Source organism: Poecilia reticulata, chromosome 3 (genome assembly GCF_904066995.2).
Source record: "Poecilia reticulata chromosome 3, P_reticulata-male-v2, whole genome shotgun sequence".
NCBI lineage: Eukaryota > Metazoa > Chordata > Actinopteri > Cyprinodontiformes > Poeciliidae > Poecilia > Poecilia reticulata.
In genome coordinates this window covers 4,295,837-4,417,714 of record NC_088832.1, presented here as the reverse complement: position 1 = coordinate 4,417,714, position 121,878 = coordinate 4,295,837, and the positions used below count along the sequence as shown (strand labels likewise).

Sequence of the window (121,878 nt, the reverse complement as noted above, 5' to 3'; positions counted from 1 at the left end):
AGACTGGCAAACTCTTCACCAGTTAGTCATGCTGGTTGGGTATCGGGAGCATGTGCTCAAATTGGCTCATGAACATGGTCTGGACATTTGGGTATCATTAAGACTTATGAACAGGTCTTGAAACACTTCTAATGGGCCAGGATTAAAAGCAGATGTGGTTCACTTCTGTCAAAGTTGTCACTTGTCAGGTGGTGGGTAAACCTAATCGAAAGGTTTCCCCGGCTCCACTGCACCCAGTCCGAGGTATTGGTGAGCCATTTGAACATGTTATTCTTGACTGTGTAGGTTCTATTGAAGAATTGAAGGTGGCTTTACTCTTAAATGTATAATTAATAGGAATTAACACACAGAGACATGGTCTTGCTGCTAGGCCATAGATGAGCCGGAGATTTATTACACTCCACGGATTACAGTTTCTTCAGTTCAATACTCAGAATCTTCCTTACAAAAAATCTCTTCCAGTCTCAACACAAAATCTCTTTATACCTTCTTGTCTACATTGGTGTGTGTTTGAAAGTTCCAACCAATGGCTTGTAGCCGTTGTTTTGCAGGCAGATTTTGGCACGCTTTATACTGAGTGTGTATTCCACAACCTTTAATATACTTGGGACTCCAAGACCAAGACATGAGACTCCAAGATTTCAACAGACCTCAACATCTGCTCCTACTCAGAACTGCCAAATGGACCAATTTGTCTCAAACTGTTGATTCTATCTGGTTTAAACAGCATTCCTTCCAAGTAAATTTTTTGGTTCCAATTGCGCTTTTCATGCTAATGGAAGGCAGGGAATCTTTGAACTAGAGAAGTGCCAAAATCCTTTCACAAAAACAACTCTATAAATGGTATTTCGGCTCCAACAGTCCTTTGCCTAGAACTAAATCAGAAAATCAGTTTTTGCTGACTATCATGTGAATGTCTACTTGCTTTCCTGAGGCAATCCCTCTCCACCGAATTACAACTTCAGCAATTGTGAAATTCTCTACCACACTTGGTCTGCCAAAAACGGTACAGACTGACCAGGGAACCAATTTTCTTTCCAGAGTGTTTAAACAAACAATACAAACACTGGGTATGACACACTCTGTATCCTCAGCCTACCACCTTGAGTCTCAGGGTGCACTTGAGAGGTGGCATCAAATTCTTAAATCCATGAGGAGCAAGCATTGCCATGAAACTGGACGAGATTGGGATGATTGTGTTGCCTTTGTGCTTTTTGCAATTCGTGATGCGAAGCAAGAGTCTACAGGTTTCAGTCCAGCTGAACTTGTTTTTAGTCATGAGATGCGTGATCCATTGAAGGTATTAAAGGAACAATTTGAATGTGGTTCTTCCTCTCAACTCAGTGCTGCTGAATTTGTGTCTAAGTGTAAAGAGAAGATGCATAAAGCAACTTCTCTGGCTAAGGAGGCTCTTTCTGCAGCATAGACTAAGATGTTGAGTTTTGATAAGCATGCAGTTCATTGACAGTTCCACACGGGTGACAGAGTGTTGGTGTTACCCATTGTTGGTTCTAGTATGGCTGCTCGTTTTTCTGGCCCCTACATAGTTCTGAGCCAAGTGTCAGATTTAAATAACATAATTTTCACACCTGATCGCAGAAGGAAGACCCGATTATTAGAAACCCTGTTTTTTGTTGTTGTTCTCCCCTTGCTTTTCTTTTAGGTTCTCACCGTCACCCTTAAGTTATTTTTAGGTTATTTTTGAAAAATAAAGCTTCAACTATACCCTCTGGGTTTTGTCTTTTCATTTTTGACTGGTTTATTTATTGTTGCAGTCCTACCCCACCCCAATACCTATAGACTGCCGTGGGGATGTAACACCTGTATTTAATGTTCTCCACACATTAGTTATCTGTCATAAACATATTTATCAGAGCATTAAATTGCTGTCTGCCTAATCGGAGGCCACTTGTCCAGCCATTCATTCGAAATCATATTCCAGTCTCCTCCTAGAATAACATGGTCAGTGAGGTACCGAGTTTTAAATTCCAGTATAGCTTCACATAATTTGTCCAGTAGAGTTTGGTTTAAATTATCATTATGAAACCCATAAACATTAATTACTATGAGGACTAAATGAACAAGCTTGGTCACCACTGTTAGCCAATGTCCATTAGTGTCTCCTTTGTGTGTCAGAATATCCCCAGGAAAATTCTGGAAACAAATTGCAGGACCACCAGTTCTGTTTGTACCATGACTGAATAAAATCCTGTCACACCATTGTTTAGCCCAAAAAGGTTAATCTGAACTTGAAGAGTGGGTCTCCTGAAATAAAAAACAATTTGACTTTGGTCCTTTCAAAGACACAAATAATGCTTTTCTTTTGACAATGTCTTTTAAACCTCCAACAATGAAATGACCAAATTAAATTTTCTTATATAAACAAAAAAGGTTCTTGAATTTGAAAGAAAATTTAGTTGAACTGAATACCACAAGATAATCAGTTTGCTAGCTGTATAAAAATTTAAGCTGAACAATTGCAGCAGCAAGTCCTTTTACAAAATCTATATCTCCATCTTATTTAGTATGTGTACCTTCTAGTCCGATTTGGTGTCCATCAATATATCCAAAGGGGTCACAAAAGTAGGCCACCTTTCCCGCTCTCCTGGCTTGATCAATTTGCGGCAGCAAACAATTGATTAAATCCCAGTCTTCTTTGGGTAGCATTTCAGCAAACCGGATGGGGATCCGTGTATTTTCAGACGGTGCGTTTTTACTTTTGAAATGAAATCAACTGCCTGAAGATACACGGGCCTGGTTCTCTTCCCATCATTAATACATGTAAGATCTTTCATTTCCATAAATTCTTCTATAACTTATCCATTTTTATCATTACATATACCCGACAATGTACTATTTGCATTAAAATCCCCAACAAATTACTTTCTTTCAAATATTCAATTAACTCCATTATTTCAATTGATAATGTTTTACATGGGGGCTGCACAGTGGAGCAGTTGGGAGAGATGTTGCCTTGCAGCAAGAAGGTTCTGGGTTTGATTCCCAAGCCCCGGTGTTTCTGCATGGAGTTTGCATGTTCTCCCTTTGCATGCGTGGGTTTTCTCCGGGTACTCTGGTTTCCTCCCACAGTGCAAAAACATGACTGTCAGGTTAATTGGCCTCTCCAAATTGTTCCCAGGTGTGAGTGTGTGTGTGCATGGTTGTTTGTCCTGTGTGTCTCTGTGTTGCCCTGCGACAGACTGGCGACCTGTCCAGGGTGAACCCCGCCTCTCGTCCGGAACGTGAGCTGGAGATGGGCACCAGCAACCCTCCCAACCCCACTGAGGGACAAGGGTGTAAGAAAATGGATGGATGGATGTTTTACATGGATTATAAAATGTATTACTTTAAATTTACTTTCTTGAGTCAGAAGACCTTCAGAATTTTAAAAATCTTTTTTTCATAAAACATTTTTTTTTTCAAATTTTAATTCATTTTTTGACTTTTACTGAGCTCTTAAAGACGAATAAACTGCAAGATTTACAATGTTTTAAAGAAGGCCGTACATAAATACCGACACATACAAATTTCTATTTCTGCAGCGCCTCCTGCTGCTGAGGTGATGATGGGCTCAGCAGCCCTTTTCTAATGATACTTTATTCTGCTTCCAGTGCCCTTAATTGATTCTATATCAGTGATCACTTATAAATGAATGAGTAAATATTTAAAGTATTGAGCACAGTACCATTTTTAATAATGTATTTATATTTATTGTGTGCCGATGTAAAGTTTCCTGTCTGGTGAGAAAGCTTACTCAATTCACTGTAATCTACCTAATGGTATAAACAAAGTTGGTTGATTGATTGACTCTGCAATATACAGTATTATTGTGTCTCATTTTTGATGAAGAAAAACTAAAATTCCCATAGAAAGTTAAGACGGGACAGCTTTCAGAACCAGAACACTTACCTTCAGTTGTTGTTTACATCAAATACGACTTAAGAGATTTAACTTTGAAATTTGATGCCTTGAAACTGGGTCTCTGTTTCTTTAAGAAACTCCTACTCTTTTGAACACCCTGCCCTCATTATTGTTGCTAATGTTTAAGAGTTGTATTTCAAAACAGCTGTGAAATTTGTTGAAGCAAAGTGAGCCTTGGTCATTTACATTTACAGGTACAGGTACATGGAAAAATTTTGAATATAAGAAAGTTCTACATTTTTGTGACTCTTTTCAGAAAGTGAAGATCATATATTATGTGACAGATCCAAGCAAAAAAAAACATTGTCACACACAAATTGAGAATATGGGATTTAAATTTTAGCCCTGGTTAAATATATGTATTAGGAAAGTTAGATCTGTGTGACATGTCACAGTGTTGAGCCATGTTCCCAAAGGAAACATTAGTACTTGGCAAAGCAATGTCTGACAAATCAACCTGTTTTGTACAGATAAGATTAGATAACAGTAGACAGACTGATGGGCGGGCAGACAGACAGACGGATGGATGGAAATTTTATTAATCCCTTTAGGATTTTCCCTTAGGGAAATTGTAATTCCCATCTCTCACAGAGCACCCATACATCAAATACTTAATGTTTTTTTTTTAAATACATAAACAGCCCTATCCTATAGTCCCACTGTTTTTGTTGGGCTCCTCTTAGCCTTCCTTCTAACCTCCAGTGAAGAGTTGAACAGTTTCATTGCACAAGAGACAAAGGAGTTCCTCAGCCTGTTGGTCCTGCACTTTAGAAGAAGCAGTCTCCCACTGAACCTGCTTTCCTGGCTGCTGATGACAGACTGAAGAAGGTGGCTGGCATTGTCCATAATAGCCTGGAGTTTCTGCTATGTTCTCCTCTCTGCTACTGTTGCTAGAGTCCAGCCTCGTACCGACCACTGAGCTAGCCTACTTAATTTATTTCTCCAACCTGGAAAGGTCTGCCTTTGAGATGCTTCTACCCCAGCATAGGAGTAGTTGTAGCGTTTTGTTATACGCTGTTGACGGCGTACAATAAAACGCTGGCAACAGCAAACTGGTCAAACAACCCCAGCAGCTTTTCATAGATGTTAAAGGATCTCAGTAGTACATCTTCGTCTGGGATTTCTTATAGAGCTGCTTTGTGTTGCTTGTCCAGTCCAGCTTTATTGTCCAGCCACAAGCCAAAATATTTACTCTGCAAATCAAGGTATTTCCTGGATTGTTTTTTCATCCTGTTGATATAATTCTCCAAATCCTGGAAACTTCATTCCACATGTAGAGTATGCTGACTGCAGCCAACCTCCTAGAACGTGCAATCAGACCAATCACATCAACAATCCAGCAGCTTCTTACACAAGCGGGTTAATTTAATCTATTCACATTATTTTAACAAATAGAAAAACTTAAATAAATTAGACTGTTTTTAGCAGCACTTACAAACTAAACTAAACAATCTGATTTAATTCATTTTCATATATTTAGGGCGATACCTAAAATACACCCGAGGTAAAATAAAACCATTTTAGGAGTCAGAGTACTTTTTTTCCTAAATGCAGAGCTATGAAGTCTGGGGACTGTAGTCTAACCTAAAGACACAACCGCTGCTAAAAAGAATCTCTGATCAGATTTGTTTAAGTATTAAGTACTGATGCCACAGTGGCTTTTATGCCCATAAAACAAAATTTGGATGACATGTTTCTGTAAACGTTGGATCAATTCTAACATGTTTGTGTCTGCAACACATTAGAGTAGTGTTTCTCAACCCTGGTCCTCAGCACCCCCCTGTCCTGCATGTCTTGGGTATTTCCCTTCTGCCACACACCTGAATTGTATCTCTGGGTGATTAACAGGCTTCTGCACCACTTGATGGTCATACAATCATTTGAATCAGCTGTTCTGGAATAGAGGCACATCTAAAACATGCAGAGCAGGGGGACGGTGAGGACCAAGGTGGAGAAACACTGCATTAGAGGGAGCGCTTGATTTAGCCAACCCGTGACCCTCCAGGGTGCACCAGACTCTGTTCAGATGTGGGGATAACACGCATCTGGGCTTATCTGATAGTAGACGGCCTGAACACTGACAATGGTATTAGAATCTGACCAACAGAAAGGTCATAGGTCGGGTTAAAAATAGCTTACGCAGCTACTTTAGTTCAGGCATGTTGTGCTGTGCAGAAGTTGAATATTTTGCACTTTGCAGAGTAATTTATGTCATGATGACAACAGTGGGTGCAATCAGCACCAAGAATGTTGGTGAATGAACTATAAATCAGAGAACTGATGTTGTATTTAGGGCTGTTTGGACATAGTCAGAGCTCTACGGAAATAGGTGTTTTCTCGCCTGACGGAGGAATTACTGCTTCTTTGCTTCTCAGTCTTAATGATCCAAGAGGCCATGGCAGCTCTGAACCTCCACCACATCCCCATATCCTCCCCTGCTCTGTCCTGGTTCAGTATTGTTGTCAAATGGCTCCAGTTTAATAAAAAAAAGAGAAAATATGGCTTACTTTTCTGTAAATGAAAGATTCGGTACAGCAAATCTTTATAGAGAGGAAAACCTACACATTCAAAAGTTCTTTATGGCAACTCTTGAATGTTAACCGCTTAATGTTTTGAGTTTCAAAGTAAACCTCCAGTTGAATCCTTGTGGTTAGTTCTTCTGAAGGGAAAGTCTACTGTTGATTCACTTGAATACCTTCCTACTCCACCAGCAGCTTCAGGGCCTCAGTGCAGAGAGGACCTAATGTTCTGATGTTCGTGTCTCCATTCCAGGTGGAGGTGAGGGTGCTGGTGTAACTGGCAAACTAATTCCTCTTCAGTTGGTTCTTGGATCTGTTCTCTGAGAAAACAAGCAAGAGGGATTAGCATATCTCAGGTATATCTTAGATATACCTGGACCCATCAGGAACAGGTGTTGACCTACTTGAACATGAACTGGACTGAAGTTTCATATCGGATTTTCTCCACATCTGTAACAGAGCAGCTGTGACTACGGTCCCACTTGTAGATGAAGTTCTGTCAGACAAAATAGAACCATTAAATTAATATTCTCACACATCAGATTTAAGATCAAATCTGCTGCAAAAACAAATCTCAATTCTCTTTTCCCCTTTTAGAGCAATTTATTTATAAAAATGTAGATTTGGTCCTATAGATTAATCTTTATCTGCAGTAATTGGTATGTTGATAACACTAAACCTGGCTGAGAAGCCATTTCTATGCCTAAAGCTGATTCTCTTTACTCTTGACAATCAGCCTTCAATGAAGATGCTTCTTAATCTTAATGTCCACTGGCTTCTTAATTGTAGCAACAAGCCCCTTACTTGGGAGCAGCTACATATACGGTGTTTTGGGAAAATTGTAGTCAGTGATTCTACAGGAAAGCTAAGAATTTAACACGTTGGAATGACACACCACTTTTATTGATCACATGATTTGTGTGATGCAAAAGAGTTCTGCAAAATGTATCTACTTTGAAAGGGCTGATACTTCATCTCAGCACAAAAAACTTTTATAAAAAACTTTTTTTCCCTAAAGTACCATGTTTGCACTAAACATTTATATTTATAATTTCAATTTTCATAATTAAATGATTAATGGAAATGCAGCTGTCTTTATATTAACAGTTCTATTGCAGTTACAATACCAAAATTTTGAAATCATGAGTAAAAATCTGTTTTAAAAATCTCCTTCACTGTTTGTTTAGGAATAAAACAGACCTGGCAACAGTGGGGAGATGCTGATGGTTCACCCCAAAAATAGGAGAAATCTCTATGGACTGTAGAAGTGCTTTTCAAAGCAATAATTGTCAGGAAAGACATACCGTATTTTCCGCACTAAAAGGCACACTGGATTATAAGGCGCATCTTCAATGAATGGCCTATTTTAAAACTTTTCATATATAAGGCACATAGGATAGACGCTACAGTAGAGGCTGGTGTTACATTATGCATCCACTAGATGGAGCTGCACTAAAATGAATGTCAACAAAACGGTCCGACTGGTCAGCGAGGAGAGCCTTCCTCGACTGGGCCGGGGCGTGGCTGGACGATGGTACCCTTCTCCATTTGCCCACAGCATGTTCGTGGAGAACATGGTGATAAATGACCTGCAGACGACCTGATTCTAGACTGTCAGTAGGTAGATAGGTCAGTCAAACTTTATTAATAATTACAAACCAGCGTTCTGACAACTATCACAGCATGCACCGCGCGCTGCTTCTTCTACGGGCGAAAATTAAGTCGGCGGCTGCTTACTGTAGTTGCTAGACCTGTTGTGGCTCAATATTGGTCCATATATAAGGCGCACCGGATTATAAGCCGCACTGTCGGCTTTTGAGGAAATTGAAGGTTTTTAGGTGCGCCTTATAGTGCGGAAAATATGGTAATAAATTATCGTTACACATCATTCTGGGAAATTTTGTGACAACATTTCTACACTTCAAGAAGGGAACTCACAGGTGGAAAACCTTTAAGACAGAAAACAGATTGACAGTATTCCAGACTGTAAACGTTCAAGTAAATTCATTGCAAGATCGAAGTCTGCAAGAAATAAAATAAATACATCAAAACAAAAAGATGTATCTCAGACTTCATAAGTTGATTTAGAGGGGCTGAAGGAAAAAGCATCCTCTGGCTAAAGAGAACCCAGCCACACGGCAACAGCAGTAAAGTTGCATCACAATGAAACAATGGGACAATGTTTCATTGTCCCATTGTTGGACCTCATAGCAGAGGCCTGGCCATTATATACCACGGCATGTTCGACTTGAACCAAGCAAAGCATATCAGCATATGAAAGCTGATATGCAAATTATTTCCAGCATCCTCAGCATTAGTTACTCAGACCCTGGAAAGCCTTCAGAATAGGGGCGCACTAATAAATCTGCCCTAATTTTCTTAATTTTGGGAGATTAGTAATTGGCTTCACAGTTAAGTGTCAGCCAATCAAATCCACTGATCTTTTCTACCTCGGCAAAGGCTAAAAATCAGCCACTGTGTTGAATACGATGCTTGCCACTATTGTATTTGTATTGGCACTACTTTGTGAAGCGGAAGGTTACGCGCTTATAAAGACAAAGGCAGAGCCTCCTTGCTTCTTTTCGTTCTGTGTGTTCGGCCACAGAGCAAGGTAGCGTGGCTACCAGTTAAATTGATAATGTATCCTGTCTCCTATATATTTTCATAAGTAAGTTAATACTTCTGCAAAGATGTATTCATGAGGTACAGATGATGATGAAGAGACCAGAGACTCCCGTGGAAATAATGGGAGATCCGCTGCAGAAGTACCAACACACTGTCCTCTTTTGCTCTGCTGTGACGGATGTTTGACTGACAGACCACCTCACCAGGTTATGTCTACATGTGTGCAGTTAACAATAGCCACCCAAGTTGTTGACGATCAACAACTGATCATGTTGCCAACTCAGTGATTTTCTTGCTATATTTAGCAATATTTCAGTATTGGACAAAATCGGCTTTTTAAAGGTCGGTAATTGGCGATTGTCCAGAAAATTGCAAATCTGTTCAGCCCTACTTTCAAACTTTAGGCTTGTGTGGGGTATCAGTGTTCCATCAGCAAACTGACCTCCAGAATGAGAGCCACAAACAGGTTGACCCACATCACAGAGGAGGTGAGCCACCAGCACACAAAGTACACTTTGGACCACCTGGAGGAGACATAAACCATCATCATCATCATCATCATCACAGATCCCTTCCAAAAATTAAGAACTGTGGTGTGTGTAGAAAGCTTCCTTACTCTGATGTGTATCTGCTGTATGCTTCCATGAAGGCCTGCCAGTTGTTGACGATCATGACATCATAGAGCAGAATAACGGCTGCCTGAGCAGACACACAGCATGGCATCATTCAGCTAGCTTTAGTACAGACACACATTTAAAGCTAATGTTGCTGAGACTTTAAACCCTCAAAAAAACATAAAACAACAGTAAAATGTGAACACAGCTATACTACACGATGGCTTAGAACAAGTATTGAAATAATACAGGGGATGAATCCCAATGACTGACATCTGGGTGTTTTACTCACAGCGAAATCATCAAAGTTGTTGGGCCAGTATCCCAGCTGTTCGTAAGTGCCACACGCCATGCTGAAGTTAGATGTGGTGTTGTCCATGGAGAACACACTGGAACACACACACACAGTATCAGAAATGTGCCAGTGAACCAATGTTAATGTAGTCAACGATGACGATAACCAAATGATTTTGTTGACGACTTTTTTTTCATGACGATTACCTCCATCGTGAAAATGTCATGGCTTGTGATGCACAGTGTATTTAACGGGGTCTGACTTTACCCTGTTCTGAGTGACCATTTTGAAGACCTTTTACTGCTTATGTACTTTGTACTGTTAAGAGTTCAGCTTACTTGATTTTATTTTTATTTTTTTCAGATTTGTAAATATTACATTGCTGTCAGATGACTAAGACATGACAATATATCTGTAGGTTTTTGTTGATAAGATGAAAACTAGACAAAAATGCTGGTTGGTGGTCTTCTTGCTGATTTTTATTGGCAAAAAATGTTTAGTAGCATTACAACCAGTAGAAGGGGGTCTGTCAGACATTCAAAATGTGGATGGCACATTTCTGCCTATTGTGCTTGTCATCTGTCAGGCAAAAGTTAAATGAATCAGTAATGGAAGGCGCGTGAGATGAGACTCCTCAGTGATGGTCGACAGGTGAAACGCCATCTCCAGGAACAAAATTATCAAAAGAAGGATTTTCATTACAGAAGAAGATTGGACGAAAAGGAACAGGTGGTTTGGCATAAACTGGTTTGTTTATGCCAAACAAACCTGAGCTTCCTCAATCTGGAAGCTCAGGTAGAGGACGATGATGATGATATGACTGATAGCTTAAAAGTAGGGCAGCACTGGTAATTACCAGACTCCTAGTTCACCTGACAGTTCAGACAAACAATAGTTTCACTTGCTCACACTGGTAGCAAATGAATACTTAATGAAGACCTAGAAATTTCTAGGTCTTCATTAAGTATTCCTGTAATCGTTCCTCGTTACTTTCTTCTCTCCTTAAATCCTTTTCTCTCTCTCAGTTTTTCTACAGATACTTTCAATATTCAAAGCTTTGTCTTTCTGTTCTTCTGTTTAACCAATGTTTTACATTACCATCTATAAGACAGGCCTATGGCATGAGCGGGCATTAGGGGGCATTGCCCACCCACAGAATCTGCCTTCCTGTCCACCTTCCTGGACTGGAAGTTGTTTTTTTGTTTTTGATTTTTAATTATTTTTATCTGAGTGGCCAACTTTCTATTATTCCTATTTTGATTTGATGCAGTAGGAACTCCCGTACTTCCCGTATCTGACTGTGCCCTTTGTCTCCGGTGTTCTGTTTATCTGTGCTACCCGAAAATCCGTCCAACCTGGTAATGCACATGCGCATATCGATGCTACATCACATACTGCTTACTCAGCAGATTTCTTATAAATACGTCCTGCCTGTGGAAGTATCGTTTCATGTGTTTTATTTAATCGTATGGTAAGTTTTATTTAATTTATTTTATACCTGGTGTAACGCTAATGCTAATATCTCCCGATTGACAGGTACGTCAGCGGGGCCCTTATGTTATTCGTTCCACGGGGGAGAGATTAAATAAACGGAGACCGCCTCCAAACCCAGACTGCATGTCTTGTGGTTTGTCTGGTCACCACACAACACACACAATCCACCGGTCACACTGGCTTCCATGAAGCTGCTGTATTACTTCATGCTTTTAGTTTACATGACAGGCAGTTTGCAAATATATTTATAAATGGCTTTAGTTTGCCATCTGCAAAGTCTTTACTACTGTAAACAAGTCATTGTTTTAGCGGTTAATTGGGACAAAATACGTTGTTTTGTGGGCTATTTTGTCCCTATATTTTAAAATAATTTAGTTTAATTACACTCTTTTTTATTATTAAACTTTGCTAAATAGATGTTGGTAGTGATGTGGGATTGAAGCTGTGTAATAGTCGTGTAATATTAATCATATCCTATCATTTCAGGAGCACAGTGACCTGCGCAGTTCGGTGGACACATTGTGGCTGCGCTGCATCTCATAACATGCCACCTTATTGTGGTGGAGGGGTTTGAGTGTCCCAATGATCCTAGGAGCTATGCTGTCTGGGGCTTTATGCCCCTGGTAGGGTCACCCAAGGCAGACAGGTCCTAGGTGAGGAACCAGACAAAGTGCAGCCCGAAGACCCCTATGATGAATACAAACTTTGGACTGCGTTTTCCCTCGCCCGGACGCGGGTCACCGGGGCCCCACTCTGGAGCCAGGCCTGGAGGTGGGGCACGATGGCGAGCGCCTGGTGGCCGGGCTTTTACCCACGGAGCCCGGCCGGGCTCAGCCCGAAGAGGAGACGTGGGTCCCCCTTCCGATGGGCTCACCACCTGTCCGAGGGGCCAAAGGGGTCGGGTGCATTGTGCTATGGGCGGCAGCCAAGGGAGGGGACCCTGGCGGTCTGATCCTCGGCTGCAGAAGCTGGCTCTTGGGACGTGGAACGTCACCTCTCTGGTGGGAAAGGAGCCGGAGCTAGTGTGCGAGGCTGAGAGGTTCCGGCTAGAAATAGTCGGCCTCACCTCGACGCATGGCTCTGGTTCTGGAACCAGTCTCCTTGAGAGGGGCTGGACGTACTTCCACTCTGGAGTTGCCCATGGTGAGAGGCGCCGAGCTGGAGTGGGCATACTTGTTGCCCCCCATTTGGGCGCCTGTACGTTGGGGTTCACCCCGGTGAACGAGAGGGTAGCCTCCCTCCGCCTACGGGTGGGGGGACGGGTTCTGACTGTTGTTTGTGCTTACGGACCGAACGGCAGTTCAGATTACCCACCCTTCTTGGAGTCCTTAGAGGGGGTACTGGAGAGTGCCCCTCCTGGGGACTCCCTTGTTCTACTGGGAGACTTCAACGCTCACGTGGGCAATGACAGTGGGACCTGGAGAGGCGTGGTTGGGAGGAACGGCCCCCCCGATCTGAACCCAAGCGGTGTTCTGTTGTTGGACTTCTGTGCTCGTCACGGATTGTCCATCACGAACACCATGTTCAGGCATAAGGGCGTCCATATGTGCACTTGGCACCAGGACGCCCTAGGCCGCAGTTCGATGATTGACTTTATCGTCTCATCGGATTTGCGGCCGTATGTCTTGGACACTCGGGTGAAGAGAGGTGCGGAGCTGTCCACTGACCACTACCTGGTGACGAGTTGGCTCCGGTGGTGGGGGAGGAAGCCGGTCAGACCTGGCAGGCCCAAACGTGTAGTGAGGGTCTGCTGGGAACGTCTGGCGGAGTCCCCTGTGAGACGGAGCTTCAACTCTCATCTCCGGCAGAACTTCGAACACGTTCCGGGGGAGGTGGGGGACATTGAGTCTGAGTGGACCATGTTCCGTACCTCCATTGCCGAGGCGGCCTATCGGAGCTGCGGCTGCAAGGTTGTTGGTGCCTGTCGCGGCGGCAACCCTCGAACCCGTTGGTGGACACCTTCGGTGAGGGATGCTGTCAAGCTGAAGAAGGAGTCCTACCGGGCCTTTTTGGCCTGTGACACTCCAGAAGCAGCTGATGGGTACCGACGGGCGAAACGGCATGCGGCTCGGGTTGTCGCTGAGACAAAAACTCGGGCGTGGGAGGAGTTTGGAGAGGCCATGGAGACAGACTTCCATACAGCTTCGAGGCGATTCTGGTCCACCATCCGGCATCTCAGGAGGGGGAAGCAGTGCAGCACCAACACTGTTTATAGCGGGGATGGTGCGCTGCTGACCTCAACTTGGGACGTTGTGGGCCGGTGGATGGAATACTTCGAAGACCTCCTCAATCCCACCAACATGCCTTCTGTTGAGGAAGCTGAGCATGGGGACTCTGGGTTGGGCTCTCCAATCTCTGGGGACGAGGTCGCCAAGGTGGTCAAAAAGCTCCTCGGTGGCAGGGCCCCGGGGGTGGATGAGATCCGCCCAGAGTTTCTTAAGGCTCTGGATGTTGTGGGGTTGTGTTGGCTAACGTGACTCTGCAATATCGCATGGACATTGGGGGCAGTTCCCCTGGACTAGCAGACTGGGGTGGTGGTCCCCCTGTTTAAAAAGGGGGACCGGAGGGTGTGCTCCTATTACAGGGGGATCACACTCTTAAGCCTCCCTGGTAAGGTCTATTCAGGGGTCCTGGAGAGGAGGGTCCGTCGGATAGTCGAACCTCTGATTCAGGAAGAGCAGTGTGGTTTTCGTCCTGGTCGTGGAACACTGGACCAGCTCTACACCCTCAGCGGGGTCCTGGAGGGTGCATGGGAGTTCGCCCAACCAGTCTACATGTGTTTTGTGGACTTGGAGAAGGCGTTTGACCGGGGGGCTCTGTGGGGGGGTACTCCGGAAGTATGGGGTACCGGGCCCTTTGATACGGGCTGTCAGGTCCCTGTATGACCGGTGTCAGAGTCTGGTCCGCATTGCCGGCAGTAAGTCGGGCTCGTTTCCGGTGAGAGTTGGACTCCGCCAAGGCTGCCCTTTGTCACCGATTCTGTTCATTACTTTTATGGACAGAATTTCTAGGCGCAGCCGAGGTGTTGAGGGGATCCGTTTTGGTGGCCTTAGGATCGCATCTCTGCTTTTTGCGGATGATGTGGTCCTGTTGGCTTCATCGGAACGTGATCTGCAGCTCTCACTGGAGCGGTTCGCAGCCGAGTGTGAAGCGGCCGGGAAGAGGCTCAGTGCCTCCAAATCCGAGGCCATGGTCTTGAGCCGGAAAAGGGTAGAGTGCCTTCTCCGGGTCAGGGGGGTCGTCCTGCCTCAAGTGGAGGAGTTTAAGTATCTGGGGATCTTGTTCACGAATGGGGGAAGAAGGGAGCGGGAGATCGACAGGCGGATTGGGGCAGCGTCTACTGTGAAGCGGGCGCTGTACCGGTCCGTTGTGGTGAAGAGAGAGCTGAGCCAAAAAGCGAAGCTCTCGATTTACTGGTCGATCCACGTTCCCACCCTCATCTATGGTCATGAGCTTTGGGTCATGACCGAAAGAACGAGATCACGGGTACAAGCGGCCGAAATGGGTTTCCTCCGCAGGGTGGCTGGGCTCTCCCTTAGAGATAGGGTGAGAAGCTCGGTCATCCGGGAGGGACTCAGAGTAGAGCCGCTGCTCCTCCACGTCGAGAGGAGCCAGTTGAGGTGGCTCGGGCATCTGGTAAGGATGCCTCCTGGACGCCTCCCTGGTGAGGTGTTCCGGGCACGTCCCACCGGGAGGAGGCCTCGGGGAAGACCCAGGACACGCTGGAGGGATTACGTCTCTCGGCTGGCCTGGGAACGCCTTGGGATTCCCCAGGAGTAGCTGGAAGAAGAGGCTGGGGAGAGGGAAGTCTGGGCCTCCCTTCTGAAGCTTCTGCCCCCGCGACCCGACCCCGGATAAGCGGAAGAAAATGGATGGATGGATGGATGGATGGATGGATGGATGGATGGATGGATGGATGGATGGATAATTTAATTCCAATAACGTCTTTCCCCTGTCTGATATTGTTTTATTCTTACAAACACCTTGGTATTTAAAATATATTTTAACAGGTAGGATAGTTTAATAAAAGTATTAGTGCATAGCTACATCTATAACTCTTCATTTTAAACGGGTAGGATATTCAGATGAGGGAAGTGATCTTGTGGTTTCGTCGTGTATATAAATTGTTACAGTGCTAAGCTAACCATAACTCCTAAGCTTCCACTTCAGTTCCGTCATTGAAATAATTTTATCCAATGTATTTAATATTAACACAACCCGCTATAGTTTTCTGTTTGTAAACATGACGGTAGCAGTTTGGACGCGTAGCACTGACAGATGGACTTGGCTAGCTGTCCGTGCTATGGTAGGAAAATCTAACGAGGTGGCACAGATAGTGAGAACACCGGTCTTGTGCGAAATTCTGTTCCCCTGTGAAAATCTGTTCCCTCAGTGTCGGGAGCGCGCATTGCAGCCAGAGAGGTGGATCCGGCGGATCTGACCATTTTCACGGTGCTTCTGATCAATTTCTCGGTAAAAACTACTATATAATCATGTCAATGTTGTAACTTTCAGTTTAATCGGCAGCTATCAAACATAAAAATAAATAAATAAACGAGGTCTTGTGTGGAGGTCTTTTTATGGTGTTTTGTGTTATTTTAAACGCAAAGAGAATCAATCTTTTTTCAACTTTTGCCTCTTAAGCCTGACAAATAAAAGTCAGTCAACAAACAAAGGTTTCCAACACGTAGTGTGCATTTATAATTTTTCATTTCTGATACAAGAGGATGGAAGCTGGCTGATAGCAGGGCACAAAAATAAAGACTTCCTGAAAAGATCAGAGTGTAGACTTTTTGGTAAATCCCGTTCTATCGTAGAATATGACAGATTACTGGATTAAGGAAATATCTAGTATGTTATCACACATAATAAATTTTGAGAATTTTGAAACAGTTGCTTTTTATTTCCCAAAGTTATGGGGGGAGGAGAGGAGAGAATGGATATTTCAGCTGCCTGAAAGAATCTGTTCCCCCTCTAAAAAATAGAAACAAATTAATTTACCTGCAAGTCTTTAACTGTGTTGATTCCTCTCATCAACAACAAATCCTGTGGATTTGGTGACCTTTGATCATTATTTGCCAAAGTTAAAGGAGGGGAACCAAATATTTTAGCCACCGGAAATTTTCCGTTCTAACCCTATTACATGGGGAAAACAATTAATTTTCTGGCAAGTTTTGAACTGAGTTTAATCTTCCTTTCATGAACAACAAATTATGTAAATACGGTAACATTTGCTCTTTATTTGCCAAAAGTTATGAGGGGGAAACCAAACATTCTCCTGAAAAAATCAGTTCCCCCTCCATTTAATAGGAACAAATTAAATAACCAGCAAGTCTTTAACCGGGTTTATTCCTCTCTTCATCAACAACAAATCCTGTGATTTTGGTTACATTTGATTCTTAGTTGCCAACGTTATGATGGGGGAACCATATATCAAAGCTGTTTTAGCTGCCTGAAATAACCTGTTCTCCCTACATAACATGAGAGTTAATTATTTTCTCATAATCTCTTTAAGTGTGCTTAGTCCTCTCTTCATCAGCAACAAATCATGTGAAATGGGAATAATTACTCTTAATTTGCCAAATTTACTTCAGGGGAACCAATATTTTAGCCACCTGAAATAATCTGTTCACCCTACAAAGAATAGGTTATTTCAGACATATAACATAATTGGTTCCCCCACAATAACTTTGGCAAATAAAAAGCCAATGTCTCCAAACTTACAGGATGGAAGGAATAAACACAGGTAAAGATGTGCTGGTAAGTTAATTTGTTTCCATTTTCTGTAGGGGGAACAGATAATTTCAGGCAGCTGAAAGAACTAAAATATTTGGTTCCCTCCAAAATATTTTGGGGGGGAACCAAAACTATTTATGCGTAAACTATAAACTTATCTTTTAGGAATAAAATACATTTGCCCGGGTAAAGCATGGCTGGGGGCGGGCTGGGGGAAACCCATAGCGGGCAGGATTAACCCTGCATCCACTTATTACAACTGGTTCATTAAACATTCTGACCAAATTAAATCTATAAACAGTAAAACTGCATATCAAATCCTGAATGTTTTACCTGTCATTGAATGAATTGGGATCTACACACAGTTTCCATCAAAGTGTTCCAGCACACTTCATGAGCCATTTTTTAATTTCTCCTGTTCAAGTTTTTATTGCGTTAGACTTCATACCTCATTTGTGGAGGAGGTTTAATGGCACCCTCAAACAGCCAGATCCCAAATACAGCAAACACGTAGTACACCACCTGTATGATGACAAGTTCCAGTTCAGGTCAGTTTACAGGAACATTATTTTAACTTATGGATGAACTGAAAAGAGACATGCTGCTTATCATATAGAACAACCCTCTATGAAGCTCAGGTGGATGAATGAAGGCTGCTCACCACTAGGATCCCAGCAAATGCTCGGAGGTTTTTCACCAGATCCAGCAGAGTGCTAGCAACCAGAGTCATGAGCTGCAGATCAACAGGAAAAGATGTGAAGATGAATTTGGGGCTTACACGTTGTATATGAGTGGCTTTTATGACATCCCATTACTTCTGTTTTCACACACACACGCACATATGCACCCACGCAGGGCTAACAGTTAGCCTGAATTAGCACATCCAATTTAACTGGATGTGCTAGGTAGACAACACTACCTTTGTAGTTTTCAAAAATATTGAATTTTCTCCTAAGGGCCTGATTTCCAAAAGATTTGTGCAAACTTGATGGAGCGCATAAACCTGATCTACAAAAAACATGCAAACAGCATTGCATTAGCAAAATGGGGAGAATAGCAGGTGTCTGTGTGACATAGTTAAAATGGTTCAGGTTAAATCCTGCTAAAATGTACCATCTTCTGGTAAAAAGTTGTATTGTCTTCACATAGAAAGAGCGGGGTATTATGGCTAATCCTCAGAGCCATGAGGATCACCGACTAGGTAACGTGTCTCTGCCATGTGATAAAGAAATATTATTTATGCCTTTTGTGAAATGTGTTTGTCGTTTTCGTTTTTGCATATTGTTGAAATATGTTCGGTTTGAGTCACGCTAGTTCTGTTATTATGTCGTTTTTGTCATGTTTGAGAATGTTTAGTTCGTGGGAAAGTGCAGTGGGAATTTCCCACGCGGTAACACTATGGCTCCTCCTTGCAGGAGCTTGTTGTATGCCAGAGACTGACTTTACCTTCATGCCCGTTCTGTGAAATGCAGGTATGTTTTACCAAAAATCCAGGAAATAACACTATTTATGAAATAAATACCGTATTTTCCGGACTATAAACCACACCCCCAAAGTTTTTCTTCTAAAAAAACAGTAAACATACACATATAAGCCGCACTGGGCTACAAGCCACAGATATCTCTGCCGCTCCAGGTTTTCCACAGCGATGCAGCAGCAGAGGGGGGGGCGGACACCCAAAATTTGAGTCATTACAGAACAATTGAATATCACATTTATTATGGTTGACAAAGAAAAAGTTACCAAGTTTAGATTTAACTGAACTGTTTTCGAACGGTAACTGTAAAGTGCTGATCCTTCGTGTTTGCTACTAGTATGTGCTACTAGAGTGCTAAATGAAAATGGGCGCTTTCTTCTTCTTCTCGTCCCAGCTGGATAGTATGGATTAACAGGTTCGCCTCGGCACAACTCTCACTTCATCTAAGCCACCTGCCTCTGACCTCCCTGAAGATCCAGCACTCCGGGGTCCAGATATTATCCTTACACCCGTCTTCCTCCAGAATGTGTCTGGCCCCCCAACATTGCGTAGCAGGACAATACCTGTCCGGATCACTACAAGAACAGTTACAAAAAACAGAAATACAAAAAACAGTGGTCTTAATTCAAACCTCAGACTGATCCCCTATCTAAAGGAACCTCAGACTGAAGAGCTTTCAGCCTCTGAGTCACTTAAACTGGCTCTTTTAAATACCAGATCTCTCTGTTCTAAAGCTCTATTAATTAATGATTTCATCACTGAGCATAATATAAATGTTTTATTTCTGACAGAAACATGGCTGAATGACAATAATGAAGCAATCGTACTAATTGAATCAACGCCTCCTACGTACAATTTTTTAAGTGAAAATAGAAAACACAAAAAAGGAGGAGGCGTGGCTTCAATATTTAAGAATACCATAAACTGTAGTAAAATCTCTTTGGGTAATTTTATGTCTTTTGAATATCTTGGAATCGAGGTAAAAGGCCACAAAGGAACTTTGACACTAACTCTATACAAAACACCAACATATGTGGAAAATTTCTTTGCGGACTTGAATGAGCTTCTATCTCTCATATGTATTGATTACGATTGTTTGATAATTGTTGGTGATTTCAACATTCATGTTGACAACCTGAAGACCGAGGGGCTAAAAAGCTCTGTAATATATTAGAGAGTTTTGGTTTAACACATGTCAAACAAGCAACACACACTCATGGACACACACTGGACCTGGTTATCAGTAAAGGGTGTGAATATTTCCAATGTCTCTGTAACTGATGTCGCCTGTCGGATCATTTTGCTGTTTTCTTTCACAGTTCTTTATCCGTTAACCCACTTTTCACAGAAAACACAGCAGAAACATTTAATCAAATCTACTCTTCTTCCTCACTCTTAACTTATAGTGACGTAGATAAGTTGGTGGATGATTTTCAGTGCAAACTTTCAGATATCATTGATTACATTGCCCCCATTAAAGTGAAGGTTGTGACTGGTAGGAAGAAATCTCCATGGAGAAATGCACAAGTAGTTCAATCTGCATGACAACTCTGCCGTAGGGCCGAACGGAGATGGCGTAAAGGTCAACTGCACGTTTATTATGACATCTACAAGGAAAGACTACGTAACTATCACACAACACTAAAACATGCCAGAGAAGCTTTCTTTGCAGATGTCATAAACAAAAACATTAACAACGCTCGAGCTTTATTTGCCACTGTTGACAGGCTCACAAATCCTCCAATGACGTTGCCACCTGAACTTCAATCTATTGCCGCCTGCAACAAGTTTTCAAGTTTCTTTTCAGAGAAAATTCAAAAGATCAGAGGATTAATCTGCACATCCACTCCAAAGACAGTACTAATGCTGTGCCCAAACAAAACAAATGCAGGAAAAATGACCCAATTTCTACTACTAAATTATAAAACCCTAGAAGAAATTATAAGTCAATTAAGCTCCAGTTCCTGCTGTCTGGATGTCCTGCCCACACATTTCTTTAAGAAAGTCCTGCCTGTTGTTGCTAATGATCTGATCCAAATAGTAACTCATCGCTCTCTTCAGGTGTTTTCCCCCAGGCTTTGAAAACAGCAGTTATCAAACCACTTATAAAAAAGAACAATCTAGACAAATCCCTACTGCAGAATTACAGGCCGATCTCCAACCTCCCATTCATCAGCAAAATTATTGAAAAAGCTGTTTTTAAACAATTAAATAACTTCCTAACAATAACAAACTGCTTTGACTCCTTCCAGTCTGGTTTTCGTGCTCACCACAGCACAGAGACGGTCCTTGTAAAAGTGTTCAATGACATCCATATAAATACAGACTGTGGGAGAACCACAGTGCTGGTTCTGTTGGACCTCAGTGCAGCTTTCGACACTGTTGACCACGACATTTTACTGAATCGACTGGAGAGTTGGGTCGGACTCTCCGGTCCAGTGCTCAACTGGTTTGAATCTTACATAAAGAACAGGGATTTCTTTGTTTCAATCGGAAACTTGTCATCAGAGAGGTCAAAGGTCACATGTGGGGTACCCCAAGGTTCAATCCTAGGACCCCTTCTTTTCAATATTTATATGCTCCCACTGGCAAAGATTATAACAGGACATAGGATTAGCTACCACAATTATGCGGATGATACACAGCTCTACATCACGATGTCACCAGGTGACTCTGAACCCATCCAATCACTGAATAGATGCTTAGAACAGATCAATGTGTGGATGTGCCAAAACTTTCTCCAGCTGAACAGAAACAAAACTGAAGTTGTTATCTTTGGACCTAAAGATGAGCGAACTAGAATCAATGCACAGCTTCAGTTATTACAACTAAAAACCAGCGATCAGCCCGAAACCTGGGAGTAGTGATGGACTCTGACCTGAACCTTCAGAACCACATTAAGACAGTCACAAAGTCGGCCTTCTATCACCTGAAGAACATCTCCAGGGTTAGAGGACTTATGTCTGAGCACGATCTAGAGAAGCTCATCCATGCGTTTATCTTTAGCCGCATTGATTACTGCAACAGCGTCTTCACAGGTCTGACTAATAAATCAATCAAACAGCTGCAGCTGATCCAGAACGCTGCTGCTCGGGTTCTCACTAAAACCAGGAAGATAGAGACATAACACCAGTTTTAAAGTCCCTACACTGGCTCCCTGTAGCTCAGAGAATAGACTTTAAAATACTGATGTTAGTTTATAAATCACTGAACGGTTTAGCACCACAATACCTTAAAGATCTGTTATTACTGTACCAACCGTCTAGACCCCTCAGATCTTCTGGTTCTGGTCTGCTCTGCATCCCCAGAACCAGAACCAGAACCAGAACCAGACGAGGAGAAGCAGCATTCAGTTTCTATTGTCGAGAAAAGTCGAGCTCATCCCACTTCCCCATGCTGGAGATTTTAGTTTAATAGTAATAATAAATAAAATTACCTTAGAATTAATTACACAGGTGACATCAAGACCCAACAGTAGAGTCAGACGGTAATAAAATGAATCTGGTTGTGTGTGTTGTTATTGTGTCCGGCAAACTTTGCTTTAATTCTACTTCTTTCTATTTAATCATAAAAAATCAAAGTCAGGCAGAAAGAGAGTCATGAAACAGGAAGAGCTGGTTTTCTGAAGAAAAGGGGAAGTTTCTTTCTTGCATCAGGCTAAAAATAATTCAGACCATTCCTTATTTTAAAGTATTAAAGGTTTTTAAAGAATAAAATCTAAACGTTTTGAGAGATTGGCTAAAACCCAGAGTAAAATACTTAAAATAATGACTTATAATTATGCCAATAATTAATATTGGTTTAACCAGTGGTTGATGTTGATTTGATTATAAGGATATTTACACTTACTCTTACACTTGTGGAAGTACTTAAAGGTGAAACAAGTAACTGTAATTTGGTATCAGATAATTACAATAATGGATTATTATTGGGTTCTTTTCAGAAATGTCTGTAATAACTCACCTTATGATTATAATAAGAGTAACTAATAAGTTATGGTTATTATAACATTATAAATGAATGTTGAATCAGATAAACTAAAAGGTTATAAATGTGATTTTGACATTGAACTTGGAAAGGTGTAAAATGTTGTAACTGTAATTAAAGGTCACTGATGTTGTGTAGGAGGTAGATGGTAGGTGGAAGGACAGGGGAAAAGGGGAACTGATAGGATAGCGGAGGTGACTAAGGCCTTATTGCTAAACTTCAACTTGCCTAAGAAAGGTTGGGCAGGAAACAGAGGTAGGAGGAACTGTTGAGCAACTTGGGGACATTGGAACAGAGATCCGGTCATAAGGTCTCCAGGGTGATGGATATGAGATCATCTGTCCAAGCAGTCAGCCAATGAGACAGGCACAGCAACAAAGCTAGCCAATGCAAACGCACCAAAAGGTGGATAAACCCTTTATAAGGTGGGTGCAACAGAGGAATCTTTGGTTGGATACTTCAGGCAGCTTCGAGCCAAGACGGAGATGGACAAAGAACTCTGCAGCTGAAGAAGAGCCGGGGCCACAGAGCCGAAGACTGTTCTGCACATGGGGACCAACCCGTTAGCCCCGCAACATGTGGCTTCAAATCGCACTTCTCTTAACAGCTGGGTTTAGACCCCCAAAGACCAAGGCAAAGATGAAGATAAAGACAAAGATAAAGACAAAGGCAAAGAACAAAGGCAAAGAGGAAGAACTGGTGTGTTCCTTCCGTGGGACCAGGAAGATCGTGAGACGAGGAGAAGGGAGCTACAGAGCTGCAAGACAAGAAGCTGAGGACCGCTACGCGCATGAGGAAGTCACCCTGATGCCCGAGACCTGCCTATTTAAAAAGGGTGGGACATCTGGAGGGGGAGGTCGTTAGAAACCAGGCTAGTCTTTCTCGACGCCAGCTTAAACAGAGTTTACTCAGTTCTGAACAGGGTAAAATCCCATCAGATTTAGAAAACTCAATTTACCCGTTAGATGGAGAGCTGGCTGCACATCTCCCTCCTCTGAGAAGAGGAAGTAGAGTGAGAGAGAAGGGGGGGAGGTGTTGCGCAACAACACTATGCACCACAGATTTGTAACAAACTTCCAGAAAACTGTAAAACAGCTGAAACACTGGGTGCCTTTAAATCTCAACTTAAAACTCACCTGTTTAGAGTTGCTTATGGCTAAATTAGGGTTAGAGTGCGGGTTTTGATGTCTTCCATGTTTTTATGTCTTTAATGTTTTGAATTTTTTCTTCTTTCTTTTCGACGTTTTAATGATGTAATGTTTTTTGTTTTTTTGTTTTTATTTTTATTTTATTTTTTTTTTAAATCTCTCTCTTTCTCACTGATTATTTCTGTTTTTATTTTAATTATGTAAAGCACTTTGAAATGCCTTGCTGCTGAAATGTGCTATACAAATAAAATTTGATTGATTGATTGATTTAGATTTCAACGGCAGCTTGCATCCATTATTGTTTCACTACTGCCATCTACTGGATCCCAATATCTATACCTCAAATTCTAATAATGATCCCAGTATTATTTAGAAAACAAAAAAATAGTATTTTTCCCCTCAATGCTATTTAACTGATCAACAACATTCTCAAATTTCAATTCCCTATGAAACCTAATTCCGTTTTAATGGGCGCTTTCTTCTTTTATTTCCAATTTTGACTTCCAATGATTCACTTCCTGCTAAGCCCCCTGGTGCTTGAAGAAAAATCCACATACAAGCTGCATGGTTCAAAGCTTAGGAAAAAAGTAGCCGCTTATAGTCTGGAAAATACGATACATGAAAAAATTAAATCTAAATGCTCTCAGGTTCAGGGTATTGTTCAGGGGGCCACACCAAATGTGGAGGCGGGCCAGATCCGGCCCGCGGGCCGTAGTTTGGGGACCACTGATGTAGATTATATTTTTATGCTGCCTGTTCCACAAATTGTGTGGGCAAAAGACGTCTGGGTGGGGCAGCTTAGTGCAGCCAGACTGCTGACAATATTTAAAATGAAAATCATTATGACTAAACTTCAATATGTAGTTTATGCTTATCAAAACACTCTATGTAGATCAGGTCCTTTACCATTCAGCCAGCCAGTAAGTACCTTGATATCTGGAATGATGCGCAGGAACCGGAAGACAATCAGCATGTTAACCAGGCGAACCATCTCCCACAAAGACATCACACCACGAGATGAAGGCTCCCTTCAGTCACATATAAAAACATAATGACACTCTAAAGGAAATGTGGAATAGATGTCAACGTTTAATATAAATTACACAGATGGTTGAAATTTCTACTAATTAATAAAAGAAAGTCTGCATTTGATCTCAATGCTTCCAGGTCATTTAGAATACCTGATGTACAGATACACAGAAAGGACTTAGAACAGTCACACAGGCATACTGAATTACAAATCACCATTCGTTGGGCAGCTTTGAGTAATTCTAAAAAATGTTGAAACACACGCACCCCCCCCCCCACACACACACACACACACACACACAGATTTTATGCCAACCTACTGGGAATAAGGGAGCCTATAGGTGATGAATATAGCAATCTGTAGGATCTGGAAGGGATAATAGAAACATGTGAGGTCAGTGGAAAATTTTAAAGCAAGAAACCTACAAGAATAAAAAGTAATATGTAAATTATCTTTCAGAAACAATGCTAACTTTCAGACAAGTGATAATTTATTAGTTTTTACTTTCCTGTCAGCAGAAATACTCTCATGGCCTCTGAGTTTGCTGATTGGTTTGATCTGAATGACATCATTCACAGGTTCTGAAGTTTTACTCAGAAACATGTTTGCAACCCAAACTTACATAGATGCTGCCATATTCTATGTAAGGGTTTAATCTAAAAGGTAACAGTCAGATTTTCACAGAAACCTAATGGGAGTATTTTGCCTACTCTCATCTCCTTGCTCCCCAGCTGGGCATTGCACTATTACCCATTATAAGAGGTTAACAGAGGCATAAAATAGCATAGGAGTCAGTAAGAAATGGGTCTAGAGTTTTCACCAGTAACAGAACGGTGAGGAAGCCATCAAAAATGTTGCTCCTGTAGGACAGGTATCCCCTCCATCCAAAGGCAAATATCTTGATGCTCATTTCAGAAAGGTAGAAGAGGATGAAGCAGAGGTTGATAACCTGGCAGTGAGTTAAGAGAATGGTCAGTCAGTGGCAATTATTGTTTTCCGCCACTTAAAATTTTTTAGGAGAATACAAGTTTAAAAATGCACTCCATTCATATCTCACAGAACATCAGCAGTGGGCTGAATTGTGGCAGGAACAAAACACTGGAGTGACTGGATGTTTAGTTCTTCAGGGTATAAGGACACATTTTTACATATATATTTATTTTTGTTGATGCAAATGGCAGAACATCTGAACAGGTTGTATTTTTGGGTGAATCATCATTGTTTATTATTTTCCAAATATTGACTAATTGTTATAACTGACATTACAGCAGGGGTGTCAAACTCCAGTCCTCAAAGGCCACTATCCTGGCAGTTTTTAGATGTGCCACAGGTACAAAACACTGGAATGAAATGGCTTAATTACCTCCTTCTTGTGTAGAGGCCTGCTAATTACCTAATTATTCTATTCTGGTGTGGTGCAACAGAGGCACATCTAAAAATTACAGGGCAGTGGCCCTCCAGGACTGGAGTTTGACACCTGTGCATTAAAGGGATCAAAATTTGTTAGACATGATTGTAAGTGCTGGTCCAGTGTTCCACGACGAGGACGAAAACCACACTGCTCTCCCTGAATCCGAGGTTCGACTATCCGACGGACCCTCCTCTCCAGGACCCCTGAATAGACCTTACCAGGGAGGCTTAAGAGTGTGACCCCCCTGTAATTGGAGCACACCCTCCGGTCCCCCTTTTTAAATAGCAGGGTCCTGGAGGGTGCATGGGAGTTCGCCCAACCAGTCTACATGTGTTTTGTGGACTTGGAGAAGGCGTTCGACCGTGTCCCTCGGGAGGCCTTGTGGGGGGTACTCCGGGAGTATAGGGCACCGGGCCCTTTGATACGTGCTGTCAGGTCCCTGTATCACCGGTGTCAGAGTCTGGTCAGCATTGCCGGCAGTAAGTCGGGCTCGTTTCCGATGAGAGTTGGACTCCGCCAAGGCTGCCCTTTGTCACTGATTCTGTTCATTACTTTTATGGACAGAATTTCTCGGCGCAGCCGAGGTGTTGAGGGAATCCGTTTTGGTGGTCTTAGGACCGCATCTCTGCTTTTTGCGGATGATGTGGTCCTGTTGGCTTCATCGGAACGTGATCTGCAGCTCTCACTGGAGCGGTTCGCAGCCGAGAGTGAAGCGGCCAGGATCAGGCTCAGTGTCTCCAAATCCGAGGCCATGGTCTTGAGCCGGAAAAGGGTAGAGTGTCTTCTACGGGTCAGGGGGGTCGTCCTGCCTCAAGGGGAGGAGTTTTAAGTATCTGGGGATCTTGTTCACGAATGAGGGAAGGAGGGAGCGGGAGATCGACAGGCGAATCGGGGCAGTATCTGCCGTGAAGCAGGCGTTGTACCGGTCCGTTGTGGTGAAGAGAGAGCTGAGCCAAAAAGCGAAGCTCTCGATTTACCGGTCGATCTACGTTCCCACCCTGATATATGGTCATGAGCTTTGGGTCATGACCGAAAGAACGAGATCACGGGTACAAGCGGCCGAAATGGGTTTCCTCCGCAGGGTGGCTGGGCTCTCCCTTAGAGATAGGGTGTGAAGCTCGGTCATCCGGGAGGGACTCAGAGTAGAGCCGCTGCTCCTCCACATCGAGAGGAGCCAGTTGAGGTGGCTCGGGCATCTGGTCAGGATGCCTCCTGGATGCCTCCCTGGTGAGGTGTTCCGGGCACATCCCACCGGGAGGAGGCCTCGGGGAAGACCCAGGACACGCTGGAGGGACTATGTCTCTCGGCTGGCCTGGGAACGCCTTGGGATTCCTCCGGAGGAGCTGGAAGAAGTGGCTGGGGAGAGGGATGTCTGGGCCTCCCTTCTGAAGCTGCTGCCCCCGCGACCCGACCCCGGATAAGCGGAAGAAAATGGATAGATGGATGGATGGATTGTAAGTGCTGAAACCAATACAGACAAACATGACAATCTTTGAAATAGCATTGATTTCCATTTCCTGCAGTCATGTCAGTCATCCCTAATTCCTTCCAATGTCCCTTTCATTCATTATTCCGGTTGCGGCATGGTACCATGTTTTATGGTAAATTTTAAGAAAATTGTCATCCTGTGACAAAGGCATTGTTAAATGTCTTCACCTCTAAGATGTAGTTGTCTCTCTCTTCAGTTGACTTTTCAGAGTTCAGAACCAGGATAGTCTGAAACACAAAAGTGTTGCATCACTGGTTTACCTGCTGTGGTAGTGTATGTGCTAATGTGTCCAAAGGTGTGCAGAACTTACACATATGCATAAGACATTGGCCAGTGCCACCAGGTTTCCTAGGACAGTGAGGTAGTAGTGACTGAAGACCACCTGAAGTTTTTGCAACGTTGCAGATGTATACTGAGGTAAAGGAGGATGCTGCAGCAAAAACGTACAAAATCCAAACAATCATCTTAACAAACTGTTGTTGGACAACTGTTTAGAATGAGTCTGTAGTTCTAGATCTACCTCATTGATACAATCTTTATCCAGTTCATCAAATATCTTCCTGAACTGCTGTCGATCCATGTAGCCTTGTTCTGCAAACTGCTGAGATGCCTGGCGTGTTGGATGTGCAGATGAGAGCATTAAGACATTCAACAGAAAAGACAGAGGACCTCATGAAGCAACATTCTCACCAACATTATTTTGGTATAATCAGGTCAGCATGAGGTTTCTTATGACATCAGAAACAAGGAAGAACAGGCTTAAAGCTTTCCTTTTTGATAAAACTTATAGTTACACTGACTTAGATTATCCTGAGCTATTTCTGTAGTTATGCTGCTGGAGGACAAACTGACCACTTTTTCTCACTTTCTTCTTCAAATCCCCAATTTACATTATTTGTTATTATTTCAATTTTTTTCCCTCAGTTGTTTTTCTACACCTGGTCTGGCATTCCGCTTGGTTGTAAATTCTTCCTGGAGGAGAACGTCAGCTGGCATGAAGCTGCCATCAATGAATTGTTCTCCCTCTCTTATTATTTTAGATGTTTCATGAACATCGAAAGTAATCCATCAGTGCCTCTGTTTCTTGGTTGTGTATATGCTCTGTCTTCTCAAAACCCCAATTGGTCATGGCAGATGGCTGCTTGTACTGAACGAGGCTCTGTTGCTGGCAGTATGGGAGAGTTTTCAGTGCATGTGTGTGTGTATAAAGATGAACAGACATAAGTTGGCTCTGACCACTGTGATGGCTGATTTGTAGAAGTGCTTCATGTTGACTCTGGACATCACCTGAAGCACAGCATCGACTCTCACAAGTTCTCTGAGAGACAAAGAAACATGAAGGGATGTTGGTGAGCAAAATTTGCTGACCAAAGCCTGGGGCCCATGAGAAGTCCTGTTTTTGAATTATTGGTTAGGTGTGACTTGAGTTTAGGAAGGGTTAGATCTTAGAATTCAATGAAAAAATGAATGTAAGTCAATTCAAAGTCCCTGTAAAGAAAGAAAAACATATTATGTGTGTGTCTTACTGTGCTTCTGTCTGTGCACTGTGACAGCTAAGGACATGGAAAGCAGCTCGGATCCCCAGCCGTCTCCTAATGATGGATGTCTGGACCGACATCTGGACAAAAATATGAACAGTAAGCCGGCATGTTGAGTTTGCAGTGCTAATGATAAGTGGGTGGAGTAGCTCATCTCAGACCTATTTATACTAAACTAAACACTAGAACCCGTCCCCCCACTCGTAGGTAGAAGGAGGCTATCCTCTCATTCACTAGGGTGAATCCCAACATACAGGCACCAAGATGCTATCCAGCATGGCCCACCTCCAGGCCTGGCTCCAAAGATTTTATGTTTTCTTCATCTATACTGAACAAAGTAACATTCATTATAACATTCTGTTTACGTGGAAGTTTTTCTATCATTTATCTCATCTCTTGTTCCTTTCTAATAGATGGCAGGACTGACTGACTGACCAGAAAGTTTATCATGCTGTCCAGTTGGTTTATTGTGGTATTTTTAATAACAGGTTGTGTATTTTCTACTATTTCATGATCCAACCTATTCTGTGCTGTTTTCCACTGTCAGACATATTTCCCTTTGTTTGGGAGGTGGATTTTCTTTTCTTTTAGAATGTGTTACAGCCTTCAATCAAACATGATGTAGAGTAACTCCTTAATACTTACAACACTTAGTTTTCCTGTTGCAACACATCATACTTGCACTGACATATCTTCAGTCCCCTATGGGAACAGTATTGGTACAACAACCACTATTTATGTAGTAAAAAGCTCATCTAAGAGCCAAAGGTAGGACCTTAGCACAGGCGGAGCAAACCCATTTATGAGGGAAGTCTCTGTGGTTGTGACTCTCTAAAGTCATGTGACCCACCCATCCTGGTGTTCTTCATTCATGTGCATCAACACGTCTCAGCATAGAAATCAATGGCATGATGCTAGGTGTAAACATTCCAGTATGGCGTCTGCTGGCTCTGAAAGCACAACTACTGATTCACAGATACATCAAGACAGTCTCACCAGTAAATATCCCCTGAACTGGTTATAGATGATGGCAGTCAGCAAGTTCATCAGACAGTATGTTCCTGTAGGAAGCAAAACGGATTCCTTCTGAAACTCAGCACTACGAGACAGTCATAATGTTCAGAAATCACTATCACTTGTAGCTGGTTGGTTGTTCATAGTGATCTTCACTGCTTACCAATGATACTGAAGGTGATAAAGAAAATGGCGTAGCATCTGTTGAGGGAATAGGCAGGGATCATGACTGTAATAGAGAACATGATTGGTCCGTGTGAAAGCAGTTAGAGTTACAAGACGTGACTGGATGTGATTTCACTGTACCATCAGGATTGTTAGCTGTGGTGAGCAGCACCAGCAGAGAGGTCAGGGAGGTGGTCAGGTTCTTGAAATGTAACTCCCACTCACCATTCTTCTTTTGATCCTGGAGCAGCGTAACACAGACAGAATAGCTGCACTGTTTCATCCACTGGTTGTTATGATTAAGATAAAACAGTTGACCTTTTTGAGAAGCTTTTAAACCAAGTAAGGTTAAACTGAACTGAAGAAAACGTTTATTTCTCAACTACCTAAAGTATAATTGACATTCAGTGTTTTATCCATACAAGGTCGCTCTGTGACATCCCTATTAGACCATTCTGATTATGTCTTAATACTTCAGGTAAAAGTACAAAGCAATTTTGATGAGTGTGGGTTGTATTTTCACTCTGTGACATGTCCAATCAGAGTACTCCTGTAACTACTGCAGTCACTTAGATAAATAACAACCAATTACAAACAGCAAATCAAAATACTGCACCAAGCTGCGGACATTATTAAACAAAATGTTCGGATTTAGGAAAATTTAGGCTGAATATTTATTACATCTTAACAGAAATGCAAAATAATTATGTTACTTATTTTAATTTAATTTTATTGTGTTTACCTTTTAAAGACTATATAATAAGCTGGTGTTTAAGTATTGTAAGTAATGTCAAAACACATAATTACACACAAACAGGTGTGACCTCAAAGACATTAACTTACTGCATTTTTAGCAAACAGCAGCATGCCGATCATAGTGAAGAGGCAGAGATGCAGAGAAAGCAGCAGGATCACACTGCAAAACAGCAACAGTTCCAGGTTTAACAGAAGGGTTGTAGGATTCAGTGCTAATCCTCTGACTTTTCACCAACAGAAACAATGCAACAACATGGCTCCAACAACACCGCATGTAATACTGAGACAAGACTTCATTTGAACTTGGCCTGTAACTCGTGCTAGATGCTGTACATACATCCAGTAATCCTGTGTGTGCGCTTGTACATACTGAGAACTGAAAAAGGTTTTTAGCCAACAAAGAGATAATTGTTGGATAGTGAGGACATTTTCTCGATCCTTACTTTTTTCAACTGTACTAAGCTCAACTAGTTAGGCTTAGAGGTATGGTGGGAATTAATGTTTTAGTTAAGGTTAGGAACACGGGACACTAGGGACACTGGGGACACGGTCAAATGCCTTCTCCAAGTCCACAAAACACATGCAGGCTGGTTGGGTGAACTCCCATGGACCCTCCAGGACCCTGCTGAGGGTGTAGAGCTGGTCCAGTGTTCCACGGCCAGGACGAAAAGCCTCTGAGAGGAGGGGTCCTCTCAGAGGCTTAAGAGTGTGACCCCCTGTAATTGGAGCACACCCTCCGGTCCCCCTTTTAAAACAGGGGGACCACCACCCCAGTCTGTCAATCCAGGGGAACTGCCCCCAATGTCCGTGTGATATTGCAGTCGCGTGAGCCAACACAACCCTACAACATCCAGAGCCTTGAGGAACTCCGGGCAGATCTCATCCACCCCCGGGGCCCTGCCACCGAGGATCTTTTTGACCACCTCGGCGACCCTGTCCCCAGAGATTGGAGAGCCCAAGTCAGAGTCCCTAGACTCAGCGTCCTCAACAGAAGGCATGTTGGTGGGATTGAGAAGGTCTTCGAAGTATTCCGCCCACCGGCCCACAACGTCCTGAGTTGAGGTCAGCAGCACACCGTCCCCACTATAAACAGTGTTGGTGGTGCACTGCTTCCCCCTCCTGAGATGCCGGATGGTGGACCAGAATCGCCTCGAAGCTGTATGGAAGTCTTTCTCCATGGCCTCTCCAAACTCCTCCCATGCCCGAGTTTTTGCCTCAGCGACCACCCGAGCCGCGTGCTGCTTCGCCCGCCGGTACCCATCAGCTGCTTCCGGAGTCCCACAGGCCAAAAACTCCTTCTTCAGCTTGACAGCATCCCTCACCGAAGGTGTCCACCAATGTGTTCGAGGGTTGCCGCCGCGACAGGCACCAACAACCTTGCGGCCGCAGCTCCGATAAGCCACCTCGGCAATGGAGGCACGGAACATGGTCCACTCAGACTCAATGTCCCCAACCTCCCCCGGAACATGTTCGAAGTTCTGCCGGAGATGGAAGTTAAAGCTTCATCTCCGCCAGACCTTCCCAGCAGACCCTCACTGCACGTTTGGGCCTGCCAGGTCTGACCGGCTTCCTCCCCCACCACCGGAGCCAACTCACCACCAGGTAGTGGTCAGTGGACAGCTCCGCACCTCTCTTCACCCGATTGTCCAAGACATACGGCCGCAGATCTGATGAAACGATGACAAAACCGATCATCGAACTGCGGCCTAGGGTGTCCTGGTGCCAAGTGCACATATGGACACCCTTATGCCTCAACATGGTGTTCGTTATGGACAATCAGTAACGAGCACTGAAGTCCAACAACAGAACACCACTCGAGTTTAGATTGGGGGGGCCGTTCCTCCCAACCACGCCTCTCCAGGTCTCACTGTCATTGCCCACGTGAGCGTTGAAGTCCCCCAGTAGAACAAGAGAGACCCAAGGAGGGGCACTCTCCAGTACCCCCTCTAAGGACTCCAAGAAGGGTGAGTAATCTGAACTGTTGTTCGGCCCGTAAGCACAGACAACAGTCAGAACCCGTCCCCCGACACGTAGGCGGAGGGAGGCTACCCTCTTGTTCACCGGGGTAAACCCCAACGTACAGGCACCAAGATGGGGCACAACAAGTATGCCCACTCCAGCCCGGCGCCTCTCACCATGGGCAACTCTAGAGTGGAAGTACGTCCAGCCCCTCTCAAGGAGACTGGTTCCAGAACCAGAGCCATGCGTCGAGGTGAGGCCGACTATTTCTAGCCAGAACCTCTCAGTCTCGCACACTAGCTCCAGTTCCTTCCCCACCAGAGAGGTGACGTTCCACGTCCCAAGAGTCAGCTTCTGCAGACGAGGATCGGACCGCCAGGGTCCCCCTCCCTTGGCTGCTGCCTGTAACACACTGCACTTGTCGGAGGGGCCCCTTTGGTGGTGAGCCCATTGGAAGGGGGACCCACGTCTCCTCTGCGGGCTGAGCCCGGCCAGGCTCCGTGGGTAAAAGCCCGGCCACAAGGCGCTCGCCATCGTGCCCCACCTCCAAGCCTGGCTCCAGAGTGGGGCCCGGGTGACCCGAGTCCGGGCGAGGGAACGCCAGATCCAAAGTTGCATCATAAGAGGTCTTTAGGCTGCACTTTGTCTGGTTCCTCACCTAGGACCTGTCTGCCTTGGGTGACCCTACCAGGGGCATAAAGCCCCAGACAGCATAGCTCCTAAGATCATTGGGACACTCAAACCCCTCCACCACAATAAGGTGGCAGTCCAAGGAGAGGCTGCCACCTCTCCTTGGGCTGGTGTGACTATTACTGTCACACCAGTAATAGTGACAGCAAAATCTAGTTAAGGTAGGAATATAGTTGACACACTGAACTTTGTCTCCACCCCAGCTCATTAATCTTTAGTGTTGACGAGGCGTCACTTTTCACTCAAAATGTATTTTTGGAAGGTGTTCTTGCAGAGCAGGTTCATCTGTATTGGTATTTATATGATCCCTTCATGAGGGCTGTCTTTTTGGAGAATACTAAACTAACGTACGCGTCAAGTATAAAAGCCTCACTGTTGCTTAACTCATTCAAAACGGGCCTCTAAGAGCATGACAGGTGCATGCCTCCTCTACACACAGTTCAACTATAAACCTAGATTTAAGTCTAAGTTAGTTGCGTTTATAGAGGTTTACGTTGATCGCAGAGAGACTAATCTGAGCACGAAGAATGATGTGTAGTGTGCATTTATCTCTCAAATGTTCACTCAATCCATGTTCCGGCTTTGTTTCTGCACTTCCTTTGTTGTCTCACAGTGTGGAAATTTCATTGTGACAGGCAATCAAAACGTGGAGTCACACAAATTAATATGTGTAAAAACAGAATTAAAAATAACATAATGCAGGGTAGATGGAACTTTTGAGTTATTGCTAGGCTTAAAAAGTATTGGTGACTTTTACTCATTCAATTCTGATATATTTTTGTGATTGTTAGAGTTACAGACCAAGTTCAAGCTCGATAAAAAGCATTATTTTAAATTTCTTCAACTAAGAAACTTTGTTAAAGCAAATTGCAGTAATCTTAACAAGCCTCCCTTACATTGCTTGAAAAATTAATGATCAGGAATAAGTCAAGAAAAGGCATTATTTCAGACTTTTGTAATGTACTGATCTCTAACACGAGAAAATTCAAGTAATAAGCTCATGACCTGGAATCAATTATCAGTGAACAAGATTGGGAAAGGGCCTGCACTAAAATCCACACAATGTCCATAGATAGCTGGACATTGGCTAATGCACCTATGTGTTATGCCTGTGCATTTACATAAATCTAACAGTGTAATTTTAGCAAATCAAAATTTGCTAAAATGATCTGAATGAGCTGATCATCTGCAAAAAAAATGTATAGGTTTGGCTTGGAATTTTTTTCCCCCTATGTTGGTTAATAACTTTTATTTTCTTTTTAATTTCTCTGAAAAATTAAAATGGGAAAGAATAATTACTGTCATGCAATAACTACAAAGGAAACTTGTTCAGACTGATGCAAGATTGTATTTTCAAAGTGGAAAATACAATCATTTGGTTAAAAGAATATATTTTGGTTACAAAAAAAAACATACAAATTGTGCATGTGTGTATTAAAAAACAACTGTCTATAACAAGTACATGGTAATGAACCACATCACCTGCCAAGATCTGTAAAACAGACAGATCTTTTTCATCCAATCAGAATATTCCTTGTGTAACTATTGCAAGCACCAAGCCGCAGACATTACTTAACAAAATGTTCAGACTAAGGAACATTTAGGCTGATTTAACTGAGGTGCAAAAAATTATTTTTACTTTAATTTTATTTGATTAAGTTTGCATTTTTTAAGACTCTATAGCTGGTGTTTAAGTATTGTCAATAACATTATTGTAATTATCAAGACACATTATGAAACGTCCTTATGTTTTTTAACACAAGTATTCTGGGGCAAACTCCTCACTCAATTCTTCACTAAAGACTAATCATCTCATGAGGGTGTGGCCACATTTTTGGGGGAGCAGTTACCAACTGGTAAAACTACAAAGCCTCTGAATTTTAAGCTTTACATCCGGTAACCGTGCTTACACCTGAGTCACCTACAAATGTTTATCTACAAAGTAACATGATTCACCTACCTAGCAATCTCAGGTAGGGTTCTCTTGATGCATTTCAGTGTCTTTTTCATCAGAGGGGAGTTCTGCAGAAGGAAGAATGGCCGGACAAGCCGTCGTACTCTCAGTTTCTGAATAATGAAGAAGGTGAAGAATGGTATTTTCAAAATAAAATCAAAGAAATTTACATTTTAAGCCAAGAAACCAGTAATCCAAACTGATAATGTTACGACCGGTGTCGTAAAGTTGATTATAAATGATTAGTATACAGGTGCCCGTCTCTGATTGGTTCTAAGAAGACGACAGAGATGTCCCATTGGCTGCTTTCCGGAGGTGACGGACATAAAAGCTGCTGACGCGGACTTCCTGTTCCTTACTCGACTCATCTCCACCGGCCAAACCCCTTTCCTTTGTTCATCTGTGTTAGAGTTCTGGAGTATAGGAGTGAGCTGCCGTTTATGTTTCCTCAGTTTTTTCATGTTTTTCTTAGTTAGGAAGGTAAGTTTTTGTCCTTTGGTTTATTTACTTTCGATTAGGTACGTTTCTGTTACTATTTAGATAGTTTCCATTTGTTTGTTGTTTTCGGCGGTAGCTCACTCTGTAGCCAAGTACTCCATTGGTAACATCTTTATCAAAAAAAAAAAATACATCATTTTAAAATAAATAATCATTGTCAACTGTTCAACTTTGTGTGTGTCGGTTGTTGAGATCAGAGGAGGACGGATCCTTCATGTTGCGACCTGACATAGCTGTGATTCACTTTGTCTGGTATTTTTGTACATATGTTTTGGCAGTGCTTTGATCATGTTAAGCAGCAACTTATATTAAAAAGTGTTTTATTTCCGTTTGAAAGCTGCCCGCTTCCATGGAAGGACAACAGAAAATCGCTCTTATAAACATGTAATTACTGAAATCACGATACCCTCACTTTGTATCCCTCTGAAAAATGAAGCCATTTAAATAAAGAAATCCCTCAATGGGTGATGCCTCGATAGAGAGCGTTCATTTTATAGCGTTAACACCGGTGCTGTAAGTGGTCTGGTATGAAACGGGTGTGATAGAACAACAGTACCACAGAACATTTAAATTTCAACAATCAGAATACCGAAATTGTTTCCGTTGTTTTAAAAGGTTTATGTCAGTCTGCCTTTTCCCCGTCAATACACTTCCCGACCGCCCTGCACCTTAGGGGCTTAAAAAAAAAACACGATGCGCACATTGCGCAAAACTCTGAAACAAGGAGAAGCGGGTCATAAAACAGAGCAACGAACTAGATGTGAATTATGGCATAAAAACAGAGAATCCGACGCTGAATAGTGAAAAAATCAACACATGATGTGAAACACATGATGATTAGGAGGCGCAGCAGGTAATGAGTGAATATTACCTGCTGCGTAATATTCACGACCAAATAAATCTAGCAACAGAAAAGAAACTAAATGGAAATGTATTAAGGACAAAATGTGAGAATAAACTAAGAAACTAAAGTAAATACAGAGGAATAAACTGGTATGGCAAGACCTTTTGAGCAATAATGAATACAGAGGACGGTATGGCAAGAATAAACAGATACTATTTCCAGATAAAAGGTATAATAATATTGTTGAAATGTCATGGGTTTGTTGAGACCACATCTAGTACTGAGAATAAATATATCTTACAGACCATAACAGTAAAGAACTGATCACTTATTTATGTTTTTAATTAGATTTGATATATTTATTTCTTCAATATTATTTTTCATGTCAGTGTTAATGTCATGAGGCCGATGACTCCATGACACTTTCAATTTGACTCATTAGGATTTGATTAAGAACCAGATTTGTTCTTTATAATTTCTGTTCATTAAAACTATTAATCTATAAATCAATAGACAGGTCTATATAAAGATTTATCCATGTTTCTGTCTCATATTTGTATGGCATTAAAAGGACCTGGAACTTTTGTTTTTCCACTGAAAGCTCTGGTTTGCACAATAAATGCCATGTGGGTGAAGTTTTATGGATGATGCTCTGATGTCCCATTCTCCTGAAGGCAGCACAGAGCTGCACCACCAGAAACTGACAAACACTGAAGAGGAGAAGAGTTATGATTAATGTAGTTACAGTTCTATCCATGTTTTAATGTTGCAGAGCTCAGTCGTTTTGCAAATAGTTCAAAGTTTAAACTGGCATGTTGTACATCTTTTATCTGGTCATTTTGTGGAATATTTAACAACTAGAAAATGGCACAAAATAGGAACATTTTATCCACTCTGATTGGCTGCTGTTAGGCCTACCAATTTGAACTTGAATGTTTATTGCATTTTTCTTAGACACCTGTCTTTTTTGTTCTCTGGGAAATTATTTTTGATGATAAATACAGAAACAAGCATAAAAATAAAAACATCTACAATAGTGATAGTAATATTATTAATACAATAATGATCAGTGCAAAATAGCCTACAAATTCCTTGGTGGGGGCGGTGAGGGACCTGGATAAAGGCTAGAGGGGCGTTGGCCCAAAAAAGGTTGAGAAACACTGTTGCACTGTACATCATAGAAAACCCATTCTTCATTCAGACATAAATATACTACTGTTCAGAGTTCAGAGAGTAAAGTGCGAGTCTTACCTCGTCACACTCCATGCTGACAGAGAGCACCCAGTCAAGGACAGAAACACAAATGACTACAGTGTAGCTGATTAGCCATTTGCTCTTTCTGAATTCCTCCCAGCCAATCAAGTAGCTCTGACAAGATGACAGGCAACATGAAACTTTGAACAAACAATTCAAAGAAAAGAATCAGGCAACAATGGCAAAGTGCATGTCAGAAACTTTGGGTCAAATCAACTTTGGGTCAAATCAAAAAAATGTTTTGAGATCTTCTCTTTACTTTGACAGCAAGATCCAGGCAGAAGATGATGAGACAGAGCATCTCGACGCTCTCTGGAGCACCACATGGAGGTTCCCATCGGCTGGATTGGTGGCGGGGATCTGAAGAGATGGACAGGGAGGAAGGACGTTCTACAAATGCCAGTAACAGCACAACTGCAATGATGGTGCCCAAGATCCTAGGAAAGGGACAAATGAGGAAATGTTGGTTGATGTAGCATTGGGCCATTGTTCCATTTATATGTCAGATATTAAATTGTTCATACAGATGAAAAATGATACGATGATGACATCGTACCCCCACCAATTCGCCTACAGAACCAACAGATCCAAAGAGGATGCTGTGACCACAGCCCTCCATGCTGCTCTGTCACATCTGGAGCGGCAGGGGAACTATGTGCGGATGCTCTTTGTGGACTACAGCTCTGCTTTCAATACCATCCTCCCTCACAGACTGGTGTACAAACTGGGGGATCTGGGCCTCCCTCACCCAACCCGCAGAGCAGAGAGTCAGGGTGGGACAACATACATCCACTGCCCTTAGCCTTAGTACTGGCTGTCCCCAGGGCTGTGTGTTGAGCCCCCTGCTCTATTGTCTGTACACATATGACTGCACCTCTGCCCACCACAGCAACACCATCATCAAGTTTGCTGATGATACCACAGTGGTGGGGCTCATCTCAGGCGGTGATGAGTCAGCCTATAGAGATGAGGTGGAGCGGCTGTCAGTGTGGTGCAGGGAGAACAATCTGCTCCTCAACAGCACAAAGACAAAAGAACTCATAATAGATTACAGGAGGAAAAGAACGGACATCAAACCACTACACATTGGGGGAAAATGTGTGGAAAGGGTAGCTGACTTTCGTTTTCTGGGGGTCCACATTGAGCAGGGCCTCACATGGAACGTGAACACCTTCGAGCTGATAAAAAAGGTCCAGCAAAGACTATACTTCCTGAGGGTTCTCAGGAAGAATAACATCAAGGAGAAACTGCTGGTGTCCTTTTACAGGTGCTCCATAGAGAGCATACTGACTTATTGTATCTGCGTATGGTATAACAACAGCACTGCGGCTCAAAGGAAAGCTCTACAAAGGGTTGTGAATACAGCCCAAAAAATCATTGGCTGTTCTCTCCCCTCACTGGAGGACTTGCACAGTGACCGCTGTCTAAAAAAGGCACAACTCATCACAAAGGACACTTCTCACCCCGGATATTCTCTGTTTACACTGATGCCTTCAGGCAGACGATACAGAGCAATCAGAACAAGAACCAACCGATTCAGAGACAGTTTTTATCCTACAGCAATAACAAAACTAAATGCAATCAAATAACCATTAATCATTATGAAGGATGTGTGTGAGAATGTGGTTATTCTTATTTATTAGTTTTATTTTATCACCTACTTGTTATGTATTTCTTACAGTATATGTAAAGTGTGACAAGTTTTTTTTTCTTTTTTTTAGCATATGCACTGACTTACGGCACTTTTTAAATTTTGTTGTTCTTGTGACAATGACAATAAAGATCTATCTATCTATCTATCTTATCTATCTATCTATTTTGGTTATTTGGAATATGTGAGGTATGGTTAGTGTGTTTCTCAGCTGTCTGAATGATGTCATCGATTCTGGTGGAGGACATTGGTGAGCTGGATGAGGAGCAGAACCATGCTCCTCATTCAGACACAGTTTCCAGCCGAAAGTTGTGACGGAGATGCTTGGAGATGCTCACAGAGCAGGGAAGATGATGAGACTTTCAGAGGATGAGGTGATGCCGACACTCACAAAAAGTTGAGTTATGCTTCGTTACTTCCAGCTCCAGCGAAGCGTGCACAATCTCTTCATTTTCATTTATGGTGGTGTGAAACAGTGTTTGCCCCCTTACTGAGTTCCTTTTTCTTGCATGTTTGTCACACTTTCAGTGTTCCAGAACATTAAACCAATTTAAGTATTAGTCAAAGCTAGTGAAAAGTGCAAACTCACCACTGGTATATTCTTGAGTAGTACCATCGATAGAGACGAAGAGACCCGGCATCCACCCGGTGGTTAATGGAGCGGTACTGAAAACAGGCAAACTTTATCAATACAGCAGTGAACCATTTTCAACTAAAAACTCCAACAAAGAAAAAAGCTGTTAAAATCAATCGGAGAAAGAAAAATGATGTCTGATACACAAACATCAAGCTTTGCTCTACAACAGTGTAGATCAAAATCAATCTACTTTTAGCACTGGGCATTAATGTGTTTAGCTTTACAAAAAAGCTCTTTATATACGGAATGTGTCTTAAGCAGATGTTTGGGTGCATGCATCCTCCTCCATTGCTGATGATAGACTGGAAGGTGGATAAAGTGTGCTGTATGCCATATACAACATTAGAAAAGAAAAATTGTTTTTTCAATCCAAAAATGTTTCACTTTGTGTAAACCTGACATGCAAACCCTTATAAATATCATACACCTAGGTGGACTGGAGAGCAGAACAACATTAGTCTTTTTAACCTTTTCAAATTATAAAGAAATTAATCATCTTTGAGTATACTCACATGAATGGCATCTTCAATAAAAACAACTGCCTGCTGGATGTACAGGTCCTCATCATCTGAGACAAACAAAAACAGCAGAACCATCAGAATTCAGTCTGAGAAGCAGAAAACTTGCAGACAGCTAACACTGGTCAGGAGCTACTGTCGGTCAATGTAGCATCTTGAATTCAAGAATTAGCTTTTTGGGACAAGCTGGGAACATCAAAATAGATAAAACAGTAAGAAAAAGGGATCTGAAGATGGAGATGAACAGAGGGTCATACTTTAGTCCTCACGTGGGACTGTGTATACTGTTTTTACCCTTTCTGTTCTCCTTCTGGCTCAGAGCGACTCTGTTTAGCAGTGATTCTTCAAGATGAAGCCACTAATTCCACTAACTTTTCACTTTTTATTTAAACATAAAAAGTTCTGATGAACAAATGATTCTTTATTTTTATGAGAGTGCTCTGCCTTCCCACACCCCAGTCTGTCACAGCTCTGGACGTTAGAGCTTTACTCCTTCCGAAGTGAGGATACAATCCAACTGTAGGATCCAGATGAGCATTTTCCTATCAACTGGATTAGACTGAAGCACAAAGTTTAGAACCATAGTAAATTTAAAAAATGGAACATTCACCAACATATTTGATGCGTATTAATAATTTTGATAATGACACTTGTCACAATGTAGTGCGACAGGCAAATGTAGACACTTGTCACACTGGTTTATCAATTATCTGCAATGTGTCTTTTATGACTTTTTAGTTTTGTGCTGTTACGATGTAAAGCACTTTGAAGTACCGTGTTGCTGACATATGCTATACAAATAACCTCGATTGACTGACTAATGGATTGTGAAGTAGCTCAATTTTGTCAACTTGATGAGCTATCTTCCAACTAAATGCAAGTTGAATGATAATGGGATAATGAATGGAGAATTAATAAAGTGAACAATTTTATTGGAAGAGAATAATCTTTCTCTAGAGAAAATTTTGTATTTTTATTAGTTATATCTATTGACCTCTGAATGAAACTGTGAGTGAAATCTACAAAATCAAAAAAGGCTCAACACAAAACAGAATTTTCCATCATTTGTGAGAATCTTGAATTCATCATGTTCTTCAGAGATAAACCTCCAGTTAAAATCTGAGACTGTTATGTTGTTGAATATCTTTGTTATTCCTCCCATTACAACTGCTGCCGTTTCTCCATTCTAACAAGAATGAAGTTGTTCCTTTGGAACAACTGCCAACTGGATTAGTTGGCAACGGCTCTAGTCTCAGTGCACTGAACATGTTTCCTCTGGAAAAAAAGCTAATGACTTTAATGAGGAAACCATTGATCACTTCCCTGCTTTCAAACAGCAACAGGCAAAATTTCAGAATAATCGGACTTAAATGTATTGCTAATTGCCCAAGTGTTGTAAGATTTTTGTTCTTGTGTTTGAAATAAACAATGAATCTGAAGATCACTTCTATGAAATATGTTCAAAGTGCACCATGTTTTACTTTTAAGAAAATTAGTCATACAAATTTCTGTTTTTCTTAGATAAACTCATTCTCTTTATAATTTCAGAAAATTTTTTTAATTTTCCACTATTATTGCAGATCATAAAGGAACCATTATTGACTAAAAGCAAAACCATTTTTGTTTAGAGGACAGATGTCACTGTTGATCAGTTTAATTGTATTTTCTCACTCAGTGGTAGCATCTTTCTCACGCTGTTGTTCTGCACCTAGAAGATTCTGGGTTTGAATATTGACCAGGGGTCTTTCTGCATGGAGTTACCATGTCCTCCATGTGCATGTGTGGCTTCTCTCTGGATACTCCTCCCCAAGTACAAAAACATTGCTGTTAGTTATTGGTTGGTTGGTTTCTCTAAGGCACCGTTCACAATGCAGCCTGAAGTGACCCAATTCCGATTTTTTGGCAATTCTGAATTTTTTGCCAGGGCCGTTCACACTGCCAGTAAATGCGACCTCTATGTGTTCTGCAGTGTGAACGGAAAAATGACCTGAAAGTGTCCCGCATGCGCAGTAGAGGGCGCAATAGCGTCAACGTTCTCAGTGTTCTGCCAACTGCCGTAAAAAGAAGAAGTGCCGCAGTGTTTACGGAAGTAAAGATGGAGGCTAACGGTGGACTTAGCTTACATATTTGTAGTTGTTGTCCAGCCGGAGCAGCATATTAACAACTTAATCCTCATTATAGTCCGTCATGGTTGTTGTTTTTCTTCCCGCTTGCGCGTATCAGGATACAGAATAGTGAGATTTGTTGAGAATCAGTGATGTTCAGTTCGGATGAATGCGGCCTGGACGTTAGGTCACATTTGAATCGGATACGTATCGGATATGGGTCACATTCGAAAAAGAATCCGACCTGTGCTGTTCAGACTCCCATGAAAAGATCTAATACAGGTCGCATTACGTCAAAAAAATTGGAATTGGGTCACTTCAGGCTGCAGTGTGAACGCACCCTAAATTGTCCTTAAGCAAGAGTGTGTGCCTGTGCATTAAGCTACATATTAATGTACAGGCACACACATAAGGTGACTCATAGAAGGTCACCTTAGACCTCCTGTAAGTCTATGGTGATCATAACTGTCTCAACTATTATGATCTGAGAATCACAGCATGTCTTAAGCATTTTTCCTGCTTCAGTTTAATTGGACTTTAAAGCCAACATGCTTTGGTCCGCCTAATACCCCTTTGGGGTTAATAAAGTAGTTTTAACCTGTACTCTGTTGTATTCAGGTGGAGTTTATTAGAGTTAAGAAGCCTTAGAGCAGAAACTGCTGTTTGACACAGAAACAACAATTAGCACATTCAGTCAAACATTTGTTGGGTGACTTCAATTGTTCCAGCTACATGAGTCAAAAATGTAGCAACATGTGGTTTGCTGACTCAATGCGTCACAGCAGGGTGTGTCAGGTTGGCCATGGGTGCCTCTGAAGGAGCAGCCGGTACCTGGGACAGACATATGCAAAAGAACTTCTCACTATGCAGAAGTGATCAAGTCACACAACACTCCCGCCACACCATGAGCTTCAGTGACAACCGCTGACAATACAGCAACATTTTGTAATGGCAGCAATTTTATGAAATGCTGTGCAGACTAGCTTTTGTTTCTTCATCTCATAATATTTAAACTTCTTAATTGAACCTTTACAAAGTTTACAAATCACCTTTCTATATTTGTAAAGTTCCAGTAAAGTATAGCTTTTAAGTCTTAAGAGCAAAATACTGATAACAAAAAACATTCATGCTGCTTTAATTTAGTCATAAGAAGATTTGTGGGTGGGATGCACCAGTATGGTAGCTCAGTGTGGAGGGGCTTCTCCCTGTGCCTGTTTGGCTTCTGTCATTTCCTCACCAGTCCTGAAACATGCATGATAGGTCAGGTTAAATTAAGTGGAGATCCCTGCCAGTGCAGGTGGCTGATGCAGATGACTGTTAAAATGGGCTTAGACTGAGTCAGTCATTGATGTCAGGCCGTTCAAAGAAACAGTAAGCAAAAAACAAACTTATAAAAATCGCAATGTTAAATACAGCTCACACTATCCGCCTTCTATACACCTTATTTCATATACATTGCATAGTGAGGTAAAACCTAACCATCCAGCTACGAACCGGATACCAAAAAAGTTGGGACACTAAACAAATTGTGAATAAAAACTGAATACAATGATGTGGAGATGGCAAATGTCAATATTTTATTCGTAATAGAACACAGATGCAGATCAAAAGTTTAATCTGAGTAAATGTAACAATTTAAAGGAAAAATATGTTGATTCAAAATTTCACAGTGTCTACAAATCCCAAAAAAGTTGGGACAAGTAGCAATAAGTGGCTGGAAAAAGAATCTGGAACAATCACTGTGCGTAAGGGTCAAGGCTGTAAAACTCTACTGGATGCTCGTGATCTCCGGGCCCTTAAACATCACTGCACCTCAAACAGGAATGTCACTGTCAAAGAAATAACAGCCTGGGCTCAGGAATACTTTCAAAAAGCATTGTCAGTGAACACAATCCACAGGGCCATCCGCCACTGCCAGCTGAAACTCTACAGTGCAAAGAGGAAGCCATATCTAAGCAAGCTCCACAAGTTCAGCCGTTTGCACTGGGCCAGGAGTGATTTAAAATGGAGTGAGGCAAAATGGAAGACTGTTCTGTGGTCAGATGAGTCACGATTTGAAGTTCTTTATGGAACACTGGGACACCATGTCATCCGGACCAGAGAGGACAAGGATAACCCAAGTTGTTATCAACGCTCGGTTCAGAAGCTGCATCACTGATGGTCTGGGGTTGCATGAGTGCTTGTGGCCTGGGCAGCTTGCATGTCTGGACAGGCACCATTAATGCAGAGAACTATGTTCAGGTTCTAGAACAACATATGCTCAGTGGCGGAGCCAGACTTTTAAAATTGGGGGGGCCAGGACTACCTCTGGGGGGGCAAAATTTTAAATGTGTGTATATATATATATACATGTATAATTTTTTTAACATAACCAAACTGAATATTTGGTCATTTTTTTAAGTCCCTCTGTCATTTGACAAGTTATAATTAACACCTTTGACTGGTGCACATGGAGTCATGACAGACTTTACGCAAAGAGTTAATCACAGAGGCAACTAAAATCAATCAATAAAATAATCCTTTCTGAATATCATCTCATGGACACTGAAATAAATGTGTCTTTCTCACCGGGAGCTGACAGCGTGTTGAAGAGTTATGTACCGGACACCTTGGTTAGGAAGCTCATTGCAAACCTTTAGTTGAAACGGCGCCTTTAACTCCAGTCTCCAGTACAGAACAGAGAAAACTAAAGAGAATGCAATGTAGAGCTATCCATTTGCAGTCTAAACAGAGGAGCCGGCAGTTTACTTTGAGGAAATACATTAAGGTGCAGAAGTTAATTAGATCCATGCGCAGTGCACTGCACAACCAATGCGGACGCGGCTCCGCTGCTGCGAAGAATTAGACGTAACTCGTCCCACAGTTTTAACAAATGGAGGTGAAGACGTGACCCTCCGCACCCAGAAGGAGAACGATGCTCAGAAGTAGCGCGGCAGACGTAACATCTGTCCATTTTGGAGAAGCGAAACCATGCAAAAATAAATAAATAAAATAAATAAATCCTGGCAAAAACGCACGCCCGAACTGCGAACAGGGTTAAAAAAAAAAAGAAAAAAGAAAAAAAAAAAAAAGGAAAAATCTTACAGAGTTCAATTGTTCGGTTTGGTTCAGACAGATCCAACTGTCGATAAACCAGCACAGGTTTCTCTGCAGGAAGAATTTGAGAAGCTGAACGTTCAGACCCCAGCGGGTGAAGTGATGTAATTTAAGTGGAGTCGCTTAATTTCATTTGTTATAAGTTATTGGAGCCACAGTCAGTTTGTGTCACTACGGAGAAAAAGTTAAATGCATTTATCTGCTTTATGTGTGATGGGATCTGGATTCAATTAGGTGAATATTATCTAAACTGCATAAAAATGCAGCTAAATAGTCTATGTTAGTATGTTTTGGCAGGTAATTTAACAGGTAAAAGTAGTTCTGGTCGGACCAGAATTATTTGCCTGATGGTGGTTCGGGCTTCTCATGAGTTTACATTTAATAAGTTTGCAGCACACAGAGAAAAACTAAAGAGAATGTGTGATCAAGTTGTGTTGATCTACTTATTGTAGTTTAAATAGAGGAGTAGCAGCTGACTGTTGAGGGAGGAAAGAAATTAAAGTGCAGATTCGTTAGACGGAAACAAGCGCAGTGCGCTGGACAATAAATGTGCATAAATGCTCCACCGTTACGCTCCAATTAATCACACATGAGATGACAAACGCCAAATATACAATATATAGTTACACTGTTTAGTTAATGGTGTTTTAAAAACAAAACCAGTAAAAACTTAACCTAGTTAATATGTCAGATTCCCTCCTCACCCTCGTCTTCTGTCCAGACTGTGATCTGGCTCCGCCCCTGCATATGCTCCCATCGAGACGTCGTCTCTTTCAGGGAAGATCCTGCATTTTTCAACAAGATAATGCCAGACCGCATTCTGCAGCAATCACAACATCATGGCTACATAGGAGAAGGATCCGGGTACTGAAATGGCCAACCTGCAGTCCAGATCTTTCACCTATAGAGAACATTTGGCGCATCATAAAGAGGAAGGTGCGACAAAGAAGGCCCAAGACGATTGAACAGTTAGAGGCCTGTATTAGACATGAATGGGAGAGAATTCCTATTTCTAGACTTGAGAAACTGGTCTCCTCTGTCCCCAGACGTCTGCTGAGTATTGTAAGAAGAAGGGGAGATGCCACACAGTGGTAAAAATGGCCTTGTCCCAACTTTTTTGGGATTTGTGGATGTCATGAAATTTTGAAACAACATATTTTTCCCTTAAAATGATACATTCTCTCAGTTTAAACTTTTGATCTGTGATTTGTGTTCTATTGTGAATAAAATATTAGATTTTAGCACCTCCACATCATTGCATTCAGTTTTTATTCACAATTGGTTTAGTGTCCCAACTTTTTTGGAATCTGGTTTGTACATCAATTCTGGAAAACCACTCATTAAACTGAGAAAATGTTACTGATCCATATCCTGTTCTTATTTCAGAAAATTAACACAAAATATTTTCTAGGCCAAGGAAAGAGAAAACAATCAACCCAACATTTGGGGGATTGTATGTGTTTCTTTTGTTAAGGCTAAGAGAAACTTTTAATGCTTTGGATCTGCAATGATTTACAGAAACTTGACAAAACTCTGCAAAAATCTATATTTGTTTTCTGAAAATACTGTGTTTAATTTACTCCTGACTGTGAAAAAAGAAACTCCAAAATTGAACAACAGTAATTTTTTGCATTTTAAAGAGGTAGTATTATGCACTTTCTAGGCACACAGAACTATAAAATGGCACTAGTAACTACACTATATTGCCAATAATATTTGCTGACCCATTCAAAAGACTGGATTCAGGTGTTCCAATCAGTTGGAACACCTGAATCCAGTCATGAATTCAGGCTAAGTTGCTGACAGCAACTCAGCCACGAAGTGGTAGGTCATGTAAACTGACAGAGGGTGGTCACCAGATGCCAAAGCACATAGTGCAAAAAGGTTGCAAACTTTCTGCAGAGCCAATCACTACATAGTCAACATTGTTAGACTATTTTTCAGACTCCTGTTCTCCCAACCCAGAAATGAATGGAATTATACTTAGCAACCCTGAACAGGAACACTTAGTTTACATACTTTAGATCAACATTAGATTCTTCTTTCTTTCTTTCTTTCTTTCTTTCTTTCTTTCTTTCTTTCTTTCTTTCTTTCTTTCTTTCTTTCTTTCTTTCTTTCCTTTGGTTTGTTATTTTGTTTGTATTTCCTTTTAATTCACGTAAAGCACTTTGAATTGCCTTGTTGCTGAAAATGTGCTATATAAATAAAATTACTTTACCTTACATTCCTCCAAACTTAATGTGGCCTTCAGGTTAGCTCAACAACAGTGCACAGAGAGTTCATGGAATGGGTTTTCATGGTGGAGCAGCTGCTTCCAAGCCATACATCACCAAGAGCAATTCAAAGTATCGGATGCAGTGGTGTAAAGCATAGAATTGGTTGCCATTGGAGAAAAAGGATTAAACATGCATAAAAAATCAAGGCTGCACTCCAGGAAGGTGTATGACAAAGAATTAACATTAAAACACAATAAAGCTGAAACTAGTTGTCTATTTTACATAATACCCCACTTTTAGGTAATAAAAAAAAACGTTTTATGTCCTCTATATTTTCCCTAACATGTCAAAGGTGTTTTCCTATTCTCTGCTCCAGATAGGCACAAGTTCACAACAACAAAACACAACAAAACTTATTGGTCGATGGAGAGGATCAGCCTTAGACAAGTGACATGCTTCAGTTTGTCTTGAAATTCTGTCAGTCGTTGAGTTACTAATTTACTATTACAAGAGTTCTCATGACGTGTCAGAGATGCTTTATAGAAGTAAAAACTAAAACATAAGCAGGACTTTGGCCGAAGAAGTATATGGTTTCAGGTTTGAAAAAAGTGGAGCTCTGCAGCTAACTCAACAATAACTACTGTCTTCTTTTCTATGATCCAGTTACAAGTGGTGCAATCTAGTTTATTTGTTCTGCAGCTGCAGCTATTTTATTTCACATTCAGCCAGGTTCTGGTTTGTGTTTATCATGACTGCTAAACGTTGAAATCAAGACGGCTTCTAACTTCAATTATCACAGCCTAAAAAGATTAATTGTGAAAAACAGGCTCATCCAACACTAAGCCAGTTTTACTGAAAGCAGCCATGATAAAAGTGTTTGTCTTTTGTGAATGACATTTGAATGGAGGTTTTTTGGAAAAACAACACAATGTACAACATTTATTTTAATCCAAACGTCTGAGGAAAAACATTTCAAGGTTTTCAAGCAAGAGCAACACAGAAAGGAGGAAGAGTTTCAAAAATGAATCCAGCTTCCCTCATGTGGCCCCTCTACTGAGATCTAACGCTTTCGCCTGAGAATATGACGTCACGCCAGGCTGTACCTCAAGTCCAAATCGTCACCAACAGTCTGTTCGAGGTCAGTGCAGTGAAAATATGAGAAGTCACAACATGTTATTTCGTATCGCTTCAGGAAACATGACATTGTAACTACAGTCAACTGCAACTTCCATCTACAGTAATAACCTGCTGATACCAGGACAATAACCAAGAGACCTCACACTGTCACTCTGCTGTCCGTACCTCCGTCCGAACGGCAGCAGTCCCCAGCAGTAGAGTAAGACATCCGCCTGCTGCCCCGCGAATCTCCGCCACTTCTGGCCGGGCCGGAGCCATAGTCCCCGCTGTGTGGGTCCTCAGCCCCGGTCAGCAGACGGTCCGTCTCCATCCAGGAGGTCTAGGACTGGAAAGGCATACGTTCATCAGCGGCCAGAGTGAAAAACGGGTCCAGGTCTGGACGAGTTCGGCTCTTGCTGGAGTTTTAGAACTTGAGGAAGAACAACGTGCGTGAGCAGACGACAGGAACCTGTTTTTAGGAAGTCTCTGTGCTGCTCCTCCCTGAACCGCCCCGTCCTAAAGCTTGGGTAAAGTTTGGACTCCACCTCCAGCAGCCCGGCTCGGTTCGGCCCGTAGAGGTAGCCGATTCCCCACAATACATTCACTGAGCTGCTGGACCGAATCGGGCTCACTTATTTACCGAATGACACTTCATGACAACAGTCAAACATTCATGAAGACTCCTTCATGTTCATGACAGGTTCTATGTCATGTTTATGACTGTGTCATGTCAGTCTTATGCACATCCCTTCAAATAAAGTGTTACCACTAACGGTAATCAAAACTGAAGTATCAGAGCTGCTGTAACATGCTGAGACACAACTCTAGAATTGCAGCTATAAATATTTTTTGCCAGCAGCCACCCGCTATACCTAAACATATAAGGCCAATATTGGCCTCTTTAACCTTAAGAAATCATCACACAGGGCTCATATTTGCTCTTCTCTGATCAGGCCAACCAGGAGGAGATTTATTTAGCACATCTGCATGCATATTACAAATTCAACAGCTACAACAAGTCTCCTAAAAATATCCCAAAATATCCCCAGTTTTAATGGTTACAAGACTTTTTATAGGATTTCATATTTTTATAGGATTTTAATATGGGCAGATCTGCCCACAGTCTGGGTCATTTTAAATAACTTCTTAGAAATTGTATTTGTTGGCATTCAATTGAGGTCTGATACTGTAAGGTTTCTATTGGGATGATTTAGTTTTATTTTTAGATTCTAGATAAACTTCGTGATTTTATATTTTTCTTACGTGTCCTTGTACAACACTTTGGTGAGGGTAAAAGTGCTATAAATAAACTTAACATTAACACAGAGTTGATGCTAGTATGTCAGAAAATGAACTATTTACGTAATATTACCTTCTGGTTCTTTTGCACAGTGCACCTACAGAGAGTATATTAATATTATCTGTAGGGAATATTTCCCTACAGAGAATTTACACAGAACAGCAGAAGCACAGGCTCCAGCATGAGAAAAGAAAACAATGCAGTCAAATGATCAATGCATCAATGTTGCTCATTGGATTGCGTTATAACCAAAGGCACACATCAAAGCACCAGTCAATGGAAAAGTGGAACTAGAACGGCTCAAACCAACCCAGTTCTGAGTGTAGCAGAGTGAGAACGCAGAAGGTTTCCATCAGTGGTAACTGTAACTTTAATTTCAGTTGTAAATAAAAAGCATAATTTCAGGATAATTACATCAATAATGCAGTACGTTATACTGCATTATTAAAGCTCATCAAGAGTTGTGTAGCTGAAAAAAATCAACAAGATAACAGTGGGATGAATCTAAGATGTGGTAGCATCTGAGTAATAACAGTTTAAGATATAGAAAATGCTTCAGAACCATAACCTGACATGGCTCTGTGTGTGCTATCATGGAAGACACTGATGGATACCAGATGCAAAAGCTACCCGGGTCTTTATAGTTAGCCGTCTGGTGGCATTGCTTTGGTTTAGAACAGAAGTAAGCAGGATATATCTCTGATGAAAATCCAATGACATTTGTCATTAAAATGTTTAACACATTTTTAATGTTTTCAGGCATGGTGAGCTCCTGAACTTTTGAAACAGCTGGAGGTTGTTTTGGATTTGAGCCACTGCAGAGATGCAAACACGCCCTGGAGAGAGAGAACAGGACTGTGGGGTTTTGCTACTCTTCAAGCCTTCCCTGGTCCCCGTTGTCTGGGCTTGCTGGCATTTGGGAAATCTGCAGAAAGATGGAAAGAGGAAAACACACCTAAAGATAAGATTACTCTGGACACTATTGTTTTTATCCAGGGTAAGTAGGACAGTCAAATGGACTCATATTAAATGCACTGAGCTTTTGTACTCATTAACCACTCAAAGCACTTTAGAGCTATATTCACACACTGACACAGAGGTTGCTAGGTAACTTGTTCATATGTGGCCCTCGACACTCTAGCAAAAGTTATCTCCACTCTTCTATAAGAAGGTCATCGTGGTGTGTTACCTGGTTATCAATACACTGGAACTGCCAGTTCCAGTGTGTGTTGTAGAGGAAAGGTCGAAGGTCAAAGCGGTTGTCATCAGGACTGTAGCTCTCAGCATGGTAGGAAGGAGTCACTGTGGTCATCTTGTGGCGGTTCACCGAGTACATCCTGAAGAAGTGCTTCACCTTCTGGGCCACCTGCACAAATAAGCAGCTGTTCGAGTCCAGAGCACAGAGGAGCCAAACTGACGAAGAATGCCTTCCAGCAGATGGTGGGATTAAAGAAACCCTGAAGATTTCAGGAGTTAGATTTTCTTGTAATCTAGTAAATTACATGTTGCATTATGTCGTTGCTAATGCAACGACACAAAAACCATTTTGTTCCAAAAGCGACGTTTCCAAACTCTAAAACAAATTAACAAAATAACTTAAAAATGTCAAAAACTAGAAGGGTTCATACCTCTAAATGTCTGAAATGTGATATGGAATTTGAGGTTTGTTTTTGTTGTCTGTCTGTTCTTATGACCCCTCTGACATCTGCTGACTCAGATATTCACCAGACAGATGCCCTAGCCTCATTTTCAGCAAGGTTTTCTATTAAACTTCCTGTTTTGTTAAAATTCAACATTGGAAATTCATTGTTTTTGCATCCTGCTGTTTGGTTGATGCAAATTAAACTGAAATTGGACAAAGCAAATTACTGTAAGATAACAGTGCTTTCAGATTCTTTGTGTGGTGCAGTGTGCACATTAACCAGATTAGTAGCCAACTAACCTGAGTAGGTGAAAGGACATCCCTCCACAGATGAATGAGCTTACAGAACATACTGAAGGGTCCACACTTTGAGATCTTCCGCAGCCTTCCAATCACTGATAACTCAGAATACATCATTCCCATGTCTGACTGAGGAAAGAGAAGAAACAAGAATGTCACACATTTAAACCACATCAGCAAGACTTGTGATGGAGGTCTTTCAAATTGGATTTCCAGTAAAATCTAAGCAGACAGAAGATATTATGGACATTTAATCTAATGTGATTGGAGAGACGAAGGGTGGATAGACTGGCAGTGAGCACCACACTGATTGATTAATCTGCATTTCCCACAACATTGCACAAATCTTCTTTTGCTTTGTTCAGTTTAAAGAAGTAAGAGCTGAGGACCAAACAAGGTCCTGCAGTGAGTTTCCAGCTGGTAAGCAGATGGTTATCAGATTATAACTGGTTTATGTTTAATTTTTCTGGCATTCACAAACATGCAGTGTTTGATGAATGTCACTAACTACACAGGTTACACACAACCCAAAGAAATCTGAGCACAGCTTTCAGAGGGACACGTCATCAGCAACAACAGTTTAGTTTCTAGTCTATGGGAGTAACTTACCAACATTTCATATACACACACCAACAAACAGTTCATGTTCCTGCGAGCGTCAGTCTGTACCTCATCTGTCTGGGACAGCTGTCCGTCCTTCAGAGGCTCCAGTTCAGCAGTGGGGGGAGCAGCCAGGATGCTGCAAAGCACAAAAAACATGTACACAAACTGAGACACAGAGGACGATGCATACACACTCCTGACAGGTCCTTGTTTTGTTTTTTTTTCTAAAGTGAAATCTTCTTTAAAGTAGAGTCTTGAACTCCTCTCACCCTCTCAAAGCGGTAAGCTGGAACTGCTCTGCACAGTAAGCAAGGAAGCTCTTCAAATCCATCTTGCTGATTCCACCAATGGGGTTTATGTCTGCACTGGAGCAGTCATACTTGGTGAAATATCCTGTAAGGCTGAGCAGGAGAAATTATTTAACACGGGAAAAACAGCATTTTTCCCATGTTACAAGTGAAATAATCTGCCAGTGGAAGTAGTACATTTTCATAAATATTAAGGAATTATTTATTTAAAACAAGTTTCTGTATGCTGTTGCTTGTAAATTAGTTTTGTCTTATTTAAAGTGTACTAAGATATTTGCACTAAAAACTAGACCAAAAATACTTGGTACGATTTTGTGATTTTGCAGTGCATGTACAGCTGATATAAAATGTTTCCATGGTAAGAGGACTTTCTGGAAACAGAATTATTAGGGGGAAACTTAATGATTACAGAACAGTTGTCTATTTAATATCCCAGGGGATTTGTTTATTAATATACTGATATAATGTTTTTTTCTATTTAAACAAGTTAAATCCCTATGGAAACTACAGCTCTGTTCCTGCCTTTTGTCATAGTCGCTTTAACAGCTTGGTGTGTACAATCTTTCTGTATTAATGTATAAAAGAACTTTAAATAGGAAACCCATTTTTGGAACCAAGAACCGAAATCTAACAAGAGATTTAGTTTCACCATTTCGCATCCGATTTTTGTATCACTTACAGCAACGGATTCATTTATGCCACTGGCATTATCAGATGAATATAATCTGGATCATTTGTGTGCATATAAACTTTGCAGGCCACAATACAAATTATGTGCAGTAAACCAAAGGTGTATGAAGTACCAACCATTCCAGTCATTTGTAATAGTACCTCTCATCGACGTTGGCTGAGCCCAAAACTAGCAGTCCTCCAGGCCTACCACGAGCCCACAAACTCAGCTGGGCAAAAAGATAGGCCAAGACCATCCTGACACGGGCCTGGTAACGGCACAAACACACTTCTGGTCAGAACCTCAAGAGGAATATCAACTAACAAAATTACTTGCCTACATAGTGGCACATGTTTTACATAAACCCTGTCAGTAATTTCATCATTTTGCATGTTTGCAGTTTTGGTGTCTTCATACCTGACTTTTTCAGATACAAACAGGAGTCACCAACCGAGGGTGTTTTTGATTAGTCACGTATTTAAGAGTCTTACGTGGCGGGCGTCATATTCGCCCGCCACGCGGCGAATATGACGTCATGCATTTAAAAGGCTTCCGTATATAAAATAGACGGCATAAGAAGTGTGCATTTAAATTCTGTTGGACAGCAGAAACTTCAAACTTTATAAAAGTAGTGTTTTTATATTGATTTGTTTTATATTTACTTCCAAATAAAACCAGGAATATGATCGATCATTTTCACCATAGCGTAGTGCGCATTTTACGCATGTGGAGTGCAATCAGTGGATGTTTTATGACCAAAAAGTGAACGAATGCAACATGAAAGCCATTTTTTCGATTTTCTACAAACCCACCACATTTCTGAAGCAACCAATCAGAAAGCATTTTCAGCCATTTTGATTTGAGATCGGAACAGCAGCGCGGGGAGAGTTTTGTGATGGTGGAGAACGGTGCACTGTTGACTTTTCGGATTTTGCTAGTAGTGTTTTGTAATATTTTTTTTGCAAGTAGTGTTTTGGATTACATTTTTTTGACCATACGTGTGTTAGTTAGTTAGTGTGTGTGTGTGTGTGTGTGTGTGTGTGTGCGTGCGTGCGTGCGTGCGTGTGTGTGTGCAGTGTTTGTAGACGGTTTTTAGTGTGTTTGTCAGAATGAGCCGTCGGTACATGACTGCAGAGCAAGCTCTAAGGTACTTGTATGAGTGTGAAGAGGACGATGATGTCCAACCATAGTCCTAGTGAGCTGTTTTTGTTGTTTTTTTGCAGCTGCTACAGTCAAGACCATCTGTGACAACACAAACAAATATGCTGCAAAAAATCAAACAAATGGAAAAAAATATAAATGGGCTGAAATAGTCACAGAGGAGCTGTATAAGTTCTTTGGTCTCTTGATCTACATGTCCATGGTGCAACTACCAAGTGTCCAGGACTACTGGAGACAAAATAATTTTTTGTCTGTTCCAACTCCAGCCAAGGTCATGACAAGGGACAGGTTCAGGACCATTATGTGGAACTTACACCCAAGTGATCCTGCGGAGGATGTCAAAAATGACAAAAAGAAGGGAACACCAGGCTACGACAAATTATCGAGACTGTGGCCTGTTTATGATGACATCCTCAATGCCTGCCAGGCTTACTACCAACCAAAGAGGGAGCTGGCAGTCGACGAAAGGATGGTGCCAACAAAGGTAAAAACTGGCATGACTCAGTATATGAAAGATAAGCCAACTAAATGGGGAATAAAGTTGTGTTGGCCGAGTCGAGCAGTGGCTACACTGTGAGTTTTAGCTTGTACACTGGCAAAACTCACACTGCAAGTGAGCATGGGCTGTCTTAAGACGTGGTAATAAACCTTATTCAGCCATCTTATCTTGGCACTGGCACTATTTACATGGACAATTTTTATACCAGTCCCACACTGTTCAAGGACCTAGCTAACAAAAAGTTTGGAGTTTGTGGCACTTATAGGGAATCCAGGAAGGGATGCCCTAAAGGGAGGCCAAATGCTCTCACTAAAAAAAGTGGAAGAGGATCAGTGAGATGGATCAGAGAGGGCCCACTGGCCTTTGTGAAGTGGATGGACACACGGGAGGTGTCTGTCTGCTCAACTATCCATCCTGCGTTTTCAGGTGAGACAGTGCAAAGGAGGGTGAAGAATGGAGAGAAACGCTTGATTGTGAAAGACATTCCATGTCCTACACCAGTCATGGCGTACAATAAATACATGGGTGGGGTTGACCTGTCTGATCAACTCATCCAATACTACTCTGCACAACGGAAAACTCATCGTTGGTACAAGACTGTGCTTATGCATTTGGTTGACATTGCCACAGCAAATGCCTACATCCTACACCGAGAGTTGTGCAAAGCCAAAGGAGTGAAGCCCATGACACACAAAGACTTCAATGTGGAGATGGCCAGTCAGCTTTGTAGTGTGGACATGGCAGGTGTTCCAAAGAACAGGGCAGCTGAACACATTCCTGTGCCCATCAGTGCTCAGCAAAATGCCAGAAATGGCAGACTGCAGTGCAGACAATGCCTCCAGGTAGACAATGTCAGGAAGGACACTCCCTGGAAATGTGAGGGCTGTGATAAGCCACTGTGCCTTCTGATTGACAGAAACTGTTTTGCAAAATGGCACAAGTAATTTGTATGCAGACCTCTTGTGACACCCATTTTGTAAATATTGTAAATAGTTGAAAGTGTGGGGGGGGGGGGGGTGAGACATTGTGATGTTGGAGAGAATTTGTGATGGACATATGGACACATTTTGTAAATAGTTGTAAAAAAAAAGCGCCTGGGAAATTACCCACAATATGGTGTAAAATATGATTACTAATTTGTTTTTTACCAAGTTTGTACAAAACGTTTTAAAATGTACCCAAGAAAATTTAATTTTAGGCTGTAAAAATGGTTTGTTCAACATTTTTGTGAATTTCATAGAAAAATATCAATATTTTTTCTACTCGGATTTTGTTTCTGTGTGTGTTTTTTTGCTCCAATGTGAAAATGCATTTTATCAAAATGAAACACACTGTAAAGTCATAAAGTTTAGCATGTGCTGAAAATAATGATACCAAACAAGGTAAGGTTAATAGTTTTTATGGTGAAAATATAAGGGTAAATTCAAAATTAGACCAAAACGGCCATTTAGACCCAAGACTCCAATTAAGAGTCTGAGTCATTTTATAAATGCCTAAGCATTTATAAGCGAAGATTTGGAGTAATTTCTATATTCTACATATAATCTGAAATAATAGATTGTAATTCATACAACAAGGAAAAAAAAGTTTTTTCCTCATTTTTTTCAGTTTAGATATTTCCAGTGACGCTACTGGCATAAAAATTCCACCAGAAGTCGGCAATAATCCAAGTAATACACATATAAAGAAACCAAACAAAATTAGCCCATATGTTAATTTATGGGTAAATAATTGGAATAGGATTTCAAATAAAAATTGAACATACTTGGTAATAACAACAGCTATTCTTTTCATACATTTATAATTTGCTACAGTCAGGAGATCTACTTGGTGGTTCCAGTGATTTTATTTTCTCTCTGAAACCAATTAAGACTTTCCTTTGCTGTAAATTTGAGGCTATTGTCTTACTTGGTAAAACCCACCGTTGCCATCTTTACATTCTTATAAAGTCCTGCATTTCTCACTTCATCCTTCAGTAATGCAAGTCTGCCAGTACCTTTTGCTGTAACAACGACAGCCACATCAATTGTGTTTCCAGCAGTAGACTTCAATTTTGGCATGGTGTTTTTTGAGGAGGGTGCTTAGGACCGTCTCCTCCAGATTACATAAAAAAATTTCAGTTCTGCCCTCATCTGACCAGATTATTCTCTTCTACAGAATCCCAATGTTTCAATGGCTTTTCTTTGTGATAATGACTTTCAACTGGCATCTCCATCATGTAGCCCATTTTTCTACTAGTGCCTCCTTTCTGCAGGTCTTGAAACATTTATGAGATGTCAGCTGAAGTTATTTATGGGTTGTTGTTTTTTGCATCCTGTTTTTCTGCCAGTTGTGGCTGAAACTCCTGTTGGTTTCCTTGACTGAGGGTTGACTACAACAAAGATCCTCATTTCCCACATCTTGGAGTTTGAGGACTGTAGACTGTCACTTTTAGTTGTCAGGTAAGTTTTTATGTCTACGGACATAAAAGCTACCCTGAAACTGACCATCTGATTGAATTGTTTTGGGATGAACTGGTTTATTACTGAATTGGATTCTGTATATTTGAATATGAAATGTTTTGCCTTGCGCTTCGAAGTGTTTGATTATACAAACTAATTATACGGCAAACTTTTTGTGTCAGTAGTTGTATTTGAACTTTAATAGTGTTAGTTGGTCAAAACCAGTTTGAGCCTTACTACTCACTGGCCTATTGGTTGATGCCGAAGTTCAAAATGTGGGGTAATTCTGTTACCAAGAAACTGTGTACAGATAATCCCAATCACATTCACATTCTGCATCATACTTTGAACGTGTTGAACGACATTCTGTCTTCTTCACACCTCAAACAGGAAACAAAGTGATTGTGAAACCACTCAATGGTCAGAGCTACCAGCATCAGAGCAAACACTGTGGTTAAACTGTCACAGCAGAGAAAGAACTCCAATCCAAGAAGTGCTAAAACATTCAGTTCCGTGATGACTGATAATGACAGACAGAGCATGAGGAGAGGTCTCACCTGCACATTCTGCAGAGCCAGGTTCTCTCTGTTGCTTCCACCATTTGCACGAAACTGCGGCCACCGTCCAGTTACCACTGAAAAGATACCCAGAATGCCTTTGACAGCCACATCTATGTTAATATTCACATGTGTGCTACGAGAGACATGAAAAAGAAGAAAAACAGGCACCTTTATGAAGAACGACTTTCCTTCCTCATAAAATTAAGATGAACAGACAATCTCTCAGACAAGAGTTTGTGTGTTATTCAAAGTTGGAGTTCAAAATATAAAAGATAAAATTCAACATTTTGATGAAAGTCTACCTTCCAATCTCCCCAGCCAGGTCCCTGGCTCTGCTGCATGTATCCTGGGAGGAATTTTCACTGGCCATGTAACAGGTGGTAAACAGGCGAGCACACAACTCCTTTGGGTTCTGCGGTGTGTAGGAGTCATCTCCAACCACTCTGCGAACATCCTTCAGCACCTCGCCGTCTGAAAAGTCAACATCATTTTAAATAAGAAACATGTTTAACAGACAGCTCCTTTTCTGTTTGGCACCCTGTTTACATTAATAAATTGATTTTATGGTAGCTAAAATGAACCTGAGACTGAAAATCAGTCGGTTTTACTGCATTCCTGGTTTCTACAATGCAGAATGTAGTGAGACATAAAGTTGTGAAAAGCTCTCTCCATCAAGACTGGGTCAGTGACAGTCACACATTTTCATATTATTTTTTTAAAATGCAAGCAGCTCATGAATGTCCCAAACATAATTTTGTCTCTGTAGATATGTCCAGGATAACCGTGGCAACATGTTCAAGTTAAGCATTCCTCTAACTGTTGGTTAACTGGTCTCTCCACATTGTGCTTTGGTTGTTTGTCCTAAGTGTCTTTCTGTGGTCTGACAAGGCAGTCATTATGCCATGGTGTACCCCACCTTTCACCCAATGACCACATAAGATAGGTACTAACCCTGAAAAGACAAGCAGGAATAGATGGTGGATGAATGACTTAACACTTGGTCTTGTTACACACAAAACTCCTCTGCTCATGGAGGTCAGGGAAGTGTTTCAGACAAAAGTCTGAACTCATCAGTCCAAAGTCAAAAGAGAATTATTCTTTGAAAGTTTGTTGGAGGAGAATGGCTTCATTCCTGGTTCTCACTGCTATTTGGCTAAATTAACAACAGACAAGCATATGTGAGGCACAAGGAAGTATGCTGAACTATGCAGATTTTCATAAATACAGTTTTATTTCCATTTTTTTTCCCCCAAAAAAGGAAAAGAACAAAAACAGGGTTTCTGTCAACACATATGTGTAAAAAAGAACAAACAAACTGTTCCTTTTACTGAGACTTCATAGCCCTGGTTATTACACACACATTCACATGCTGATAATGGTGAGCTACTGGGATAGTAGCCACAGCTGTCCTGGAGCAGTCTGACAAAGGTGAGATTTCCATGCTTATGGAAATTTCACCACTTGTCTGCTGGTGGTGGCACTTCACCAACAGCAGACAAGGTAGGTGAAGTGCCCAAGGACACAACAACAGAGGCGATCTCCTGAGCCATTATCACCACATAACCTCACCATGTTGTTAGTTCTTCATTTAATTGAATGTCATCTTTTAGCAGGGCAGCCATTTATAAAGTTGCGTTAGTTAAGGTAAAACAGGAGACTCTTCTATTACTCACTGCTGTCTTCCACAGCCTGGCAGAGCAGCACACACATAGAGTGGACGATACAGGCAGTGGAGGAGCTGTCGATGCCGCCGCTCAGAGGCAAAAGGAAACCACCCTACAACAGAAGTCAGCAGCATTTGGTTTCACCAAGACTAATCACATCAGGAATGTTCCAGTCCTCACCTGACCACTTCTCCTCAGGTAGTCCCACAGCCAACATGCTGGCCCTAGACTGAACAACCCAGAGATGTCTGTCCTGTCTGTTAAGAGTTCACTCTTTTTATAAATCAAGTAATAGGCACATTATACCTGATTTCTTCCTCTGGTGTATGAAACATCCACTGTATTGGTTGGTGTGTGGGGAGGTAGACATCATTAGAGCTCGATAAAGAAAAATCTACTTTGATCCTATAGCAAGGTTTCTGTTGTCCTTCCTACAGCAGAGAACATGACAAAGCGCAGGGTCACTCACCAAGCCAAGCAGGTGTTAACCAATTACAAGCACCATTCAGCTGTAACTCTGGGACTGACAACAACAGCAAAAGCATGAATGATATCATTAAAACTGCAGCTGGCTGAAGATGGCATAAATCACAGGGATCTTTTAAAGTAATCCTCCACAAAACCAAGACAGGACTCTGGCTGAGCCACTAGTAAACGTCAACATTACTGTTAGTCAGCAGAAACAGGTTGGTAAAGTTAAAAGATGACATTGAAACAAAATCTACCAAGGCTGAGAATGATTTTAGCCTTTATGTTTGTTACTTAGCTTGTATTAGTCGGGATAGTTCAGACTAATACCTGAGGGATGTTTCACAAATGCAGGATTACAAGATCAGACTTTATAATACACACAGTCCCTAAAGCTGTGTGTTTTAAATGTTGAATATATATTTAGCAATATGTTGAGCAATGTGTCCTTAAGACTATCACTGTAAATTATTATGTATTGTATGTTTATTGTATGGGCTGCACAGTGGCACAGTTGGTAGCACTGTTGCCTTGCAGCAAGAAGATCCTGGGTTCGATTCATGGAGTTTGCATGTTCTCCCTTTGCATGCATGGGTTCTTTCCGGGTGCTCCAGCTTCCTCCCACAGTCCAAAAACATGACTGTATAAGTTCTCCTTGGTGTGTGTGTGTGTGTGTGTGTGTGTGTGTGTGTGTGTGTGTGTGTGTGTGTGTGTGTGTGTGTGTGTGTGTGTGTGTGTGTGTGTGTGTGTGTGTGCGTGTGTGTGTGTATGGTTGTTTGTCCTGTCTGTCTCTGTGTTGCCCTGCAACAGACTGGCGACCTGTCCAGGGTGTACCCTGCCTGTTGAGCGAAATGTCAAGCTGGAGATAGGCACCAGCTATGTTGGGACAAACATAATCCCCCCTCTCTCTTAGGGGATCAAAAACATATTATTTTATCTTAAACTGTGCATTTGTTTAATTATATGCCAAAACTAAAGTTAATTTATGTTGTAAATGACATTTTAAGATAAGTTAAAATGATAAAAAAGCAGAAACAGACAAATAAGACAAGCGAATCACAGAGAAAACGTATTGGTTTCTGATTGGTGTGACTGCTGACTGAAGAGATAGACAGTTAACCTAGGAGAAGGCTAACTGCACAGGATAAATCGCCATGGTAACTTATGTGTAGAACCAAATTGAGGCTTAATTAAGCCAGGATATCTGGAAAATCGTCTATCATTTGAGCCCAAAGAGCCCTTTGGTGACTCAGAAACTCTGCTGCAGTGATTTTGTGGATGCCTTATCTAGTGTTAATGGGAAATAAGCTGAATGGGTCATGAAGGCTGAACAGTCAGTGATTTATGTACAGCTCTGGAGAACATCCAAATACTGATAATGACACTGAACATCTTTCTTCACTTGTTCCCACTAAAATGAAGAACACACATTAATATTTGGACAACTTGATACTAATGTTGTCCTAACGTTTCTTTTTGAGGCCCCACAACCTGTTAGAAGCTGAAGGTAAGTAAACAAAACCACCACAAGACACAAGTTCCAGCTTCCAAAAACTCAGAGCACAGATGTTTTCTAACCATGAGTGGCTGGCAGAGTTCTCCTCTGTAACTGCGAACGTCCTCCAGATCCAGAGTGGCTGTAATCACTTCCTGTAGTAAAAGCAAACACTTCCCAGGTTATAATGGCACACTTTAAAAGCTCAGCAGCACTCAACAGGTCAATCTGGAAACATTGGGACTCTCCATTAAAATAACCACACTACATGCCACATATACGCACACACACACACACACCCAGGGATATCATATATGTGCAGGTTTGTCTTAAACCGTGTTGCCATGCCTACCACATCATCAAGGGAAAACTGTGCTCCACAAGCTACGACTTCTCCATTGATAGCCACCATGGCACAGCCGTCATAGTACAGCCGGTCTCCATCACAGCCCCTCTGATTGGCATACAGGTAGATCCCTCCACTCTGAAACAACACCAACAGCTTACAACCTCACACCACTGTACAAACAAGAATGTTGCTCTTCTCCACTGTTGTGGTACAATCCTGCCCTCTAGTGTTTCAGTGGTCAAGCAGTTGTCGAGAAAAGTCGAGCTCATCCCGCTACCCCATGCTGGAGATTTTAGTTTAATAGTAACAATAAATAAAGTTACCTTTAAAATTAATTACACAGGTGACATCAAGACCCAGCAGTAGAGTCAGACGGTAAAAAAATTAATCTGGTTGTGTGTATTGCTATTGTGTCCTGCAAACTTTGCTTTAATTCTACTTTTTTCTATTTAATCATAAAAAATCATAGTCAGGCAGAAAGTGTGTCATGGAACAAGAAGAGCTGGTTTCCTTAATAAAGAGGAAGCTTCCAGCCTGCATCAGTATAAAAATAGTTCAGACCATTCCTTATTTTAAAGCATTAAAGGTTTTTAAAGAATAAAATCTAAACATTTTGTGTAATTGGATAAAACCTAGAGTAAAATACTTACATTAATAATAATGACTTGTAATTAAGCCAATAATTAATATTGGTTTAACCAGTGGTTGATGTCGGTTTGATTATAAGAATATTCAAAACTTACTCTTACACTTATGGAAGTACTTACAGGTGAAACAAGTAACAGTAACTTGGTATCAAATAATGAGAATAATGGATTATTCTTGGTTTCTTTTCAGAAATGTCTGTAATAACTCACATTATGATTATAATAAGAGTAACTAATAAGTTATGGTTATTATAACAATATAAATGAATGTTAAATCAGAGAAACTAAAAGGTTATAAATGTGATTTTGACATTGAACTTGAAATGGTGTAAAATGTTGTAACTGTAATTAAAGGTCACTGATGTTGTGTTGGAGGTAGATGATAGGTGAAAGGTCAGGGGAAAAAAGGAAGTGAGATTTTTAGACTATAGCTGCACCGGGCGTGAGTACAGATAGAGGAAGAAGAAGCAAGACGTTTTAAAGAACAAGGAAGGTTAAAAGTTGAGTGGAATAATGGTTGAGGCTAACTGAGGGCACTTGATGTCAGGGAAAGTACGCAGACATGCAGGAAGTGAGAGAACTGTGTACGTGCCCCACCGAACTGTAAAAGGTATAAAAATATATGCAGGCGAAGAAACGTTGTTCTTAGTTCCTCGGTGTTCGAGTCGAGACCACACAAAAATGCAGAATTAAGATAAGGGCGATGCAACAGGACTACGGGGAGGCGAAGACTTCGCGCCGCTCGAGAAAGGAATAAGATCCAGTAACCCACAACCCGAGTCCTGATTCGACAACCGCCCTACACTCAACCCAAGACCATCTCAACGATGCAGCAGCAGAAATGGGGAATAAACAAAGATCGCATATGGATAAAGAACTGATTTCATGGAGGATTCTCACCAGTTCAACTTTGGATTTATTCTAAATGGGATTCTGTCTTCTCAAGACGGGACCTTGTCCATGGATGTTAAAGTTTTCTGTTGCCAAGTTTAACCTCATCATCGGGGGTCGAGTGGAGCTGCATCCCAAAGCCTCTCATTTTTAGTTAGTGACACAGTAGGGACTGGTAGGGAGTGTGATTTCTAAAAATTTTACTTATATTAATCTTTTAATTTTTTCTTTCTGATTGAAGAAGCTGTATGTCATTTTCCCCTGCTAAAGCTTGCTAATAAAGTCTAAATTGATGGTGTGGACAGTTAAATTAATTAAGTCACTTAGAAACTAGTTTTTCAGGTTAATGTAAAATCAATGTTCATGATCCTAGTAAATTGGGGGCTTCAGACGTTTCTTTGGTTATGATAAATAATGACCCTGGGACTCACGCCGAGTCTCTAAAATTATCTAAGCTGTAACAAGTGCACATAATTAATAGAGAGAGAGCTACCGTTAACGAATGTGGTTTTTGTTCTCGGGCACCGGCGAGCTACTCCGATGTCTGATACAGGAACTGTAGCGGGTCATAAGGTTCGGATTGAAGGTAGTTAGAGCTTAGACGTGTCTCTTTCGCAGCCAGCTTAAACAAAATGTCCTCTACAATTCAGCCGTGGTAATACCCAGGAATTAGTGGCTTTTCGGACCCATTAGTTGGAGAGCTGGTCAGTAGTCAGTCCGTTAGAGTTGGGAGGTGTTAGGGGCGTGGCTGATTACCGTGTAATAACACAGTGCACACAAAGTTTCTTAGAACATAACTCTAATGTCTATTCTTATAGGTCAGGTAGATGAAATGTATTACTACATTCAATCTTTTCTATGTCAACAGGCAAGTTGTTGTTCCAGGTCTGCTGGGGAGTGGCTACCTTGGTGGTGGCTGTCTTGATGAGGTTGACTCTTTGGTCGGCTTTACGGAGCTCATGGTGGCTGGCAGAAGAGTTGGTGAAGATTTCAACACCATCCAGCCCCATCTGAATATGAGGGCTGAGGAAACAATAACTGTACATCAGAGCTGGACACAATCCCACAACCTGCCTGTTCTAACATGCTAACAGAATCAAGAGAAGTGAAAAAAATAAAACATCTTGAAGTGTTGCTCACTCAGTCTCTTCAGAATCACAAAAAAAATGATTTCACAAAAGTGAAAGTCAGGTTAATAGCAAAAGCCTCTTTTCTTTTAATGTACATTTGAATTTCCAATCAAAATGTCTCCATTTGATCTAATTGAAGGAAGTGACCTGTGTGGTTGTGTCTCTGTCTGAGCTGCTCTACCTGTTGGGATTCCAGAGCTCTGCACAAATTTCCGTGCCAATACAGGTGTCCTTAGTGGAGAGCACACAATCCCCAAATGGGACAGTGTCCTGAGGAACCGAAGACAAACAGACACTGTTATGACAACTGCTCTGAGGACTCACCAGCCAGCTGGTAAATTAAAACAATATTCTTCAAAAACATTCTAGAAATGAAAGGATGAAATTATGAAGTAGATTACATCACTAATCACAAGTCAGTACCTGGCCGGTTACTTCCTGGATCATTCTGGGCAGGAAATACTCTTCCACCTGTCTTAACACACAAGCTCACAGGATTATTTATGCATAAACGCATATCATGGCGTGCGAGTAGAACAACAGGGTGAGATAGCTCCAGACACACAACGTTGATCAATACAGCATCCCTAAGCTTTACTGTATTTTTTTCTTTCAGTGGGTCACAGAAATAATGAAAAATCTTTTTTTTCCTTACATCAGATTTAAAAGCATTTTTTTAGAGAAGAGTAGCTTCACATTTACACAAGGGAATAAAACTGATGGCTTAAGAAACATAAATTTTTTTATGAGGATATTGTTTTTGTCAATAGATTTTAAACTACTGGATTTGAACAAAAAATGACAGAATAAAACATTGTATCAAACTTCCTACAGTCGGTACTATGAAAAGAAGCTATACTGATTACACAAGTTATGCTGCTTTGTGAATCAAAGCAAATGTTGTTTTACTGGACAAAGGTTGTAAAAGCAGCTGCATTAGGACAAGTGTACCACACTGGTTAAGTAGAACATCAAGACAACACAACAAACCACCGCAGTATAGTCTGAACTGACAATGATAAAGGTTGGTGCTATACATGGACAATATGTCGCTCAAAAGTAGCTTTGTTCCTGTAGAAGTACTGCAGCAGTTTTTCATTCTGTTAAAGGAGAGTTTTCCTTTCCACCATTGCCATATGCTTCCTCAGAAAGTCAAAGAAAACTGCTGTCTTTCCTTAGAAAACTGAACCAAATAAATTAAACTTACCTGTGACCAACTGACTATCAATTTGTCTTTGTTTCATGAAGTGAATTGAGAGGCCATTTGTTGTGAATCAACACACAAAAAAACAACTTGTGTCGAATAAATTGAATTAGTAGACACTAACCTTAACCGACTCCAAGGTGAGAACCAACGCATCTCTCTGTAGGTGCCAGAATTGGCCATCAGCATCTTAGGTCTGATTAGCAGAATTTTTCTACAGGAAGCAAAAAGAATTCAGATTTATAGTTTTTGCTACTCACTGAAAAATTTTATGTAGCTCAAACAGGTGCCAAACATTCTAGACCAGTGGTTCTTAACCTGGGTTCGATCGAACCCCAAGGGTTCGATGAGTCGGTCTCAGGGGTTCAGCGGAGCCTCTGCCGTGGAGGTAAAGACACACTTGTGTAAAGTCGTAATGACGCCCCGCTTTGCTATCACTTGCTCTAGAGTAGCGGTTCTCAACGTGGGCGGTACCGCCCCCCAGGGGGCGTTCAGAGGACGGCAGGGGGCGCCTTGATTCCTTTGGGGGGCGTTTGGTCGAAGGTAAACTTTATACCTTAAATCCACAACAATACCAGTTTAGACTTTGAGCAACTTGGTAAAACTGAATTGTGTAACATTAAACCATGCTTGGCTGCAACTGTATCGATGGCAGCTCTTCTTCTATTCAGTGTTTTTAGCTTCATGGCTCCGCATCAGTTCAGCGTTACACTGGCTGATGACGCTGCTGTGATTCACTTTGTCTGGTATTTTTGTAGGATACATATGTTTTGGCAGTTCTGTGATCATGTCAAAGCAGCAATTTATATTAAAAAGTGTTTTATTTCCTGAAAGCTGCCCGCTTCCATGGAAGGACAACAGAAAATCGCTCTTATAAACATGTAATTACTAAAATCATGATACCTTCACTTAGTATCCCTCTGAAAAATGAGCCAATTTAAATAAAGAAATACCTTCATGGGTGATACCTCGATAGAGAGCGTTTATTTTATAGCATTAACACCGGAGCTGTAAGAGGTCCGGTATGAAACGGGGGTGATAGAACAACACAGCACTTTAAAATTTCAATTATCAGAATGCAGAAATTGTTTCCGTTGTTTTAAAAGGTTTATGTCAGTCTGCCTTTTCCCCATCGATATGTTTCCCGACCGCCCTGCACGTCAGGGAGTTAAAAAAAAAAAAACCGCCGCTCACATTGCGCAAAATTCTGAAACATGAGAAGCGGGCAAAACGGAGCGAAGAACTAGATGTGAATTATGGCATAAAAACATAAAATTACTGATGGTCAATAAACGATAAAATAAATGTAGCAACAGGAAAGAAACTAAAGTGAACATAGCAATAAACCAAGAGACGATAATACTAATCAAATGAAACTAAATGGAAATGAATGTAGAACTAAATGCAAGAATAAACTAAGAAACTAAAGTAAATACGGAGGAATAAACTGGTATGGCAAGACCTTTCGAGCAATAATTAATACAGAGGACAGAATGGCGAGAATAAACAAACACTATTTCAGATAAAAGGTAAAATAATATTGTTGAAGTGCCATGGGTAGGGGCGCAACTACACATTATTCAGGTGGATGCGAAAACATAAATCGGCGCTCCCCCACGAAGGAGCATAGAAACATAATTAATACATTGTTTGTATTCACCATAATGCCTCATATGTCTGACGTAGCTAACAGGGACAAGCTTACAAAGGTGCTATGTAAATGTTAAGTGTTTTGATTATCTGTGCAGTGTGCAATCTACATATCTATGCTTTATAGATAGATAAAGATATATATCTATATAAACATATATAGATCTGTCTATATTGTGCCCAAGCTGTCAGTCGTAGCTGAAGTTAGCTTCCGAATGTAGCATCTAATTCGGAAAATAGTTAAAGGGCGATCACACTTAATTTTTCACTATATTGAGCTTTTTTAATGTGTTGTACTTTAAAAACTACAACACCTAGACATTTCAAACCAAACTAGATTATTCTGTACTAACAACAGAATAAATAAAACGTTTGTGAAACCTTCTGATTTGTGAAATTTGTAAAATGTCAATAGATTCCACAACACATTAGATCTCAGTTATTAATTTGGCATTATTTATTATTTTAACTTTCCGTTTTCTTTTTTTTTTTAATCTTTATTATATTTGGAGTTGGACAGTTCTGTTTGATGGCTTCCTGGAGGGAGAGATTGGCTGAGCTAATGTTGCCAACAACTTTTCTCTTGCTGCCAACGTTTTTGCTTTTCTTTATATAGAAGGTATTTCTATCAGTTACTCTTTTTCCGCTTTGCATACAGTATTTGCTTATACTTTGTGCCCTTTGTCACCGATTCTGTTCATTACTTTTATGGACAGAATTTCTAGGCGAAGCCGAGGTGTTGAGTGGATCCGTTTTGGTGGCCTTATAATCGCATCTCTGCTTTTTGCGGATGATGTGGTCCTGTTGGCTTCATCGGAACGTGATCTGCAGCTCTCAATAGAGCGGTTCGCAGCCGAGTGTGAAACGGCCGGGATGAGGCTCAGTGCCTCCAAATCCGAGGCCATGGTCTTGAGCCGGAAAAGGATAGAGTGCCTTCTCCGGGTCAGGGGGGTCGTCCTGCCTCAAGGGGAGGAGTTTTAAGTATCTGGGGATCTTGTTCACGAATGAGGGAAGAAGGGAGCGGGAGATCGACAGGGGGATTGGGGCAGCGTCTGCTGTGAAGCGGGCGCTGTATCGGTCCGTCGTGGTGAAGAGAGAGCTGAGCCAAAAAGCGAAGCTCTCGATTTACCGGTCGATCTACGTTCCCACCCTGATATATGGTCATGAGCTTTGGGTCATGACAGAAAGAACGAGGGTGAGAAACTCGGTCATCCGGGAGGGACTCAGAGTAGAGCCGCTGCTCCTCCACGTCGAGAGGAGCCAGTTGAGGTGGCTCGGGCATCTGGTCAGGATGCCTCCTGGACGCCTCCCTGGTGAGGTGTTCCGGGCACGTCCCACCGGAAGACCCGGACACGCTGGAGGGATTATGTCTCTCGGCTGGCCTGGGAACGCCTTGGGATTCCTCCGGAGGAGCTGGACGAAGTGGCTGGGGAGAGGGAAGTCTGGGCCTCCCTTCTGAAGCTGCTGCCCCCGCGACCCGACCCCGGATAAGCGGAAGAAAATTGATGGATGGATGGATATTTGCTTATACTTTTTTTTTTTTTACCTTAATGCTTACCTGGTCAGTTCAGGTGGAAATGTACCACATGGACTGAGCTGGTTACATCAGATCAATTTGAATCTTTATTTCTCATTAAAACAACTTCTTGTAATTTTAAGACATTGTTATAAAATTGCATCTTTATTCTGCTGTAACGATGACTGCATTCTTGCAATTAAAATTTCTTGTATCCTAACCGTAATGCTCCCTTATACAACTCACAGAACAGATGATTGAAATAAAGGCACTTTTTGAAAGTATTTTCTGTGATTTTATTATAGAAATTGAGGACGAGAGGAATCGATTAAATCAAATCTGGTATGAAAAAAAAATTAAATTATATGACTAACAACATATTACTTAATACATTTCTTTGCAGGTATAACCTAAATGTGTTGCATTTTAACATCTCATTTGAATTCCTGATCTACATGCAAATACTTGATATAACGTAAACACTGAGAAAAGGGGAAAAAGTTTGTGAAATGTAGAGTATTACAAATGAGATTAAATTTTATTGTAGGTGCAAACAGGACAGCAAAATGAACAATGAATATATAATATACTTCCTAGCAGCTAATCAGACATCGGACTTGTTTTGCCTTTACTGGTGATGAAAACTCGTCACTCTGGAGGAGAGGAAGTCCGGCTCAGCCCCGTCCAGGATGACTGCAGTTCAGGGTAGCCAACAAAGTCTGCAGGTAGATTTTTGCATATCTGGTGCTTCGGTTTCAAGATCATAGTTTAACCAAGTAAATAAAAAGTTAGTCCACGTTGTGATGATCTGGCAGACCGTGGACTGATGGATGCCGTCACCTGGTCCAGGTGCTTGGATCCAGTATAAAAGTAATCTGCACAGAGGCTCAATCATGGCTCAGAAACGCATCACGAGGTGTTACGATGCAAGCCTGAAAAATTTAAAAGAAAAAAAATCTAATAAGCGTCCATATTTAGCTGCACAACGCAATCAAAACTAATAAATCCTCAGCTCTTTTTGAGAGTTTTGCTTGAGAATAAATTGACAATATCTCAGGAAATTAAATGTTTAAGTGAAATAGTTCTGGTATCACAAAGAAACTGCAAAAAATGTTTCAGAGGTGTAACAACACTGAAGTTACTGAGCAAGAGTGAACTAAAATACTACTTAGAAAATGCATGTTAAAATCTGAATACTCTTTTGAAAGTGTGCAGCTGAAATTAATTTAAACTACTAGCAGGCAAAGCACCCTGTTCGCCTAATATCTGCACCAACAGTAATACAAACAATGATGCATATAAGAGGCATTAGTTTAGAAAAGTCGAGGCAAACCTAAATTTACCATTTTAAAAACAAAATGCAGTCATAGCCTCATTTTCTAAGCAGAATCTCAGAGGGGAAAAAAGAGAAATTACGTTGTGTAATGCAACAACAAATTATATCAGCCAAGTGGAAAAATTCACTTTAACGTGGATTATAATTATGAAACAGCGAAGGTAGATGTCATATTTTTGGGATTCGGGAAATACGTGATTTCTACCATTTGTTTTGTGGGTTTTTTATGTGGGTCGGTGCCACTTAAACGGCTGTAAAGCGAAGATTTTGGACCTTAATCTGACTGACTAGTTCGGGCTGAAGCGTTGCTGCTCTCGGCTGTTCTTAAATTACTTGCTCAGTATCAGAGGGACTCGTCGCTCCGACTGCATGTGAAATGTATTTTATATGATTGTCACATAAACAAAAGCTAAGGAGTTCCCTAAAAATAATTTCATACTCCGTATAATACAAACGCAAACATCAACACACACGTATTGACTTACCTTGTGCCGAATCGCTGCTTCTGTTCTCAGCCTGTTCCCGTTGCAGTGGATTTCCTCCTGCATTATTTTCTTCCAACAAATTATTCCACTGAACGAAGCACGTACAGCTTCCTTTTAACCTCCGTCTTCCCATTTCTGACGCTGGATCTTCAACATCCTCAAGCTTTGAAATAGCAGGCAGCTACAAACCGTGTGTTAGCTGTAGTGGCTAAGTCTTGGCTACAGTCCGCTGTCGCCTTGATATCAGCAGGAAAATGAACAAAAAAACTAATTACTGGACACAACGACACACCGCAAAACTCGGGAAGAAGAAGGAAGAAGGGTTCGGTGAATGCGCATATGCAACTGGGGGGTTCGGTACCTCAAAAAAGGTTAAGAACTACTGTTCTAGAGTGTAGTTGTGGTTGGACTAGACCTCTGACATACCTGTTCAGAAAGATGACACGGCAGTTGTAGCGCACATTATGATGCATGATAGGCCTGAGAGAAAAACAGGAGAAAGTCACACATGGGGCTTTGAAAATATAATCCCGAAAGTTAAACTCTTTTTTCACTTCATAACTTCCGCGGAGCCGCATCCGCATTAGTTCTGCAGCGGACTGCGCTTGTTACGGTCTAACTTTTTCTGCACCTTTATTTATTTTATATGTCACCAAAGATAAAATGCCGGCTGCTCTTTTTAGATTATAAACGGGCTTAACATTGCATTCTCTTAACATTAGTTTTCTCTGGTGTGTAATGGAGACTTGAATTAAACGCGCCATTTCAACCAAAGGTTTGATATGCACTTCCTAACCAAGCGCTCCAAAGCGTCCAGTCCATAGCTCTTCAACATGTTGTCAGCTCCCAGTCAGAAAGACGCATTTAGTTCAGGATTTTTTTAACTGATTGATTTTAGTTGCCTCTGGGATGGACCTTTTGCGTAAAGTCTGTAATGTCTGCCCGTGTGAACCAGTCAGGGTGTGAATTGACAAGGGTTGTGTGATGGATAGGCTTCAAATTTTCCCTTTGTTAAAAAAAATAATTGGTAAGATACGGAAAATGTTCCGTTAACACAACCTCTGGTCTCCACTAAGTTTTCCTCCAGAAATGCCATCCATCTTCCCAGTGGAATACTGGAAAATGGTGTTTGATTTAATTCTTACAGCATTTATATATATTGTTTTAAAAATATGCTGAACAAAGAAGGAAGAACCGAATTTTACAAATAAGTCTGTAAATGAACTACTGCACTTTCATTCTGTGTACACAAAAGCGTTTGATAATAAATATTTCTTGTAGACTTCTATAAATACCACTGCACTGCAGAGTGTTGCTGCTTTTGTTTGTAGCAACTGGGTCAAATGCCGGCGTCATCTTGTGGCATAATGAGGGCAAGTCAAATCGCAAACAACCAAGACTGAATACACAGAAGCGGAGGAAGTTTTGAGCGATTTATCTGTGGTTTTGAATGAAGAAGCTAGATGGAGTGAAGAAGACAAAGCTGGTTCTACTGACGGACTGTAACCCCATTTACTCAGCCATGTTATTCAGGAAGCAATACTCCATTGTTTCTGGGGAGGAAGAGTCTGACAGGGAAGCCATTTTGCACCTACTCTATTTCAAGCCAACACTTACATTCCCACATCACAGATGATGTCCTGGGTAACCGGGGATTCCAGAAGAGTCTTCAGGACCTGAAAGCTATGAAGCAGCGTGTCTGACTCATAGAAGTGGTCTGCACAGCCATACCCACTGTCAGATACACACCAGACAGAGAGAAAAGGGATTTTAGCAAAGTGAAGTAAAACTAAATCAAAACAGAAACTAAGCCCTCTGATTGGTCAGTATAAATTCAGATAGTTTTTTTTTGTTTGAAACACATAAAAACATGGACCGTGTTTGCTGTTTTGTAATAACCTATAGAACTGATGCTACAACCACTCACAGAGCATAACATTTGCTCCACAAAAGATCACTGCTGGAATCGTTGCTGCTTGACATTGAGTAGACACGCTTGCTCAAGAGACTGGGAAACTCCTGTACCATGCTTAAAAATCTATTGTTTCAGCACACTAGCTTTTTATTATCAAATAAAAATGGTTTAATTCAATATGTGACATGTTGGTCATGTGAAGCATTAATTGCATTATAAAAGCAGGTGACTCTCATTCAATATAGAACATACTGCAGACAATGCAGAACTTGATGTTGGTTTGTTTTTCTCCCTACCATATCTCCAGCTCTGGACCCAGCCGATATTTGGCTCCATTTGCCTTTGCTACCTCGATACCTGCAGAAACACACACAGACCAGGATGCATTACCGCCTTTAGATGTAGAAAAAAACCTGGTTGCCTATACTGTAATATTTCTGCACTAAAACAAATTCATCCAAAACATTCAGATTTTTATGTGAAAATTGAAAAATTGAAAGCAAAATTGTCCTTTTGCTTCCACTTTTCCTGTTTGTGGCCGAAAAATCAAAATAAGATTCATTAAAGATCTGGTTGTTACTTGACAGAATGTGAAAAAGTTCAAGGGGTATTGTTTTGTAAAACATTATACTGCAGAAATGGTGTAACTTAATCAGGGTGGAACAACACTCACAATACATACATCTATTTAAAGTATCTCAACAAAGGGACAGAAACAAAATTATAAAAACAAAATTCAAAGAAGAACAATGTTAATATTTTATGACAATTGTTTTTTGAAGGGAACTAAGGGTGTTTTTGCTAGTCATTTTGCATTTTTGCCTTTTCGTAGATGATATAGATTGGGTCTTTCACGCCAAATGTTTTTGGTTACAAAAGGAACCGTCTTTCCCACCAATCATCTATTATTTCTAATGTCATACCCACTAGAGTGTGCTGTTGCTCCTGTACATCACAACTTGCTCATAGAACCAGGGACAGAAGCTGGGCTGAAATACATGCTTATATCTAGTATGGTTGTGTGGAGTGCTGCTGCCTACCTACAACAGTCAACAGGCAATTAGCAGGGTCACACAGGACAGGTCGCCAGTCCATCACAGGGCTACACAGACAGACAGTCTCTACACAGACTCCTATTTACATTCTAACTCAAAGCACAATCATTTTAAAAACTTTATCTTTCTTACCATCCAGTGTGGAAAAAACATAGTTTAACTTCTGACTCTGGATTAAAACCCACATGATTCCTTATTGTGACAGGTTCAAACATTGACCAAACTAGTGTATTATACCCTCCCCGCCACTCTAGTGCAGGCTGTACACAACCTGCTTCAACAGTAATAGCAGTAAACAAATGGTCACATTCTTAATTTAACTCCATCCATGCTCTCATTTTAAGATATTTATTGGTGTTTCAATAGTGAAAAAACCTGACATTCACTCCATGCTGGTCTATTTCCCCCTCCACCTCACCATACAGACACACAACCTATTATTCATCTCTTCTCCGTTGGCAACAAACTGCGCTTGGACATTTTCCCCTCAAAAATATCTGGACATATAAAATCATGGACCTTCCAAATGTGTGTCAATTGGACACTGTGCTGACCAGTGGGGAAATTAAGAACTGCTGTTGCATAGTTGAAAACATTGTGCATATTCTTATGGAATATTTACTGCAGTACTGTGTTTATATTTTGTATTTATGTTTGGGTTCTGCGTATGTGATGTTCACTTTAATTTTTCTTCTTTAAAATACATGGTATTGAAAGTTAGTTATTCTTTTGCATTGTTTTTATTGATTACGGGCATCAGCTCCAGTCGATGCAGCTAGTCTTCTGATAATAATACCAGAAGACTAGACATTAGACATTAATGTACTAATGTACTAATGTTCCTTAGTACATTAAACACCACTACACAACCACAACACCACCAGTCCAAAGGTATCTACTCAGTCCATGTCGGCCAAAGAATAAGTCCACCTTGTGTGCTGCTGTGCTTTAAATCTTTTGATACTTTATGCAGCATCCCTAATCTTGTGCAATGCAGTTAAAAAAAAAAGACGTAACAAATTGGTATGTGACCCCCGCTTACACCATACTTACCTTATCCTTTGTGTATTACAGAGCTGTTCTGATTAATTGCTTTAAGCTTTCTTTCATAATATCAAGAAAGAAAAAAACCGTATAAACACAGAAATAAAAAACAAAAAAACAAATGAATACAATATAATTAGTTGGCCAACTGTAGGCACCAGGGAGCACCATAATTGTAGTAATAATCAACAATACATCAGAAGAATTTTTTGACTGGGTCAGTACAAGAAAAATACTGTGCGTGTGTTGGTGTGTGAGATTAGGCAATAATCTATTATGTCTACCCAGAAACCCATTCAGAAAAATAAAAGTAATTTCATTAACTGGTTACTAAAATATATATATATATATATATATATAAAGTGTACTCTCAATGGAAGGGTAATAACAACAGAGCTGACCCACCCAGGCTGGAGACTGAACAATACTGGAAAGGCATATGGGAAAGGGAGGCGTCCCACAACAGCAATGCACAGTGGCTAACCTCTCTACGAGAGGACCACAGCAACCTCCCTGAACAAGCCCCGGTAACCATCACTGTGGCAGAGGTCCATGAAAGAGTCTCGGGTATGAAAAACTGGACAGCACCAGGACGTGACATGATCCATGCCTACGGGCTGAAGAAACTCACTGCCCTCCATGAGCGACTGGCAGCTCAAATGATCCAGCTGCTACAAAATGGGACTCACCCTTAATGGTTAACTGAGGGCACACATCTGTACAGAAGGAACCTCGAAGGTTCAGTCCATCCAACTATCGGCCAATAACCTGTCTCTCTACACATGGAAGCTCATGTCAGGCATCATAGCGGCTAAGATAAGCGGGCACATGGATAAATACATGAGCAAGGCACAGAAGGGCATAGGCATAAATAGCAGAGGAGCCAAACACCAACTCCTTGTAGACCACACAGTCGCCCGAGACTGCAAAATCCGACACATCAACCTGTGCACCGCTTGGATTGATTACAAGAAAGCCTATGACTCAATGCCACACACATGGATCATTGAATGCTTAGAGATGTAAAACATCAATAGGACTCTACGAACCTTCATTGCAAACTCGATGGGGCTGTGGAAAACCACCCTTGAAGCCAACCGCAAACCACTTGCACAAGTGTCCATCAAATGTGGCATATACCAAGGAGATGCTCTGTCCCCACTGCTGTTCTGCATAGGCCTGAACTCTCTCAGCCAAATCATCAACAAGACTGGCTATGGATACCGACTCAAGAATGGGGCCGCAATCAGTCACCTCCTCTACATGGATGACATCAAGCTGTACGCTAAGAGCGAGCGAGACATCGACTCACTGATCCACACCACCAGGATCTCCAGCACTGACATTGGGACGTCATTCGGACTAGACAAGTGTGGTCGGATGGTCACAAAGAGAGGGAAGGTCGTCCACACAGAAGGGGTCTCAGTCCAAGGAGGAACAATAGCAGACATTGAGGACAGTTACAAGTACCTGGGAATACCACAAGCAAATGGCACCTCGATGAGGTCACAGGAAAGGAGCCACAGCCAATACCTCCAACGATAAGGCAAGTCCTGAGAAGCCAGCTCAATGGCAAGAACAAGATCCGTGCAATAAACAGCCTTGCCTTACCAGTAATCAGATACCCTGCCGGAATAATTAGCTGGCCAATGGAAGAGATAAAGGCCACGGATGTTAAGACTTGTAAGCTACTAACCAAGCATGGAGGGTTCACCCCAATCCAGCACCCTGAGACTGTATACAAGCCATAAGGAAGGAGGCAGAGGACTAGTGAGTGTGAGAGCCACTGTCCAGGATGAAACATCCAAGATACATAAATACATCAAGGACAAAGCCTCAAAGGATGATGTGCTCAGCGAATGTCTCAGGCAATGGGGAACAGAGGACGAGGTGCTGGAGGTACCTCGTCCTCTGTGCAGGCCTGTTCCTGGCTGCACAGGAACAGGCCCTAAACACCAGAGCAATAGACGCTCAGATCTACCACACCAGACAAGACCCAAGGTGTAGGTTGTGCAAGGAGGCCCCTGAGACAGTCCAGCACATAACAGCAGGGTGCAAGATGCTGGCAGGGAAAGCATACATGGAACGGCATAACCAAGTGGCGGGCATAGTGTACAGGAACATCTGTGCAGAATATGGACTGGAAGCCCCGAGATCGAAGTGGGAAACACCCCCAAAGGTGGTGGAAAATGACCAAGCTAAGATCTGTGGGACTTCCAGATCCAGACAGACAGGATGGTAATAGCGAACCAACCGGACATTGTGGTGGTGGATAAGAACAGAGGAAGACGTTGTGGTGGATGTAGCAATACCAAGTGATTACAACATCAGGAAAAAGGAGCACGAGAAACTGGATAATACCAGACCTCAGGGAGGAACTGGAAAAGGCTGGAGGTGAAGACCACAGTGGTGCCTGTGGTCATCGGGGCCCTCGGGGCAGTCACCCCCAAACTGGAGCAGTAGCTAAAACAGATCCTAGGAACAACATCACACATCTCAGTCCAGAAATGTGCAGTTCTAGGCACATGCAAGATACTGCGCAGAACCCTCAAGCTCCCAGGCCTCTGGTAGAGGACCCGAGCTCAGAGGATGTAAGAAACCACTCGCGGAGGGTGAGAAGGGAATTTTTTATATATCATGTGGGTGAAAGTGGCTTTATTTAATCAATGCAGGTTTTTTTTATTTTAGTTTAGTTTTTTGGCATATGCCTCCAGGTCTTAAATCTATTTTGTGGGATTCTAAAAATGGGTTTGAAATATTGATAAATGCAGCTACATTATTTTTTGCGTAAACGTAACACTTTCTAGTTGTATATATTTGGTAAGAAAGTTTGTCCAGATGATAATATGTAGTGACTTTTTTGATTTCTAGTTGAGTATTATTATGTTTTTTGGCGATGGAGAAACAAGAAATGGATCTTTGCATTTATCTTGAAAATTTTCAACTTCAATGTGATTACCAAGTATACAGAGAGTTAGTGAAATGGGGACTCTGCAACCCAAAATGGTGGAGAGTTTTTCGGTTACTGATATCCAGAAGAGTTGAACAGGTGTGCAAGTCCAAATGGTATGAAAGTAGTTGTTGATGCTGTTCAAAGTGCATTGTGTCCAAATTTTGCAATTGGTAACACCCATTTTAAATATTTGTCTTTGATTGATGTGAGATTTGTGAATCATTTTATAATGTATAAGTTGTAGGTTTGTGCTAGTGGTGGCAGAAAACTTGTTACAGATTTGGATCCATAAGGCAGAGGTGGGAGAGAAGGTCAGATCAGTTTGCAATTTGTGTACTACGATTGCTGTTGTGATTGTCTGAGGAGCAAATTATACTATCTGGTAGAGGTGTGCCGATCGATTGGTCACCGATCATAATCGGGCCGATTTTTGTGAAAAAGTGTATGATCGGTGATCGGCGATCATTGTTGCCGATACCGGTCACCTGCGTCTCATTTCGCAGCCTGCCTGTGCAGCTGGTCTCCTCTTTCCTTCACACTGCGCAAACGCGCAGCAACAAATCCTAAGCGATGTGGAACTATAACGCACTGAGTGAATGGTGAAGTTTGCGTGTTGCGGCGGAAATTGAAGCACGTCAAATGCATCAACACGACGAAGCTAATACGACATAAAACAATGCCATACTTGACGGAGTTTGGCTACATCGAGGCTCACTGCAGTAAAAAGATATACGGAAGATCAGATAGCAGGTAAAGTAGCGCACAGCTACAAACACTCACCCGGATTAGCATGACGGTCAGAAAGCTAAACAATAATCCGCAAATTATTTAAGTCTTCGTGCTGTGATGTAAGACCTGATTCGCGCGACAGGTAGTAATATTTGACAGACGGAGCGCCACTTCTGCTCCACCTGGTAGTGACTCTCACATCGAACTTCTGTTTAAAGCTGCAGCATCTAACTTAAAAAATACATTTTACATACGTATTAAAACTTTTGCTGTCCTAACATGAGACAAATCTCTAAAAAAATAATCGATCTCCTCCCTGTTCTGCATAATTACTCTGCTCAGTCAGAAACAGCCACTCAGAACTAGCAGTAATCAGCTAGCCGCCATGCTATCAGGAAGTTTTCATTCAGTAACTCAGGATTGTTTATTGTAATGGATCCTGTATTTGCCTTTGAATGTTAAGTTTTATACTTGAATTTTTTTTGACAATGTTGAGAGGTTTTATTTTGACTCTTCAGAGCCTCCATATATTATCAGTCTGTTAAAGATAGTATTACCGATAGGAGTACAATTTGCAGAATGCCCGTTTTGCTTAGTTTTCTTCTTGGAAAAAGTTATTAAAAACAAGTTTTTGTCTAAATTAAGGTGAATTCATGGTTCCTTTTTCCACATAATGTAACTGGTAGTATTTATGATAAAAAATAAGAAGAAGAATTATGTGATTGGTATCGGTGATCAATCACATGGGTGATCGGTATCGGTATAGGCAGGAAAAACTTGATCGGCACATCTCTACTATCTGGATGCAGTTTTCTTGTAGTATCAGAATTTTTTCTTTATTATGGAGTTTCCAATAAATTGTTAATTAAGTTTGTTTTGGATTTAAAGAAGTGTTTAAGATGTTGATAGTAGAGAATTCTTCTCTCCCAATTCTAAACCTCTGAATCAATCACAGAAAATATAATTGATTATTGTGAAATACATGTTGCAGCTGAGTGATTCCATTTTCTGGCCATGCTGAATAGTAGATGATATTTTAGACAGCCTGGTGGTAACTTTCCACCAGGCTGTCAGAGTAGGCTTTATTACTGTTTATTACTGTTGTTTGTAATTACTTAATTTTTTTTGTTGATTGCATAAAAAATTGTAATTCTGATATTGAGGTGTTTCTACATTGATTTTGATATGATATGTGTTTATGAGTCATATGGGCTGTCACATTGCAATTGATTTGTTAGACAATACAACCTAAAGTTGGGTGCCTCTCATCACCCCCCCAAAAATGTTATCTGCAAAGGTTTTAGTGATAATCTAGTTTGTTTGTTTTTTCCAATAGAATTGAGAATGCATGTGTCAACTGATTTAAATTGATTTAATGTAATGTTGCTCCTAGAGACATAAGCTTGGGCGTACCAAGCACATTCACATCATCACATCCTCTTCCCTGCCCTGCGACAGACTGGCGACCTGTCCAGGGTGACCCCGCCTCTCGCCCGGAACGTTAGCTGTAGATAGGCACCAGCAACCCTCCCGACCCCACTGAGGGACAAGGGTGCAAGAAATGGATGGATGGACATCCTCTACCCCACTTTTTTATCCAGCCATTGTTACATATAACAGCTCAGAATATGTGTTTTTGAAGTCAATTCAAGGCTTCACACATCACGTTGTTCTCACGTTGCCTATTTACATTGCCCATTTGATGTCGCAGTAGAACAATGTAGCACCACCGCACATCTGCTCGATCGAACAGTTGGATGAAATGCCTCAGTGCTTCATGAAGCTTCATCTCGCCATCAATAGTAAACAGCATTAACGTTTTTTTACAATAAACGAAGTACCACCAATTTGTGCAAACATAATGAAATAAATCCACTTACTCTTCAATATTCTCTCCGTGTTGCCTTCAAAGTCCAGAACCCACTGATTTAAAGAGCATGTTGACAAGGTCACTTTACGGCCCATCTTCTTCTCCTTGTGCTCACAATCAACACGTCACAGGACAAACATAAACTGTGGTCTGTATGTTCACAACTTGTTCGTACTGATCACAAAACCTTAATCAGTGAGTTGTTTGCTTCTACGGTGCTGAGTGTACTGTCACTTCCGCAGGAAAGCAACACAGCTCACTTCCTCAGCTGAAGCATAGACATAATATAGAGTAGACCCCGCATTGGCCGCTCCAGCGCAGGAAATACGGCGGCCATCTTGGAGCGGTATACCCTCCTACTTTGCTCAATCAAACAGCAGAAGATGTCTCAGCACTGAGGGATGTTGTTGTTCTGATCGATGTACTATTGATGTGAGGGCTCCACAAACAACGTTTCACAAGTAAGATGGACATATTGTGTATATTCTGTGACTGGAATATTACTTTACTGTATTTATGTCCACCGGCGAGATACCAGCCAATATTAGCTACAGTGCTTGGTGTAATATGGGTTAAGCCCCGCTATAATGGATAATTGAGATTCCATAAATCTAAAAAAATTTTATTATTCTCTAACATTGACTTAGATTATCTGACACAAGAGCCTACATTAGAAATGAAACAATGAAACATATATTATAAAACTTATATTATGTGTTATAACATTCACCAGCAAAGTGTCATGTCAGGTTCCAGTTTTCTGACGCACATGCACTAACACGCTCAGGAGAACAAAATCAGTAGAATAAGTTTTATTAAACAGAAAAATGAGGGAAGGGAACGATGGTCGGGAACAGGGGCGGAGCCAGAGGGGGTTCGGGGGGGCCAGTGCCCCCCCCCCCCCACGTCATCTGATTGCCCCTCTAGTGGCCCCCCAGATGATTGACATGTAACAGCACCAGGTCATTCCTGTACATTATTTGGAATAATTCTAAGCCAATCTAATATCTGAAGAAGAAAACAATAATAAATATACAAAAGAAAATGTATAAACTTTATATAAGTCCATGTGATGACATAAATAAATAGATTTAGATCAGGCGCGATACCAGCCTCCTTTATACTCATAACAACAAGCTGATATTCTTCTCCTGGATGTTTCAGTTGTGCTGCGCTGTGGTGCAACTCAAAGGCTAAAGTACTTCATACCTGGTGGTTGTAAAACACCAATAAGTTATTTATTGATCCTCCGCAAAAGAAAAACAACGAAGAGGGGCCGACAATGTTCGTAGTTTGGAGCAGAGGTGGCGCTGGAGTTTTTTCGTTGCCGTCAAAGAAAAAATCATTTTATTTCCAATTTGTAGTCATCCAATTTGTAGTCATTAACATTTAGTATTTCTCTGCGAGAACGTTTTTGAAATCAGGTAACAATTCACAAATTACGTGATTAGAAGACGGCAGAACTCTGATCGTTTCCTGATCCCTCATCACTTCTCTCGGCGGGAGAAAAACTCAGCAGAAGCGGATCAGCTCACTAGACGCTCCAAAGCCTCTGGTCCGTTAAAGCGACCAGATCAGAGGTGATTCTCTGACAGATATTGTTCTTATAATGATTAATAATGAGCTCCGCGATATTCTCTGTGCGTAAAGTTGAAATGTCTGCACACCAAGTGGTCAGCTGCGCTTGATCACAGTCTGGACAGAAGACAAGGGTGAGGAGGGAATCTGACATATTAACTAGGTTAAGTTTTTACTGGTTTTGTTTTTAAAACGCCATTAACTAAACGGTGTAACTATATATTGTATATTTGGCGTTTGTCATCTCATGTGTGATTAATTGGAGCGTAACGGTGGAGCATTTATGCACATTTATTGTCCAGCGCACTGCGCTTGTTTCCGTCTAACGAATCTGCACTTTAATTTCTTTCCTCCCTCAACAGTCAGCTGCTACTCCTCTATTTAAACTACAATAAGTAGATCAACACAACTTGATCACACATTCTCTTTAGTTTTTCTCTGTGTGCTGCAAACTCATTAAATGTAAACTCATGAGAAGCCCGAACCACCATCAGGCAAATAATTCTGGTCCGACCAGAACTACTTTTACCTGTTAAATTACCTGCCAAAACATACTAACATAGACTATTTAGCTGCATTTTTATGCAGTTTAGATAATATCCACCTAATTGAATCCAGATCCCATCACACATAAAGCAGATAAATGCATTTAACTTTTTCTCCGTAGTGACACAAACTGACTGTGGCTCCAATAACTTATAACAAATGAAATTAAGCGACTCCACTTAAATTACATCACTTCACCGCTGGGGTCTGAACGTTCAGCTTCTCAAATTCTTCCTGGTCGCATCTGCAGAGAAACCTGCGCTGGTTTATCGACAGTTGGATCTGTCTGAACCAAACCGAACAATTGAACTCTGTAAGATTTTTCCTTTTTTTTTTAACCCTGTTCGCAGTTCGGGCGTGCGTTTTTGCCAGGATTTATTTATTTATTTTTACATGGTTTCGCTTCTCCAAAACGGACAGATGTTACGTCTGCCGCGCTACTTCTGAGCATCGCTCTCCTTCTGGGTGCGGAGGGTCACGTCTTCACCTCCATTTGTTAAAACTGTGGGGCGAGTTACGTCTAATTCTTCGCAGCAGCGGAGCCGCGTCCACATTGGTTGTGCAGTGCACTGCGCATGGATCTAATTAACTTCTGCACCTTAATGTATTTCCTCAAAGTAAACTGCCGGCTCCTCTGTTTAGACTGCAAATGGATAGCTCTACATTGCATTCTCTTTAGTTTTCTCTGTTCTGTACTGGAGACTGGAGTTAAAGGCGCCGTTTCAACTAAAGGTTTGCAATGAGCTTCCTAACCAAGGTGTCCGGTACATAACTCTTCAACACGCTGTCAGCTCCCGGTGAGAAAGACACATTTATTTCAGTGTCCATGAGATGATATTCAGAAAGGATTATTTTATTGATTGATTTTAGTTGCCTCTGTGATTAACTCTTTGCGTAAAGTCTGTCATGACTCCATGTGCACCAGTCAAAGGTGTTAATTATAATCTGTCAAATGACAGAGGGGCTTAAAAAATAACCAAATATTCAGTTTGGTTATGTTAAAAAAATTATACGTATATATATATATATATATATATATATATATATATATATATATATGTGTGTGTGTGTGTGTGTGTGTGTGTGTGTGTGTGTGTGTGTGTGTGTGTGTGTGTGTGTGTGTGTGTGTGTGTGTGTGCGCGCACACACATTTAAATTTTGCCCCCCAGAGGTAGTCCTGGCCCCCCCTTGGCCCTCCGAACTTTAAAAGTCTGGCTCCGCCACTAGTTGGGAATCGGGTAGGGAAACCAGAACGTCTAACTGCAATTAGAGGAGAGGAGGTGAGTGACGAGTTCAATGTACGTGGGAATCCTCACTACCAGGAAAGAGAGAGATCGATCTTACGTTCTAGGATGGTGAGTAGGATTGCAGACCTGCTGCAAAGGCCTGGGTTCCAGGTTCTGGTAGACTGAGGCGACGGCAAGTGTTGGAGGGCGGACAGGTAAGTTTTGCTGTGGACAGACAGAGCCGCTGGCGGAGGTCCAGGGCTAATCCGAGGCAACCTGCGGGTTCAACCTGTGGTGTCTCGAGGAGAATCCGCTGGGGTTGGACCGGGAAGGGTAAGTGCACGGGGCTTGGCGACCGATAGGTAATACCTATGGCGTTGTGGAGGTAACACACGGGGAGAACCAGGGGCGTCAGCGTTCACTGGCGATCTTGACAGACACGGGGAAACACTTGACGAGGAGAACACAACGAAGAATTACTCAGAGGTAGTGATGGGCTATCTGAATCCAGGGTTCGAGGCATGTACCGAGTAAAACGGGGGCGTGTCCGAAAAAGCCCTGCTTCGAGGCTTGTGTCATCTTGCTGAAAACCACGTGACTGGCAACAAAGACCTCGCATTGCCTGGGTCACGTGACTGCTTCATTTTGCATGTCGGTTTTCAAAATAAAAGCGCGATGAGCCGCGCTGCATCATGGGTTGGTGTTCATTTGGTCTCGCATCAGGGGAGAATATTTGTCTTCAGTGACCAAATAAAATGAACATTGACCAACTTATGTGATGTGTATTGATGATGGTACTCATAAAAATGTAATCTTTGTTACTGCTTTTCTCAATTGTAGATTATGCTGTTTGTTTATGACTTTATTTTTGTGATTTTATTATGTAAATCTCTTTGAACTGCATTGTTGCTGAAATGTGCTACACAAGTAAACTTGATTAATTGTCTGAAATGGAGCCAGCAAGAGGAAAATCTCTGACATCTTGGAATGCTTTGAGATGATTGCTCACAATAAAATTCTTCTTAGATAACAATAATTAACTCCTCCACCTCCCAATTTCTTACCTTCTGCAAAGTTCCACTATTATTTGTAGTCTGATTAGAAAAGATATATCAGTCTTTCACAGCAGAAACAGATTTAATGGTGTTCCAGAACTAAAAATTTAACATCTCACCAAATACAAGGGATCAGAGCCAATTAAAAATCCAATAAAAAGCAAACGCCCCAACATGCACTGCACTCCCAAGACACTAAACATCAAATGTTATTAAAATGATTTGTAGCCAATCTAATCCTGGTTTGTGTTGAACGTCAGTGGTTGTGTTGGGTTTTCTTTTATGTCCAAACTGATTTGACAATAATTAAAACATATGACAATTAAATATGGTTTCATTGATTCTCCTGTTACTAAATATGAGTTTGATGAAAACTTTGTGACAATATTGCATTTAGTCATTTTTGGAAGTATGATCCAACTGAGTGACAAGGCTGTTAGTTTCACCAGCAGATGTCACTAGTGAGCAATGAATGAAGCATCGAGTAATGAACCTTTTTGCAAAGCAAAGGGCTGGAAAGCTTCATTGCTTCATGAGGCTTCATTTGCCCATCACTACTCAGAGGTAGTGATGGGTCCAGCAACACCGACGCGCCGGCTCATGCATCAGGCCCATAGACCAACACCTGTGTCTGTGCGCGTATTGGTTTCAGCAAGTCACGTGACAGGAACTGTTTCGAAATGACACTGGATGCCAAACTGTGTTTATAAGGAAGCGAATCTGTCAAAAGCATTTGCCAAACAAATTCTTGATCTTTTACATTGTCATCTATGGAGCAGCTTCAAAGGAAATCTTTCCGCAGTGAGGGACCATTTTGATCTTATATTGGAAAATAAATTTGTTTTCATTTTTGTCGTTTCATCCGGTTCTTGTCAGTTTCTAATTAATCTATCTGAACCCAAATTCAGCTGAAACTGACTTTTAGTTTACTTTCATATTATGTTCTGCAGGTTAAGTGTCGCATATGTTTAACTAAATTGTCTTATTTAAATAAATCCACCTTTTCAATGCTGAAGCATTATGAGGCATGAGAATGAAGTCCCAGATAAACTCAGATATGCAGCCATTCTACAATTACTCAGTTGCTTTTTATAAATTATTTCACATACAGTGAACCCTCGATGTAACGTGGTTCACTTTTCATGGTGTCGCTGCTTCGCAGATTTTTTTGTGCAGTTTTTTTCCACAGTGTTCTTCGTCCTAATTGACCATATGATTGATAAAAACAGTCTCCGCGCTACCTGAGTGCCAATAACGTTACGGTGTTTAATACAGATTGGCCACTCAGGAGATGGAAACTGAAACTTCCAATGTCTGCTGGAAAAAAAAACTGGCCAGAGGCAGCAAAACCCGACCGGAGGCTCGTGTGATGAGATCCGTCTCTCTGCTGTAGATACAGTTGTGAATGTGGCGGGGCATCTTGGAGGAAACGCTTTAATGACATGACTCCGGATCACATTAATAAGCCCCGATTGATACACACGCGCATCCGCTGACCTGAAAACAGGTTTTGTACTTTGGTTTCAATGTAGAGTATTTATTTATGCTGTGTAATAACTGTAAAAATAAAGGTAACTACTTCACAGATTTTGCTATCACAGGTTATTTTCGGAACGCAACCCCTAAGAAAACAAGGGTTCGCTGTAAGTGTAGTGTTCACTTCATTTTTTTCTACAGCAGAAGTTTTGTCAAAAAAGCATAACAGGCTTAATTTCAAAAAGTTATAAAAACTTTTTTTAATAAAAATGTGTGGGAAAAAACAGTCCATGCATCCTCATTCCAAACACATTCACTTAAATTTTTGGATCCATAAGGCAGAGGTGGGAGAGAAGGTCAGATCAGTTTGCAATTTGTGTACTACGATTGCTGTTGTGATTGTCTGAGGAGCAAATTATACTATCTGGTAGAGGTGTGCCGATCGATTGGTCACCGATCATAATCGGGCCGATTTTTGTGAAAAAGTGTATGATCGGTGATCGGCGATCATTGTTGCCGATACCGGTCACCTGCGTCTCATTTCGCAGCCTGCCTGTGCAGCTGGTCTCCTCTTTCCTTCACACTGCGCAAACGCGCAGCAACAAATCCTAAGCGATGTGGAACTATAACGCACTGAGTGAATGGGGAAGTTTGCGTGTTGCGGCGGAAAATTGAAGCACGTCAAAATGCATCAACACGACGAAGCTAATACGACATAAAAACAATGCCATACTTGACGGAGTTTGGCTACATCGAGGCTCACTGCAGTAAAAAAGATATACGGAAGATCAGATAGCAGGTAAAGTAGCGCACAGCTACAAACACTCACCCGGATTAGCATGACGGTCAGAAAGCTAAACAAATAATCCGCAAAATTATTTAAGTCTTCGTGCTGTGATGTAAGACCCTGATTCGCGCGACAGGTAGTAATATTTGACAGACGGAGCGCCACTTCTGCTCCACCTGGTAGTGACTCTCACATCGAACTTCTGTTTAAAGCTGCAGCATCTAACTTAAAAAATACATTTTACATACGTATTAAAACTTTTGCTGTCCTAACATGAGACAAATCTCTAAAAAAAATAATCGATCTCCTCCCTGTTCTGCATAATTACTCTGCTCAGTCAGAAACAGCCACTCAGAACTAGCAGTAATCAGCTAGCCGCCATGCTATCAGGAAGTTTTCATTCAGTAACTCAGGATTGTTTATTGTAATGGATCCTGTATTTGCCTTTGAATGTTAAGTTTTATACTTGAATTTTTTTTGACAATGTTGAGAGGTTTTATTTTGACTCTTCAGAGCCTCCATATATTATCAGTCTGTTAAAGATAGTATTACCGATAGGAGTACAATTTGCAGAATGCCCGTTTTGCTTAGTTTTCTTCTTGGAAAAAGTTATTAAAAACAAGTTTTTGTCTAAATTAAGGTGAATTCATGGTTCCTTTTTCCACATAATGTAACTGGTAGTATTTATGATAAAAAAAATAAGAAGAAGAATTATGTGATTGGTATCGGTGATCAATCACATGGGTGATCGGTATCGGTATAGGCAGGAAAAAACTTGATCGGCACATCTCTACTATCTGGATGCAAGTTTTCTTGTAGTATCAGAATTTTTTCTTTATTAATGGAGTTTCCAATAAATTGTTAATTAAGTTTGTTTTGGATTTAAAGAAGTGTTTAAGATGTTGATAGTAGAGAAATTCTTCTCTCCCAATTCTAAACCTCTGAATCAAATCACAGAAAAATATAAATTGATTATTGTGAAATACATGTTGCAGCTGAGTGATTCCATTTTCTGGCCATGCTGAATAGTAGATGATATTTTAGACAGCCTGGTGGTAACTTTCCACCAGGCTGTCAGAGTAGGCTTTATTACTGTTTATTACTGTTGTTTGTAATTACTTAATTTTTTTTGTTGATTGCATAAAAAATTGTAATTCTGATATTGAGGTGTTTCTACATTGATTTTGATATGATATGTGTTTATGAGTCATATGGGCTGTCACATTGCAATTGATTTGTTAGACAATACAACCTAAAGTTGGGTGCCTCTCATCACCCCCCCAAAAATGTTATCTGCAAAGGTTTTAGTGATAATCTAGTTTGTTTGTTTTTTCCAATAGAATTGAGAAATGCATGTGTCAACTGATTTAAATTGATTTAATGTAATGTTGCTCCTAGAGACATAAGCTTGGGCGTACCAAGCACATTCACATCATCACATCCTCTTCCCTGCCCTGCGACAGACTGGCGACCTGTCCAGGGTGACCCCGCCTCTCGCCCGGAACGTTAGCTGTAGATAGGCACCAGCAACCCTCCCGACCCCACTGAGGGACAAGGGTGCAAGAAAATGGATGGATGGACATCCTCTACCCCACTTTTTTATCCAGCCATTGTTACATATAAACAGCTCAGAATATGTGTTTTTGAAGTCAATTCAAGGCTTCACACATCACGTTGTTCTCACGTTGCCTATTTACATTGCCCATTTGATGTCGCAGTAGAACAAATGTAGCACCACCGCACATCTGCTCGATCGAACAGTTGGATGAAATGCCTCAGTGCTTCATGAAGCTTCATCTCGCCATCAATAGTAAACAGCATTAAACGTTTTTTTACAATAAACGAAGTACCACCAATTTTGTGCAAACATAAATGAAATAAATCCACTTACTCTTCAATATTCTCTCCGTGTTGCCTTCAAAGTCCAGAACCCACTGATTTAAAGAGCATGTTGACAAGGTCACTTTACGGCCCATCTTCTTCTCCTTGTGCTCACAATCAACACGTCACAGGACAAACATAAACTGTGGTCTGTATGTTCACAACTTGTTCGTACTGATCACAAAACCTTAATCAGTGAGTTGTTTGCTTCTACGGTGCTGAGTGTACTGTCACTTCCGCAGGAAAGCAACACAGCTCACTTCCTCAGCTGAAGCATAGACATAATATAGAGTAGACCCCGCATTGGCCGCTCCAGCGCAGGAAATACGGCGGCCATCTTGGAGCGGTATACCCTCCTACTTTGCTCAATCAAAACAGCAGAAGATGTCTCAGCACTGAGGGATGTTGTTGTTCTGATCGATGTACTATTGATGTGAGGGCTCCACAAACAACGTTTCACAAGTAAGATGGACATATTGTGTATATTCTGTGACTGGAATATTACTTTACTGTATTTATGTCCACCGGCGAGATACCAGCCAATATTAGCTACAGTGCTTGGTGTAATATGGGTTAAGCCCCGCTATAATGGATAATTGAGATTCCATAAATCTAAAAAAATTTTATTATTCTCTAACATTGACTTAGATTATCTGACACAAGAGCCTACATTAGAAATGAAACAATGAAACATATATTATAAAACTTATATTATGTGTTATAACATTCACCAGCAAAGTGTCATGTCAGGTTCCAGTTTTCTGACGCACATGCACTAACACGCTCAGGAGAACAAAATCAGTAGAATAAGTTTTATTAAACAGAAAAATGAGGGAAGGGAACGATGGTCGGGAACAGGGGCGGAGCCAGAGGGGGTTCGGGGGGGGCCAGTGCCCCCCCCCCCCCCACGTCATCTGATTGCCCCCTCTAGTGGCCCCCCCAGATGATTGACATGTAACAGCACCAGGTCATTCCTGTACATTATTTGGAATAATTCTAAGCCAATCTAATATCTAAAGAAGAAAAACAATAATAAATATACAAAAAGAAAATGTATAAAACTTTATATAAGTCCATGTGATGACATAAATAAATAGATTTAGATCAGGCGCGATACCAGCCTCCTTTATACTCATAACAACAAGCTGATATTCTTCTCCTGGATGTTTCAGTTGTGCTGCGCTGTGGTGCAACTCAAAGGCTAAAGTACTTCATACCTGGTGGTTGTAAAACACCAATAAGTTATTTATTGATCCTCCGCAAAAAGAAAAAACAACGAAGAGGGGCCGACAATGTTCGTAGTTTGGAGCAGAGGTGGCGCTGGAGTTTTTTCGTTGCCCGTCAAAGAAAAAAATCATTTTATTTCCAATTTGTAGTCATCCAATTTGTAGTCATTAACATTTAGTATTTCTCTGCGAGAACGTTTTTGAAATCAGGTAACAATTCACAAAATTACGTGATTAGAAGACGGCAGAACTCTGATCGTTTCCTGATCCCTCATCACTTCTCTCGGCGGGAGAAAAACTCAGCAGAAGCGGATCAGCTCACTAGACGCTCCAAAGCCTCTGGTCCGTTAAAGCGACCAGATCAGAGGTGATTCTCTGACAGATATTGTTCTTATAATGATTAATAATGAGCTCCGCGATATTCTCTGTGCGTAAAGTTGAAAATGTCTGCACACCAAGTGGTCAGCTGCGCTTGATCACAGTCTGGACAGAAGACAAGGGTGAGGAGGGAATCTGACATATTAACTAGGTTAAGTTTTTACTGGTTTTGTTTTTAAAACGCCATTAACTAAACGGTGTAACTATATATTGTATATTTGGCGTTTGTCATCTCATGTGTGATTAATTGGAGCGTAACGGTGGAGCATTTATGCACATTTATTGTCCAGCGCACTGCGCTTGTTTCCGTCTAACGAATCTGCACTTTAATTTCTTTCCTCCCTCAACAGTCAGCTGCTACTCCTCTATTTAAACTACAATAAGTAGATCAACACAACTTGATCACACATTCTCTTTAGTTTTTCTCTGTGTGCTGCAAACTCATTAAATGTAAACTCATGAGAAGCCCGAACCACCATCAGGCAAATAATTCTGGTCCGACCAGAACTACTTTTACCTGTTAAATTACCTGCCAAAACATACTAACATAGACTATTTAGCTGCATTTTTATGCAGTTTAGATAATATCCACCTAATTGAATCCAGATCCCATCACACATAAAGCAGATAAATGCATTTAACTTTTTCTCCGTAGTGACACAAACTGACTGTGGCTCCAATAACTTATAACAAATGAAATTAAGCGACTCCACTTAAATTACATCACTTCACCCGCTGGGGTCTGAACGTTCAGCTTCTCAAATTCTTCCTGGTCGCATCTGCAGAGAAACCTGCGCTGGTTTATCGACAGTTGGATCTGTCTGAACCAAACCGAACAATTGAACTCTGTAAGATTTTTCCTTTTTTTTTTAACCCTGTTCGCAGTTCGGGCGTGCGTTTTTGCCAGGATTTATTTATTTATTTTTACATGGTTTCGCTTCTCCAAAACGGACAGATGTTACGTCTGCCGCGCTACTTCTGAGCATCGCTCTCCTTCTGGGTGCGGAGGGTCACGTCTTCACCTCCATTTGTTAAAACTGTGGGGCGAGTTACGTCTAATTCTTCGCAGCAGCGGAGCCGCGTCCACATTGGTTGTGCAGTGCACTGCGCATGGATCTAATTAACTTCTGCACCTTAATGTATTTCCTCAAAGTAAACTGCCGGCTCCTCTGTTTAGACTGCAAATGGATAGCTCTACATTGCATTCTCTTTAGTTTTCTCTGTTCTGTACTGGAGACTGGAGTTAAAGGCGCCGTTTCAACTAAAGGTTTGCAATGAGCTTCCTAACCAAGGTGTCCGGTACATAACTCTTCAACACGCTGTCAGCTCCCGGTGAGAAAGACACATTTATTTCAGTGTCCATGAGATGATATTCAGAAAGGATTATTTTATTGATTGATTTTAGTTGCCTCTGTGATTAACTCTTTGCGTAAAGTCTGTCATGACTCCATGTGCACCAGTCAAAGGTGTTAATTATAACCTGTCAAATGACAGAGGGGCTTAAAAAAATAACCAAATATTCAGTTTGGTTATGTTAAAAAAATTATACGTATATATATATATATATATATATATATATATATATATATATATATATGTGTGTGTGTGTGTGTGTGTGTGTGTGTGTGTGTGTGTGTGTGTGCGTGCGTGTGTGTGTGTGTGTGTGTGTATGTGTGCGCGCACACACATTTAAAATTTTGCCCCCCCAGAGGTAGTCCTGGCCCCCCCTTGGCCCTCCGAACTTTAAAAGTCTGGCTCCGCCACTAGTTGGGAATCGGGTAGGGAAACCAGAACGTCTAACTGCAATTAGAGGAGAGGAGGTGAGTGACGAGTTCAATGTACGTGGGAATCCTCACTACCAGGAAAGAGAGAGATCGATCTTACGTTCTAGGATGGTGAGTAGGATTGCAGACCTGCTGCAAAGGCCTGGGTTCCAGGTTCTGGTAGACTGAGGCGACGGCAAGTGTTGGAGGGCGGACAGGTAAGTTTTGCTGTGGACAGACAGAGCCGCTGGCGGAGGTCCAGGGCTAATCCGAGGCAACCTGCGGGTTCAACCTGTGGTGTCTCGAGGAGAATCCGCTGGGGTTGGACCGGGAAGGGTAAGTGCACGGGGCTTGGCGACCGATAGGTAATACCTATGGCGTTGTGGAGGTAACACACGGGGAGAACCAGGGGCGTCAGCGTTCACTGGCGATCTTGACAGACACGGGGAAACACTTGACGAGGAGAACACAACGAAGAATTACTCAGAGGTAGTGATGGGCTATCTGAATCCAGGGTTCGAGGCATGTACCGAGTAAAACGGGGGCGTGTCCGAAAAAGCCCTGCTTCGAGGCTTGTGTCATCTTGCTGAAAACCACGTGACTGGCAACAAAGACCTCGCATTGCCTGGGTCACGTGACTGCTTCATTTTGCATGTCGGTTTTCAAAATAAAAGCGCGATGAGCCGCGCTGCATCATGGGTTGGTGTTCATTTGGTCTCGCATCAGGGGAGAATATTTGTCTTCAGTGACCAAAATAAAATGAACATTGACCAACTTATGTGATGTGTATTGATGATGGTACTCATAAAAATGTAATCTTTGTTACTGCTTTTCTCAATTGTAGATTATGCTGTTTGTTTATGACTTTATTTTTGTGATTTTATTATGTAAATCTCTTTGAACTGCATTGTTGCTGAAATGTGCTACACAAGTAAACTTGATTAATTGTCTGAAATGGAGCCAGCAAGAGGAAAATCTCTGACATCTTGGAATGCTTTGAGATGATTGCTCACAATAAAATTCTTCTTAGATAACAATAATTAACTCCTCCACCTCCCAATTTCTTACCTTCTGCAAAGTTCCACTATTATTTGTAGTCTGATTAGAAAAGATATATCAGTCTTTCACAGCAGAAACAGATTTAATGGTGTTCCAGAACTAAAAATTTAACATCTCACCAAATACAAGGGATCAGAGCCAATTAAAAATCCAATAAAAAGCAAACGCCCCAACATGCACTGCACTCCCAAGACACTAAAACATCAAATGTTATTAAAATGATTTGTAGCCAATCTAATCCTGGTTTGTGTTGAACGTCAGTGGTTGTGTTGGGTTTTCTTTTATGTCCAAACTGATTTGACAATAATTAAAACATATGACAATTAAATATGGTTTCATTGATTCTCCTGTTACTAAATATGAGTTTGATGAAAACTTTGTGACAATATTGCATTTAGTCATTTTTGGAAGTATGATCCAACTGAGTGACAAGGCTGTTAGTTTCACCAGCAGATGTCACTAGTGAGCAATGAATGAAGCATCGAGTAATGAACCTTTTTGCAAAGCAAAGGGCTGGAAAGCTTCATTGCTTCATGAGGCTTCATTTGCCCATCACTACTCAGAGGTAGTGATGGGTCCAGCAACACCGACGCGCCGGCTCATGCATCAGGCCCATAGACCAACACCTGTGTCTGTGCGCGTATTGGTTTCAGCAAGTCACGTGACAGGAACTGTTTCGAAATGACACTGGATGCCAAACTGTGTTTATAAGGAAGCGAATCTGTCAAAAGCATTTGCCAAACAAATTCTTGATCTTTTACATTGTCATCTATGGAGCAGCTTCAAAGGAAATCTTTCCGCAGTGAGGGACCATTTTGATCTTATATTGGAAAATAAATTTGTTTTCATTTTTGTCGTTTCATCCGGTTCTTGTCAGTTTCTAATTAATCTATCTGAACCCAAATTCAGCTGAAACTGACTTTTAGTTTACTTTCATATTATGTTCTGCAGGTTAAGTGTCGCATATGTTTAACTAAATTGTCTTATTTAAATAAATCCACCTTTTCAATGCTGAAGCATTATGAGGCATGAGAATGAAGTCCCAGATAAACTCAGATATGCAGCCATTCTACAATTACTCAGTTGCTTTTTATAAATTATTTCACATACAGTGAACCCTCGATGTAACGTGGTTCACTTTTCATGGTGTCGCTGCTTCGCAGATTTTTTTGTGCAGTTTTTTTCCACAGTGTTCTTCGTCCTAATTGACCATATGATTGATAAAAACAGTCTCCGCGCTACCTGAGTGCCAATAACGTTACGGTGTTTAATACAGATTGGCCACTCAGGAGATGGAAACTGAAACTTCCAATGTCTGCTGGAAAAAAAAAACTGGCCAGAGGCAGCAAAACCCGACCAGAGGCTCGTTTGATGAGATCCGTCTCTCTGCTGTAGATACAGTTGTGAATGTGGCGGGGCATCTTGGAGGAAACGCTTTAATGACATGACTCCGGATCACATTAATAAGCCCCGATTGATACACACGCACATCCGCTGACCTGAAAACAGGTTTTGTACTTTGGTTTCAATGTAGAGTATTTATTTATGCTGTGTAATAACTGTAAAAAATAAAGGTAACTACTTCACAGATTTTGCTATCACAGGTTATTTTCGGAACGCAACCCCTAAGAAAAACAAGGGTTCGCTGTAAGTGTAGTGTTCACTTCATTTTTTTCTACAGCAGAAGTTTTGTCAAAAAAGCATAACAGGCTTAATTTCAAAAAGTTATAAAAACTTTTTTTTAATAAAAATGTGTGGGAAAAAACAGTCCATGCATCCTCATTCCAAACACATTCACTTAAATTTTCACTTCCTGGTACATGTTCATATTATTTATTGACTGTATATCAAATATATTTTAAATGTAACTGAAGACATGACATAATACAACATATAATATTCAATAAAATACAAAGACTTAAATCTTATTGTACAGACTTGATCAAATCACTACGTTGCCTGTAGGAATTTTTAATGTCCAGCAGGTGGACACTCAATACTGACACAGTATGGACACAGTATCAATACAGTGTTGCTATGAGTCGAAACGCCTCATGACGCCTCATTTACCCATCACTACTCAGAGGTAGTAGCACAACAAGGAAATACTCAGAGTTGGTTTCTAAGCCGTCGAGGAGAAACGTTTACCATGGAAAGCAAACACTCAGGCACTGAAGTGTCAGCCAGCCGCTCTATAAATACGCCACAGCAGCCAGCTCCCGATTAGACACTGGTGTGCCTACGGGGTGGCACCGCATCTCTCCAGGGGCTCAGTCAACCGGTGACACCTGGTGGACGGGGAAGGAAGCAGCAGGCAAACCAAAGAAAAAAACCAAAGAAAACAAAACGGAACTCGGGCCATGACACAAAGTTTACACAGGTGGTAAAGATTATTATTTATGTGTAATTCTCTCACTCTGTCAAAAGTAAGATACAGCCCAAATCTTCCGTTTTTGTTTTGAAGATTTTATAAAGACACCATATGAGGAAGAAGTGGGAAATATCTATAAAGAGAGACGTAAATCACCACTATTGAAGCATGTTGTCTCTCACAGGAGGCAACTGTTTATGTTGTTAAACAAACGCGACGAGGAACTTAACCTGCGTTTTCATGTTAGATTAGATGACTATGACTATGTGCTTTTCGCAACATCTGCTAGCATGAAATGTTTTGACTGTGGTCAGGAGGGGCACATTGTAAAAATGTGTCCCGACAGGGCCGGGCCGGCCCCGCCAAGTGCGGCGAAGCAGCAGCCCGCTGCTGCTGAGCAGGAAGAGGACCCGCGGGTTCACCAGGACCCGCCTGGTGAACCCGCGGTGGTGGTGGAGGGGCCCGCTGTCACGGTGGTGGAACCAGCGGTGGTGGCAGAAGAGTCAGCTACTGGAGAACTGACGGAAGGTATTGTTGAGGGTTCAGTAGTGGACGGTGAGGAAACTGTGAAAATGAGTGTATCTGTGAGAATGGATGGATCACGGTGTTGTGTGGTGATGGGGTGAATGGTGATGATGATGGGGTGAATGGTGGTGGGGATGGGGTGAATGGTGGTGGTGAGGGTGAAAGTGAAGTGGTAGAGAGGGATGGTGTGCAGGGAGAGCAGCAGGTGGAGGGGCGATGAGGAGCATATAGTGTGTGGAGATCAGGAGAGGTGCAGGTGGAGGGACAGAACAGTGCGGAGTTGATTTCTGGAGCTGAAGTGGCAGGAGAGACAGGCGAAGCAGAGGAGGCAATGGAACTGCAGGCTTCAGCCCCGTTAAAGAGGCGAAGCAAACGGAGGAATGTGGTGACCGCTCTGCAGGCCAGTAAACAGGCCAGTAAGCTGGCTGCACAGAATAAAGACATGTCAGACAACAGCGACAATGAGAGCTGGGTCTCTGATGCCAGCGAGGTTTCCATATCACAAAATAGCAACAAACAACCTAGATACCCTGTAGAGGCTTTTAAAACATTTTTAGAGGATAATAAAGGGGTGAAAGGAGTACAAATTGAAAGCATTTTTCCAAATTTAAAAATGTTTAGGAACAAAGAACTTTCAGGTTTGACAGATCCAGAAATTTTTAGACTAAAGAAGAAAGTGACTCAAGTTAGAAAACAACTTTCGAGTTAAATGATGCACAATAGATTTTTAACATCATTTATAGTCTTCTTGTATTTTGTTTTTAGTTTCTTACCCAATATGGATTCTTTTAAAATTGCATCTTTAAATCTTAACGGGGCGAGGGAGGCTGGAAAACAAGCTTTAATTCATCAAATGTTGAACCAAAAGAAAATGGATGTCATATATTTACAAGAAACACACAGCGATCATTTAATAGAGACAGACTGGGTCAGAGAGTGGAGCGGGGAGGCCATTTTAAGTCATGGCACCTCCCAGACTGCAGGGGTGGGCTTCCTCTTTTCCAGAGCGTTTACCCCAAACTCAACAAAAATTGAACATGTTATTCAGGGGAGGTGTCTTTTAGTCAAGACAAAGTTTGATCGTTTTAGTATAGTTTTTATTAATATTTATGCTCCTATCAAGAATGCAGAGAAAAAGCGTTTTTATGAAAAAATTGGGGAGCGGTTGGGTGATTGTGGGTCTGAGGACTTTGTTTTTATAGGTGTGGATTTTAACTGCACTGAAAACGAGTTTTTAGACCGTAATCATGCAGAGCCGCATCCAGCAGCCCAACATGCTCTGCGGCAGCTGGTCTCATCTAATGGCCTGGTGGATGTATGGAGGAGGATGCATGCAGGCTCCAGGCAGTACACATGGTCCCACATTAAGGAAAATAGCATCTCTTTAGCCCGTCTTGATCGTTTTGATTGTTTTAAACACAATTTTAATGTGTTTAAAACATGCCAGATTTTACCGGTGGCTTTTACGGATCACTCGTTGATTTTAGGTAGTGTTTTTATCAGAAACATTTTACCTAGAAGCGCTTAGAGGCATTTTAACTCAGCCTTAACTTATGATCAGGGTTTTAAGGAGGTTTTAAGTTATTTTTGGACTGGTTTTGGTCAGAGAAAGTCTGATTTTACCAGTCTTAAACAGTGGTGGGACTATGGAAAACTATGAGTCAACAGCACACTCTCAATGTCACCCGTGACATTACCAGATCTATCAGAGATCTGGAGATGAATATCGTGGAATTAGAACAACTTAGTGAATCCACAGGAAATCGAGAGCATATTGAAGCTTTGAAACTTTAGCAAACCTGCTGGAGAATAAAGTCCAAGGCGCATTGGTCAGGTCCCGGATCCAGAACATCACAGAGATGGATGCTCCCTCTAGCTTTTTCTTCAGCTTGGAGAGGAAGCATGGGCAGAGGAAGCTGATCCACTCCTTGCTGTCGGACACAGGGCAACAACTGAGTGAACCAGGTGAGATAAGAAGGAGGGCTGTGGAGTTTTACCGTTCTCTGTTCCACAGTGAATACAAAGAGAACGAGGAACTGTTCCGGGAGTTCTGCAGTGAACGGTAGTTCACTGCAGAACTCCAGGTCTCTGAGGAGACCAACTCCAAGCTGGAGCACCCCCTGGGGCTCCAAGAACTCCACACAGCCCTCCTCAGTATGCAGGGCCAGAAGTCCCCGGGCGTTGACGGGCTCACGGTTGAGTTCTACAAGGCCCACTGGGACATTCTGGCAAAAGACTTGCTCGACGTCTACAATGAAAGTCTGTCCACCGGTTCACTCCCCTTATCCTGCCGCAGGGCGGTCATCACCATGCTGCCCAAAAAGGGTAACCTGCAGGACATCAAGAACTGGCGCCCTGTGTCCCTCATCTGTACCAACTACAAGATCCTCTCCAAGGCCCTGGCCACTAGGCTGGGGAAGGCTATGGAGCAGGTCATCCACCGGGAGCAGACCTATTGTGTCCCCAGCATGTCCATGGTAGATAACATCTACCTGATTCAGGATGTTTTGGAGGTCTCCGGTTCATTGGGTTTACAAACTGGCTTGATTTCATTAGATCAAGAAAAGGCATTTAACCGCGTTGAACACAGCTTCCTCTGGAAAACCATGAGGGGGTTTGGGTTCAGCGAGGGTCTCATTGCCAAGATCCAGGTACTGTACAGTGACATTGACAGTGTGCTGAAGATCAACGGTAGCCTGTGTGCTCCTTTTAGGGTGTGTAGAGGCGTTCGACAGGGCTGCGCGCTCTCGGGGATGCTCTACGCACTCTCCCTGGAAACCCTCCTCCGGAAAATACACTTGAGTGTTTATGGTTTGGTTTTACCTGGTTTTAATAACAATATTGTTTTATCTGCCTATGCTGATGATGTTGTTGTTTTTATAAAAGATCAGCAAAATGTCAGTGTTTTAACCAAGATTACAGAAAAGTTCTCTGTATTGTCTGCTGCAAGGGTGAACTGGGGAAAGAGCGAAGCCCTGGCCGTCGGAGAGTGGTCTGATGGGCTCCCGGTTCTCCCTTGAGGTCTTATTTGGAAAAGAGATGGTTTTAAGTATCTTGATGTGTTTTTAGGTGATAAAGCTGTTATAAATAAAAACTGGGAAAACATAGAGCAAAGAATCAAAGACAGGTTGTCTAAATGGAAGTGGCTGCACTCCCAGATGTCCTACAGAGGAAGAGTGTTGGCTTATTAGTTAAAATACAGTCAGAAATGGTCAACTTTTTTTGGAATGGTCTACACTGGGTGCCACAGTCTGTGTTGTTTTTACCAAGAGAGGAGGGGGGCCAGGGCCTTGTCCACCTGGCCAGCAGAACAGCTACTTTTCGTTTACAGTTTATTTAGAAATACCTGATAGGATCTCCTGTGTGGAAGGTTGTGGCCAGCTGTATCCTCAGACATGTTAATTTTCTGGGGCTGGATGCTGCTCTGATTTTAATCTTTTAAAGCTAAAAGGGTTGCCTCAGTTTTATCAGGGTGTTTTTAAATCCTGTGCTCTTTTTAAATTGGAAAGAGCAAAAACACATAATTCTCTCTGCATTGGTTTTTAGAAGAGCCTTTGGTCTGTGGGTCCAGACTGGATGTGTGTCGCGGCACAATACCGGGACTGTCGGAGGCGCTGTGCAAGTCCAAGATGACGACCATGAAACATCAGGTGGAGGCAGTTGGACCGGATCTCTCCAACGCCCAGGCCGTTGCTACTCTGCTGGGGGTCCAGTCCAGTAGACTTGTGCAGCGCTTCCTGGACCGCTTGAGGGAGATGATGACGGCCGGGGAGAGGCATCTCCTACATCTCCTTCAGGAACAAAAGGCTTCACTGGATCCGACAGACCCGGTTCCTGATGTGAAACTGACCACTGGCTTTACAAAGGACAGTGGTCTCCTGCTAGCCAGCAGCGACTCACAGATGAGCCTCCAGAGTACGGGTCCCAAAGTACTCTATAAAAACTGTGTCAAAGTCCTAAATGAAAGAACTCAACGAAAAAGACCAGTGTGCATGTGGGCAGACTTCCTGGGAGGACAGACCCCTCAGTGGAGGACCCTATACAAACCGCCGATAAAAAAACGGACTGGCAACCTCCAATGGAGGATTTTACACGGCGCCATCGCTACCAACTCGTTTTTATCGGTTTTAGTCCAGGGGTTTTAAATGAGTGTCCTTTCTGTGGTCTGTCTGAGAGTGTTTTTCATGTTTTTATTGATTGTAAGAGACTGATGAAATTTTTTAGTTTATTGAGTGTTTTTAGCTGTTTTGGCATTGTTTTTACCAGTTCTTTATTTATTTATTTATTTATGGACTGCGTTTTAACAAAGCCAACAAAGGGCCAGATTTAAAAATTTTTAATTGCCGAAGTGAAATGGCGATTTATTTATCACGAAGAGACAGCCTCCAGGCTGGTCCTCATCTTGATGCCGTGGCTCTGTGGAAGTGCAACGTCAAAGCTAGGCTGAGGCTGGAGTTTTGCTTCCACAGAGCCACTGGGAATATGAGAGCTTTTATACAGCTATGGGGTTTTAACGATGTACTGTGCACCATTTCTAATCAGGGAGAACTAAATTTTAACAAGCTGCTAATGTAAATATTTATTGTTTTTATTTTGTTTTCATTGACCTGATTATTATTTAACAGTTTGTCTAAATCATTGTAAATAAACGTTTTGTTAAAAATAAAAAAAAAATCTTCTTCTTCTTCTTCATTTTTTATGGCGGTTGGCAAACAACTTTTAGGTGCATTACCCCCACCTTCCAGGTTGGAGTTTGGATCAGATGCTTATAATCTTCCCATAATACCAGTTTTCCTAAGAAAACTAAAAATACTACAACAAACTACATCCCCTGACGATCTCTGAAACAACAATCTAATATCAAGCTTATTTTTATTTCTACTTAACTCTCTAAGTAATACCTCTTTTTCCTGTACATATTTGTTGCACTCTAGGAAAATATGTTGCACTGTTTCTAATTCTCCACTGTAATTACAACAACCTGTGTTATGTTTATTAATTATTTTAAGGGTACTATTTAATCCTGTATGTCCAAATCTTATTCTAGATATAATATCTTCTTCCTTCTTATTTCTTACTTTTCCTAAATTCCACAACTTTTTTTGGATACTATAATAAAACCTCACCTTGTCTCCTATATCCCACCCCTTTTGCCATTTTCCTTTGATATACTCTTTTATAATATTCTTTATCTAATTTTTTACTTATCTTAATATTCAAATCAACAGTATTCTTTTTTGAAGCACTCTTAGCAAAACTATTTGCTAACTCATTTCCTACCACACCTGGAATCCAAGGTTTGGTAGGAAGGTGTGGGCTGGAATCCAAACTAGTTTAGCATGAAAACCATGATTTCTAATCCTGAAAATTTAGTGAATTATTTCCAATACAATATCTTGCCTTGCTTCTGAATTTACCTCTTGAATACTAATTAATGCGCTACTCGAATCGGAACAAATTACAACTTTTCTTATTTCCATTTCTTCAACCCATTCTAAAGCCATTAAAATTGCCATTAACTCACCTGTATACACTGTCAATTGATCAGTTATTCTTTTATTTTTTCATAAAATTTAAATCTGGAGCTACAAATGATATACCTACTTGGTTGTTTAACATTTTAGAGGCATCTGTATATATTTGAATATATTCTGAATCTCTTTTTATATCATTCTCCACTTCCTTTTTTTCTAATTGTCTCCCTTTTTCCAATAACTTTAAATCAACTTCAGCCTGACCAAAAACCCATAATGGAATAACAGGAGTAAAAGCCACAGGACTAATTAGAAAATTATCTATTCCACTATCTTACTTTATTTAAAATTATCCATCCAAAGCTACTAATTTGCTTCTTTTCTTTTTCTTGACAAGGTAGTAGTGTCATACATGGGGGATGAGCTTCATCATGTCCTTTAATATTTGCCCAGTAAGTCATGGCTAGTTGTTCCCTCCTGAGCTCCAGCGGCATTTCACCCATCTCAACCTGTAGAGCTGAAATTGGAGTGGTTTTCATCGCTCTGCAGCAAAGTCTTAATGCCTGATATTGTATTTTATCTATTTTTGCTAATAAACTACTTGAAGCTGAATTATATAGAATACAACCATAGTCAAAGATTGATCAAATTAGTCCGATGTAAACCGTCTTTAATGCTTTTCTGTCTGCTCCCCATTCTCTGCCTCTCAAACATCTCATAATATTTAAATTTTTTTTACTTTTTTCCACTATTTTATCTATATGTATTTTCCATGTGCTTTTTATCAAACCACATACCTAAATATTTAATATGATCTTCCCTTTCTATGGCATTCTCATATAATTTAAGATCCACATTAGTATTCACCTTCCTATTTGTAAAAACAACAAACTTAGACTTAGATGTTGAGAACCTAAATCCCCATTCTAAAGCCCAAGCTTCTACCTTATTTAAGGCTTTCTGTGTTTTCCTGTTTATAAATTGTGTTTTTTTCCCCTCTTCCAAATGATGCCATCATCTGCAAATAATGAAACACCAAAAGATTTATCTATACTACTAAAAATATCATTAATCATTATAATAAATAGCATAGGACTTATATACTGCCTTGGGGAGCGCCATTTTCAACTTGATACTTTGAACTTATTTCCCCGCCTATTTTAACTAATATTTCTTTCAGTTAAGAAATTTTTTATCCACCTATAAATTTTACCCTTTATACCTATTTGTTTTAATTTAATCAACAACCCTTCTTTCCACAGCATGTCATAAGCCTTTTCCACATCCAAGAAGACTGGTATCACACTCTCTTTATTAATCTGGGCCCATCTAATTTCATGTTCCAGACATAATGCTGGATCGATTGTACTTCTGCCTTTTCTAAATCCAAATTGATAAGTTTTAATCTTCTTCTTAGACTCTAAAAAATAAATTAATCTGTTATTTACCATTTTTTCCATATTTTTACCTAAACATGATGTTAGAGCTATCGGTCTGTAACTTTGAGCTGAATGTGGATCTTTACCAGGTTTACAAATAGGAATAATAATGGCTTCTTTCCATTTATCAGGCAATATACCTTCCTCCCAGATTTTATTATATAATTCCAATAATATTTCTTTACTCACATCACTAAGATTATTTAGCATATTATAAATAACTTGATCATTACCAGGAGTAGATTTATTAGAATTCATCAAAGCTTGATTTAATTCTAACAAGGAAAACTTCATGTTAATAAAATCATCATATTCTTCATCATTATGAAATAATCCAATATTTCGCTGTAGAGTAGTTTCACGTCCTATTTTTTCTTTATTATTTAGATTCTCTGTAGTATGTATTTTTGCAAATACTTTTGCTAATACCTCAGCTTTATTTTCATTATTTATTATATTTCCATTATCTTTTATTATTGGGAAAAAATATTATTTTGAATTCCCAGACATTTTTTTAATAGTATTCCAAACCCTGTCTAATGCTGTGTTTTTCCCCAGAGATTCACAATATTTTCTCTAATAATCCCTTTTAGCTTTTCTTATAGTTTTTCTGACTTCCGCCTGTTTTCTTTTATTATCTATTAAATTTTGGAAACAAATTATTTTCTTAAGTGTCTTAAAAGCCTTATTTCTTTGTTTAATTACTATTGAACATTCTGGTGTCCACCAAGGAACTATCTTCTCTTTTTTTAATACCACTACTTCTAGGAATAGATGTTTTGGCTGAGTTAATAATGCATTTGGTAATTTCTGAATTTAATTAATTTATTGGTTTGTTTATGTCTACATTTTCCAAGCTAACCTCACTCATAATTTCAAACTTACCCCAATCTGCTTTCCCAAATTTCCACTTCCCCTCAAATTCTGCCTGGTCTTGCTCTGTAGCTATACCTGTATTTACAAAAATTGAATAATGATCACTCCCCATTGTACATTCCTTAAATACTTTCCATCTACAAATACCAGCAACAGATTGAGAGACCAAGGTCAGATCGATAGCAGATTCTTTACCCCTTACAAAGTCCACCCGAGTGCCTTCTCCATTATGTAAAATGACTAATTCTTTTTCTTCAATTATCTGCTCTAAAATCCCTCCATTATAATCATCCTGATCTCCCCATAAAGTGCTATGTGCATTGAAATCCCCACACCAAACTATTTTCCCTCTTCAGTGTTCTAATATCGTTTCAAGTTAAAAAAAATCTAATTGTTTACATGGATTGTACAAGTTTGATGCTGCACTCTACAGAGCCCTTCAGGGGACATGGGGAATTTTCTTCTTTTGCGTTCCCTCACAATAATCTCAGTAGATTATTATGAGGTTACAGTTCATGCCACATGAACTGATCAGTATCAGTTCATGTGGCATAATTGATACTGTAAGCCTTTCTTATGGTGGCCGCCGTACTTTCTGCTTTACTACAATGTTATGTAAGGTTTTTCCATGAATGTTAATATCTCGTTGTGAAATATCTGACGTTTTATATCTTTTTCTTCAGTATAGAAAGGCACAACTACGGAGCCCTCCAGGAGACATGGGGAATTTTTTTTTTCTTTTGCGTCCCCTCGCAAAACGTTTGCGTCCCCTTGCAATACTACCTTTTTTTCTTTTGCGAGGTAACGCAAAAGAAAAAAAATTCCTCATGTCCCCTGGAGGGCTCCATAGCACTCAACAGGACGAAGGACATATTACAAGCCAGCAGCATTATTGTTAGTTTGTTTTTCTTTTTCTCGTTCAATGGCGTTTGGCCGACAATGTTTTGGGGCATTACTGCCACCAACTGGAATGGAGTGTGAATTGGGATACTAAATTGTTATATTGATACTACATACAAGAAAAAAATAAATTCTTAAAATCTATTTTCTATTAATTTAGTCTAAGGTTCATTAGCAAAAAAATTACATTTTAAACTGCCCAGGTGCAGCGGGTCCTGTAGATTAAGCAGTTCTCTTCTCTCAATAGGAGCAGAACAATAAAACATGTTCCACTGTAAGTAGTGGGTTTAGGTCAGGAGACATGCTTGGTCAGTCCATCACCTTTACCCTCAGCCTCTTCAATAAAGCAGTGATCATCTTAGAGGTGTGTTTGGAGTGATTATCATGCTGGAACGCTGATCTGTGATCCAGTTTCCAGAGGGAGGGGATCAGGCTCTGTTTCAGTATTTCACGGTACAGATTGGAGTTCATGATATATAACTATCCAACACTCATGCAGCCCCAGACCATGACATTCCCACCACCATGCTCGACTGAAGGCATCACACACTTAACTTTGTACTGCTCACCTTATTGCAGCCACACATGCTTGAGACCATCTGAAGCAAACAAATTAATCATGGTCTCATCAGCCCACAGGTCATGGTTCCAGAAATCCCTGTCCTTTGTTGACATGTTTAATGACGGAATTCGTGCTGTAAGGAAGGAATGTTGTCGCAGGTGGAAAAAGGATAAATTGCAGGTTACTTTTCAAATTTTAAAAGACTGTTGACGTCTCTGTCCCCAGGTGAAAAAAAGTATACTTTAGTATACTAAATTTTAACATACTTTAGTATACTTTTATTGATGTACTTAAACTGTACTATTTTGGAACAACTAATTTTGTGCTTAGTATACTTTAGTAGTATTGAAATAGTATTGAATTACAACTTGTAACAGTCGTAATTGTGTAGTATCTCTTTAAGACATTCTAGTATCTCAGATGACGTCATGTATGCGCCGCTGTTTTCTTTTTAGAGAACGTCTGAGAAACCTGCTACAGTTGGATACTGTAACAGTCGTTTCAAATTGTTACAATACCTGGACTGAGACGGACATATAACTCTCTTACGTTGGTGACGTTACGGGTTGCTTTGAACTCTGCTTATTTCATGTGTGAATGTATAGCAGCCGTTCAACCGGGCTTGTAAGGTTGGTGAAGAGCGTTTTATTAAAGGACGACACTGTGGATTTCTCAGTACCAGTGTAGTTGTGAGTTTCTAACCGTCCAGTCGAGTCTATCGCCTCCTCTCCTCCCTTAAACACAACCTGAAGCGTTACAAACTAATAATATATTTTAGTATACTATACGTACTTTTTTGGAACAACTAATTTTGTGCTTAGTATACTTTAGTAATATTTAAATAGTATTAAATTACAACTAATAGTATATTTTAGTATACTATACGTACTTTTTTGGAACAACTTCAAGTGTACTTAGTGTACTTAAAGTATACTTTTTAAATATCATTTCAGAGCTTTATAATTATAATATTTTGAGTGTAATAATTCTGTCTCAGAATTATATTAAAAATATATATTTAATATACTTTAAATATATTTTGAATATACTATTATATTAGTAATGTATTTAAATTACACTTAATTTTTATTTTTGATTTCCTGCTATTGATAATAAACTACAATTTTAATTACTCGTGAAAGTCTTTATTCCTACGTACCTATTTTGTAAATGACATGCATAACTACACTACAGTACTTACATTGTTTTAGGCTAAAATTACATGGAAAGATTAATTACACAAGATGCCCAAGGTAATTCAAATATTGTTTTATTATAGACATTTTAAAACTGTCTAATTTTAATCAAAACATTATAAACTTAATATAAATTATAAGTTTTCAGGTCAAAAGTGAACACATGAACATGAAAATTTAAGTGTGACAATAAAACATGAAAGTGAGGATCAACGACAGAACATTCCCGTTCACTGCACCTTACAGAATCCTACAAAAAAGAACAACAGAGCAATTAAACAGAGAAAGTATTTGTATTTGAAGAGAACAGAAAAATGGCAAATAAAAAAATAATACTTACAATTTTAAGACGTTGTGGACTTGCCATGTATGTGACATCATCATAACTGATGATTGGGACCGGATGCCTGGAGTGGAAAAACATTTCTGGGTGTCTTCTTTGCCTGTTTATGTTAGAAGTAGAAAAAAATAGTCAGCAATGTCATAGAATCAGTTGATTTTGGCATTAACTATGAAGCTGTTTTAAGTGTGGACTTAAGGAGACAAACTACCTTAAAATCTTTCCATCCATGATCTGAACACACTGATCCTTGCAGGGTAGCAAGGGGGGCTGGTGGTGCCCATCTCCAGCAGCCATCAGATGAGAGGCAGGGTTCACCCTGGACAGGTCACCAGTCCATCACAGGGCCCTGAAAGCCAACAACAAATAAAATGTATGAAAGAGAAATGTTAGATTAACAAGGGGGAAAATTCTGTCCAGTTATCTTTAAATCAAATCATGTTTATTAAGCACTTGGTGTTGGTAACGCAGCAGTTTGTGTTGATGAAAATGTAGCTAGCTCCTCATTGAAAAAACAAAAACAAACTTACATCATGAAGACAATGTGGAGGTTCATCCTCAGAGCTGGTTGGTGATCTGGTGGAGCCTCTTCTGAGACAGAAAAGTCTTTAGTTTCCTAACACCTGATTTCTCTGGCTTCCTCTTTCATCTTCATTTGCTTAGTTGGACTGCAAACATATGTTGAAGATAAAATCATTGATGAACGAGTTAGAACAACAACCACCTCACAATATCAAAGTATCTCTGTTTTATGGAGCTTAATTAAAACCAAGTTAGTTTATGAATTAAAGTATAAGTCACAACAAACAGCCTCCATGCAGTTATAACATGAAGCTGAATGATTCCTATTGTAATAATCATACAAGTCACAATAAAATTGATCAAATAATTATTTATGAAACCAACGTAAGTCATATATCTTTACTGCACTGTTTATAATTAAACGAAGATAATTAATAAGCAAACTTGCCACCAGCTAGCAACACTTAGCAGCCTTCGTCCCTCTGGGCTCCTTTTGTGACACACATTTCATTTCCATTGGTTGTTGTCCCGTTGTGTTGCCGTCTAACTCGGACTAGGACGTCACCAGATTGAATTGACCAAAATTAGTAACTATTGTCAAGGCCCTCTCTACTTTTAAGACAATATCATGCGAGTAAAATGGCGAATTTGAACAGCGTCTGTTATCTTCCCTGCGTTCAAGTTTTTTCTTCTCTTTGTGGCATTTTTTTAAATAAATGAAAATGTGCAATACCACCACCATCTGGTCTGTAGTGTGAACTGGAGCTAATGCCGTTGATTATAAGGTTTCACATCACACATCTGAAAATTGATTGGGTACTTTCTTAAAAATTACATCATGATTATCCTTTTTTTATTGTATGCAATTTTAATAAATAGTAAAAGGCACTTAAAAATTCATACATATTCATTCATATTTTGTTCACTTAAAGTATACTTTTATTTAATATATTAAAAGTGTATTTTGGTACAATTATGTTTAAGTGTGTTTAAAGTTCTAATTTCGAAATTGGTACAAGTGTATTTTTAGTACACTTCAGATATACTTATAGGTAGTACACTTAATATTTAGTATACTTAAAGTGTACTTTCACAAATTTAAGTATGTTTGAAGTATACTAAAGTATACTTTTTTTTCACCTGGGTCCACTTTTAAAGCTTGTCTTAAACCCATCTATTTTACTTGGCTTTCAACTCCAGCAGGATCTAGTTTTAAATTGTATGTTTGTTTGTTTTAAACTGTAAGAGTTTTTATTTATTTTATTTCATTTTTTATTGTTATGTTGTGTTTTAATGTACAGCACTTTGTATCACCTGTGGTTGTTTTAAAATGCTTTATAAATAAAGTTGGTATGGTATGGCATGTCTTCAGCAAACTGTTTGCGGGCTTTCTTGTGTGCAGACTTCAGAAGAGGCTTCCTCTTCCTAATGCAGACAAACTTGATGTAGTGTGTGGCGTATGGTCTGAGCACTGACAGGCTGACCTCCTGCCTCTTCAATCTCTGCAGCAATACTGACAGCACTCCTGTGCCTGTCTTTCAAAGACAGCATTTGGATGTGACGCTGAGCACGTGCACTGAGCTTCTCTGGATGACCAACACAAGATCTGTTCTGAGAGGACCCAGTTAAAAATGCTGGATGATCTTGGCCATTGTGCTGCAGCTCAGTTTCAGGGTGTTGACAACCCTCTTGTAGCCTTGGCCATCTTCATGTAGCACAACAATTTGTCTTTTAAGATCCTCAGAGAGCTCTTTACCATGAGGTGCCATGTTGGAACTTTCAGTGACCAGTATGAGACAGTGTGAGAGCTGTACTATAAAACTGAACATATCTGCTCCATATACACACCTTAGACCTAGTAACACTAACTAGTCACATGACATTTTGGAGAGAAAATGACAAGCAGCTTGTTGTGAAAAAAAACAGGATGCTGAATAGAGTGACATGCCAAGTAAAGAATTGTTCCCGCAACCAGAACAAGTTTGGAACAATACAAATTTCCATGAAGAGGAACCAGATGTGAAGCCCCAACATGCTCTGCGGCGGAGGGTAGGGCGATCGGATACAGACAAGCCTATGAATAAACTGTGCAGAAGTGCTAGAAAAACTGCTAGTAAAAACAAAAACCTTTTTAACTTGTCAAGATCCTCGTGCAATGCCGTGTTCCTTACACCACATGTATTATCTCAGGTTTTAGTGGGTATGGTCCTTTACACATCAAAGCTTAATGCTGTGACTGATGTTTAAGACGTCACTAAGACATTGACTTCAGGCAGGGGAAATGTAACCAGATGAAATTAAATCTCAATATCCAAACTGAAGTCACCATTATTTCCTTTGTCTGTCTAAAGCGGGTTTCAAAGTGTCCAGCAGGTGGCACTGTGGAGTAAATGAGCTTCTTAATTCTAAGCGTTAAGCCGCATATGTGCCGTCATTTCTGCGGAACAGCCGTTGGTCCCGATCTGAAGCTGTAAAGAAAACAGTAAAAAAAAAAAAAATTCATAAAGTAGCAAGCTGACCTACAGAACAGATTAGGAATAATCTGTACTGTTAGTGTACAAATAATAAGCTTTGTACTGTAAACTTAACTGATCGGTTTTCCTTTTTTTTTTGTAGCGATGAGGTTTTATTTTGATTGATTTATGGACGTGAGCAGTGAGATCTGGCCGTTGCAATAGTTGAATGAGATTACAAGGCTCGGTGACGGCGTGAGTGTTTAATATAAAATATAAACCGATTTCTGAGGTTGTGACCTCAGTATATTGTTTGTTTTTGTGTATTTATGGTGTTCAGAGGGGAGATAAATCGTCCAGTGTGCAGGGTGAGAATCTGCTTCACTAGGCTGTTTGCCTTTTGCAGGGCCAGCCCAAGGCAAAGCAAACTAAGCAGCCGCTTAGGGCCCCAGGGCCACTAAGGGGCCTCCTCAGTGGAACTGATTTGTTTTGGGGTTTTTTTGTTTGTTTTTTTAGTAATAATTTATATTTCATTATAATATCAAAGACACACAATTTCACAATGAAGTGATTTGTTTTTACAATAATATATATTTGATATATATTTACAGTGGTGGAGAAAGTACTCAAAAAATTTACTTAAGTAAAAGTACAAATACACAGTCAAAAATGTACTTAAGTAAAAGTCAAAGTACCACATTAACATTTTACTTAAGTAAAAGTAAAAAAGTACTGGCTTTTAAAAATACTTAAGTATTAAAAGTAAAAGTACTTGCTGAATGCATTGCCTAATCACTAATATCATTAAGTGTACCAATCGTATTTAATTTTAATACATCAGTAATGTGCCATTTTAATGAACAATGCCACAGATAAAGCATGTTTTTATTGAGTTTACTCTGTAACATAGTTTAGACTTAGATATGTGATTATATGCATCATAATTTCAGGGATGGAAACATCTCCTGTCCTAACAGCATGAACTTCAATTTTTTTGCCACACATTTATTTTGAAAGAAATCCAACTGGCAGAGGAGGACATGGAACCAAGGAGCCACATAGCAGAGTTGTAGTCTGGACCACCGAACCCAAGACCAAATCAAAACCAGCACCCCGTGCTACATGACAATAAAATTAAGTGCACCTATCAAAATTGCTTCTCAAATTGATCTGAAAGATTCACTTTCCCATAAAAAAACCTAGATATTAAACACTTAGAGCTGAAATAAATTATCCAGTGACAATTCAAACTCTTCTTCATTCTGTTTTGCTTTCATCTCTGTGCCACAATACACAGAGGTCTCCTGCCATCCCTAAAAAAAATAACACCCTGGGTGGTTGCCCATATTGCCAATGTGAGAAATTGCACCATTAAACATAGCAATTAACGCTCAACTATGAACACTGTCCAAGGCCCAATAAGCAACAAGTAACCAAGCAGGAGGAGCACCGTGACTGTTCTCATCCTCCCTCCTGCTGCAACGTCTGCCACCATGACAGGTGACGAAAACAAAGAGCAATGAGCATGCTCTGCGTTCCTACGTTCTTGTTTTATTTATTCACCAATTAAATATAAAGATATTTTAATGAAATAAAATAGCTACTGCAGTGTACGCAGAGCATTACAAGAACAAAGAATGGCTCTCAGTGAGGCTTCAGTACTATAGGACTTGGTTAAGATCCGTCCAGAAGAATCGGATCGTCCATGAATGTCATATTACTATATTGCACTTTGGTCACAGTGTTGTCCCATATATGCAACACCTCAGCCAACACCTCCACACAATAATTTAGTGCATGAGTGACAACTTTTTTTCATCGCAGATGCAACATGTGTTTCAGTAAATACAGCTAGCTTTGCTAGCATCACGTCCACGGAGCTTACCTTTCTTTAAGCTTTCCTTCCAAGTGACGTTAAAAATTGGACGAAGTCCTCACCATCTGTGAAAGCGAAGCGCTGCTGATTGTACATGTCGCCATATCTTATGATTTATGCAGCGCTATTATATTACTGACGCTCAGAGGAAACCACTGCGCATGTCTTGGAGCTCCGCGTGCGAGTAAAGGGGGAGCCGATGGGTGACAACAGACACATAAGTCACGTTATTGCTCGGATTTTACGGCGCCACCTTAAATCCCTGAACTTCACATTTTAACGGAAAAAAACCTCAACGTGACTTGGATGTAACGAGTAACGCGACACTTTGTAGAAATGTAGTGAAGTAGAAAGTACAGATACTTACTGTAAAATGTAGTGGAGTAAAAGTAGAAAGTACCCATTATTAAATCTACTTAATTAAAGTACAGATACACGAAAATTGTACTTAAGTACCGTAACAAAAAGTACTTGTACTTTGTTACTTCCCACCACTGTATATTTATTTATTTATATATATATATATATATATATATATATATATATATATATATATATATATATATATATATATATATTTGCCTCTCCTTGGGCTGCCACCTTATCGTGGTGGAGGGGTTTGAGTGTCCCAATGATCCTAGGAGCTATGCTGTCTGGGGCTTTATGCCCCTGGTAGGGTCACCCAAGGCAGACAGGTCCTAGGTGAGGAACCAGACAAAGCGCAGTCCGAAGACCCCTTATGATGAATACAAACTTTGGACTTCGTTTTTCCTCGCCCGGACGCGGGTCACCGGGGCCCCACTCTGGAGCCAGGCCTGGAGGTGGGCCACGATGGCGAGCGCCTGGTGGCCGGGCTTTTACCCACGGAGCCCGGCCGGGCTCAGCCCTAAGAGGAGACGTGGGTCCCCCTTCCGATGGGCTCACCACCTGTCCAAGGGGCCAAAGGGGTGGGGTGCATTGTGCTATGGGCGGCAGCCGAGGGAGGGGACCCTGGCGGTCTGATCCTCGGCTGCAGAAGCTGGCTCTTGGGACGTGGAACGTCACCTCTCTGGTGGGGAAGGAACCGGAGCTAGTGTGCGAGGCTGAGAGGTTCCGGCTAGAAATAGTCGGCCTCACCTTGACACATGGCTCTGGTTCTGGAACCAGTCTCCTTGAGAGGGGCTGGATGTACTTCCACTCTGGAGTTGCCCACGGTGAGAGGCACCGGGCTGGAGTGGGCATACTTGTTGCCCCCCATTTGGGCGCCTGTACGTTGGGGTTTACCCCGGTGAACGAGAGGGTAGCCTCCCTCCGCCTATGGGTGGGGGGACGGATTCTGACTGCTGTCTGTGCTTACGGGCCAAACAGCAGTCCAGATTACCCACCCTTCTTGGAGTCCTTAGAGGGGGTACTGGAGAGTGCCCCTCCTGGGGGACTCCCTTGTTTCTACTGGGGGACTTCAACGCTCACGTGGGCAATGACAGTGAGATCTGGAGAGGCGTGGTTGGGAGGAACAGCCCCCCCATCTGAACCCAAGCGGTGTTCTGTTGTTGGACTTCTGTGCTCGTCACGGATTGTCCATCACGAACACCATGTTCAGGCATAAGGGCGTCCATATGTGCACTTGGCACCAGGACGCCCTAGGCCGCAGTTCGATGATTGACTTTGTCATCGTCTCATCGGATTTGCGGCCGTATGTCTTGGACACTCTGGTGAAGAGAGGTGCGGAGCTGTCCACTGACCACTACCTGGTGACGAGTTGGCTCCGGTGGTGGGGGAGGAAGCCGGTCAGACCTGGCAGGCCCAAACGTGTAGTGAGGGTCTGCTGGGAACGTCTGGCGGAGTCCCCTGTGAGACGGAGCTTCAACTCTCATCTCCGGCAGTACTTCGAACACGTTCCGGGGGAGGAAGGGGACATTGAGTCTGAGTGGACCATGCTCCGTACCTGTTGTTGGTGCCTGTCGTGGCGGCAACCCTCGAACCCGTTGGTGGACACCTTCGGTGAGGGATGCTGTCAAGCTGAAGAAGGAGTCCTATCGGGCCTTTTTGGCCTGTGGGACTCCTGAAGCAGCTGATGGGTACCGGCGGGCGAAACGGCATGCGGTTCGGGTTGTCGCAGGGTTGTGTTGGCTTACACGACTCTGCAATATCGCATGGACATCGGGGGCAGTTCCCCTGGATTGGCAGACTGGTGTGGTGGTCCCCCTGTTTAAAAAGGGGGACCGGAGGGTGTGCTCCAATTACAGGGGGATCACACTCTTAAGCCTCCCTGGTAAGGTCTATTCAGGGGTCCTGGAGAGGAGGGTCCATCAGATAGTAGAACCTCGGATTCAGGAAGACCAGTGTGGTTTTCTTCCTGGTCGTGGAACACTGGACCAGCTCTACACCCTCAGCAGGGTCCTGGAGGGTCCATGGGAGTTCGCTCAACCAGTCTACATGTGTTTTGTGGACTTGGAGAAGAGAAGGCGTTCGACCGTGTCCCTCGGGAGGCCCTGTGGGGGGTACTCCGGGAGTATGGGGTACCGGGCCCTTTGATATGGGCTGTCAGGTCCCTGTATGACTGGTGTCAGAGTCTGGTCCGCATTGCCGGCAGTAAGTCGGGCTCGTTTCCGGTGAGAGTTGGACTCCGCCAAGGCTGCCCTTTGTCACCGATTCTGTTCATTACTTTTATGGACAGATGGATGGATGGATGGATGGATGGATGGATGGATGGATGGATGGATGGATGGATGGATGGATGGATGGATGGATGGATGGATGGATGGATGGATGGATGGATGGATGGATATATTTGATCATGTATGTAGAAATTATTTTATTGATTTAAAAAAAAACTGCTCTTTGGGGCCCCCTCGTGGCCGCGGTAGGTACCGCACACTTCGCTGGTAATATGAGCTGCCGTGCAACGTGCAGAGCATCCAAACGTCCAAAGCTCCGGTCAGAAGTTAAGTAAGCAAAACAATGTCTCAAAAACATTGTTTTGGGAAGAAGAAAGAGGAATAATAGAAAAAGCCAAAAGGTTTGTTTTAATGTGTCTTGGTAATGTAATGCAAAAGGTTTGTAAAGCAGCCAATAGAAAATTAGCTAAATAGCGACCTGGAACGGTCCAGTTCAACAGCCAAACATTTATGCTAGGGTCTTTGTGTTTGTGTGAAACTGAGTTTTAACTTTCAATGAGTTGATTCTCCTACTTGGCTCTGTATATTTCTGAGGTATTTTTGGCTTCAAAACGCCGTGTTTGATAATGTTTGATAATAATTAACACTTCTCAATGTTTGACATTGTCTAGCAAAATGTTTTTATGTCAGGCTACATAGCTGCTGCATCAATGAGCTGCTCTATGCAGTTATGTGAAACTTCTGTTAAAATCATTTGAAGGCTCAGAATCAACCCGGTACTGGTAACAGTCCACATTCCAGGGGAGAAAGACTCACCTGGTATAAATTAAATTTTTAGCTATTGGAGTTACGCTTAAGAGAAATTCATTTAATCAAAGAATGTCATGAATATGTGTGTAGGACTGCACTCATTGCAGTTTTCTGGCCGATCCCCGGTTACCGATCTTTAAAAAGCCTGACCTGCTGATTTTTATTTTGGCTGATATTTTTTTGTCTGAAATGTCGCTAAATATAGCAAGAAAGTCACTGAATAATCAACAGTGGGGTGAATATTGTTAACTGCAAACGTGTAGACCTGACTTGGTGGTCCGATAAGATAGGCTTCAGATGTAAGTATTGGCCAATCATGATCCCCCAAAATTAGGAAAATTGGCGCCCAGAAATCAACTGGTCAATAAATCAGTTGGCCGATAAATTGGCCAACTGATATTATACAACCTATATTATACATGTAAATAATGTAAACAGCACTGCCAGAGATGTAATAAGTTTATAGCAGGTGTGTGAATGATCTAATGATCGGACTGCTGATTGCAGCCAGTCCACATTGTTAGCAGAACTTGAGGGCCCCAAAACAAAAATTCCGCTTAGGGCCCCATGGAGGCTTGGGCCGGCCCTGTAAACAGGTACGAAGTAAAAAGTAAGTAGACAAGATTCAAGTAGCAGCTTCAAAGATTAGTCAACCAGTCAATCATATTCATTTGTACAGCACATTTAAGCAACAAGGCAGTCCACAATGCTTTACATCATAAAAACACAAAAATCCACAATTGAAACACTATTTTGCCAAGTGCCATCACTACCCATCAAAATGTTTGTTAGTGTTTCAAAAGCAATTCTGAACAAGTGGGTTTTAGTCTTGATTTAAAGGAACTCAGTGTTCCAGCTGATTCACAATTTTCTGAAAGTTTGTTCCAGATTTGTGGTGCATAGAAACTGAATTCTGCTTTTCCATGTTTGATTCTGGTTCTGGGGATGCAGAGCAGACCAGAACCAGAAGACGCTTAGGTCTTCTGGTTCTTTAATGTACTGTTGTGCCAACCTGTACAACGATTTATAATCCAGCTGTATTCTAAAGTAGCGGTTCTCATTACTAGATATGTGGGCGGTACAGCCCTCCAGGGGGCGTTCAGAGGACGGCAGGGGGCGCTGGCGGACATTTTTACAAAAGGGGGGCGCTGGGATTCCTTTGGGGGGGATTTGGTCGAAGGTAAACTTTACACCTTAAATGCACAACAATGCCAGTTTACACTTTGAGCAACTTGGTAAAACTGTATTGTGTAACATTAAATTATGCTTGGCTGCAACAATATAGATGGCAGCTCTTCTTCTATTTAGTGTTTATTGCTTATTGGCTCCGCTCCGCTCCTGCTAGTAGCTTGGATAGAACAGCGTTACACCGACTGATGACGTTGCTGAGATTCACTTTGTCTGGTATTTTTGCCAGTTCTGTGATCATGTTAAGCAGCAACTTATATTTCTGTTTAAAGGCTGCCCGCTTCCATGGAAGAACAACAGAAAATCTCTCTTGTAAACATGCAATTACTAAAATCACGATACCCTCACTTTGTATCCCTCTGAAAAAATTAACCTATTTAAATAATTAAATCCCGGTGATACCACGATAGAGAGCGTTCATTTCATAGCGTTAACACGGTGCTGTTAGTGGTCCGGTATGAAATGGGTGTGATAGAACAACACAGCACTTTTAAATTTCAATTATCAGAATGCAGAAATTGTTTCTGTTGTTTTATAAGGTTTATGTCAGTCTGCCTTTTCCCTGTCGATACGCTTCACGAGGGTCCTGCACCTTAGAGGCTTAAAAAAAACAACAAAAAAACGAGGCGCACATTGTGCAAAACTCTGAAACACGAGAAGCGGGACATAAAACTGAGCGACGAATTAGATGTGAATTATGGCATAAAAAACAGAGAATCCGACGCCGAACAGTGAAAAATTAACACATGATGTGAAACATATGACGATGAGGCGGCGTAGCAGGTGAAAGGATGGAGAAGACTGGTGGTCAATAAACGATAAAATAAATCTAGCAACAGGAAATAAACTAAAGTGGACATAGTAAACCAAGAGAGGATAATACTATTCAAAGGAAATGGAAATGAATGATGAACAAAATGCAAGAATAAACTAAGAAACTAAATTAAGAAACTAAATTAAACAGAGGAATAACCTGGGCAAGACCTTTCGATCAATAATTAATACAGAGACTGTATGGCAAGAATAAACAGACACTATTTCCAGATAAAAGGTAAAATAACACTGTTGAAGCGCCATGGGTTTAAGACCATATCTAGTAATGAGAATAAATATATCTTACAGACCATAACAGTAAATAACTGATCAATTATTTATGTTTTTAATTAGATTTGATATATTTATTTCTTCAATATTATTTTTCATGTCAGTGTTAATGTCATGAGGCCGATGACTCCATGACACTTTCAATTTGACTCATTAGGATTTGATTAAGAACCAGATTTGTTCTTTGTAATTTCTGTCCAGTAAAACTATCAATCTATAAATCAATAGACAAGTCTATATAAAGATATAATCCATGTTTCTGTCTCATATTTGTATGACATTAAAAGGACCTGGAACTTTTGTTTTTCCACTGAAAGCTCTGGTTTGCACAATAAATGCCATGTGGGTGAAGTTTTATGGATGATGCTCTGATGTCCCATTCTCCTGAAGGCAGCACAGAGCTGCACCACCAGAAACTGACAGAAACACTGAAGAGGAGAAGAGTTATGATTAATGTAGTTACAGTTCTATCCATGTTTTAATGTTGCAGAGCTCAGTTGTTTTGTAAATAGTTCAAAGTTTAAACTGGCATGTTGAACATTATCTGGTCATTTTGTGTAATATTTAACAATTAGAAAATGGCAAAGATTAAGAATAATTTTTTCACTCTGATTGGCTGCTGTTATGTTCATTGCATTTTTCGTAGACGCCTGTGAAAATAATTTCTATTCCCATGACTTTTGTTCTCTGGGAAATTATTTTTGATGATAAATACAGAAACAAGCATAAAAATCAAAACATCTACAATAGTGATAGTAATATTAATGATAAAATAGTCAGTGCAAAGTAGCCTACAAATTCTTTGGTGGGGGCGGTGAGGGACCTGGATAAAAGCTATGGGGGGGCTGGCCCAAAAAAGGTTGAGAAACACTGCTCTTGTCAGGGTCTGTGTTTTTTCCGTTCGTCTTGTGTGGTTTTCGTGCTGTCTTTAAGTTTATTTTTATGTTGGGTGACGCCTGCTGCTTCCAGTAGCATCCACTAGGTGCCGCCTGTGACGCCACTCCTGAGGAGTGCAGAGTCGCTATCTTCTTCACCTGCGGCTGATGAAGAGGATGATTACTGGGCTTCTTAAACAGCAGTCAGACGTTTCCTCCCCGCCTGAGTGTTAACTACCACTGGTAACACAGCGTTCGGAGCTAGGCTCTCCTCGTTGTTGACTCTTCGTTGTCCTCCCTTTCAGATCGTCCTTGTGCCTCCTGCGTGTGCCGTCTGCCCCAGGAGCTCTGTGAGTCTGCTTCCCCGTCGTCTGTCTGGATCTCCCTGTGTCTCCTCTCGACGCTGCTGTCAGACGCCACAGTACCTACCTGCCGGTATTCGGATCCTTCTGGTGCTGTTGTCCTCCGAACCAGTCGTGCAGCCGCTCTGTCTCTACTGAACCTACCATCAGAACCAGGGAGACGACCCGTTGGCTGATCCAGTTCGTGTTTTCCACCTCCCCTTCCCGATCACTCATTAAACACATTAACTAATTCTCTGTTCCACCGAGTCATGTTCTGCATGTGGGTTAAATCCCTTAAAACCATCATGACGGCTCTAAAGTCTATGAGATACAGGGAGCCAGAGGAAGGACTGTAGAACTGGGTAATGTGCTATATCTTCCTGCTTTTAGTGAGAACATCAGCTGCTGCATTCTGGGTCAACTGCAGCTGGATGATTAATTTTATTAAGCAGTCCTATGAAGACTCTGTTGCACTAATCAGTTCTTTGAGATGGCTTCTCTCAGACCTGAGCAGGAGAGGAGAAAGGTGTGACTTGGAGAGGAAAATGTGATGGTTATCCTCTCCTGTGTGTCTATTGTGCTCAGCAAGCAAGAGTAGACCACAGAAGCAGAAGGTAACGCACACCAAACAAAATTTCGCTTAGGGCCCTATGGAGGCTTGGGCCGACCCTTGCTGCTTGGAAGTGACTTTGAGTTTGTTGGTTTCTTTGAAGTACTTTAAAATGTTATACATGTTTAAAGTAATGTTGCTTGCTAAGTTGTATGGGTTTTTTAAAATTATTTTTATAAATGTATATCGCATGCTGAAGGAGGAGGGTTCGGTGAATGCGCATATGAAACTGGGGGGTTCGGTACCTCAAAAAAGGTTAAGAACCATTGATCTAGCAAGACTGTGACGACAGTGATGGAAAAGACAGTGAAGCTCAGCAGTAGTTGGAAAGAACATGGGTCAATTTCCCACAACATATCTGTGTGAAATGAGCTTCTCAAGCCTGGTTACTATAAAAACTAAAACCAGAGACAGAGATGTTGAGGAAGAGTTTTGTCTTTCTTCAGTTTCTGCCAGAAAATCAGCTGTTTTCATCCAAACATGCACAGGTTTCACACTAGGTGGGTAAAATATACAGATATTGACATTTTGTACATGCAACTCTTCATATTGTAACAGTGAATATGAAGTGAAATTTTTCCCCAATATTATTGCTTCTTTCAGAATAAGAATTATTTTCTGTATTCCGGCTAAAAGAATGCTTGTGGATTAGTTTGTGAAACACTTTGAAGTTTTCTACAACTTCTTTAAATTTAACACCACAGTGTTGTGGCAGTGTTCAGGTGTATTTTGAAGTGGACATGTTAAGTGCAATTTGAAATAAGAAATGTAAAATGTGATAAAAATGCTTTTTTGTGTTTATTTGATTTCTATTCAAAACACTTTGATAAGAATAACTGTATATGTAATATAGAGTATCTTTGTTTACATTTTTGATTGGTGGTGTGCCTCATGATTTTTTCAATTAAAACAATGTACCTTGGCTCAAAAAAGGTTGAAAAACACTGGTCTAGACTACAACTCTGCTACGTGGCTCCTTGGTTCCATGTCCTCCCCCTCCAACCTTTCAGTTGGATTTCTTTAAAAATAAATGCCGCTAGTGGCAAAAAAAATGTGAAGTTCATGCTGTTAGGACAGGAGACAAGATGTTTCCATCCCTGAAATTATGATGCAGAGAATCACATATCTAAGTCTAAACTATCTTACAGAGAGTAAACACAATAAAAACATGCTTTAACTATGGCATTGTTCATTACAAT

General features: G+C 41.1%; 2 protein-coding genes and 1 long non-coding RNA gene across 9 annotated transcripts; 1 reads left to right on the top strand and 2 right to left on the bottom strand.

Moving 5' to 3' along the window:
- Positions 1-360: 360 nt before the first annotated feature.
- On the bottom strand, positions 361-50,575 carry tpcn2 (two pore segment channel 2). 4 transcript variants are annotated; one of them, XM_008405015.3, is made up of 25 exons: positions 49,944-50,575; positions 41,219-41,274; positions 40,659-40,735; positions 38,678-38,855; positions 38,416-38,532; positions 35,829-35,935; positions 31,307-31,379; positions 30,605-30,704; positions 30,462-30,527; positions 30,281-30,345; positions 29,273-29,364; positions 28,983-29,064; positions 28,267-28,356; positions 28,057-28,176; positions 27,914-27,973; positions 25,667-25,795; positions 25,166-25,212; positions 24,745-24,844; positions 17,866-17,937; positions 17,653-17,726; positions 9,972-10,068; positions 9,682-9,764; positions 9,508-9,589; positions 6,845-6,936; positions 361-6,760 (listed from the first exon to the last, which is right to left on the bottom strand). In XM_008405015.3, the coding sequence occupies exons 1-25, from the start codon at positions 50,086-50,088 to the stop codon at positions 6,646-6,648; spliced, it is 2,319 nt and encodes a 772-aa protein (XP_008403237.1). In that variant the 5' UTR covers positions 50,089-50,575; the 3' UTR covers positions 361-6,645. The 4 variants fall into 4 exon arrangements, with proteins under 4 accessions (XP_008403237.1, XP_081461080.1, XP_008403238.1 ...); XM_081604954.1 differs by having other exon boundaries at positions 38,678-38,778; XM_008405016.2 differs by having other exon boundaries at positions 38,416-38,558; positions 49,944-50,029.
- A 111-nt stretch (positions 50,576-50,686) lies between these two features.
- On the bottom strand, positions 50,687-81,899 carry nadsyn1 (NAD synthetase 1). 4 transcript variants are annotated; one of them, XM_008405014.3, is made up of 21 exons: positions 81,653-81,899; positions 74,288-74,348; positions 73,694-73,810; positions 72,503-72,556; positions 67,214-67,303; positions 66,309-66,360; positions 66,067-66,155; positions 65,661-65,778; positions 63,221-63,352; positions 62,952-63,023; positions 61,212-61,336; positions 61,086-61,134; positions 60,915-61,017; positions 59,544-59,712; positions 59,239-59,374; positions 54,742-54,848; positions 53,872-54,003; positions 53,669-53,738; positions 53,000-53,128; positions 52,247-52,423; positions 50,687-51,982 (listed from the first exon to the last, which is right to left on the bottom strand). In XM_008405014.3, exons 1-21 carry the CDS (start codon positions 81,735-81,737, stop codon positions 51,926-51,928), a joined length of 2,124 nt encoding a protein of 707 aa, XP_008403236.1. In that variant the 5' UTR covers positions 81,738-81,899; the 3' UTR covers positions 50,687-51,925. The 4 variants fall into 4 exon arrangements, with proteins under 4 accessions (XP_008403236.1, XP_017159477.1, XP_081461081.1 ...); XM_017303988.2 differs by lacking the exons at positions 61,086-61,134; positions 61,212-61,336; XM_081604955.1 differs by lacking the exons at positions 72,503-72,556; positions 73,694-73,810; positions 74,288-74,348; positions 81,653-81,899 and adding an exon at positions 72,077-72,387.
- On the top strand, positions 64,049-65,875 carry LOC145551056 (uncharacterized). The gene is made up of 2 exons (XR_014086823.1): positions 64,049-64,930; positions 65,624-65,875. It is a non-coding gene; the product is annotated as an uncharacterized LOC145551056 (long non-coding RNA).
- Positions 81,900-121,878: the final 39,979 nt, after the last annotated feature.

Excerpts from the sequence above, each read along its gene's own strand:
- tpcn2 (XM_008405015.3), bottom strand. The coding sequence starts at position 50,088 with ATGGAGACGGACCGTCTGCTGACCGGGGCTGAGGACCCACACAGCGGG. Across the intron at positions 30,346-30,461 it reads TATCACCTTCAGTATCATTG|GAACATACTGTCTGATGAAC; the intron begins GTAAGCAGTGAA and ends TGCTTCCTACAG. Across the intron at positions 9,590-9,681 it reads TACAGCAGATACACATCAGA|GTGGTCCAAAGTGTACTTTG; the intron begins GTAAGGAAGCTT and ends TGTCTCCTCCAG.
- nadsyn1 (XM_008405014.3), bottom strand. The coding sequence starts at position 81,737 with ATGGGCCGTAAAGTGACCTTGTCAACATGCTCTTTAAATCAGTGGGTT. Across the intron at positions 67,304-72,502 it reads CGTGTCATCTTTCTGAACAG|AAAAATTCTGCTAATCAGAC; the intron begins GTATGTCAGAGG and ends TGCTTCCTGTAG. Across the intron at positions 52,424-52,999 it reads ATGTCCTTTCACCTACTCAG|GTGGCCCAGAAGGTGAAGCA; the intron begins GTTAGTTGGCTA and ends TTATTTGTGCAG.